Consider the following 121,896-nt stretch of genomic DNA (forward strand, 5'->3'; position numbering starts at 1 on the left):
ACCCATGGGTTACATTGAAATATTTTATTATTAGTAGTAAGCCAGGCTTTAGTAACCTTGAATAAATCACAATATAAGCCCTCTCCCGCGCGCACGCTCTCTCTCTCTCTCTCTCTCTCTCACACACACACACACACACACACGTACACACAAACAAATAAAACATGAAATCGCGTAAAACCAAATGAAACTATCGCAAAAAATATATAAGCAGTAAAAATTACAGTAGTATCCTGTAGGTGATTCCTGTCCTGATAACAGGCGCTGACCCTCTGGAACTGTTTAGTTCTGTTAGTATTGTGTTCAAGTGTGAATGTTTATAGGGATTTAATCTGTCTCTGCTGCCGCATCTATTCACCGGAGTGATAAGTGATTAATGTCCCATCAGATCTTTGATGGGGGAGATGTTATACTGGTTAAATGACTAAAGACATACTGATCCGTATGGACAGATATTTGTTTCATATATTATGCGCCATTAATCGATTTGTTTTGCCAATTTTTGACTATCAGCGAAAAAAAACATTAGCGAAAACATAAAAAATATAACGAAAACAAACCCAAGCAGAAGTTAAATTTTAAGCGTTACTTTGCAGCAAAATATTATCTACCAGTGTATTAAACGGAAATAGATAAAATACACCGTAATGTAAAATACTGTACATAGCCCGCATTTGTATTCCGTACCTACAACGACCGGTATAGATAAATTACAGATGTTACCGTGTCTTTAAGTATTATTAAGGATGTCGTGAAAAATATTGCAATAAGTAGTTTTATTAATTAATTTAATCATTAATTAAAAATAGCATAAGCATCATGGATTGTGTATTGAGGGATTTAAATCTGTTTTATGAATCGTTTTTTATCCCTCTTCTTTACCACATGATCTATTTATGAAACTATGTTGACTTAAGTTATGTTATATATATATCAAATATAGTAATCGGCTGCTTGGACACTGCAGTTAACTGAAGCAGTCAATGCTCCATCTGGCGGAATTATACAGCATTACAACCATCTTTTTAGAAAGCGCATGGGGGCGTTTATGGGGCGGGGCATCGTTAACTACGTCATCGCGGGGGATAACATTCCGTGCACGGATCGATCATGGTCCTGTCACGGTCCTGTCATGGACCTATCATGCTCCAAGCGGCTGTTTGACGTGGCTCCCACTGTAAACATATAAATTGGTATATTGCACCAGTATCAGCTTTGGTACAGTAAATAAGCAGTGTACATGAATGTTCGTGTGTGTGTGTGTGTGTGTGTGTGTTCAGGAGGTGAGTACCCAACCAGGAGACAGACTGACGGTAATAGATGATGAAATGCCCCAGGGACTCTCTGTGGAGAAGGTAATATCAACACAATAGATAGATCAATACATCAATATATGGATGTATTTTGTTCAATTAATTTTGTTTTTGCTGCAGTATATGTCATCATTGAGCAAATCAAAGAGCTCAGGCAAGATCAGTCTTTGTACAGACATCCACGCTGCAATCTCATCGTCCAATCAGACGCAGAGACCGTCAGATCTGTCGGTGTTCTCCAGCATGTGTCCCCTGTCCTTGACCCCCCCTGAAACAGAATCAATCAAGAGTAAAGACATCAGCACTTTAAACATTTCATAATCACAAGCTTCATGTCTTATTTATCAGTATTGACGATCGATCGTGCCGATGGCGTTGTGTTTCAGGTTCCAGCAGATCATCGACCCCTCCGACCTCGGCCGCCGACCCCGTGACCTGCCCCATAATCCCTGGTTGCGAGACCACCATCGACATCTCTAAAGGAAGAACGGGACTCGGCCTTAGCATCGTAGGCGGCTGTGACACACTCTTGGTAAGCATTTATACAACTTAAGTCTAAGTACAGTATATGAGTTAGTACTCACGATACAGGAGTGTTAACGACAGAAAACACTTTACAGGGCGCCATAATAATTCACGAGGTGTACGAGGAGGGCGCTGCTGCTAAAGATGGAAGGCTCTGGGCAGGAGATCAGATTCTGGAGGTAAAATATTTAACTATTGGTATTATATTAAGAGCTGTGATGTGGCTTGCGCTGTGGGATTGTGGGTAATCGTCTCGGTGCGTGTGCGTCACTCATATAGTCAACACCCATGCACACGTGTACTGTTTAATATAACGTGGTGACCATGTGTGTGTGTGTGTTAGCATTTAAATTTGTTTTTTATTTTGTGTCCCAAGTATAGTGACTGTTCTTAAGTAACTGTACCGCAACAACAGTCCTCATGAAGAAAAAAAAGTTTAAAAGCTGTAGCGTTGCAGGAGATGGATCTGTTTGGGGGAGTGATTCCAGTAGTGTGTGTGTACATGCATAATTTGTTTTATTTTTATTTCATATTTTGTATTAATTTTTTTTATATGAATATGTTTGGGTTGTGGAACATATCATCAAAGTTTCCATTATTTCTTATGGGGAAATTCCGCTTTGATCTACAAGTGCTTTGATGCATAAAAACGCTTTCGGGAACAACAAATTGTGCTCTCATTCCAAGGTTTGACTGTACATCACTGATTGTACATCACCACAGTGTGGTTATGTGTTGTCAGGGTTACCTCAATCTGTTCTTGTTGTTTTCAGTCCAAAGTGTGTCAGCCCATAATATACTCCTTTCTACATAAATCCATATTATTTACCCTTGAATAATGAGTTTAATATGTAGAAAGGAGTATATTATTTGTTTAATGTTTATACAACGAAGCATTCATACATATAGACCCTGCTAAGGCTGTTGCTATCGAATATTTTAGTAATCGGGTATTCTACCAAAAATCTAATCGAGTAATCGTATAAAATGTACTTTTGCTTAATTAAACAGCGATGAAAAATATATAATAGAAACAATGATTAATTGGTTTTCTTTTTTATATTATATTCATTTACAATGTCATACATTCTTATTTTAAAGCTTTTATTCAGATGCAAAAAAAAAAGGTATTTCAAATGACTAAGTATAAAAAAACTAAGGCACACATTAAAATAAATAGTTATACAAAAACACTAAGTTGTGCACCTTAACTTTCAAAACTAAAAGTTTTAAAACTTACAGCTGAGGCATAACATAAGCCTTTACTGACAATTTCTGTTGTTTTCTCTTGCTGGTTTCTTCTTCTCTTTGCTCGCTGATATTTTTATCGCTCCCTTCTATTTTGCAGCCCACAACAGAACACTCCCTTAAATCAGTACACAGCTAACTTGTATTCGTCTCCTTCCGCTTTGTGGGTGACGTAAGCACGTCTTCTTCGTCGGTGTTTACTGGCGGCTTGCATCCGGCAACGCGCCGTGTCATGCCAAACAAATAATTGCGCTAAAACATAACGCAATCATTTTTTGTAATCAAATTACTCGAGTTACTTGAGAAATCGTTTCAGCCCTAGACCCTGCTATGTAATGATTAATGCTAGGTGTCATGATTGCCTCGTTTTCATTAGCCTTTAATTAAGCAATATTACACAGTTTTCCGAGGATAAATCCCAAATAGAGTTAAATGGTACTCTGGTACACTGGGGTATACAATCACTTGTTTAAAAAGGCAAGCAGACTTGATCAGAGTGATTTAGGAGTCAGCCTCGTGTTAGAGCCTAACTAGGTTTGTATCCTGCCTTAGGCATAAATGAAACAACATGGAGGCAATTCGAAATCACTTATCAAGGAGATGAAGTGTTGTTTACGAGGGCGTAACATTATCAGATGTGTTTTCCTGCTGAAACTGGTTTTAAATTGGGTTTTGGCAGGCAGCTCATTTCACCCATGCCTCAAACAACAGTTAGTGTAATTATGATTATAAGACCACCACTCAGTATGACGTCAAGTAACGCGTATATTTAAACACCCCAGAGCTGTTACTGTCTATTATCACCACACTTCAGGAAAGCCTGTAGTCCAATCAGATTACTCAGTCAGAACTAACCTTTGTATAAATAGCTTTATGTTAAGTTTTTGATCCTCTGTCTCGGTCTCTCTCTCTGTCCCTCTCTTCAGGTGAACGGTATTGACTTGCGCACAGCGTCCCACGACGAAGCAATAAACGTGCTGAGGCAGACTCCACAGCGAGTACGCCTGACTGTGTTTCGCGACGAAACACAGTATAAGGAGGAGGATCTCTGGGACGTGATGTATGTTGAGCTGCCGAAAAAAACGGGGCAAGGACTCGGACTTAGCATCGTAGGAAGAAGGTACTTTGTGTGAAGTCATTCCCAATATTTATGCCAAAATCAAATTCTAATTTTATTTGTCACATACACAGTACGATATGCAGTAAAATGCTTATACGACCTGTGACTTCAAAAATAAAAGCTTATAGATAAAAAATAAATATGAATAAAAAAGGAAATACAATGGAAAATAAATGTAACTAAAAAATAAAACTAAAAATAATAAAAAATAAAAATATTCTCAAATATTTATCCAGAAATTAAAATATAAATATGTAAGTGTGCATGAATGTGTCCATGAGTGTCCATGAATGTCCCGGATGAATAATAAAATTAAATATAACTAATGTAATCAAAGTTTAGTTTCATGGGTTTTTTTTTGGTTTGTTTGTTTTTTGTTGTCGTTTTATCCCCCCCCCTCAAATTGCTCTTTTGCCGAATAACATGAAGGATGGTTTTTATTTCAGACTGTCTAGTTCTGGTAAAAGATGTATTTACAACATTCACACCCTTCTGTTTTTTTCCTCCTACAGGAACGATATAGGTGTGTTTGTGTCCGACATCGTTAAAGGAGGCATCGTAGAGAGTGACGGCCGGCTCCTGCAGGGTGATCAGATTTTGTCCGTTAATGGCGAGGACGTCCGGACAGCAACACAGGAGTCGGTTGCCGCCCTGCTCAAAGTACACAAGCAAGCAACAAACTGCAACACTTTTCATTTACATTTATATTTATGGCAAAGAAGTGCCGTTTGCCATGTATACACAAAATCAGTATATATCGGACATGATTTCACATCCTCTCTCTCGTTTTAGTGTTGTGTCGGTCCGATCCAGTTGGAGGTGGGTCGCTTTAAGGCTGGGCCGTTTCACTCGGAGAGACGTCCGTCTCAGGGCAGTCAGGTGGGTCGGCTTTCAGTAGAAACATCACTTCTTTGAACCACTTTTTCAAAGAAGCCTGTAAAATAAATTGTGTGTTTGTGTGTGTGTGTGTGTGCAAAGTTAAGTGAAGGTGGAAGTTGTAAAGCCAGCCAGCTGTCTTTCACCGGCTCTGCTAGATCACAAGAAGACTTCGAGAACAGCCGCAGGAGTCAGGAATGTAAGGGGAAAAAAAACACAGTCCTCAGATAAAAACCTGAATACAGGAACAGCAAATAGTTTTATTTACTTAGCACATGTTCTGTGTTCTTCTGTTCTCTCGCAGCACTGGACCAAGACATCCGAACTGTGGAGCTCTGCAAGGTACAAAAAAAAAATATTGAATGGCTGGAAGGGTTTAGGGCAAAGGAACAGAAAAGAAAAGAAGGAAAGAAGAAAGATAGAGAGGGAATGGAAAGGTGGATGGGATTTAAAAGGAAAGGAAGGATGGAAGAAAGGTAGCCAAAAGTGCTGAAGGTATGGAGGAAATTACAAAGGAAGGGAATATAAAAGGAATGGAATGAAATGTAACGAAAGAAAGAACAAAGGAAGAAAGGAATTGAAAGGATGATAAGGAAATATAAATATGAATAAGAAACAAAAAGGGGAAAAGGAAGAAAGAGAGAAATAAAATGGGGTGTTGGAAAATAAAGAGAAAAGAAAGAAGAAGAAGGTGAAAGGGAAGTAAAAATAAAAGGAAATAGAAGAAAGAAGGTGAAAGACAACAGAAGGAGAAAGTATGGAAAGAAAAAAATGGGGAAAAAGTCTAAGATAGGATGGAATGAAATGGAAAAGTAGGGATTGAATGCATAAGAAAAAAATGAGAATTTTTTTTTGAAAGAATTACAAAATAGTAATTAGATGAAAAGAAAGAAAGAATGGAAAGGAAGAAATAAAAGACAGGAAAGGAAGAAAATGAAGACAGGTATGGGGATGAAAAAAGAAAGATGAAATTTAATAAAGGAAATGAAAAAGAAAGGAAGTGGTTAAATAGGACAAAAGGGAAGGATGGGAAGTGGTATAAAAATGCAATTACCGGATAAGAAGGAAAAAGAGGAAATAAAAATTTAACAGAATGGAAGAAAAGGAACAAAAGAAAGGAAGTGAGAAGGAAGGAAGGGGGAAAAGAAGGAAGATATAAATGTGGTGTAGTAAAATTAATGGAAAGGAAAGAAAGGGAAGTGTAGGGGAGGGATAAAGGTAATGAATTTTTTAAGAAGAGAAACAACAAAGGAAAAAAGGGAAAAGAAATGAAAATATGACACTTTGTGTGTGTGTGTGTGTGTGTGTGTGTGTGTGTGTGTGTTTTCAGGGTCCATCAGAGTCCCTGGGGATAAGTATAGCAGGTGGAGTAGGCAGTCCTCTGGGCGATGTGCCCATCTTCATTGCCATGATGAACCCAGCTGGTTTGGCTGCACAGACACAGAAACTCAAAGTATGTGTGTGTGTGTTTTATTCATGCTATTTTGACACTGTACATCAACACTTGTGTATGCTTTTAACCTATCAGTCTCTCTCTCTTTCTCTCTCTTTTGTGCCTTCTGAAACACAGGTTGGTGACAGGATCATATCCATCTGTGACACGCCCACTGAAGGCATGGCCCACAGCCAAGCTGTATCCCTGCTGAAGAACACCACAGGAACCATAAGCCTGCAGGTGTCGACACGTGAACACACACACACACACACACACACACACACACACACAATCTACTGTACTGAGACACAGTACTCACAATATTTGCTCGCAGGTTATCGGAGGTGACAGTACAGTAACAGGTCCCGCTCTGGATCAAACATCTGTCCTCAGCAGCAGCATCTTCCACGATGACCTCGGGTGCGTATGTATACGTTCACCAAAAAAAAGAAGAAAAAAAAAGATCGATTGTTACCATAGAAACTAATTCATCCCTTCCTGCGATACGAGTACCGTAGTACATATATGCTCTGTTTGCCGAGCGTCACGTGACCAACTGAGCAAAAAGGTTGAAAAGGCTATAGCAGTGCGCAAGATGAATCTGTTTAATGACCAGCAACCCGCCCCCCCACTTCTCCTCCTCATCTCTCATCTCCTCACACCAGTCGCGGTTCTTTTTAAAAGTAGAGAGCAGGTTCATTTGTTTTATTTTTTTTACTTCCTATTTTGTATTAATAATTTTCATATGAATATTTTTGGGCCATGGAATGAATCATCAAAGTTTCCGTTATCTCTTATGATGAAATTTACTTTGATATACATGAATGTTTCAATATACAAGCGAAAAAAATTAAGCTTGCAATCCAGGGTTTAACTGTATTGGTGTTAAAACCCATGTGAAATGATGTGATGATGATGATGACGTGATTATGCATGTTTGTGTCTCCTCAGTCCTCCTCAGTGTAAGACTATTAATCTGGAGAGAGGGCCGGATGGCTTGGGCTTCAGTATAGTGGGAGGATTCGGCAGTCCCCACGGAGACCTTCCTATCTACGTAAAGACTGTGTTCGGAAAGGTACCAGACTATTATTTTAATTCATGCACACAGTATAATACTAATATGATACAATATACTAATACAAATGTGTGTGTGTGTGTGTGTGTGTATAGGGTGCAGCTGCTGAGGACGGCCGCCTGAAGCGTGGAGATCAGATCGTTGCAGTCAACGGTCAAAGCTTAGAGGGAGTCACACATGAGGAGGCCGTCGGTATTTTGAAAAAAACCAAAGGGACCATCACGCTGACCATACTCTCATAGAATACTCAGTTATACAAGTATTAAAAAAAAAAAACAACAACAACACTGGCTTATCTTATACACTGTGACGTTTCAGCGCGAGTCCTGTAAATATCCAGTGCACAAATGTATTTTTATTATAATCATTATTTATTCACGCACTAATACATCAGATGCTGTTTCAAGTTCTTTACTTTCACACTGAATAACGTGTACTGTTTTAGTCAGAGGTACGTTCGGTACAAATTAGGGCTCGAGTTGTTTGACTTATGTGAATTGTTTATGTTTTTACTAAAACGTTTTAGCTACTTATTATAGCTGAGCTACACTACCGCTCAAAAGTTGGGGATCACTTTCTAACTCCATCTTTTTGGTTTTTATTTCTTTCTATATTATTTAAAAAAAACGTCCAAAATATGCAATCATCTCCTCTGAACACTTGATTGGAACTATCTATGAGATGTATCTGCTACTCATGATCTGTAAATCCTTCATAACGGCTCTAATCTGAGGTGCTGTTTGTTAATTGCTGATTTCTGAGGTAACTGGTGAGTCTAAATGAACTTCTCCTCTACAGCAGCGGTAACATTTTGGTCTTGCTTTCCTGAGAAGGTCTTTATGAGAGAGTTTCATCATGGTGATACTTGATGGGTTTTACAAATGCATTTGACAATACTGTTCTTGCAAAAACCATTCCAGAAACGCTGATAATAACAACTGAGTGTTGTTGTTGTTACACAATTACCTAATTCCATGTTATTTTATAGTTTTAAAATCCTCTGTATTGTTGTAGAATAAACAAAAACCTAGACATTTGCTAGTGATCCCAAACTTTTGAGCAGTAGTGTACTTAGCAAGTTTTACACTTCAACTGTTTTAATTCTTTCAGACTGCAAAAAAAAAAGTTGAAAAAAATAAAATAAAATTATTGTAAAGAGCTGATTAGATATATATACAGAGTGGTATTTGTAAAATTAGGACTGTGAGATGTAAGCGTTAATGAAATGGTAACTAATTAGCATTAAGAGCTAGTGAGGTGTAGCTGTTTATTCACGCCTTGTCTTTATGTAGTGCTATCTGCAGGATTTTTTTAATTGGAAGGAAACCTTTCCATATATTATTTTTAAGATGTTATGTATCCATGTTTAAAAGCATTATACACAAGCAGTAAGCTTAATGAACCAGTATTGATTTTTTTTGTTTTTCTGGAAATAAATCAATAAAAGTAATCTCTACCAAGATTTCTTCATTGTTTTGTCCTACATCAGCCATTCCCAAACTCAAGAAGACAATGTTAAATCACAAGTCTGATCAACATGAAATGTTTAACCACTATATTTTAAATGGTAACATAATTTAAATCCCATTGCTGCTTATTTAATTTTGATTTCTTAAAAAAAAACTGTGTAATATGTGGTAATGATCAAACATAATTACAAAATGGAAAATAAAAAGGTTTTATTTATTGTAAATGACTTCTTGCAGGCCACCTGCAGTGCTATCAGGACCCACCAGGGGCAGCACACTAAAACACTTCAGCATCATACAAAGATCAAGACCTTATTTACCAAAAAAGCTTTTAATTGCAACAAAAACAAAAAAGAAATTATAATTTAAACAGAAAAAAAGGTCAAATGCATTTTATATAAGCATTTGCATATATAACTTATGTGGTCCAAGATTTCAGCTGAATGCTTTCATTAACAGTCCACTAGGGGGCAGAGCAGAATTGTCAGGTCATAAATGAAGTACTGGCTCTGCATAAAGGTACTGTAGGTGTGGCTATATGGCTTAAAGGGTACATCTGTCTTTAAAAACAAGGTTCCTCTCTGCAGTTCAATCATTTTTCATTTTCACATCGTTTCAAGTTTGCTTCATGTCAGTCAAGTTAAAATAATTTTTCTTAAAACAAAGTAAAAAAAAAAGTTTAAATACAGAAGCACAAAAAAACAGTAATGTGTGAAAGTGTGTAAGGATTACAGGAGTTACGCAACCACTAGCTTTCAAAGCATACGAGGTTAGAAAGTAGAAGTAATTACGAGATTAATATCAAAATAAAATTACAGGTGCAGTTTGTAGTGTTAAGAAATACTAATTTCACAATCTTGTCCTGGAGGTCTACAGTTTTCAGGATGTAAAATTAACTCTGTCTCTCTTACATCAACATTAACTTTTTGTTATTTTTAATTAAAGCCGAAGAGGAGAGTTTTTTGGAAATGTCTATGAACAATATAATCTGCTTCTTTAATTCATGACTGATAAAAACAAAACAAAAAAACAAAGCAAACAAACATACATCACAAAAACGGATGAATAAGAGGTAACTAAGGACCAATACTGTATGTTTTAATCTACTCGTCAAACATTACAAGCACAACGAAGAAGGGCGCTTTCTGCACTTCTCCATGTTGCCATGGAAACGTGTGAGAAGTGAGAAAATTCCTCCTTGGCTCTAGCGCTCCATTTCAAACGAGTCCGAACGAACGAGGGCCAAGGCGCAGCTCCAAGTTTGTGTAAAAGCATGTCCTTTTCTCGCTTGTTTGGAAATCTGAAAAAATTTCTGCCTCAGAATGTTCGTGCATGTTTCTGCATGTGGAAAATGCTTTTAATACACGTTGATTAAATATCTGAGGCCAGAGGTTTATATAAAAAATGTGAGAAAGTCAGGGTTAAAACAGGGTTGAACACGTTTCGTTCTTCAGCTCTAACAAACACATTGCTTCCCTTTCTCGCTTCCTTTTCCCCATATAGACAGCATGATCACTTTTCCCTTTTTAAAACAGAAATGAAATGAGGTCCGAGATAAGTGATTGCTTCTGAGATTAGTTTCTCATGAGCTACTACTTGTATATGAGTTAACATACACTAATCAGCGTGCTTTTTTTTTTTTTACACCGCTGGTGAAGAAACCACTGCTGGTTTTGTGACAACATTCAAACAATGGGAATGTGAGGATGGTTCATGGCTTATGTATCAGTTCTCCATAGAATTCACAGCAGACATTCTGAAAAACATCCTGCAGTCAAAATGTTAAAAAAAAAATTATACAAAAGTTTGAAATCAAGCAATGATTAAATTGTCATCCATGCTAATCAGGCATTTTTCTCATATTCATCTTCCATCGTGTTCCATTATATCATACATATGATTCCCAATAATTTTTCCATCCATCCATCATTCCATGACAATTGTCTTATCCTTCCATCCTTGGCAATTCTTGGCAGGGAAGGGCCAAAGACTATCACGCTTCTTCCGCTTGCATGAGCTCACAGCCCCGATTGGCCAAAGAGCTGTAACTGATGTGAGAGTGCTAAGCACCTCCTATACCACCCCTCTGAGAGAGCTTGGCCAGTCAGCTCTCTCTCTAGTCTCCAATTTCCATTCTTCCCATCCATCCATGGAAAATTCTATTCGTACTTTACCCGTTATTTTTATCTTCCTAATATAATCCGTGAGAATTGATGCATAGTCTTAATGTTTTTCCTGAAAAGTTGATTGTCCATTTCCATTGTTTCTCTTATTCATGCTGATTTCAATTATTTAACCTTCTCAATCCAAGCATTTATCCATATTACCATTATCTATCTATCTATCTATCTATCTATCCTATGAATGGTGATTCCTATTCCTATTCATTCTTTCTCCCATCCATTGTTGCTTAAGTTAAAAAAACTAAGGTTTATCCCTTTTGTTCTCTTATTGTCAAGACGTCCCTTTTGTCAAATACATTTTCACATTAAAAAAGAATAAATATTCAGTTTTCTGCTTCCTCCAGCCCTTCTGCTAAAGGTAAAAGTGACCCGCCCGTGTTTTTTAACCCCCCCGAGGGTTCCCTCAGATGGAAAGGTGTGGGTTTCAGGGCCTGGGTCACCTCGCTCGATGCTGATTAATTTGACTAGATGATTATACGCAGCAAAAAAGAAAGCGAGGCTCCTAGAGAAAGTCCTAATGCCAGGAAGAACGTCATCAGCGCTCCTGCTGTCTCTCCGTCTTTGGGAGCCACCAACCTGGACAAGAGAGAGAGACAGAGAGAAAGAGAGACAAGTGTGTCATGTGTCATTAAATATACAGTGAAACCTCGGATTGCGAGTAACGCAGTTTGCGAGTGTTCCGCAAGACGAGCACTGATTTTTTATAAATTTGGACTTGAGAAACGAGCAAGTCTTGGTTTATGATCACCAAGTATCATGTATAACCTATGTGCTTTTTGTTTTGATGGCGAGCGTCACGTGATCACAACTGAGCCAACGGTTTTTCTCTTTCTTGCACTGCGGAATTGTGGGCAATCGGAAACACTTATCTGTTGGGATTTATTTTTACTTAAGTGCAGGTTAATTTGTTTTATTTTTACTTAATATTTTGTAATAATTATTTATGTATTTATTTTTTTTGGGCTGTGGAATGAATAATTTAAGTTTCCATTATTTCTTATGGGGAAAACGAGTGTTTTGGAATATAAGCCCGCTGCCGGAACGAATAATGCTTGTAATCCAAGGTTCCACTATACAATTTTAGATAAGCACCAAGCGTGGACCGTTTAAAGTGGTAGTATTCACGTACTGTGGTGCGTAAGACATAGAGAGACAGACGCAATAACCGCTGGACACGGAGAAGAGGATCATGATGACGACAAACACCGCGTCGTGGGAAAAAAACACAGGCAGGACGTGGCGTTCCTGAACGTTGCAGAACATCAGCAGAGGAATGAAGACGACACGGGACACCACTAGCGCTGGAAACAAACGGCTCTCTTTAGAGGGCTGAGAATCAGACGGGCAGAGAGAGAGAGAGAGAGAGATGGAGAGATTCTGTAAAACATGAAGAACTGAAAAACATTTTTTTTTAAACTTTCACTTACCCACTGGACAAAAGATGTGACAGTTCTCCCAGTCCAGTCCATCACGTTAAAGAGCAGGAAACAGCACACAGGAATAAAATAAGATTCTGAGCAGAAAAGATTCAGGTTCAGTGAAATCAGAGCTTTTTTATTGTTATTATTATTATTATTATTATTATTATTTATTGACCTATTTACTGAGGACTGATGCATGTTAGTGCTCATACCCCATTTTCCTGGGTAGATGGTTTTCACGTCCACCGTGACGGCAGGGAAGACCGAGAGCGTGACTGTGAACACGAATGTCACGCAGAACGCCATGACCGAAATCTAAACAGAAAGAGATCCAATGATGAGACGATGATGAGACTTTTTTTTTTGTTTGTATGGGAAAAAAGGGCCATTTAATCACTTAAGGTACCTTTTTTAACACTTCCAGCACAGAGCTCTTTGCTTGCTCGTCATGGACGGCGCCGAGGGCAACGAACGCTTGCTTGGCACCATCAGTCTCTAGACTGCTGGGAGTTCCATTGGGCACCGAATCAGTGGCCTGACTGTTTAGGTCCCCATTCTCCTGCACGGCTTCTGTAAGGAAAAGAGAAAGAAAAAGACGATAAAGACAGAGGCTTTGATGTTTCATCATTTAAAGGAGACTCCAGACATTTTGACTTTGCGTTTTTTTGTTGTTGAAAAAAACAAGATGAAAGCCAATGCAGGCCAGAGTAATTAAACCTCTGTAGAACATTACAATTTGTGCAGAGGAGAAAAATGAGGAAAGCAAGTAACGATGTTACAGCAATGAGAAGTCGATGTTTGGACCCAAACACAGGTCCTATAAAGACTAGGGCTGTGTATTGGTAAGGGCCTCAGGATACGATACGTATCACGATGCATGGGTCACGATACGATAAATCACGATATATTGTAATACTATACATATTGTGATATATTGCAATAGTTAGTATTAGTATGTGTGTCACATTATATTGACAACTTGATAAAGTAGGCAGACAAATTTAAATTCCAATTCCAATTTATTTTCCATCCATTCCAATTCATTAGAACGGCACAGTGTGATTGAAGTCCATATTGTTATAAAACACTTAACACTTAAACATTCAACTAAAATGTATATGCCACTAAAGTTACATATAAATTAAATAAACAGTTTATAAAACTAAAATAAATTTAAGCAAAAAAATTTAAGTTCATCAAGTAAACATAAAACTGGAACATAATGCTCTAATATGAGGTATTCATTGTCACCAAACTGTTAGACCAAAAACTCTCTTGCCTCCAAACTATTAGAAACTTAAGTGTAGTATCGATACTTGAGGTTTGACTATCGATACACTATCGTAAAATAAATTATCGCGATAGTTAGATGTATCAATATTTTTGCACAGCCCTAATAAAGACCTAATTACGGTCATGACAATAACAGTTATAATTTATTAAAACATTTATAATTGAAAGTAATACAGTATTTATCTGACTCTAAAATGGACAGGATTTGGGACGTCGTTGATCGCGCCATCTGGGTTCAAACATGTCATATTTAACATAACGCTCATTAATTTCAAACAATGGACACGATTTAGGCAGAACTATGCTTGGGATTTTGCTGTGGAGGAGGGTGGTTAGTCGGTCCAAAAGCAGTTAGTCGGTCCAGAAGAAAGAAAAAAAGAAAGAAATGCCTCACTTGCTAGGATCTGCCCGTTCTCATTCAAGACATATATGTTTCAAGTCTCTCACACACACCTACAAAATGAAAAAAGCATAAACCCCTTCCTGTTTTTAATTTTATTAAAATGTTTGCAAATTTGTCACATTTACTGTAAATGAATAAGATAATCCCCTCACAGCAATGTGAAAGACTCATTACCAGTTATCACAAACATTTGATTTCAATTGTTGTCGCCAAGGTTGTCGCCAGTTATCAGGTTTAGGGCGCATTTACTTTTTCACACAAGGTCAGGCAGGTTTGGATAGTGTTTTTTAACCACTTAATGTAATAAAATCATCATTTAAAAGCTGCATTTTGTATTTACCGTATTTATTTGTATTTATATATATATATATATATATATATATATATATATATATATATGTTCGTTCGCGTGGAATTTAATTGCACAATCATAAGCGTGTTATAAAAACTGTAAAGCGCCAACTATTGAATTTTAGCATGAACTAAAATTGTACGCGTCACCGTGAAGTGCGCGAAATGCAGATGTAATTATTATATAAGTGAATTTCAATCACACACTCATCAGCGTGTATTAAAAAATGTACAGCGCCATCTGTTGACCTCTGAGATGAACTAATGATTTTTTTTCAAGATATAAGGCCGTTTTCCGTTTAAAATTCTAATTAGCATATCTTCTCTAGCCGTTGGCCGCCTGCGGTGAAACAAAGCCGATATGTTACCTCACGCTACCTCAGATCTGATCTAAAAAACATTAGAGTTGTACATTCAAACCTGAACTGAATCAGATTTGAAGCTGGTAATATAAACGTAGCCAAACTGATCTGAACTCTAATGGAAATTTACAGTTTACATCCGAAGAAAAACACAACTCCTCTCAACACTGTTGCTACAGTAAGGCACGATAATCTGTGCTATGTGACATGACTGCATTTCAGATAAGAAACAGATGAAAAGCAAACAGTGCGAAAATAAACGAGAGTGTTATGACTCAGCGTTTCTGTACATAATTAGCTTTTAGGCTGCGATGGTAATTTTTTTTAGCCTGACTGATGGTTAAAATGGTTCGTCCAACATCGAGCGAACCTCACGGATACAGAGAAATGTAAACGTTATTCAGTGTTGGAAATGAATAGGTTTTACGAGGGGAGTCGTTTTACGCGGCTTTTGAGTGTGAACTTGAATGTGACTGTACCTTTAGGAAGAAGCTCGCTAGAAGCATGAGGCTCGTTGCTTTGGCCTGTACTCTTCTTGAGGTAAAATCTGGCAAACTCCTGGAACAACATGTGTGGAAAGCAAACAAAGTGTTTTACTCAGACTTTTAGTATCGGTTTTGCTGAATAACAAACTGTGCACGCACCCACACACACATAAACACAGACACTGTAGCTGTCAGAGTGTATTTCAGTGTTGCAATATTATTGAAGGTCATATTTGATTGTTTCTTTACCAAAGTTAACACAGGTTTCAGAGCTCTGCCCCTTATATAATCCATTTTTACACCTCAAACTCCCTTTATTGCGCTTCTTTTCCGAATGCACCATTTCAGTGTCGCTGAAGCAGAGCAGACCTGAGCAACGAGCCAGGTCTGCTCTGCTTCTTATATGAAGTCACATTAGGTAGGGCGAACCTAAAGACCGATCGGAATGTCTAAACATGATTTACCACCTTTGAGGCCACCCTCTTTCTCTTTTATTCCAGTCAGGAATTTCCTTAAACACACCCACTCTTTTTAACTAAGGGTCACAAAGCATTATGTCTTAAATGTCTTAATTTTTCTAATAAAAAATAAACAGCTGAACAAAAGTTATGCGATATTATTATAAGTCTAATTTACTTTTTACTTTACTGCAGTCAATAATCATCTGTTGTTGAAACCTAAATGGTGTTAGTAAGAGATGCCGTGACCGGAATCAGCCGTTTTTTCGTTTTTAGTGACGCTGACTGGTAAATGGATGTTTGGCCTCGGATATAAATGATTCTGAGAGGCTGGAGCTTTTTTCGGGTGGGAGGGGTGCACTCTCACGTCAACTGTAGCAGGACTAGACAATCATGTGCACCTGCGATTTATTCCCGCCCTGTAAGGGTGTGTGAGCAGCAGTTCAAATAGCTTGTATTTGATCTCAGAGGAATCATGTGATACCTTAAAGTCCTGTAACTTTGTACTGTTTCGAAGTTATTTAACAATCCAAGTTTTATTTAATCCATGCAATAGAAAAATGTATTTTTGTAATAAAGTTGTACCAGTTTGGGCAGCAGCAAGTAGCTGATCAGCGTGACCAGCGTCCCTACGCATGGAGTGATGAAATACCCAAGAGCTGCAGTCTCTTCGTTGGTCTCGCCTGTCATAAAAAACCCCAAAACAAAACACATACTTACTTACGCAGTGTAAACAAGCAGCGTAATATTTTTAAATATACACAGTGTGACTCACTTGCGATGGCGAACAGCATGGCGAGAGCGGCGAACGTCCCGGCCAGGCCTTGTCCACTCATGAAGACCGAGCTGTATTTCTGAGGCAGCAAGCCTACTAAGCCGAACAGGCTGCCCTGCAGCACGGCGCCGAACGCTACACACACACACACGCATTCAACAGATTGATATGTGTGTATTTAAACCAACTGTCTTTCTAAATGTTTAAAAATATCATCAATGCTCCTCACAATTTATGAACCAGATGGTTGCCATGGTGACGGAGAAGAAGGTGTCCTGCTTCATTGGAACCTTCACCAGGATGGTGGTGAGGATGAAGAGGATGAGGATGAAGACCAGGCTTCCTGCGATCCGCACCTTCTCTGAGATCCTGACAGAAACAGTGTGGACGACGGAGCTGAGGTTGGTAATGCCTTTCATTATTTTTTTAATCACCAATCTGACTGTTTGAGCATCTCACCTTGGGTAGAGGATGGAGTTGAGCAGGGTAAAGAGCAGCAGGGGCAACTGGGACAGCAAAGTCATCCAGTTGTTGAAATAGTACTCCTTCGTGGCCGTGAGTGTGCCGTTGCTCCATTCCGACGTGTTCAGTCTGTTGTTGAAGTACTATTAAACACACAGACATTAAAAAAAAATTTCATTCTTATTTTTACATTTATTAGCAGAACTAACCCTTATCGCGCCACTGCAGATAGAGAAGGCTCTGACACAAAAGCAAAAGGTTTCATTCTGAAGTTCTCAGTTTGAAAAATAAGAAAAGACGCTTATGCCGCATGAGCTCCCAGTGACCAAATAAACGCTTAAAGCGCTCAGACTCCTCCAGATAAGCTTCGGATCAATTAAAATGTTACAAGCGACACTAAAAGAACCAGTTATTTTTTCTATACTCCTTATCAGGAAAGCTTTTGGACACCAGGGACATTACGGATAAGCAAGGTGTGCCAGAAGACCGCGTTCTTTTTTCATGAAAAAACCTTTGGAGTGCTGTTGAGGTGTTTATACAGTAAATATATTTATATGGAGAGCGTTACCATGGAGGCAGTCATGAAAAAATTCCATGGCAGCAGTGTTCCCAGTCCAAGGATAAAGAAAATGATTCCCACTGAATGCCAACTGTGTGAAGACAGAGAGAAATGATATGGGGTTATTAGAGAATGACATCATAGCGTTAGGTATCAAATTCAGCAGCATATCAAATTCACTCACCGGTCACTCGGTACATCCTCTTTAGTCCTCATTGTTGCTCGGTCACGTGCTAGGAGCTGGCGGCAGAAACAAAGAACTAGTGTAAATGTACACATTTAGATCTCATTGAGCTAAACAACTTTCGCTATACATGTCACGGGCTCTACTCAACAGGACGTCAGTTATTTTGGGTTGTTTGCGAAACACACCCAATGAATTTTAATATACTCCTTCTAGGGGATTTTTACGATCGCCACCAAACAGGGTGTATGTGATCTCAAGACATTAAAGATGCTAAATTGTGGAGGGATTTTTGATATCTCAAACGGCTCAGCTGTGACAATGCCTTAAACTTATGCCAAAAAGGGGTTAATAATTTTCTGTGTGGCATTATATTGAGAGAAGGTATATTCAGAGACATCCTACTGAGTGACATCGATTGACTTTTTTTCAAACATCCGTGGCTTTGTGGAGGTCGTGACATAAAATTCCTTCTATTCTACAATTGTGTCGTATCAGTATGTACCGTTTAAATGTGTGGTGCACGCTGGAGGCGATGACGCAAGGTGCTTCGGCCCGCTCATCGTTGCTTGCAACTATATTTTTTTCTTTGTAATTGTTGAGTTTTTCTGAGCTTGTGGAAGGAGTCTCTACTTTCAGTGTTTGTTTTTTTTTTTTTACAGGAGATAAAGGTGTGGCTCTTCCCATTTTCACATTAGGAATGACTGATTCACACCGTGCTCATCAACAATTGCTCCCCTCTCTCCCTTGCCCAGCGCATTGCTGTATCGTTCCTGAGACCACCTTAGGAACGATTCCCGTGACTGTGTTCTTTCTAATCGAAATGAATCGGCCTTGGGGTCAAGTGTTCCCGGGAAACGGGCCCAGGGCCCTAAGTTTTGCGCCAAAGAATGGAGAGATTTGCAGTTTTCGTTTTTCCTCTTAACAATGACAAGACAAACTGCACTATTTTTGTCTCACCACAACTTGCACATTAGGAAATATAAACATATGTTTATTATTATCTCAAATTTTATGTGGTAAAAGGAACTATGCTATATATATATATATATATATATGGATGACAAGGCTAAATGTAACTATATTTTAAAAAGTATTGTATCTTTAACAAAAATTATGTTATTCTTTAACTAATAAATTAGTAGACAGAGGGGTGGCAGTGGAGTAACGGTTTCCCAGACGTCCCTAAGTCAAGGTTGACACTGTTCGACCCACTAACACTGCTTTGCATGAGTCAACATGTTTATTACAAGAGGCCCAGTCAAATGTTAAAGATTCCCAGAAACACAAAGCAGAGCTCTGGGGCAACAAAATCAAAAGTACTAAAATGGGAGGGCGTAAAACCTGTCCCAAGCTTGTATGTGCGGACCAAGTGTCCGCTGTGGCGACCCCTTGCCGGGAGCAGCCGAAAGACCAAATACAACAACAGTTAAAGAATGCAAATTTGAATCAGGGGTGATGCTGTAGCCTCCTGCACATGGGGGTCTGGAGGGAGCTGATTGGCTGAGCTCTATCAGAGGGAAAAAAAGGAAGCGCCCTCACATCAATTGCTGCTCTATAGCTAATGATGGATGTCTGTGAGCCCACGCATGCAGAAGGAGCGGATACCGATATCCTCCATGTTTTAATGTGAAAGTGCCCTAATGATCTAATGAGTACAACTAAACGGAATTATAATAATAATTTAAAGAATTTGTTTAGAATAGGGAATCATGGATCAGGAAAGAAAGTATTTAAAATATTTAAAAGGCCAAGAAGATGAGGCACAGTAAGATCTACAGCTGGCTGTAACTCCAACAGCCGTTAATCAACAAAGAAAGAAGAAAGAAGAAGAAATCTAATTAGCTTGTTTTTATCTCATGTATTTTTGTGGCTCATCAGAATGTCTAAAAAAATCTCTAAAAAGTGATTTGCTAGACTTAAGAACCAAAATGGTAACAAGTTTCTTAAAAGTGCCAAGTAGAACTTTCACCAGTTTCTGTCTTTAATGTACAAAAATAACAAATTAATTTAATTACACTGTATTTTTTTTCACACGTAGCTTATCTCACAGTAGGTTCACATCAGTGTGATTATTTGCTTTTAAAGAAAATAAACCATGAAAGGGATGCCTCAGGCACTGCTACTAAGCACATTCTATTTCAATTGATAATTTTCCTTGAGTCACATTAATTAAATAGCACTTTGGGGAAAGAAAGGCACTTATTTAGGATATTCTGAAGTTAAAGAAGATTACCTGCGATAGAGACTCAACAGAAAAATACACTCTTATTAAGCAATTTGGATAATATGAAATTAATCAGAATTACCTTAACTTCCATGTATAAAAAGCATGTACTGTGAACGCCTTAAAACACAGCGGAACTTAGGACAACAAATATAATACAAAACACAAAACCCATTCAGACTACATATGACCGATCCCAAAAAAGTAAACACAAGCAGTATGAAATCTTAAGAAATTACGAGCAGTGAGGAAATTTACTACACTATATTAACCAATAAGACGTTACTTCCTTGACCTTTTACAACCCAGCTATTTCATAACTTTAAGTCCAGGAAGTAGATATTTGAGCCAAGAAAATGTAATTATGCAAAGACTACTTGAGGAACATAATTCATGAATAAGGGGAAACCTCTGGTTCTGAAAAATAACTCCAACATGTAAGTGCCAAACTTGATGCAGTTCCTCAACCACTAGGACCACTAGGATCCAAAAAGTGAGTCGATCCCCATAGACTAGTGATGCATAGAAAATAGAAACAGTGGTGCGGGGCGGGCTAAATAATTTCATAACAGCAGGACCCGCGGGTTGGAAAAATACCTGACCCGCGGGTCCTGCTTTTATGAAATTATTTCGCCCGCCCCGCACCACTGTTTTTATTTTTACAACCCGCCCCGCACCCGCGACCATTAAATAGACATACTAGGCATTGTAATTCAAATGAAAACAGCCTTTATTTCAGCCTTAAAGTGCTTGGAAACATCGCCCTGTAAAATGGAATCAACGAATGATTATGAATATGAACCATAAAACAGGTCATATTAATAACAAGGTAATGATACACATTTTAAACATTTACAAAGCTAAAATTTTAGGCTAAACATTTTTTTCTTTTACTCATTTACACGGAAATGTTCATTTAGCGTTTTTTACATTCGCTGTGCAAAAAAAGAATGTTAAAAAATTTGATTTAGCAGCCTGACCTTTTTTTCTTTTAATTATGTAAATTCCCGACTTCAATGTCTCCCGCACCTCGTCTTTCATCTTCACTTTTATTTCTTTCTTTTTTTTGTGACTAGCAGCGGTAGCTGCTTGGCGCTTTCGTGACTTGTCACGTGACGTACTGTAACCTTATCAAAGAACTTAATCAAATATGAAAATAGATATTCTCAAATATTTAATATAGGCTATAGGGAATTGCACGCAACATACATGGATTTTTAAAATTTAATTCTGTTTTTAATGACCTGCCCCAACCCGCCCCGCAAATAAAGTGACAATTTCTTTACCCGCCCCAACCAGCCGGGGTCCGCGGGTTACCAGACGACCCGCGCATCACTACCATAGACCCCTGTCTTAAAACACCCAACTTTAATCTGGTACAAAAAACTGTTTTGGTCTCCACAGCTTGATTTTCCATTTGTAAAAATTGTACCAGGGGTGATTTTTATTTGTAGCTCATCAGTTAAATTACATTTAGTCAAAAAATAATGTCTAATTAGGGGTATGGCTAAGTTACAGTTGCACTGCAGGTGTCAAACCACTGGAAGTGAGCTTCTGCCAATATAGCAACCACCAGACCTCCCCCAGTTGAGCTTCAAAACCGCTTTTCAGAAAACCTACAGGTGACGTCATGGAGGGTTTGTTCAGTTCTTTTGTTTATACCGTCTGTGTTCCTAAGCATTATCAGGATGTGTATTTTGGGTGGTTTCTTAGCTCAGGAAATTGTTAATTATTAAAAGTATCTGCCCTGCCTGAAGGTGACTTAATGTACATTCCAAGTACACTGATGGCTGTTAGAACAAGTGCAAAATGCACTATTAGTTAACAGAATGTCTAAGTTGGAATATTTGGGCTGAGGTTTTATGTTTAACAGAAATTTCCAAGTAGAACCCAATTAGGAAGCTGAAATCTTTCCCTATTAAACCTTTAAAACCTCTTTATATTAACCACAGTTCTACAAAAAGTTGGAACTAGAACATTGAAGGGTCAATTTGTTCATCCCTCCTGAAACTAAATGTTTTAAAGTTTTTCATTTAAGAAATATTTCCAACATCTCTTTACAAATCTACAACTTGTAAGTAAGTAAAATTACTAGACTATGGGACAATGAAAAAGGACTACTTTAAGATTTCCTTCAATTCTGGGTGTACCTTTGAGGGTAACAGGTAGAAATGGTTAAACAAGGTAACCAACAAATAAAACGACAAGAGGAAACCAAGTCGGGTTTTGATTCCATCTGTGTGTAGGGTAATTGAGTACTCCGGTTTCCTCCCACAGTCCAAGGACATACAGGTTGGGTAGTTGTGTGAGCATTGACCAGAGGTTCCACCACATTCATAAAATGGAAAGAAATACAATAAAAATCACCATTGGTCTAGTTGGACGACAAGTGTATAGTTGGATGCATAGAGTTTGCCCAAAGCTCCAAATGTGGCAACTCAGTGTTGGTAGGGCTTGAACCCTTGACCCTCCAATCAGCAACCCAGAAACCAAAACTGTAGAAAATCAAAGAAATGTAGAACTATTACGCACCCCTAAAAAATCTTTAGGAAACATTTTTTAATGAAAGTAAAATACCTATATAGAGTAACTAAACTCATGGGCCTCAATGGCTTAACCAATCCATTTCTTTTTTTTCTCTCTGTTGTACTGCTACAATTAAACGTTATATGTAAAAAAAGCATGAACTCCAAGTAGACGGTCTTCAGGAGGCCCTGACCACTTAGTCATCCAAATAACCTTGACAGACAAGTTTTCTAAAACCACTGCTGATGTGCATATTACCTAGGCCCTTAGAGGTACAGTATAAAGCTGAACCCAATATGATTTTTTTGTGGTTCATCCCTCACAGCGTGGTTTCCTATGAGAGTAAATTCCAAGAAGAATAAAACAGAAAACATGAACCATTAACTAGACAAAGAACCCTTAGGCGACTATGGAAGTACTCAACTGAAAAAAATCAGGTCTTTCAGGTCTGGAGCCCAATGCCACTATAACCAATCATAAAATTTTAAATGAAAAGTGACTTCTTGAAAGATATTAATAAATGAAAGTTAACAACCCCAATCACTAGTGAGAACATGACCACCGCCAATTCACATTAGTCTCCTGTCACAATTGCTTTGCTTCATCTAAAACCTTCTACCTAAGAGAGTATGAACATTGCGGCATGTCCCACCTCTTAAAAAGATAAAAAATCCTGATTAGATAAAGTTTTAATAATGATTTTTTTTAACTAATGCATGTACTTGTATACAATGCTTTGCTTGGTTAGTTATGGAAAAATGCTCACGCATAACCTAAAAAAAAATGCAAATGCTAAAATGCCTTACTGAATCTGTGTTTGAAAAGGCATTTTTTGTCCATCTGTTTCTTGTCTCTCCTCATTCTAGTAGACTGATGCCTGCCTCTTTTGTAACCGAAAATAACTGCCTGGGAGCGTTGCCAAAATGGTTGCCATGCAGCCAGACTCTTCTATATAAACTTTTACCTCCTCTCATCCCCTCGCTATCTAAAACGTCTACCTCCCATTTACCATGAGGCAGATTTACTGTATGCTTTCTATACATTCAAGAACAGCCTGCTGGAAGCTCTGCCACTGTAATAAGTATCACAAGAGTGTTTAACTGCAACCCAGTTATGTTAAATTCCACATAATGGTATGACTGCAAGACCTCTGAAGATATCCTAAGGACCTTAGCAGCAGCTATAAATTGCAAGGTGGGGGCCTCCACGGATCAGACTGGTTTGTCATGCACATTCCAAGGGAAGCTAGATCGGACTGAGGTCCTAGGAATTTGGAGGTCGTGGCGACAACTTTGAACTCTTCGCCTGTGAAGCCCCATATATGGAAAGCTGTGATGCAGGGTGTTCTGAGCATTGCTGCTTTGGCTTTTCTGTGATCGGACCAGACAGGCTGGCCTTTGTTCACCACAAACATAAATGAACCTTGGGTGCCCATGACCCTCTCACCTCTAAGCAAACTTTTTACTGGCTCTGTTTATATATATATACACAGCAGGGCCCAAAAAACATATACACAACTTCAACATGAAAAACAGATGCCTCTCTTTTGACAGTCTCGTGAGAGCATTAGCGATGGTGAGAGGGCAGCCTTTTCTCAATATCAACTGTTCAAAGTAGATTATTGCATATTTCAAAGATGTGAAAAGCACTTTTTTAAGACGAAATTTTTGGGTTTCACTTCTGTCGGGCCAAAAACAGGAAGCTGAGGTTGTGCAGGGAACAGGAACAGCAAGTCTTAACAGAATCTCCAAGTCTTGATTTCTTGCCGAAGGACATGGATGATATGATGAACCCATGGACTCAAACTGCCTTTTGTGTTAACGCTTCAGGCAGTTGGAGGTGGTGGGATTTTTTTAACCCCTCTTGGCAAAAAAAGTCAGACTTTGTATTTCAATTTTAACATTAAAATTGAACACTAAAGAGACTTTGCAGGCTTTGAGAGAACGCATTATTAATGCAGTGACTAATATGTTTCAATAAGCATCTAGTGTTTTAACCCTAACAGATGCATTGAGTAGCATCTCATTATTATTTTTTAAACATCTATGTCGATCTATGTTTCCGAAGTGTCATATTATTTGTCCGTATCAAACCAAGTAAACAACTCAGAAGTAAACAACTCAGAAGACTGCTAAAATTACTGGAATTGGGTTAAGAACTGTCCAAAGCATTATTAAATCATGGAAGGCTGGAAGAATAGTGCTGAACTGTCAACTGGACAGCAGAAGTCACAGCTATGTTTAGTAGCAAAAGTAAGACCTTTTCGACATGGACAATAAATTAGATTAAACAGCTTTGTGGCTGAAAGAAAACCAGTTGTTAGTGAGACTAATCAGAAAAAGCCTACAATTTGCTATGGAGCATAAAGCCTGGACTTTAGAGCACAGGAAAAATGATAACGGTCTTGTTGTCTGATAAGTCCAAATTGATCCCTATTCCAGAGGGGTCAAGAAGAGAAGAGCATGAAGAAATACTTAGTGGCCACTGTACAAGCCTTTTGCTTCAGTTTGTCAGCTCTAAGCTTAGCAATGTTATGCGGCAATAAAATTAAGTCTGCTGATGACCTTTAGGTTCCGAATGACCAGGTTATCACATGATGACGTTTTTCCTTGCCTGATGGCACAGGTATATTCCAGGACTCAAATTGTAAAATCGTGTTACTGGAAGCATGAACTGATTGATTGATTCTCCTGTTATCCTGCCATATGGATATGCTATGGAGCATTAAGACTGGACTTCGGAGAAAGAACAAAGGTCATGTGGTCTTATGAGTCTAAATTGATCCCTTGTCCAGGGGGAGGAATACCTCAGGGTAAGAAGGGAAGCGCATAAAGCAATAAAGATTGTCATGATCTGGGGTTGCAAAATCAGGTCTAGGGATCAGTGACGTTATGCGGCAATAAAATAAAGTCAGCTGTTGACCTGAAGGTTATCACAGCTATGCATGAGGTCACACATTTCCCGACTCAAACTGCAAAAGAGTGGTTCTGAGAACATGAACTGGTTGATTGATTCGACTCTTCTGCCATCAGTCTAATTTGTCGACTAATAGCTGGCACAACTCTGGATGAACATAAACCTTGCTACAATGCCACTTGATATATATGTGCCATAAATTAATTAACTTTAAAGGTTTTCCAGAGAAATTGTAGTGTGCATAATATAGTAATATAACAGTAATAATAATAATAACTATAACAACGGAATAACATATGTGTCCATCACAAAACAGTGATGACAGTTTTTTTTACTCTCTGACATCGATTGAGAAACCTTAACGTTTTAAGGCTTTTTTCTTAAGAAAAACGATTGATTGATTGATTAACAGGCCTGTGTTACGTAACCCAATATGGCGAATCACCGACACACGTCTTTTCCACAATCAGCAACTGATGTCTACGTGTGTAAACACTAGGACAGTCAAAAATGTTACAGAGTGCCCAATATAAACAAATTACAGCATGAATGAGCTCTCTTTATTTTAAAGTCAGTTGTTTAGCTAAAATAATAATAAAAAAACAAAAATACACGTATTCACAGCACAGTATCCTCTTTGTTTAAAAACAGCGGGGTGTTTAATGCGCTAAACGAGCGAAACCGTATTACACTAATTATATTACGTGTATAGTGATTCAAAAAATCCAAAAAATCCTCTCGCCACATTAGCTGCGTCACACACACACACACACACACGGGGGTCGTCTCCTTGGGATAAGCTTATTCGTTCTCCTTTATATGAATGCATTCATTTGTTTGTTTGCTTACCTCCCTATAAACCTTGTCACATCTCCATCCATGAGCTCCCTCACACATACACATACACACTCTCACACGCACTAACACACCCAACAGCAATCATTTCCTGCGGACCCATCTGGTTTCTAATTCCGGATTTAAACAAACACACACACAAGGGTGTGAGGGGGCTCATGCATGAGCATGAGAAAGCCCGCGTGTTGTAACTGTGCCCTCTAGTGCTTCATCCAATACACAAATTCTTGGTTATTCTGTCTTAGTCTCTATTTCCATCCAGTGGAAGAGGATGTATTTGTATTTTGAACTTTACCCCCCTCAGAATTTTCCAGAAATCGTGATTGGTTGCACAAGTTGCCTGTTACGACCTCTATCGGAATCATAACAGGCTAATATTAAACGCTATTGTTCTTTCTAATGCGTTTAAGTAATGCAGCCAACATAATCCTTTATATTAAAATTCCATTATTTCCCTGCAAAATATCAATATTACAAATATTCCTTTCTAAACATTCTACCGCGTTGCCACGGGTTACTGACGTCATCCTGGCGCGTTTGAGTCATGGTCGTGGCTAAAAGGGATATATAGCTCCGACCGGAAACTAACAATGCAATGAATTGTTATACCTATTGTATCATTTTTCACGTCTAAAACTAATCCTTTCTGTAATACAAAAAGTTTTATTGTTGCATAGTGAGAGAGAGAAAAAAAACGTTAGATTGATGTGCGCATGCCCAATAGAGCTCGAGCTGTATTCCTTCTAGCCTTTACTGTATTAAACCAATAATCAAAATCAAATTACAATTATTTAACAGAATATAGTACCACAAGCTATATTTATTTTAAATTTAATATTTAAAATGTCACTTTACTCAACTTAAATAAGCACACTTGCACTATTCTTATTGCACTGTTCCATTTTTCACCTTATCAGCCTTCTCTGTTGTAAACTGTACCTTTTTGCAGAACAGTAACTCAATTATCTCACCTCTGTTGTTCTCCAAGTTCTGCAGTGTTATTTAAGTTTTTTTTTTAGGTTTATTTAAGTTTTTTCAGTGTTATTTGTAACAAGGGTTGAGAGAAATGTAATTTCAATTCTCTATATGTATGCACTGTACATGTAGCAGAATTGACAATAACGTTGACTTTGACATTGCCTGATAAGGACAAATATTAGATTAGATTAAACTTTATTGTCATTACACTTGTACAAGTACAAGGCAACGAAATGCAGTTTAGGTCTAACCAGAAGAGCAATTAGTATAAAGTGCAGGATAAAGGTATATAAAGTCTAAGTACACTTAATAGGGATATGTGCAGGAAGAAGCTATGGGTAACTATTACAGAAGGATATTATGGTAACTGGTATGGCTGGTAACTATACTTATAAATTTACAATGGATGAGCCGTATATACAGGTTGTTATTAACTGTAGTAAGAAATTTGCAAATAGATATGAACATAATGTGCAGGATATTATGTAAGCATAGTATACATGTTGCAATTAACTATAATTATAAATTTACAGTGGGTGTTCAATATATACAAGTTGTTATGAACTGTAGACAGGAATTTACAAATAGATATGAGCATAATGTATAATGTAATAGTTCATAAAACACCACAATAAAGAGGAGGATGGGTACAGTTTAGTAACCTTTGAAGTGGCACTTATTCAGTAAACAGACAATTTTAGCCAATAAAACATTTTATTTAGAGGCAGAGCTGCTCCGTTTAAGAGTGTACTTCACCCAATCTGTACACTCAATCTGCTCATTCATTCATTTATTTATGCTGTAGTGCAGTCCATGAAACAGAATCCTTCAAACTCTCGGTCAGAATAAAATGATGAGGCCTAAAACATTTCACGAGGCCTAAAAACATCTGTAGCGCAAAACGGACACCAATACACACTGCCAACCCTTACTTCGAGGGAAAACCTGTCTGTGTTTCGTCTTACAGTAATATGTGTGTGTCGACAACAATTAAACGAACAATTAATTGACGAAAATAAAGAAAAAAAAATTTTTATATTAAATAACCACACCAAGCCTTACCGCCGCCATGTTCTTCCATGCTAAAATAAAGGTACTTACATATAAATAGGATTACTGCTGATTGGCCAACGCAGAAGCTCCTTTCACCAATGAGAAAGCTTTCGACACGCCCCCTACTTTTCAGCACGCTGATTGGCCAACGCAGAAGCTCCATTCACCAATGAAAAACCTTTCGGCACGCCCCTACCTTTTAACACGCCCCCTACCTTTCGGCACGCTAATTGGCCAACGCAAAAGTTCCATTCACCCACCAGTTTCTTTTGACATGCCCTCTACCCTTCGGCACGCCCGACCTTTCGGCGTTTAAAAGCTTGTCTTTTAAAGATATATGTAAGGAACCACCACTAGAGGACACTGTTTTTTTTTTGTAGTTTTGTAGCAAACGCAGGCTCAGTTTCCCAGAAGGCACCTCGGTCAGGTGATTGGGGTGCACACCTGAGCCGAGGCAGCTTATTAGATCATCTATAAATAGCTGCTTAGTCTGGGAAACTGAGTCGAGCATTAATTAAAGTTACTGTCATTTTGTGGGCATTTTGGTTTTGATTAGTTAAATTTGTGTTTTGATTTAAGTTAAGACACAAAGGCGCTAGTGTTGGCTATGTTTGTCCTTCAGTGTGTGTCTATGTGTGTGGAGCTGACTCGGTCATGTGATGTGTGGTGTAGGTTTAAAGTTTATGTAAGTGTTGTTGGTTGTGTCCTCCTGTTATTTCCCCCCTGTGTTTAGCTAGTTAGTAAGTTTAGCTAAGTGTGTGTTAGGCTAGGTGCATGTTTAGCAATGAGCATGTTTAGCTAATTGCCATGTGGAGCTAATTGCTATGTTTAGCCAATTATCATGTTTAGCTAACTGCCATGCCTAACTGATTGCCATGCCTCTAGCCATTGTCTCTTCGGGTCTCTTGTCCTCTTCGGGTCTCTAGTCCTCTTTGGGTCTCTGTGCGCCCGTCCCTAGCCTTGTCCCGTTTCAGCTAAGTTTGTCTGTATGTGTCAGTAAGCCTGTGTTATTTTGTGTGTGATGACATTAAGCCTGTGTTGCGCCATACACCTTTGAGTATTGTTTGTTCTTTTGTTTTTTGTTTCTTTATTATTTATATTTCGGTATTGATATGATTTTAAAAAACTCTCTTTGCTTACAACACGCCTCTGCATTTACAGTATGTCTGCTCTTTGCGCCCACGGCAATAAGATCAGCCTGTAAGACCCCAAATCATGACAATATATTGTATACAGAGTCAGCCAAAACTTCAGGACAAGAAAATTAGTATGATGTATATTATATAAATGTAATATTTATAATATATAAAATATAATTTAGTATTCAAATATTTATACAAGTTTTCCTTTTCCTGTGTGTATACACACACATTACAGTACTGTATATAGTGGAACCAGGGACTGTGGAGGCCAATGGTAAAGATTGTATTTATTCCCATTTTTAGACAGTGATAGGACCTCCAGTCAACATTTACACGCACATTCAATTTGGAAAGGCCAATTAGTCTAATCTGCATGTCTTTGGACTGTGGGAGGTAAACCAGAGTACCCGGAGGAAACCCATCAAGCAGTGGGAGAACATGCAAACTCCATGCACACAGACTTGGCATGGGAATCAAACCCAGGACTTGAGGGTGCAAGGCACAACCGCTCAAAATTTCGGGATCGCTTGCAAATTTATTTGTTTTTGTTTAGTGACTTTATTTTTCACATTTTACAGCAACACTGGGGATTTAAAAATTATAAAATAACATCTATAAATAAATGTATAAATAAATAAAAATCAGGAACGATCATAGAGTTAGAAAGTGATCCCAAACTTTTGAGTGGTATATAGACTTTCACCTGTTTGGTCCCCAAAATTATTATTATTATTATTTTTTTTACCAGTTTCCTCTCTAAAAACAGTGCAGCAGTGTTGCCAACTCAACAGTACGGAAAGTAGCCATTGGCTGTCCTAAAAGTCGCTGAATGACGTCATCGCTTAAATTACATAATGTCATGAAAAAGTGAGTAGATAAACACCCTAAATACTTTTAGAACTATACAAATTAACTTGTTTCTGTCAAATATTCTGCTTTTATATATATATGATTTTATTTATTTAATTAATTCATTCATTAATTTTTAATTGAAGCACTTAAAATAAAAAAAGAGCAATCATATGCAAGTGCTAGAACAAGTCTCAGTTAGCTTAACACAGTGGATGTAGCAAGATTTCGATTATAATTTATGATTATTATTATGTAATAAAACAAATTAAAATAAGAGAATAGAAACAGAATAGAACAAGCTTGTGTTAGAGGCCTGTTTTGCTTTGGTTAATTGTATAATAAAGAAGAAGAAAATAAATAGATAGAATACAAAAGGAACATAGAAGCTAGTGTTAATTAGGTATTATTATTTTTTTTTAAGAATTAAAAAAAAAATATTTATGTCACAATTTCAACCCTCCTCCTTTATCTGGACTTGGGACCAACTAAAGTGACCCAAAAGAGACACTTTGGTAAAGTTGGTTTTTAAATTTAATTTTATATATATATATATATATATATATATATACTCAGCAAAAAAGAAACGTCCCTTTTTTATTGTAAAGGGTTTAAACAATGTTTTCCATGCATGTTCAATTAACCATAATCAATTAATTAACATGCACCTGTGGAATGGTCGTTAAGCCCTTAACAGCTTACAGAAAGTAGGCATTTAAGGTCACAGTTCTAAAAACGCAGGACACTAAAGAGACTTGTCTACCAACTGTGAAAAACACCCAAAGAAAGATGCCCAGGGTCCCTGCTCATCTGTGTGAACGTGCATTTGGCATGCTGCAGGGAGGCATGAGGACTGCTGATGTGGCTAGGGCAATAAATTGCCATGTCCGCACTGTGAGATGCCTAAGACGGCGCTACAGGGAGACAGGAAGGACAGCTGATCATCCTCGCAGTGGAAGACCACGTGTAACAACACCTGCACAGGATGGGTACATCCGAATATCACACCTGCGTGACAGGTACAGGATGGCCACAACAACTGCCCGAGTCACACCAGGAACACACAATCCCTCCATCAGTGCTCAGACTGTCCGCAATAGGCAGTCCATGAGGAGGAGATGCACTGCAGTACTTCAAGCAGCTGGTGGCCACACCAGATACTGACTGGTACTTTTGATTTTGAGCCTCCCTTCATTCAGGGACACATTGGGAAACATTTTTAGTTTATGTCTTATGGTGTTGACTCTTTTAGTGTTCATAAAAATATTTATACATTAAGTTTACTGAAGGTAAAAACAGTTGAAAGTCAGAGGATGTTTTTTTTTTTTTGCTAAGTATATATATATATATATACACTCAACAAAAATATAAACGCAACACCTTTGTTTCTGCTCCGATTTTTCATGAGATGGACTTAAAGATCTAAAATTCATTCCAGATACACAATATTACCATTTCTCTCAAACATTGTTCACAAATCAGTCTAAATGTGTGATAGTGAGCACTTCTGCTTTGCTGAGATAATCCATCCCACCTCACAGGTGTGCCACATCAAGATGCTGATCTGACATCATGAGTAGTGAACAGGTGTACCTTATACTGCCCACAATAAAAGGCCACCCTGGAATGTGCAGTTTTGTGCAGAATGTGCAGTAGCTTCACAAATGCTTTGCTGCATACCTCGGTTGTAACGAGTGGTTATTTCAGTCAAAGTTGCTCTTCTATCAGCTTGAATCAGTCGGCCCATTCTCCTCTGACCTCTAACATCAACAAGCCATTTTTCGCCCACAGGACTGCCGCATACTGGATGTTTTTCCCTTTTCACACCATTCTTTGTAACCCTAGAAGTGGTTGTGCATGAAAATCCCAGTAACTGAGCAGATTGTGAAATACTCAGACCGGCCCGTCTGGCACCAACAACCATGCCACTCTCAAACTTGCTTAAATCACCTTTCTTTTCCATTCTGACAGTTTGGAGTTCAGGAGATTGTCTTGACCAGGACCACACCCCTAAATGCATTGAAGCAACTGCCATGTGATTGGTTGATTAGATAATTGCATTAATGGGAAATTGAACAGGTGTACCTAATAATCCTTTAGGTGAGTGTATATATCACATAACACAACATGACATTAAAATTGACACTGGCAAGGTTATACGCCAGAGCCCCTACAGAGTTCCGGAATCTCGCCGGCGGGCGATCGAAGCCAAGGTAGACAAGATGTTATGGTCAGGAGTAATCGAGGAGTCCACGAGCTCCCGCGGGTGGATGAGTTCGTGGAGCAGCCGCTTCGTGACAACCCTCGACCTGACAAAAAGTTACTGGCAGGCGGCTTTGACCTCAGAGGCTAGAGAAAAACGCCATTCGGCACAGAAAAGGGCCACTGGCAGTATCGTGTCCTTCCCTTCTGTTTACACGGATTATACACAACTCAAAACAAAGAAACAGGTGTGTGCATTTCTCGGGTTAGCGGGATATTATCGACGGTTCGTGCCTAACTTTTCATCGCTCTCAGCCCGGCTTTCAAACCTTCTTCGGAAGGGACAGCTGGAGAAAATAAAGTGGTCAGAAGAATTGGAGAATGTGTTCCGCCTCCTGAAAGCCCACCTAACCAGCTCCCCTCGTCCTCCGTAACCCAGATTTTAAGAGGCAGTTCATTCCTCACACAGACGCCTCGGAAACAGGCCTCAGGGCGGTGTTGTGTTAAGTGTTTGATGGAGAGAAACATCCAGTACATCACTGTCACGGTAAACCGCACAATCATCATAAGTACTGCACAGAAAGTTCAAGTTTACGGTCACCGGCAAGGCTCAGGAAAAGGGGGCGGGGCGCCGTAAGCAGACACAGCCAGTTTCCTATTTCCATTCATCAGCTGGGAAAGTGCGAAGGGAGATAAAAAGACGCCAGGAAACCGAAAAATGGGGTGAGTTGTCAGAAAAGAGTAAACTAATGTCACGTGTATTTTTGTTTTCTGTAGATTCCCCTAGGTCCGGAGAACCCAGTCCCCAGAGGTCCACGCGCCGGAGAAAAGCCTGTCACAGTCCGGCAGCTTGACCGGCCCCGTGTGTGTCAGTGCCGTTGTGCCTCCTCGGAAGACGACGCAGCTCGAGCAGTACAATGCTGATAAACATACGCCCCACCACCGGCCTCATTCACTGTCTTATCCTTCTGCACGAGTGTATAAATAAAATTGCCTCGACCTTTGCTCACCACTACCACCACTACAATCTGTTATCCGCCTTTTCTCTCTCTCGCTACATAGCTTTACACTATATACAGTGTATATATATATATATAGTACATAAAATAACACAGTTTAAAATCTTTTGTTTCAAAAAAGTGACTTTGGTAAACAATTCAGTAAAGTATTTTGGTATGAGCAATTTTATTTTAGTATTTGTTATAGTCAAACTATGTTTTTACCCCTAAAGAAACGAGTAAGGCATAGAGTTCTGGGGCCTGATGTCTAAACGTTGCGTACGCCCAAAATGGGCATAGAAATATGCGTACGCATTTTTCCACGCACATATCGGGATTTATAAAAAATAAACTTGGCGTAAATAAGTGCGCACCGTAAGGATGCTCTTGACCGTGCGTACGCACTCTTTTAAAAGAGTATGTGTTTTGGCGACACCAACTGGCCCAAATAGCAATAACTATTTAAAATAGTCATCACCCAATTAATCAAATTGCATCAACCTGAATTATCATTATCAGCATTCTTAACCAGGTGCAAATACTTTGAATTAACTATTTTTTTTTTAATGAATGGGCTATAAAAAGGTATGTGCGTATATAACATATCATCATAATGGATGCTCTAGCGCTGTTAGAAGACCTTGCTAATGACGCTCTATGGAGGGAGCATGTTTTCAGAGACCGTGAAGATTTCCTTGCTCGTGATGATGATTGGCTCATGAGCCGATTTCGATTCCCAAGAACCATCCTCTTGGAATTGTGTTCTAAATTACGGCCAGTATTGGAAAGACCCTCGCGGAAACACCACGCGCTGTGTGTTCAAGTACAAGTATTGACCACATTAGGCCACTTGGCCACTGGTACTTTCCAGCGAGAGTTGGCAGACCGATCGGGTATGTCGCAGTCATCCCTGAGCCGTGTCATGCCATATGTATGGGATGCCATAGTGGGGATGGCACCCCGATACATCCGTTTTCCTTACATGCAAGCTGAACAGGCCAACATCAAAATGCAATTTGCAGCAATCGCCGGTTTTCCCAATGTAATCGGTGCTATTGACTACACTCATGTTGCAATAAAGGCACCATCTGAGAATGAATTTGCTTTCGTTAACCGAAAACATTTTCATTCTTTGAACGTGCAGATCGTATGTGATGCCCATATGTCAGACTGCAAACAGAAGCTGTGCGTGATGGATGGCTTCTTGGTAAGTCGGCAGGAATGCGCATGTAATTGTAATTGAGTAATGATGCAAATGTGTTTAAAGCATACCTTTTAAAATGTTTTCTTTTAGGTATAATTATAATCTCCAATGATAAACAACCCCACACTTATTTGAATATTTTTAATGCGAAATTTCACATCAATGCAAATTTTCAGGAAACAAAACATGTTTCATAGCATTTAAAAATTAAGTGAAATGTTATATTGAATCAATATTGCCCTGGAAAAAACAAAAAGCTATCTGGAGGCTATTACAAGCATCTACTTTCTTTAAAGTATTTTTATAATATTGTTTCTAATTGTTACCTCTGCCTAGCACTTGAAATGGTATATTAATTGTCCCATTGTATTTACATTCATTGTTTTGGTATATTTCCTTTAAATAAATTGTAAATGTTTTACCTCTCAGGAGACAGTGGTTATCCCCTTAGAACGTGGCTGCTAACTCCACTAACTAGACCCCAAACCGAACAAGAACGGCGTTATAACGAGAAGCATTGCCAGACGCGTTCAGTGGTCGAACGCACTATTGGTCTGCTAAAAGGACGCTGGAGGTGCTTGGATACGTCTGGTGGCACAGTATTGTACATCCCTACAAAGGTTTGCCGCATTGTTGTGGCTTGCGCAGTGTTGCACAACATTGCTCAAAAGAAAGGTATACCTGTTCCATCGAATGCCTATCCTGAAGATAATGAACCCGACCCTGGCCCTCCTAATGCAGTGCATAATGCTATGGCAATACAGCGGCGTATTAATGTAATAAATGCAACGTAAAAAGGCAAGTGAATTCAAACTGTTTATTTTTTCACAAGTTCTTTAAGTGAACCACTTATTTCTGATAAAATTGTTTTTATTTTCTTTCAGTTCGGAACACACCGCATTAACAGCATGAACCATGTGATGTTGGGTCTGCATGACTTCTTCCGTCAGTACACGCCTTGAGTTACCAGCGCTCGGTGGTGGCACAAAGGATGATGATGATGCACTGGATTGCGCACAGGATGGGGTTGCTTGGGCATTTGATGATGGCGGCACACTGGACGTTGGTGGAGGCACACAGGATGGTGGTGGTGGCACACAGGATGGTGGTGGAGGCACACAGGATGGTGGTGGAGGCACACAGGATGGTGGTGGTGGCACACAGGATGGTGGTGGAGGCACACAGGATGGTGGTGGAGGCACACAGGATGGTGGTGGAGGCACACAGGATGGTGGTGGAGGCACACAGGATGGTGGTGGTGGCACACAGGATGGTGGTGGAGGCACACAGGATGGCGGCGGCGGTGGCACGTAGGATGTAAGCCTACATCCCTTGTCTACCCCACTTGGACCACTCACCGGGCTTGAAGGCATTCCAGGATTAACTTTTCCATTAATCATTAAAAAAACGTTTAATTAAAGGTTGTATTGCATATCTGTAAATGTGTGAAATAAAATGTGCACTTGATGACTTGCTTTTGTCTTTTTAAGTTAAATTTTTTGCATATGAATAAACAGAAAAATCGACTGTTTTAATAAACGTATATCTTAAATACAGCAGCATCTATTGCTAGATTTGTCACTTGGATATTTTAGGACTTTCCACTTCCGCGGTATTTGAATTGGTTGATTTAAATTATCCACAATAAAGAAAAAGCAGAATTTTAAACAGACAAAAACTTATATAATGTGTAGATAAATCAGTTACTTACCATCGTCACCGCAAATCACATCCGTATCACCTTGGAATTCTGGAAGAACTCCACTTAATCCTGTTTCCCTTATAATCCCGCCCACCCTTACATCAAAGGCTGAGAGATCAGTGATTCCTTGACCACCACCAGTTGTTACAACACTGCGCCTGTGTGCACATATTCTTTTTTTTCCACAACTTTTAAGTCTGACCATTTTTTTGGTCTCTTGGACTGTGCGAGGCACCGATGTAACAGCATTGACTGCTTCTGTTATACTTGCTCCCATTCTACCATCTTTCTTTTATTTGAAATGCCCGCAGAGAGCCCACCAAATAAAACTTTTTTTCGACCCTCCACCTCAGACAGCAGTACCTCCATCTCGCAGTCGGTGAAGTTTCTGTTTTTTGCTTTTCGTTTCTGTTCTTCCATTTTTAGCCAACAGATCAATGACAATTATCGGTCGTATTAATATGCAGGGAGATCATACATATTCAAAATAGCCGGTCTTAACCTCCAAATATGGTTATTTCAGGAGGAGATTGGGGTAAGCTATAAGCACGTGCACCTGCGCAGAATATTCAGATAATTGTGATTTATAAAGCGAACCTTGCGCAGGTTCTGGCGTACGTACGGTTTTATAAATCTGAAAACTTTTGTGCGTACGCAAATTCTGCCTTATGAGCGTACGCACACTTTAAGGATGAAATCTACGCAAAGTTTTATACATGAGGCCCCAGGTGTACAGAAAGACAGGCAGACATGTGCACAGGCTTTAACCTTCAATAATATCACTGATTACATGACAGGTTTTTAACCTTTTAACTATTTCTAAAAACTCTTTTCTTGTACGGGTACTTCATCTAGTGTCTGTACGTTCTCTTTTCATCATTATCATCATCATTACTGCTATTTTTCATTCAATCATCCATTCATCTTTTATACAGTTATACAGCTGCAGTTCGACCATGAAGGCCTGACTCATGCAGTCTCCTCTGAACAGTGGAATATGTCTGCTGCTTGAACTGCTGCTTGAGAAGCATTTATGTGGGATCTAATTTGAGGTATTGAAAATGATCCGTTTCTTAGGCTGGCCATTCTAATAAACTTATCCTCTTTTGCCAGGAGAGGTAGGTAGGAGAGGTAGGTCTTGGTCTTTGTATCTAATTTTTCAGCATGACTGTCCTTTAATTCTTAAAGGTTTTTTTTACTTAACTGAGTGTATCTTGCCATAATTTGGATTTGCACAGTAGTTATAGTAGCACTAATAGGGTTATTGACTTTGTGCCCATCCATTCCTCTGCACAAAACAACTGATGGTTTAAAGCACATTAAAAAGACAAGAAATGTCACGGATCTAAATCTAATACATATTCTGGGTTGTTCAACATTCTTTTATAGTTTGGATGTCTTCCGTATTAATGTGCAAAGTTAAAATAATAAGAATAACGAAATTACTGAAAGAGAAGATTTTGACTGGTAGTGCACATATAACTTATTATTGTTATTATTAAGTGTACATATACCTTACATTTTTTAACAAAACTGATGAGAACAAAAACATCCCTGACCGAACAAAAAAAAAGGACAAATTGCAAAAGAAACACTTTTTCACTTGAGAGAGAAGACCGGGCTGAGCCCCCAAATTATTAGGTTTAAGATGAGTGCCCAGATTGTTTTAGGTTTTAAGATGAATAAGAAGATGAAGAATTATTGATTAATGTGCCCCCTGAACATTACCTGCCATTCCCAAATTGGTAGAGAGAAACAAATCGCGCATGATGTGTCTTTGTTTATTATCAGCAAAGAGAGTCTGTTTAAGCTTTTGGCCAGATGTCCTGTGTCACGCACGTCCCGTACATCAAAAGACCATAGAGAGACCCAGAGACAAGACAGACAATAGGAAACAGCATTTTCCGGTTAGTCAAGAGGGTTTCAGTGGACACAAGCTATTTGTTTGTATATTTGTCTCCACACAGGCTATAAGAAGTGTTACCCCTTCGCAGTGAATGGTTTGTTTTATGGGCATAGAGGCACATGGGAAAGTTCACACAACATCAGAAAACTTATTTAACCATAATAATAATAATTCAATAAATAATAAATAATAAATGTAATTATTTTAATTTAAATTTTTTTGTCATTGTTTCCTTGTCCTTGCATTGTCAGAGGCAGAGACAAATAGAAAATGCAATTTGGCTTTGCACCTCCAGGGCTGAGGGTTCGATTCCTGCCTTGGATCTGTGTGCATGGAGTTTTCATGTTTTCTCAATGTGGGTTTCCAGATGATGAAAGTGAGAGACCTCACTCCCCTCTCTAGCTAGACAGGGATGACGAGGTCTGCTTTATCAGTTAACCTTGAGTGATGGCAATTCACTGTGCTTGACTTCACTTTTGTGGAATGTAGACTTCTGACAAATGTGCAGGTTTAGAAATAAATCTACAATTTGAGTGCTCCTGGCTCTCATGATTATTTTGCGATGATATCATTATATAGTCTGGGAACTGTTTAAAGAGGTAGAAATTATTTATGTAAAATACCCTATTTTTTTTTATTTTTTATAAATGAAATATAGTAACATATAATAATCTCTTATAGTATTTAAACAAGCAGAGAAAATACAGTGGGGAAAATAATGATTTGATCCCCTGTAGATTTTGTCAAAAATAAATGGTCTATAATTTTTTTTGTCATAGGTTTATTCTAAAGAGGCCCCAAAAAAACCAAAACACATTATATCACTGACTCACTCATTCATCGTCTACATCACTTTATCCTCCATTCAGGGTCTCAAGGGGCCTGAAGCCTATCCCAGGAGACCTAGGGCATGAGGTGGGGTACACCATGGACAGGATGCCAATCACCCACATTACGTATTATAAATAATATGAGCTCATGTAGGACACAGATTAATTCAAGAAGTTGCTTCTAACTTTATAAAAGCCACCTGTCCAGAGTCTTTCATTCAAACCTCACCACCATGGGAACGAGCAAAGAGCTGTCAAAGAAGTTAGTGACAAGTTTGTAGACCTGCACAAGGCTAGAATGGGCTACAAGACCATCAACAAGAAGCTTGCTTAGAAGGAGACAACTGTTGGAGCGATTGTTCACAAATGGCAGAAACACAAATGAATCATTGGGTAAGGATGATAAGGGTTCAGCCCAGAACTACACGTTTGAAGTTTGCCAATGAACATAGAAGGATTAGGATACAGTGCTGTGGTCAGATGAGACCAAATTGAGCTCTTTGGCATCAACTCGACTCACTGTTCTTGGGGGGAGGGAAAATACTGACTATGACACTAAAAACAACATCTCTACCTTCAAGCACAGACATGGAAGCATCAAGCTTTGGGGTATAGGCTGACTTTGCTGCATTGAGGGGTCAGTGGATGGGGCCTTGTATTGTAAAATTTTAGATAAGAAACTTCTGAATATGGGTCGTAGATGTATCTTCCATCATGACAGTGACAAAAACATACTGGTAAGGCAACAAAGGAGTGGCTCAGGAAGAAGCACATTAAGGTGATGGAGTGGCCTAGCCAGTCTCCAGACCTTATTCCTATAGACAATTTATGAAGGGAGCCATTACTTTGAGTTGCCAAGAGACATGCAAGAAACCTTAGGGATTTAGAGAAGATCTGTAAAAAATAGTGGACCATAATCCCTCCTGAGATGTCCCCAAACCTGGTAACCAACTTTAAGTAACATCTTACCTCTGTGCTTGCCAACAAGGTTTCTCCATCAAGTCATGTTTTACTTGCGGATCAAATACTTATTCTACTCACTAAAATGCAACTCAATGCATACTATTTTTATTATGTGCTTACGTGATTTTTGGTTAATATTTTGTCTCTATTCTTTAAAATAAACCTATAATAAAAATGATAGACCCTTAATTTTAAATCTGCATGGAAACAAATAATTATTTTCCCGTGTGTAATGACAATTCATTATGAATGATTAGCATACAATAGGAAATGTCAAGTTTTTAAACCTTTGTGTGCTATTTATAAATTATGTTTATTATTTTCAAAAAGTGCATTTAATAATTAATAAATAATGTTTGTTTTGATTTGTTAAGGGCATCTAATAATAAGAGTTCTTTAATGCACATCATACAGCAGCTAATGAATTACAGTTTAAAACACATATTTCTGGCGACATCTAGTGGTTGAATAGGGTTAATGCCAGCTTGAAATTGTTCCCTTCATTATTACAGGCTGACAGAGATATTTTTTGTTTTGTCCATAAACATCCCCAAATATGTGAGTGTCAGTATGGACTTGATTTTTTAAAAATTGTTTAAGAAATGTTGACACCAGCATAAAATGGTTTAGGCTACTTTAACTATTCTCCCAGTCTGACCTAGTTGATGTCATTGGTGCATCTGGTTGGATAATTCATCACCAGGTCTAACAGTCCTCAAACCAAAAAACCCTGACCAGGTAAAACCACTTTCTACAACAGTTAATGTCAAAGTCTCATTGGATTATTCAGTGGATAGCATCACTTGGATACTACAGATCTAAAATCTTGAATTGAATCCAAACTTCAATGAGATCAAAAAGAACTTTTAAACCATTCAGTAGTAATGTTTTACGTTATAGCACACTTATACACAGATCACTGTTTATCAACTACACTAGCAAACTGGTGGCAGGATCATGGACACCAAAGGTTCACCCATGTCCACTGTGCCCAGAGGCCAGTCTGTTCAGTCTGATCCAACAGAAACGCCAATGCAGCATAAATTTCTGAAAAAGTCTACGCTGATTGTGATAGAAAGGTATCAGAACAAAAAAACAAATTCATGACTTTTATAGCTAACCTTAAACATTACACATTACATCACCTTATTCTGTGTATCAGTAACATAACTGCACATGCCTGTCTAGATGTTTCAGATAGCAGCACACTGCAGGGTTGCCAAATTGCAATGACATCTGCGTGTAACTGCAGCTCAAGTTTAATAAAGGCAGCTGGAGGTACACACTCAGAGAAAAGTCCTTTCTGACATTGCACATTTCCAAGTTAATCATCCAGTATTTACCTTTAAAACTGCATTAGCAATCTTTAGTCGTTTTAATATTCACCCCGTTCCACTGTGCAGCCTGCTTCAAATAAGGCCTGAAGAGATTTGTGACAAAAATACATTTGTGAGTTTTGGTTTGCTGTTGATTTTTCACATATCATGCTTGAATAATTGTACTTAGAATACAAATGGGGTGAAAAAGTTTTTATTTGTCAGTGAACACTGTATAGTGTTACACTGGGATTAACATTTTAGAACATGAACATTTATTTAAAAAAAAATCATTTATATTATATAAAATAAATCAGAACATAATCATTGTGGCTGAGTGAGGTCCCTGGTTTAGGCCAACTGACCACTGTAAAAGTGTTGAACCTGGAGATTAATAAATAATTAATAAATATTATACAAAATCTCCTTAAACACAAGCGGCGACATGGTGGTTTAATGATTAGCTCTGTGGCCTTGCACATCCGTTGTTGGCGTTTGATTTTTGGAAGGTGCCAATCCATCACTGGACACACACTTTCACACATTACAGGCAATTTGGGAACACCAGTAAGCCTAATCTGCATGTCTTCAGGCTTTGGGAGGAAACCAGAGTACCTGGAGGAAACCCACCAAGCACAGGGAGAACATGCAAACTTCATGCGCACAGGTGGCATGGTGGTGTAGTGGTTAGCACTGTGGGCTCGCACCTCCAGAGTCAAAGATTTGATTCCTCAGGTCTATGTGTGCGTGGAGTTTGCATGTTCTCCCTGTGCTTGGTGAATTTGCACCGGGTACTCTGGTTTCCGGTAAAAATACAGTACATTAATATTAAGTTAATTGGTGTTCCCAAATTGCCCATAGTGTATTTAAGTCCTGCAATGGATTGCCACCCTGTCCAGGGTGTACCCCGCCTCGTTCTCAAAATCTCCTGGGATAGGCTGAACCCTGTACAGGATAAGCGGTATCTATATTAAAAAAAGAAAAGATTTTGTCTATACTTTGGACAAAACTTGCTTTTTTAATTATATATTCACATTTCATATATTGGAGGGCCTGAAACCAGTCTCAAATTTTTTTTCTGACTGTATGTCTGTCCAGCCAGATTATGTCACAGCATTACGCAAAACTAGCTGGACAAAATGTAATGAAACTTTGCCAGTAGTATTTGCCTGATGTTAAACCTGAGTCGTAAATTAAATCAAAATGTTGAGTAAAAGCTATGTTATGAACAATTATGTGCCGGATTTGATCAAAATCTACTTTGAAATGAGCTACTAATAAACTACTTGCTCAATTTGAACACACACCTGCACCAATGGATTTAATTAGAAAAGCTAAACAGTATAGTTTTACTGGGATTAGTTATAATAATAATAATAATAATAATAATACATTTTATTTATAATGCACTTTATATTTGAAGCAAATCTCAAAGTGCTACAAATTAATTCGACTCAAAAGCTCTGATAAAAAGATAAGTTTTAAGACCAGATTTAAAAGCGTCAACCCTCTGTGGCGTCCTCAGATACTCAGGGAGAGCATTCCACATTCTAGGTGCAGCTGAGCAAAAGGCCCTATCTCCCATAGTATGAAGTTTAGTCTTAGGAGGTTTCAAAAGATGTACTGATGCAGAGCGGAGGTTGCGTGTGGACGTATGTGAGGTAATGAGTTCTTTGAGGTAGGTAGGGGCATCCCCATAAATACACTGGTGGGTAAGATTTCAAATTTTTTAAATTTCCTTCTTTCATGACTTTATCTCCTCCAAACAGATGGTCAACGTGAATGATGACAGAGTAGAGGAGGAGGTTGAATTTATTCTGAGGTAGAGCTGAGTATCATCAGCATAGCAATGAAATAAAAAAAACTTGCTGGCTGATGATACAGCCCAGGGGAAGCATATACAATATAAACAAAATAGGACCGAGCACAGAGCCCTGAGGAACACCACAGGTGACATTGTGTGTAGCGGATTTAGCCTCTCCCAGGGCAACATGCTCCGATCTTTCAGTAAAATAGGATGAGAACCAGTTGTAAACAAAGTCAGAGAGTCCAACAGTGTGACGTAATCTGAAATATTTCAGACGTTCATAATTTTACTTCTGAAATAACAGCGCCGAAGTGATAGAATAGAATTTTAACACCATGAGTTGTTTTAAGACAAAAAAAAAAAATCTTTACTAATTTACTTTTTCTTCACACATTTCCCATCTGTAATTCACTATCTGATTATTGAACAAGAATGTAGATTTGGCTAAAGATGAAAGTAAGTACAACTTAGTGTAAAACAAGCATAAACCTTTTTAAGGTTCAATTTTTCAGGAAATGTATATCTTTGTATTAATGAGTACAGAAAGAAAGACAGACGTGTACGTGGGCTTCAACCAGTAATACTAAAATATCACTGATTACACTACATGTTTTTAGCTTCCACCTTTTTTTAACTATTCCTACAAACTCTTTTCCCGTCAACGTTAGTAGAATGAATATTACATTGTTTATGATTAATCTGGCAACCCTAAACATCACAAAGACTGCTCGGTGTTTTTGGCGACCCCTGCCGGCGGAGCAGAGAAGTGTGGCAGCACTGCGGAGGACAAACGCAGGCGCAGATTCGGAAAAGAAAAAGAAAGAAAGAAAAAAAAAAAACCCCGCAGCAGCAACAGGCACGAGCGCGCAGTCTCGTCTGGTGTGAGTGTGTATATAGTGAGGAGTGAGAGGGACGCGCGCGCGCGAGTGCTGTGATAAGCGCTCCAAACTCCAGCAGAACTCCAGTTGTCTTTAAACAGGAGGGACAGATATGAGGACAGCTGGAGCTGACTCGTAGCCGGTGTTAGAACGCGTTTTATCCGAGGACTTTATTTATTTATTTTTGTTCTCAGTGCACGAGCGGTCTGGTTGAACGCGCTTCTCCAAACTTTGGGAGGTAAGAGCGCGTGCGTGTGCACGAATCCCCTTAATTAATTGCAAAGAGCAAATAAATTCCATTCTGCTTGTGTGTTTTTTGGAAATGCATGATTATGATGATGATGATGCTCTAAGCCATACAGCTTGCAATATGCATGATGTTTAAATGATGCACTATTCACGATGCACCATTTGTGCACGACCAGTGTTTTAGTGAATAAACAATCAAAGGCAGTGTTTATTTGAAGGCAGTGGGGTTGAGTAGATGTTATTAGTCTTAAACTTGCATGCACAATGACTTTATGCTGAAACTTGTATTTATTTATATATATATATATATTTAAATATATATAGCTCAGGGCTGTTTTTATATTCTATTCAGTTCTGCATCCAAAAACCACTGTGCCACAGCTTGTGTGCAACCAAAAACCCCCACAAACCTGATCATCTTGACCATCTGTGTCCCGAAAAAAAAGGGATGCACCAGGATATACCCTGGAGCAGTTCAACCTTGGACACTCGGATAAGAGGAGGCAAAGCAGCTGTGATGCGTTCTTCCACACCTGTCCTCTTTGGAGCGAGAGAACAGAGCAGAGCTCCAGTGTAGAGTTTCTGCCAGAGGTTGAAAAGGTCAATGGAAACATGTTCTGTTCTGCATTGATTTGTCCTGATCTCATTTGAGCGCATCTGGAGTCTCTCACTTCCTCTATAAGGCAAGGGAGGTTCTCTAAGTAATGCATCCTCACTTGTGTGTGTAAGGGTGTGTGCATGTGTGAATTCATACATGTGGGCGATCAGTTCTGTGTCGCTACTTCGAGTCAAATCTGGTCAAAGCCAACGCAGCTTCATTGGGTGGTTTATTTAAAGTTGATGCGAAACCGTGGTGACTTTTGCACATTTGCATTCTTGATGCATTTCTTTTCAAATGCTTAGTATCCATGAACCTCCTGCCTCTGTGTCTCGTAAGGGCACGAGGTCAACCGCAGGGGTCGAGCCTAAACCTGGGTCTGTTCTTATCTCATCCTCCCAATGTAGCACGACCGAACAATTACACACATCCTGCTTTCTCAAAACCTGGGAATCCGAATCTGATTTACGACTCTCTGAAAACCCGGGATTGAGAGGAAAAAGAAGTCTCCTTGTAATGGAGATTGACTCTTGACCTCAGACTGGGAATTTTTTATAATGATCTATTGAGGCTGTATTTTGACTTTTTAAAAAATGTTTTATTTTCTGTGGCATAAACTGTAAAAGTTGTGTAAAGTGTTATATTTGGCTCATCCGCTTTTACGCCAAAAGCATTTGGACACCTGCACATCCCATTAGAGATCCATTGCAGTTAGTCTGCTCTAAAGCCTTACCCCTTGTGTTAGGGCTTAGACACGATTTTGGAACGTGGCCATTGCCCATCCAACCACAAGAGCATTAAAGAGATCAGTAAAGTGACAAGTAAAGATGGGAATCGCCATTCACCTTCCGATATGATACGATATTATCACCATACCTAGGTGCAGATTCAATTAAAATTGTGATTCTGTATCACAATTTTATAAAATATCCCAGTTCAATCCTGATTTTGTTACATTTTAAAAACCTGTTTCCCCGCTTAAAAACCAAGCGTGGCATTTAAACAACACGACCTAACTTTAAATACATCAAATCGAGCAGTTTCTAATTATTATTTCTAAACAAACTTGGCGAATAATTCATTTCTACCACACGGGATAAACTGTGAGTGCGGCTTCTAACTTGGGCTCGCGGGTCTTCTGACGCACGTGATTTTAACATAAATTTCAGAGTGGTGTAAGCGAGTGTAATAATTGGGCTTGCTCACAGAGTTGGGAGAATAAGGCGGATCGGAGGTTTGTAACATGCGATTTTTGAGAATGTCCCGCCATAAAAATGCGCTACTTTTGCACCACTAGGAAGCTTTTGCGCTTGTCACAAAACCTTTCATATCTATGACTGATCTGGTGATCTCCGGTCACGGGCAATCAAACTAACAACCAGCCAATTCTTGTCACTGTCCGATCGAATGGTTCGTCTTTATATCACTATTAAGAATGGTAAAAAAAAATCGATACTTCAATCACCACACAAAAGAAGCTTGATTCATAACTGAATCGATTGTTTTCCCCCCATTTCTAGTGACAAGATTACAATTCATTCCAAAGTTGTTCAGTGCGGTTAAACGCCTTTAAAATGAAGTGTTTCCCCTTTATGGTTCTCAAGTTCTTACCAAACCAACCTTTGGCAAATCATGCCTTTATGAACCACATTTTCGCAATAGGAAGTGGGTGAAATGTCATCCTGGAACAGGAATGCTCTTCCTCCATGCTTTTCTCAACATTTTTGTTCTAATGAAAATAATAGCATGCATTAGTTTAGAATGTTTGGCCAAACCCATGATAAGCAGGCCACACCGATATTCCTCTTCCTATTATAAGGGAGGCGCTCTTTGGAAATGTGCCGAATCCCGAGATTATTGATCAGTGTCAGATAGCTAAGTGTGATTCACCCAGAGAACATGTTTATTCTACTTCGAGTCATAAGATCACATAAAGTCTTGTCCTGACTTTGCACTTGGAAGCCAGTGGCAATTCCGTAGTGAGTGTTGCAACAGAGCATTGCTAGTGGTTACTTGCGTTGTGTGTGTGTTTTTTTTTTTTTTATGTGATAAGCACTCAACACTTTGTAGATTTGCACGGTCTAGCACTTTGCGGCTCGGCTTTTGTTGCTCATCGATGTTTCCACTTCAGAGTAATAGAATTTCCAGTTCGCAAGGGCATCTCTAGTTGACTCAGCGCAGAGGTGGCGTTCTGAGACAAAATCACTGAGCTCTTCAGTGTGGCACTTTGCAGCACAATCAGGTGAAAACAGTTTTATTAAAAGGCGTGTGTCTGTACTTTTGGCAAGCTGCAGCTTAAAATAACCCAGCGAGTGTTGTTTGATGGACACCTTCTTGGATCTCGACAGAATGAATGTTGCACTGAAGGTGGCAGAGTGGTTTAGTGGTTTAGTCGTTCTGCAACAGCAGCGTTGGGGATTTGAATCTTGCCCCTGTTCCTGTGTGTGTGTACAGTTTGCATGTGCTTGGTGGTTTCCGACACAGTTCAAAGACATGCACTCTTTGTTGATTGGCATTGCCAAATTTCCTGTGAGCACGCCTGAGTGTGTGATCGTGCCCTGGGAACGGTCCCAGACCCCCCCATGATTCTGCACAGACATAGTGGTGAAGACAATGGACGGTTTGATTAATGGATGGATGGATAGATGTTGCGCTAAAAGGCTGATTGATGATGCATTTCCACAATTTCGTCCTGGACTTCATATCTCTTTAAACTTTATGATGCAATATATTTAGCCGTGACCTCTAATACCCTCCTGAGCCTTCGAGGAACAGGAATACTTACAGTACATTCATATAATGTGACACTTTAATTGCAAAAAGGTCAACCCCATTCAAATAAATTGCTTCTGGTGGTGACTGGAACTAATGCAGTCACACGCTACAAGAGCTCATGTGTTGGGAATGTACATATTGAACAGTTCTGCCTCATCAGCTTTATCCATCTTTAGTCCATGATGTTCTTACCGTTCTTCAGGGAAACTAATCAGTTGCTCCATTGCATTGGATAAAATGAACGGGATATTGTGTTCGCTCAGGCATGGTGATCAACATTTTTTATGCTTTTTAGCTTTACTTCTACTTTCGTGCAAGCCATAAAAAAAACTACTCTGACACTTTGTAGTCTCATTTCTTGGTTAATTTCAACGACTCGCCCGTGCTCGGCAATCTCATCTGGTCCAGGTGGGAGAATGAAGCAGAAGAAAAAAAAACCCCTCTTATTTCAGAAACCTGTAATATAGCGAGTCAAACACTGAGACAAAAAGGACAGAGTAGACTGTTAACTGAAAAGAAAAAAAGTAATTACTTCAAGCTTCATCGCACAGATTGGGACTGTGGTTGCAGAACGTGTGATTTAGTTCGAAGCGCTGGAGATGTAGTCAAATGAGTGTACTTGCAGGTGGTTGCTTAGTTTCTGTGGGAGAAAACAAGACTCTGGTGGACACCGATCAGCCGTAACGTGCTTTAAAACCGTAAAACATTTCGGCCAATATTGTGTAGGTTTCTTTCTTGCCACTAAAAGAGCTTATGATGCCGCAAGTCGTGCTGTAGTGTCTGGCAATAGGATGTTAGCAGCAGATCTTACAGTATAATAAGCGGTGTAAGTTGTCAAGGTGGGGTCTCCAAGGATCAGACTTGTTTATCCAGCAAGTCCCATGGGAGCTCGATGGGATTGAGATCTGGAGAATCTTGAGGCCGGAAAAACGAACTTGAACTCTTTGCTCGCTAAGCCCTATATGCAGCAAGCCGTGATGCACTGGGTGTACTGATTCCTTTCTTTCATAGCCGGTAGTAATTTTTTCACAACAGTTTGTGCTGTATGAGCTTCGATGGGATTGGATCAGATGGGCTAGCCCATGTTCCCCACAGGAATAAATGGGATTCCTCAGTCTTTGGGTACCCATGATCCTGTTACCAATTTAGTGTTATATAATTAATCTGTTTTTCCATTTTTTTCCTGTGATGGAATGTTCCCCTTATGGTGGAAGTGCTCTCTTCTAGGGTGACTCCATTTCCATTTACAAGGCATCAGGATTCAGTGAATGGTTTGGATGTGGGAGCAAATAATGTCAATTTGTAATGTCATGACCTTTACACCTAACAGATCTCAACCCAGTGAGCACCTTCGGGATATTTTCAAGTGAAATGTTGGTGACCACCAACGAAGCACCATTTGAGGGATTATATATGTGGAATAAAGGGAATAGGGGTGCAAGAATTCAGTTGTGTGAGACAAATAAATGAAACCTAATCAGTTTAAACTTAAAGGATGGAAACCATTATAATAACCAGTGGTGTAACGGATCTCCACCTAAAGTTTAATACGTATCTGAACTGTAGCTTAATTGCAAAGTTTATTATAGTGTGAAGTACAGGTTTACTACCACTATATGGTATTATTTATTTCTGCAGTATATTGAGCATTCTTGTGCACCACGGTTGCCAGATAACGTTGTAAAAAAAGGCTAAGAAAGAGCTAATCAGGCTGAAACACCAACTACCTTGATTAAAAAAACAACACCTGGACAAATAATAGCCTATAATCAAATAATCGGCACTACAACTCACTTATGCATGCGCATAGCTTCCTTCACTAAAGTTAGCTTAATATTTATTACACGTTATTCCTAGCTGTAGATATTAAAAAGAAGTTCCGTTAATGTCAACACTGCTTGCCTCACTTTGCAATGTTTTTCGCACAGTTCTGATTGGCTCTTTCTTTTGCAAAACATTAATACCAATCTACTGTGTATTGACACAATACACAAGATCAGTTTCATTTTTATGTCATAATACCCACAGTAGTACAGCGGTAGACACACCTTAGATTTCCTGTATGACTTAAAAGACAGCCAGAGGAGTCATAACAGTAAAGTGTTTCCCCTCCAGCTATCCAAGGCAGATGATCACAAATGATCTGGATTAAAAATACATACACAGAGTTCCGCAGGCAGCTCATAAACTTACTTTGCCTACGTTTGTCCTTCAGAAAGGCCTTGTGCTGTTAGCTACTGTGTAAGGGTTAGTTGGCTAGTTTTGTTATTGCACAAACACAGTACAGCATTGTAGCGTAAATTATTAGCATGCTAACAACTAATATCAGTTTGTTAGCAGAAAGAAACGGGGAGCAAAAAGTTTCTAATCAGCAATGAGTCCTAGTCGTGCATTGACAGTTTATAAGAATAATACATGAAGTGAAAAGTTTTGTCACGTGATCGAAAAAGGTTGCTGATCGGTAGCGCCAATACTTTTGCATGCATCAGGTTTATCTTAACTTGTTTGATTTTGTTATTGTTTATGATAATATGATTTTTTTCCCCTTTTTTTAATTCAATGTTATTGAATTTTATCATTCACGTCATGGACATTTATGTTTTTTGGATGAGCAGAGCTTGGTTTGAGCAGGACGAAGAAAAAATTAGAGCTGTGAAGGCATGTAAAGTCGCTTTTCACTTGATGATGATGACAATCTGCTAACCTGATGTTTCGTGTAAGCTGGTGTTGATTAGCTATTGCGCGGCTGCCACTTTCTGAAAAGGATGCTGATGATTCAGGGAAGCGATTATAGACACGAGTGACTGACTGAATCATCTCGGGAAGGATTCCAGTACGGGCGTGGACGCACACGCGCAGCAGGATTATGTTTAATCTTACAAAACCACAAGAATGCCTGACATCCAAAGTGTTTTGAGGCTTCCTCTTAACTAAGCCTAGAGCACTGAGATCTCCTGCGATGTACCCAGTACGCATGCACAGAGATCAAGATGAACATGCAAATCTTATCCCGGGCTATGTTTAGTATGTCGTCCTTCCTGAACTTCAGAATGGAGACACGGCTTTATCTCCGGCACCATCGCAGTCCAAACACAGGAAGCAGGACTCGTGTTGGAGAGGCCAGTAAACAGGAAATGGTCGGTCCCACTGCTGAGTGCGCTAAATGTGTTGCAGGATGATGGCCTGCTGTTTTATAGCTTGTGGGATGTTTCAGATGTGGAAGCATGTTTTTGTGTGTGCGTCACACTTTAGCGTCTATTTCTATGATGAAAACATCCTGGACGCTTTTTATTGCTCTGCAATTTGCTATATGCTATATTTATTTTTTAAATTCTTTTAATTAATTCTTTTACTATTGTTGGATGCTGTGAAAGTGGCCTTGTGTTAAAAGCTAGATACCTTTGTGGCTCCCGTTAGCTGTAAATAAAACAACACGGCTGGTTCAGAGGCGATTCGGAACGGCTTGGCAAGTACTAAGGAGACAGTGTTGTAACATTTTTAGATGTGTTTTGTGGCTGAAAGCGCTGTGGGTTTTGGCAGGCAGCTGCTCTTTCCTCTTTACAGTCCTGTAGTATTCCGTATACTGTATACTTTACAGTCTAGTACCGTATTCCGTCCTTTCATTCATGCTGCAAAACACAGTTGGCGTAATTAACGATTGTTAGAACACCTGTGATGCGGAGTGATGCATATCGTTAAAGGTCCCAGTGCTGTTATGCTCTATAACGTCACTCATGAAATACCACTTTTCCAATCCGTTTACTCAGCTGGCTTTTTGTTGTTTAATTTATTTTATAGCAGCTATTTTTATTCGGGATTGGGACAGTGCCTGGGGTGGCTGCAGCGCCGAGGGCAGGGCATCCGGCGTAAAACTTGTGCCAAGCTTTTGTGCGGACTGGATAGTCCGCTGTGGCAACCCATGCCGGGAGCAACCGAAAGACCATCAAAAACACAATAGGGGTACACCTACTATTAAATTCTTGGCCAATATGGATACCTATATTTAGAATAATAATTTGGATGAAAGTCGATACTAGATACTTTTTTTTTTTTTGGTTGTTGTTAACCACCATCGATTACACTTCACATCTTTGGTGGAGCGCACAAATGAATTGTTATAGAAATTTATTAAACAACTTTTAATATCACCTTTCACAAGACACATCCGTTTTAAATTTCATAAACAGCTACCTACTAAATGAGAAGAATTTTTCAGTACTTGCATACCGTCTAGCGACGGGAACTTAGCTAGGCGCGGATTTTATCTATATTGCGATTCTGTAAGTATCATGATTTTATGAATGTCCCGATTCCTTATTTAAAATCAATTCTTAACTAACTAGGAAAATTATTTGCTCCCACCACATAGCCTGCCAAAGAATAGTGAATAGTTTAGAGAGCACCACCTACAGGATTATACAGGAACAGCAGTCGATGTGCTAAAACGTTGTTGTTCCTGTAAGATTCCGGTGTCGGGCTACGCAAAAGAATCGCAATACATCACTCAATCAATTTTCTTACTTACATAGCCCAATAAAAACTTTTTTTTTTTTCTTTGGAAATATGAAATGCAAAAATAAATAGATAACCAAAAAAGTATCAAATTCTTGTTTGTAGTATCTCTTACAAACTGGATATCACTGATCAGTCTCGGAGACTCTAAAATACTCCCACGCAGCCGACATTTTCCCACACGTCCGCACTTCATCGCTGTCATGGGAGCTATTACAGTACATCTAAAACTTTTTTTCACGAATTTCTGCAGCTGGCTAGACTACTGTTGTCTGAGTCAGACCAAGTTAACCAGCATGATGGCCATCATACAGGCTTACAGCTGATAAGTAGATTGGTGCATCACTGTGCATAAACAGTCTTTGTCTGAAAAAAAAAACCACAAAGTGCACAAAGGAATGTCTCCGAGATTGGAGATTCTTTAAAAAAAAAAAAAAAAAAGCAAAATAAAAAGTAACATATTGCATTTCTGTATTAAACAGGTTCAATCCAGTGTGTTAGGATTCCAGGAAACAAACAGACAAAAAAAACCTGCATTTGCATTTCTGGTTTAACGATTAGTTAGTTTAAAGGAAGTGAAAGTGTTAGAACATAATATAATGCACAAAGAGGCGTTTCTTTTTTGGCTTGTCTTGCAGTCTGCCCATCACTTTCTCACTCTCTCTTTATCTCCTTTTCTCTCTCTCTGTCTCCGAGCATGCAGAATGATGGCCTTCCTCCACCGCACCGTCTTTTTACTGTATCTCGCTCTTCTTTGTTTCCTGCGTCTTATCCACCATTAAAAGAATATTTCCTGTGTTACAAAAAAAGCAATAGTATGCATTTTTCTGTACATCTTTCTTCCTATGAACGCCAGATACGCTGGAGCAATAAAGTAAAGCGTCACATGTTCTACACCCTTCACTCTTATTTTTTTCTCACACACACACACACACACACACAACTTCCGGTATTTGTTATGCCTTCAAACTTGCGAGTTGCAGGACACAGAACAGGAAGCAAACACGAACAGAAAACGTGACACCCAATCTAGCAAATGTTCGCCTCACGTGTGGCAAATTGCATGTCTCTGTCTGCGCTGTCGGGAAAAAAATTCAGCTAATCACACTTTTTTTTTCTTTGTTTCTTTCTTCCTTTTTTTTTTCAAATGCTGCAGTAAAAACCACATGCCAGTGGAGTGAATATGAATATTCATCCTTTCTCTCACACGCACATATGCATGTGCTAACACATCTGTATGCAGCTGCATGCTGAGTCAACCTTCTTCTCCAGGGAATGGGTGTAATCTGAGAAAGCCAGATCCTCTGCATTTTTGCGATATTACAGAAGCAGAGGCGTAGGAAGCCCCCAAGCGTGTATACACACACACACACAAACACTTTTATAAGACTTAAAATAAATCGCATCAAAGCAGAAATGTTTAAAGGTCCAGTCTTAAACAGGAAGCTCACGCACTGAAAGTTTTTTTTTTTTTTAATACATGCTGTTGCACTACTTGACAAACTGGAGGCACACACAAAGTTATCCCTAAATATGCACATTTTTAACATTAAGCTTAATCCTGAATAGCTAGCCGAGCCGCTGAGCACGACCCGCAGACGCTCACGCAGGAGCCGGAATTTAATTTCCCCCCCTGCACATCCAATAATAAAGTCCGTGAGGAATCTTTATAAAACTTCAAGATAAGTTTTTATGACTGTACTTCAGGCGCTCTTAGGACTCGTTTCAGACGTTCCTTCAGTACAATTAGTCTTTATTCATAGCTTCTGTAGCGTCTCTATCGCATCCACTATCTATTACTGGGCTTCTCTGGAAAAGCAGATCTGGACCGCTGGGCAAGTCAATCCGGATCCAGCCTACATCCAAATAGCAATGCAATGATGATGCATTTCAGCTCCTGTCACAGCGGAACATCTGATCTGCACAAGAACTTGGCACAGGATTACGCCGGATGCCCTTCCTAACGCAACCCTCCCATTTTATCTGGGCTTGGGACCGGCATTGCATCCAGTGGCTGGGGTTTGGGAATTGGCTGGGAATTGAACCTGGGCCTTGCGCATGGCAGGCTACCACTGGGCCACCAATGTCCTCCTAGCAATGCAATAATATTGTGTAATAATAGTGTGTATTTTCTACTTTAAAAAAAGGTTATGCCTCTTAATAACTTGTTAGCTTACGTAGCGTATTTGGAGATTGATACGGCTCGGGATTAAGGCTGAACGTAATTGTTTCCCTGTTTGACACCGTTATCATGGCGACGTTGACAGCATGCTAGCGTGACACCAAGAGGGTACGAGTTTAAGGTATGATGATGGTTTTTGCACCAACTTGACCATAAGTATTATTCAAAGACAAGACTCCCGCTTCGACGTTGTCCGACACCCAGTTCGTGCAAATTTCTGCTTGGCACCAAGTAGGTACACACACGTACTCTTTGCACTTTTACAGAGACTTAATTGCGCTACCCAGGTACCCTGTAATTTGAGCCACACAATTCCAAGAGCTTTTCTACAGCATGTCCATGAAAACAATTACTTCAATACTTACTCCAGTGTTCTCTGAGAAAGGGTAGGATCTCTAGGGGTTACACTACTGATGGGTGAGGGAATGCAGCTTCTCAATCATCGTCATGGAGTAAGCCTCATCTATTACATTTAAATCATTATGGCTTTGTAAAATAGAGTGACTGATCAGACACGTGTGAGTGAGGACAATGGCGGTCATTAACTAATCGGATATCTGTGCTGCCCCAGTGCCAGTGGGTACAATGTCCTCCCTGCGCCATCTATAATTAGCGTTCGTCTTTGCTTGCGTCCTGGATTAGAGTCTCAATCGGCACAGGATCCGTGCTCGGGTTCAATTCCTTTGCAGAATTTTCAGATAAAACGTGTATACCTGAGTGTATGTGTGTGTATGTGTATATTTATCATGCGGAATGCGACGGAGCTATTTATTCAAGCCTGTGGGTTGTATGGCTGCTGGGGGGGCTGTTAGTGGACTGATGGCATTTACACGCACTGTAACTGCCGGACAGGGAATTCAATCAACCCGTCGGGCTTTACTGTCTGATAACATTAACGTGAGCAGTGGGGTGGAATAATCATTAGCCATGATTTCTGTTTGGCTCTCGCTCTCTCTCTCTCTCTCTCGCACACATCCCCTTTATCAGGAGCCTGGCGGGATCGATAGCACTAAGTCTGTGTCACCAAGCAACAGCGGCTCTGCGTCTGTGCAGCCTAAAGATTCTATTCTTCCGTCTCTTACACTCAGGCATGCACACAGCGTGATGGACGGATACCTGTCAGGGCACAGGCGTTATTAAATGCTCGCTCCTCTTCTAGGGTTTACAAACGTCGAAGGCGTGATGGGAGAAGAAAGTAGAAACGAGACGAGTGCAGTCGTTCAGTGATTAAAAACGAAAGTCAAACCCTTGAATGTTTCCAAGTGCCGTGTACACACGGAGAATCCAATGTTTCTACTAGGGATGCACCGAAATTTCGGCCGCCGAAAATTTTCGGCCGAAATAGCATTATCGGTTTCGGCCGAAACGTAAGAAAGCGCCGAAAAAAAAAGCCGAAATTGTCGCCACACCTCTCCCATCCTCCCGTCTCGTTCGCGCTGTCATTACGCATCAAACACGGAGTATGTCGGCGGTTTGGAAGCACTTCAAAGTTTCAGATGAGGACAGCAAAGTTGCAATATGCAACATTTTTTTAATACAAACAAAAAGAAAATATTTTAAACATGTTTTTTTAATGAAGCCACTTTCGGTTTCGGTATCGGTTTTCGGCCAAGTGCATCCAAAAATTTCGGTTTCGTTTTCGGCCCAGAATTTTCATTTCGGTGCATCCCTAGTTTCTACTGTATATCGGGAGTAAAGAGCGAAAAAGGTCAAGTTCCATCAGATTCTTGGGTTCGATAAGCACCTGCAAATGGCGATAGCTGTGACCTTTTAGTGCGAACCCGTTATTCACACGTTATTGTCGAAAAATTGGACAGCTCGAAGTGGTTATGATTCATAATAGTGTTCAGTCCCAATGGGCCTAGTACTGTAGCAGCGATATGAAATAATTTATACTTTTACTAGGGATGGGAATCACCAGGGGTCGCCCGATATGATGTTATCACGATACTTGCGTGACGATTCAATCCGTATTGCGATACTGGAAATATCAAGATTTATTTTCAAAATAAGAATTCTATATAATTTTTTTTTCGATTTTGTTATAATTATAAACTCATCACACAGAAAGGTGTGCTTCTGCCGGTGTGTGAATTGTTTAAAGCGCAATATTTAGTATTATACAGAGTATAGAGGATCTGCAGCATTTTACCACCTCCAATGCAAGCAATATAATTGAAAAAAATCGATTAATCGTCAATCGATTAATTTCTTTTTTAATCTAGTTAATCGCAGTCATAGTCTGCGATTAATTGCAAGTTTTAGAAACTCATAATTACTTGTATTATAAACATGCAGTGTTGGAATAAAGTAATGCATGACATATTGGTTAATATAGACGGCACTGTATGCAGTGGCCGGGTAGTATAGTGTGTGGCAAACCCTCCGACGGCGGGGCTCGAACCCGAATCCTCAAATAAAAATAATAAAAGTAAAAATACTTGTCTTTGAAAGTAGCTCAAGCACACAACAAAATCTAAAAGCTTTTTATAATGAGATGGCTGTTCAGGACACCCGGTGATGTCCTGTCGCTCATCTTATTATGGGAAGCCATTACTGTCAAACTTGGTCATATGATTATTAGCGTAAAAAGAATAGTAAAATTTCTAGATGAATCAAATATTATCACGTTAATATTGTTCTCCCGCTCCCATCTCTAACTTTTTCTGTTTGATCTGGCTTTAATAAGCATAGCACTGGCAGCAGTGGGGTGTTTGAAGTAGCGAGTGAATAAAAACCGGCTTGAGTTTTAATACAAGCCATAAGAGAAATTAATTGAGTCGGGAGCTACGTTAGAGAAAGATGTTTTTTTTTCTTTTCTCCCCTTTTTTGTGTTTTGTTCAGAGACTAGACTTGAAGAGATGGTTACAGTAAAGAGGCGGCCCAAAGCGAAATAAAGAGATATTTCGGTTATGAAGTGGGCGAAAAAGACGAGCGCCTATACACAGCAGCAGCGCTTTTTTGTGATCGAGTTTTTTACTGGGGTATTGACTGTACATTTAAAATTCTCTCTTCTGTATCTTAAGAAATAAATACACAAAAATGTACAAAATGTACATTTCCTGACTCTGGAGTAAAGAGTAACACCTGAATATTTAAAGTTTTCTCTCCTGCTTAAAATCCGTTGAATCTCATCTGTCGAAAATGAGGAAGACTTATAATAATTGAGTCAGTTAGGAAGCGTCTAAAAGTGCCTGACCTGAACAACTGAGTGGGATTCTGCAGAGACAAAGCTATCCACTGCGTAGCTTATCTAACACATTGCTGTAATAGTATGCAGTACATTTTTAGAGCATATGTGTATGTACAGTATAATATAAACTTAATATGCCTCATAAAAGCTAGAGCAAGCTACTGTAAAAAAAAAGAAAAAAGGTTTTATTGTTTTTTTTCCCCGTGGTCAGAAATAGAACTCGAACTAGTTCAAGTCAAACCGGGACTTTTGACTTATTGTTCACAATAACAGAATAAGGGTAAAAACTACTTTTATTACTACACTAATGCACTTTTCACAGAGTTTCACTAGCGTTTGGACAGCGAGTTTTCTCAGTTCACTGAAGCCATGATCAGACTGCTTACTTCACATCTAAAACCCCGGCCTCCCAGGAACTCCTTTAATGGTGCAAACATGTGGAAATGGCTTTGAGCGAGTTTAGGGCTGTACAGGGTGATGTTGCAATAACTCCCAGATGAGTGGTGTTGGTGAATGTTTATGCGTACAGATGTCTACAGACAGATGCGTCTCTTCTGGAAGTTGGCGATAAGTAATTCGTCACAAATCCTGGTTTGACTTGAACGCCCCTTGTATAATTTGCACCGCTACAAGCAAATGAGATACACCATTTTCCCATGAAAGACACAGCTTAATTTTGAAAACGAGACAGTCTGATCAGAAGGTTTTATAGGTATGGTACAGTATGTCACAAAGTTATTAGGTTTTCTACCATACAAAAAAAAAAAATCACCAGAATATATATATATATATATATATATATATATATATATATATTTTTTTTTTTTTTTTTTTCAATTACTGAGGTCTACTGCCTTTGGTTTGAATAAATTGAATATCAGGTGGTAAAACACATCTCTAGTTCCGTTACACGGTCAGGGAAATCTTGTAGTAATGACTGTTAGGATGCAGCGTCCAACCATTACAGCCCTCCAAGATTCTTGCTTATGTTGGTATTTTCAGTTTGGATCGATCACCTCAGGATACACCACGGTCACCTCAGAAAAGTCTTGTCAGTCCTTATTTGAATAAACCGCACACACTGCAGCCTGAGGGGAAACATGTTCTAGCCAACAGGATGATCAGAGCAAAACCATCAGAGCTTGAACTAATACATATTCTCTCTTGCGTGTCTCCATCTCCCTCTCCATTCTGTCTGTTAACCCTCGGCCTCTTTCCGAGGGCTATAATCGTGTGTGTCCGCCCACCTCCCTGTAGCACACAGACGGGGGCTTTGTTATACACTCACAATCTCACACACACACACACACACACACCATTACTGCAGTGCCGCTCTATCAGCACACAATGAGGAGCCATAAAAAGACTGGTGCAGTGTGCGGGGGAGCCAAGACTTAAAAAAAAAATAGTGTTTAAATTTAGTACAACTTTTCCCTCATTGCACGTTACACATGTTATGATGGGAAGACAGTGTGTTAAATTGTTGTGTGTAAGACTGTGTGCACATGGACAGTTGTTCCCATAGCAAAGAAACTCCAAGATGAGATCCCATGTTAATCTCTTCTTTGTCTCCTAGACAGAAATGAGCTGTCTTTGAGACCTGAATGAGATTTAGGCATTTTCTGCATCTTCTCAAAGGTGTCTCAAATGTGGCTCATTACTGTTTAATCTCAGAGATAGTTTACATTTGTCTTGTGTGCCACTCGCATATGCAAAAATGAGCCATCTTTGAGACTTGAATGAGATTTTAGCTGTTTTCTCAATCTTCTTAAATCTGTCTCAAATATGGCTCATTACCTCTAAATCTCAGAAAGTAATATTTGTTTTCCCAAAGCAGTGTTTGTAAATTGTGAATTTGGGTTTCCTGATATGTTCTAATATAATATTTTTTGCTTAGTCATGTTTGTATAGTTAGTTGTGAAATACTATGAAATTTTAAAAATTAAATAAAATTAATTTCTTTATATTGAAGAATATATTCTGCTGAAAAGAAATGTCACTCTATATTGCACAATTCTGACTCATATACAGTATATTTATAAAAACATAATGGAAAGAATGGTTAAACACATGCTCCAACCCTGCAAATGTTTAAGTGTCCAGTGTGTTGGAGAAATGTGCAGGTCATCGCATCGCACTGGTCATACCAGTCCTCTGTGTCAAGTAAGACAAACCACTTTATCCATCATTCATCCAGACCTTTAGGTGGCGGTAGCGCACCACATACTTTGCCTGCCGCGGATATAAATGAAGAAGAAGACCAAGAAGACAAAGCGGGTGGTGAAGGTGGGTTATACGTTTTCGCATAGAATTGAAAATTAATTATTGTTGACAAGGAATCTAAATAAGTTAAAACCACAGAGTTTTGGTAAAAAACAAAAACAAAAAAAAAACTGTGGTATACTTAGCTGAAATTTACACAGCTTACGTTTGTTTTTAAATTGCAAAAGAATTTCAAATGCTACCTGTGGAAGCATGTGGATTAGCATATCTAGGTAACTAACATTTGTGAGGTTAAAAGTTGTTTTTTTTATGGTAAAAATCAGTCAGCTGGTTACATTATCACATTAGGCTTTTTCAAAAACGAATAAGTTAATGTATCTGCATGAACAGTTTTTGAAAACCAGTAGTTTTATTATAGAGTGTTCAGTGTTTAACAGTAGTTACCAGAACATGTAACTTAAGAGACATCAGTTAATTATATTCTATAAATTAAGACCAATATGTTTGTTTGTGGAAAGGTTATCTTGGTAATTATTTTACTTTTAATTTAACTGGGTTCTTTTCAGAAGCATGGCACCTCAGGAGACCAAGAATGCAGGAGAATGTTCTGGAATCTCTATCAGCACATCATCAGTCAGGTCAGCACCAGCCCATGAGCAAGCTCAAGCCCACCTCTCAACCTTTAGAAAGTTGGGAACAGAGTAGCTGAATGGTGTTTAGGTAAATAATTAGATACTAAGCAACTTTAGGAGTTGCAGACTTTGGACAAACATCTTGGACATCCACCACAAGAGAAGACTGATGTAGCCAGTGAGAGAGAACTTTTCTTGGTGTTGGCCCGTTCTTGTAGCCCTTACATACAGCAAGCAACAAATTTTACTTTAGAATTTTTCATCTCCTTTTTGACTGATTCTTTTCACTGGAAGGTTGGCACAATGCTGTGGCCTTTGTGTAACTCCTGTATAAATCATACTTTGAGTTGAGCAGCGTGACACTTAATATCTTTATCAGGTTTTATGACATTTTACATCATTTAGTGTCTTGATTTGCCAGATTTTGCTGCTGTCTGTTATATTGTGCGAATTGTCAATTTATTTCCCTGCATGCTGTCAACTAAGAATTTTTTATATGTCAATAAAACTTTAATATTTCTAATTTGTTTCATGCATCTCATTCATATCTGATTTTAATCCCATCATGATCTTATTGTATATATGGCTCATTTGCTTCTCCTTTAAATGCAATTCTGTTTCTCATGTACATCTCAGATTTCTCAAATGTTTCACAAAAGTATGTCTCGCTTTGTGTCTCAGTTAGGTCTCTTTGTTTCTCCTAAGTGGGGTTTAGAAGAAATAGAAAGAACAGAGTCAAACTTGTAATGAGACAGCTCAATTCAGTCTCATGAGACAAGGAAAAAGCTCATTCTGTGCAGCAATTTTTGCTCTGGGTTTGCATGTGTGTACATGTGTGTACAAATGGTTTGTGTGTAAGAGCCACAGAGCTGTAACATGAAGCTTGCTCAGCCTTCTTATTTCAAACCAAATGAACCACATTCCGTTACTTTAAAGCTCACAGAGCAGTGTCTGCCTTCTAGGCAGCTTCCTGAAACTAGAACCTTTCGGCATTAAAGGAAAAACACAACCTGACTTCATGATAACATGGCCACTTAAACCTTGAAAGGTATATGAAATATTACATGAAAAAGGTTTTATAGTGGTATCCGTCGTTCATGGGAAAAGATTTGACAAAACCTGGCATATTACTGCTTAAGCTGTAAGTGCTTATAACTTAACTTCTACTCAACATTTTAATTTCATTTATGGTGCAGGTTTAACTTCAGGTGAATACCTAAGTAACGCCAAAGTTTCATCGAATTCTGTCTCGCCAGTTTTGCGTGATGCTGTGACAAAATTTGGCTGGACTGACAAACAGACAGAAAATTTTCTGAGACTGGTTTCCGGGTCCTCCAATGTATGAAACGTAAAGATGTTATTAAAAGAGTGATTTCTAATCAATGTCCAGACTAAACCTTTCTTTAATTTATATAGATTTGCTTGTAGATTACTCAACAACAAAAAAAGTATATATCATTGTACCTCTACCATGGTATATACAGAAGTACCACAGTGTTTTTGACAGTACCATAGTACTTAGTAGTTGCTGATAAACCACACTATGGTGCATGGTTCTATCATAGTACATACTTTGGTACAACAGTACATGTTCTATAGTATGGCACAAAGTTCTATCATGTACAGTATAATGAACATTCCCATTATATTATAACATATCTAATATGGTGCAATATGTACGAACATACCATATTAGATATGTGCTAAGCTTTGGTAGCCACTATGGTACCCAATAAGTACCGTAGTGTTGTGGTACACGCCATAGTACCAACACGGTACTCACTAAAGTGCCACAGTAAATACCCTAGTACTCTGTAAAGTCCAATTTAGTTCAGAGGTACCATAGTAGTACTGTGGTATATTATGGTATGCACTATAATTTCACATATTAGACCATAGTATATAATATAGTAAAATTTCTTATTGGTGGTTGCTAATAAAACTTACATTTGGCGCATCTCACAGGAATAACACAAATACAGCAATGTAGCACAAGGATCACTAATCACAACCCAACTAGCTTGGCATAAACACGTTAAATGTGCTTCCCACTCGAGTGTAACTAGACTTTAAATTAATTGTTTAAACTGCTTAAAATTGAATTAAAGAGTTAATTCATATTGATTTAAGACAGTTTATATCTCAGGAGCATTATCTTTTGTCCTGCCTTAGAGTTTATATGAATGCCATATCACTCACTGATCGGCAAGTGCTTTATTTATTGAAACGATCCATAAAACCTTTAACATTTTTTTTCACAGAAAGAGAGGAATGGAAAAGGAGAACAAATGAGGCGAGGTCGACTTTTAAATCGTATTTATATCTGAAGTGCAGATCTTCAGTCTCTCAGTCTTTTAGGTCAAATATGTGTTAGGGATTGTGTAGGAAAAAAATGGTTTCAAGTAGAGGGAAACAGCCTCAGGGTTATGGTTGATATTTAGCAAGTGTAAAAGTTAGTACCCCCTCTTTTAATTCTATGTGTGTTTGTAAAAAAAATAACCATAATGGGTCTTAATATTAGGCAAATACAACCTCGGACATTGCAAAAACATTTAACTTTTTTTCAGTTTCATTATTTATTTAAACAAAAAAAAAAAGCAGCCAACATGGAAAAAAAAACAAGTGGTGATATTAAGTTCCCCCTTACTGCTTCCACAAGATAAAAAAAAAATTACGTTGAAGTCAGGTGCTGCTAATCAGCCCTTGATTAATTGACCGTCTGCAGGTGTGCAGACCTCTATAAAACCAGACGTTTCGGCAGTTCGGTGGTCTGGAGCATTCAGGTGTGTGTTAACACACTGCCAAGAGGGAAAGACGTAAGGAATTGTTTTAGAAAAGCAATGTGGAAAGTGTTATACAACCATTAAAATACATATTGAAGTTCAGCCTTCTACATCGAGAAAGCTTATTTACAAGTGAAAAGCATTCAAGACAGATCTTATCAGGAGTGGACATTCACCCCAAGGCCAGACTGTGCAATTCTCAGAGAAATACAGAAACAAGACATGAGAAACATCTCAGACTCGACAGGCCTTAGACCATGTTAAATTTTTAAGTCCATGACAGCACAATTAGAAGAAGACTGAAAAGGTGTAGTTTGTTAGGAGGGGTTGCCAGGAAAAAGCTTTTTTTGGGTAAAATAAACATGGAAGTACAACTGAGGTTCGCATAAGTGCTTCTCAACAAAGTACAAGGCCCCTGGAACAATGTCCTATGGACAGATATGTATAGCAAATGTGAGGCCAACTCTTGGACAACTAAAGCTTGGTTGAAAAACAGAAGTATACCCGCTACGATCGGAAGATTATTATGTTCTTACACAGTAACAAATAGAATATATATGTTAAGAAGCGTGTCTGTGATGTGTGTAATTATTTCCTGGATTAGGATGGTTGTGCTAACTATTGCATATGTAATGCTTAGTACAGTTTCATTACCCTTCCTCAATCATACAATACCCTTTAATCAAGTCAGCTAGTAACCTGTGCTTCTGGTTTCAATCACACAATAGTTTAGTTTGTAAGGTTCCTAGAAACCCCTGGGCAAGGTGCCATGTTCGAAAACGTTTGTTTTATTTGAATATTTTGTCCTACAGACATTCTTAAATGAAGAAACCGATTTGGTTGCTTGATTGTCAGCTGGGGTTGTATTTAGAGAGATGTATTTAAATGGATTTTGCTTGATTATGTGGTCAGTTCAATTACTTGAAATGTTTGTTTAGCTTTTGATTTAGAATGGATTCAAATCAATGTAAAGCCGTAACTCGACGTTTGATTACTGATCGGAAGGTCCCTGGTTCAAACCCCAGTATCACCAGGTTGTCACCGTTGGACCTTGAGCAAGGCCGTTAACACACAACTGCTCATGTAATAATAACAAAAATGTAAGTTGCTATGGAAGGTGTCTGTTAAATGATTCCCACTTTTTAAATTATTAATGTTAAAGAGTCTAAAATTGAAGAATTCTTTAAAAAATTAACCACAGTTTTAGCAGAAAAAAACTCATCCATCTTCTACAAATACTCATGTTTGTCCTTCTCATGGCAAGATGTAATATTTAAACAATCAGCCACACATTTATTAAATACTTTTAATAGTTTTTAAAACATAAAAGAAATGCATGAAATAAATCAGACTGCACAGACTGTTAGTGCTACTAAATTTAATTGAAATTGAAACTTGCAAGTCCCAAAAAATCTAATTAAATCAAAAGCTTATCCTTGATACCCCTAGGCAAGGTGTAATATTTGATTATTATTTATGTTTTTCATATGGCATGGATTTGCAAACTGACCAATATGCCGGGTATCTTGACGCCTTTTGTTAACGCCTCGAGTTTGCTACGGAAAAAGTTGCGTCATTACTTTTGACCTATTTAGGCAAAATAAATGAATGTTCTGGTATAGTTTTTTTTGCCATGTCTAAGTTTTAAAATATAAGCTCCACAATTTGAGATCTTTATATCGCCTGATGAAATTTAAAAAATTTATAATAATTATAATATCCAGCTTTAACCTTGTTTTTCACTTTAAAGCACATTAGATAGACATCATACCTTTTAAGCAAGTAGGTGTATGTCTAAAAGAACTAAAAGAAAAAAACAGGAAAGATTTTCTGTGCATGCTGTATGTTTCAAATATAAAAAAGGCCTGTGTAAGACAACTGCTGCAACAAAAATATACAATCAGGACAGTATATTCTAATTAGCAAATGAACAAAATTGATGACGTTGGCACATTGACCCATATATTTATACCATATAAATAATAAAACACAAGTCTGAAATTCTACACACTATTTAGTCAGAGTGGTGAGATTATTTTCAGACAGTATAAAGCAAATCTGACGTGCTCAGTCAGGATTTTTTTTTAAGGCTGATGATTGAGATAAATTTCATCACTAGGATTCAAGGCTGTTGCCAGATTTAAATAACGGCTAATATAAAACGGGCTCGTAAAAGAGGATAACGTGGTACAGGACAGCTGCTAAACTGGAGTGTGGAGCAGGAGATCGGCATGAAAGATGATTATGGCAAGATGTGATATTTGATCGCACATTAATTAATTAATTAATTTATTACTTTAAAACTTGTAAGAAATAGAGCTGCTTAAAATAAATCTGACTACAAACATTAGTGCTACTAAATTGAATCAAAATCAAAACTTATAAAACTAATAAAATCTACAGTCTACCCATGATTCACAGCTCAATTGTGTCTACCTACTGGACAATTTCCTCAATACCTCTAGGCGAGGTGCAATATTTCATTATTAATTAAATATGAATTTCATTATTAATTAATGCATTATTCATTTCGATCCTAATTTTAAAAAATTATCCATTTCACGTTGGTAATAGGAGCTGAGTGCTTTACATTGTGCTGTATTACACCACCCTGATTCTGATTATTTCCTTATAACAACACACCCTGGTATTTTATTTCTGTACTTGTTGTTTGAAAAGGTGTGTTAAAAAGTGTAATCTTATCCTTCAGTGCAAGCAGAGCTCCAGACAATATAAACCTTTAGGAGCCTTTGGCTGCTTAAACCAAAAAATTTCTTGGTGGGAAGTCTTGGTGAGGGTGAGTGGAGAGCGCGGATGGAGCAGCTATTTAACCTTCTGCATGATCGACACATTGAAGTTGAGGTAGGCAGAGGCTGAAGGTCGTAGATAGGTGCCAACTGGGTGGTCTTTTTATAAATGGATGATGGCTTTTGTTCTGACTCATACTTTCCATTAGGTTTCAACACTGAGCACGAAACATACGTATAGGAAAAGGCGTTGGCTGTAGGTCTGTCATCACAGCTTGGTTTCGATCACCTAGTAGCTCCCTTGTGAGGTGGACTTCCCAAGGTATTCAGCCATCATAAGTAAGATTCCAACCTGTATGGAGTGAAACCAGTCACTTCAGAACATCATGAACTGTGAGTATTAAAGGGAACAAGCTAAATTACCCATCAGTCCCTTTTTCTTGCTGAAGCACAAAATAACATTTAATTACATAATCTAGCAATCTTTTTGTGGGCCCAGTCACCACTGGCGGCTGTGCGGAAAGAACCAGACAGTCCAAAAAAGAAATTTGGCTCATCGATGACCATTTCAGCCGCCGTCTGGAGCATGGGAAGGAAACTATTCTTTTGGTTATTTTTGCTGTATTGTTACTGACGTATTTTACAGGAGTGCCAAGTGTGGGAATTTAAAGTGGCGAAGACTTGGGGATACAATGCCAAATGAGGTCAAAGCCTATTTCGTAGTAAAACAAATAGATAATACAAACTTTAATCAGTTTTGCATTGTTAAGTAAACATACACCACCACTACTACTACTACTACTAATAATAATAATAAACATAAACCAGTTACTGTGCACAGCATCACACAATAAATATGTGGTGAACTGAACTACTGTAAATACCCCTGATAAAATCGGCAGCATGATCTGCTGATATCATTTCCTTTGCTGTTCTGTAAATGCAAGCTTCTGCCATGTAACATGAATCTTTGTGGTTATCTAAGTCTGCGTGTGCGTGTGTGTGTGTGTGTGTGTGTGTGTGTGTGTTTGCATGGAAAGGTACTGTTACCATGGTTTCCTGGCTTGTAACGTAAATCATTCAGAGAACATTTTAGTTCTGTTCGTATATACGTGTGTGTGTGTGTGTGTGTGTGTGTGTGTGTGTGTGTGTGAGAGAGAGAGAGACAACAGTTTTATATTTTAGAGGTGAACGAATTTACATGCAGGTACTGAAATATGTGCCAGATGTTTGATAGGTTCTCATGAGGTCCCCATTTAAAAAAAAAAAAAAAAATTCGAAATGGTTTGAAACAAATATTGCAAGTGAAATGTAAACATTTTTTTTAATTAAAAATAAGACTGAAGATTTCGTTTTGGCTGCTGAAGTTATGATGAGGTTTTAATCAGCTGCATTAATGTCAGTGGAAGGTCTTTACAGAGACACTGTGTGGATGTGTGTGTTTGAGTGTATAATTCACTGTGTGTGTGCACGTTCTTGTCTTGCCAAAGCAGACAAATTGGTGGCCTAATAAATGACTGCAACAGGAAATGATAGATTGTGGTTTCACTCCCATGATGAAATGGGAGTGCGTCGCATTTTTTGTTCTTTGTATATGGACTGATGATATGTCCTGATATTAAGGCTTTTTTTTGCATAAAGATGTATAGTATCAGGCAGATAATGAGTTTTATTTAAATAAAATAGTGCAATGGTAATTAAATAAAGCTGATGATTATTCAGTAACACCAATATAGTGAATAGATGTCATGATTAAGGCTTCTACGGAATGACAAGGCACCGCCCGATAGGATATTATCATGATTAGTCATCATTATAAAATATGTGCAACGTTGGATTAAAGAAATGCATGACAAATCGCATGCATGGGCTGGGTAGTACAGGGTGTGGCAAACCACCATACCACCTAGAGCCTTAGCCGTCTGAGCCACCGCTCCCACATCTTACAATTTAATGTGTTCTTATTAAAATAGTTCCTCTTGAAGGTAGCTCAAGCACACAAATATGGTTTTATCCAAACATGCCATTATTATAGACAGCTGGAAAATGCGCTGCGATTATGGCAAGCCATTAGGATCAAAGTTGGTCATATGGTTACTTTCCTTTGAAAAAAAAAAAAAAAAGCCTTTTTAAAAATTTAAATTTTAATATTGACAGCCCTAATTATTATACCTCTAAATATTTCTAGTTTTCAGATTTTTTCTTATGTAGATGGTGGCGATGGTTTTTGTTTATTTTCCTAACACGCATTTCAACACATATTGTACTGTGTATGGTTGTGTACATGAGAAATAACATTTTAATAAGAATTTTATATATATAATTTTTTATATAAATATAAATCTTGCTTTACAGCAGTTTTGATCTTAGTGTAATTAAGTGTATTTGTATGTTAGTATGGATTGACCAGACGTGTTCATGTTTCCGCATGTCATAGTGTGTATGTGATTTAATAAAATTAAAATTTTATTATAGAAGAACAGCGATTATTTTACCGCCTCAAATGTATAAATGAAAAAATAATAATAATTAAAAATGTCTACAATTTATTGCTTTCTTAAAGGTTGCAGAATAACTGCTTAACATTACTGTATGTTGTTGATACTCACATAAAAAGTCATTTCTATGATAATTATTGATAAATGACCTGTGATGAATTTCACTCTCCCGTGCTTGTTCCTAACACTTGCTTTCACACCATTCATTTGAATTGTGTCTTTTAAACATACAGTATACAATAGTACCAAAATATGGTAAGCGCTTCAGCAAACGCTTTTTGACTGAAAGCTCCCTTATAAGAATAAAAACCTGAAATCCTCCTTTGCCTTATGTTTTATAATGGTATCAGAAAAGGAGTGCGGCATTGTGAAATTGTTAAATAGCTGGAATAAGAGCAGGAATTCTTCACCGGTTACAAAAAAACAGGATGAATATTTCTGAAAAGTAATTTGTTCTGTATTCTCACTCCGTTTCTAAAGGAGGAGAGGAAAGAGCGGTGGCCAGACAGGAAGAAAGAGTGGGGTGGAGGAAGTGAGGGAGAGGGTGATAAAGAGAGAGAGTGACTGGAGGAGAGATGGAGTCGCTATCAGGCGAGTCAGCCACCGTGGATGAACTGGTGGAAGCCTGCATCAGTGCATTCGGTGAGTCCGTCAAGTGTCATGTGTCAAATTTCTAGTATTATATAATCTGCTTATTTTTGCTTATTCTAAAATTTGTGTTTCTCCAGATGATTCGGGGAAACTAAAAGACTTGCCGTTGGTGCGGATGTTTCTGATGATGCACCCCTGGTACCTGCCGTCAACAGACCTGGCCAAGAAGCTCCTGCTCAAGTATCCCTTATTAAAATGCACTCAGTTATATTTTGGGAATTTGGACCAAACATGTTGTGTAGACCAAATTAAGCTTCCTAATTACCATTAGTACGTCTTTAAATTACATTTAAAAAAGCTGACGAGATGAAATTCTGTAGTTTTTACTATCATGTTCAAGTATAAACCACATCAACAAATGCAACATGCGACAGCAAATTAGAAAACACAACAACTGCAGCAACAAAATCCCCACAACAAATATCATGTGCTAGTTGCCTTAGTTTGTGCCGAAGCTTATGGTAAAATCCTAACTTCCAGCAGGAAGCCTAAAGTTGGATGACTGTTGCAAAATTTGATTGACTGATAAAACGACGTTGAGATAACGTTGAATGAATGACCCGAACACAACATTGCTAATTTAACCTCAAAACAACTGGAGTATGAATTCTGAAGTCCATTCGCACAACCTCAGGCCCCATCCATGCGCCCTTAAGTTTCCAACAGGGGTTAGAGAATGGGACGGATACAACAGCTTCCCACACACAGCGTGTGTATCTCACTTGGTCTGTTTCATTTTCACTTACTCAGACATAACATGTATAAGGCTGTAGGAGGCCTGGAGCCTATTTCAGGACACTACCGTCACACTTCAAATTAGCATGGTTAGCGGTTAGCACTGTCGCCTTGCACCTCCAGGGTGCAGGTTCGATTCCCGGCCAGGGTCGTTTCCCGTCTCTGTGTGCATGGAGTTTGCATGTTCTCCCCTTGCTTGGTGGGTTTCCCCCGGGTACTTCGGGTTTCCTTCTACAGTCCAAAGACCTGCAGATTAGGCTAATTGGCGTTTCCAAATTGCCCGTTGTGTACGAATAAACGTGTGAGTGTGTGCAAGTGTGTGTGCCCTACGATGAATTGCCACCCTGTCTAGGGTGTATCCTGCCTCGTGCGGGATAGGCTCTAGGTCCCCGCGACCCTGAATACAGGATAAAGCAGTATAGACGATGACGATGATACTGTTACGCCATGGGTCCCAAGAATGTTATCAAGGACAGTAACAAGAATAATAGGGAGCTACTTCTATTTTTAAAGCAGCCAGTTTCAATAGAATTCATAAAATAAGTTTAAGTGTCTTTAATTAAGGTTAAGTGGTTTATTGTCTGTTTATTTAATATTGTACTTAACTATCATGTCTTTAATAAATTGTTTAGATTTTTTTTTCATATGCAAAAATTTGGTCATGGTGTTAATTGGTAATATTTTTTGGGTGTCTGGAATGGATTATCTGGATGTCCTGCGGAAAAATGCATTTCACAATACGAAATTTTGCCTTAAGAACTCTATAATTGAATTTTTTCTATTTATTAGCGTGATCGCGACAGTCAAAACTTGGCCAGGTTACATCAAATAAGAAATAAATGGCCCAAAACAGGATATACAGTACATAGATAAATCAAGGATTACCAGAAAGCAGAAGATGAACTCAAGTTGGGTAACCAAACCCATTACTAAAAAAAACTAAAACAACCTGAAGCATTTTGGTAACTAAACCAAAAAACCAGAGGTAGAAACAGCTGTCAAAGGCACATAGAGAATTTAATATAAAACACAACTCAAAGCCTGCTGAGTGGGGAAATAAGTGACGCCTAAAACTGTCACTAGATTCTCTTTCTATAGAGACTGTGGTAGGAAACTGTGAAACCACCAGGTTCGTAAATAACCCTTTATGGCTTTGTACTTGCATTGACCCCTCAGCATGTTTCTGTATTATCTCCATCAGTTACGTTTATAACATGCAGTCACGTATATTAATACTATATGAACTTTCCATCCACTTTATTCAGAACATGATGTTATCTAGAATTGGTCGTATGTGTGAAAAGCCACATGAATAGTGAAGGACGGGTGTTCCTAATAAAGTGGGTATAATCATACATTATTACTGGATACACACTGGGTTGGATCCATTTACATACATTCAGAACTAGTGGAAATTTAGTATAGCCAGTTCACACGTGAACATGTTTTAGAAGACAGATGAGGGATAGAAAATAAGGACTGACACAAAAATGATAAAAAACGCAATGTACTAAAACTCATGGCTGGTAATTTTTCATACCCATTAAGGACCTCATCCAAGATATTGTCAGCTTTGCAAGTTTAAATAAAAAATTGTTGATTTCTAAATGGGATGGGAAATGGAAATTCATTTCCAGTATTTTAAGGAGCGTTAATAAACTTAACGAAACGTCAGGTCTCAGGAGGAAAGCTGCACCGCCGAACTCAGAAGTCGAATCTGCCACCTAGTCAAGTAAGTGCACTAGTTATTCAAAAGTCTGATGCATAAGTATTCACCCCCAGTGGAACCAACATCGACTGTGATGTTACATATGTTACCTTTTCAACTGGATTGACAGCCAATTTACATCAATTGGGTGTGCAAATCACTAATTGTATTGCTTTTGCTTTCCGGTCCCTGTAGGTTCTGGATCTCGGAGTTTCCTGTCGAGTTCAATCTTAATCCGGCTTTGGCTGAACAGATTCGAAATCTGAGGGATCAGCTTACCACGGAAGGCAATGAGCAGGAGAGTCAGCTTATCGACATTGAGAGTGTGTAAGTGTGCACCCAGCCATACATACACACGTTAAAATCAATGGATACCACGTATGAGTTAAAGAATATGTTTTTTAAATGTGAAAAAAATTCCCTCCTTTTTCAGCCCATCATATAAGTGGAAGCGTCAGGTGACCCAGCGCGTGCCGTCCATGTCGAAAAAGAGGAAGATGTCCCTTCTTTTCGAGCATTTGGATGCATCTGAACTCGCAGAACATCTCACGTATATGGAGTATAAATCCTTTTGTAAGATCCTGGTGGGTGCTTTATGCTTTCCTAATAGTTATATCAAGTGGTGGCCAAAATTATTGAGACAAAGGTGAAATTCAATTATAATTTATTTTATGCAATACATAAGCCAGTATTTAGTATGCATTAAGTTCTTTATTCTTCGAAACCTACCAGGTCCGGCTGGGCATAGAGTCGAAAAGACGTCTGCAGTACTCTTGAGTCACTTGCTCGATCCATGCCTGCTTTAAGATCATGTAGAGAAGACGGTTTCTTGACTGCTATTCCCTTCTTCAATATCGTCCAACAGTTTTCCATTGGGTTTAGATCTGGAGATGACCCAGGCCATGGCTCCAGAACCAATTCTTTTCAATTAATTAGCACAACTCTTCAACCAAAGCCAGCTAGAACTAATACGTGATATCACCTTGTAGTTTGTTTGGCGTATGTTGTCTTAATACTTTTGGCCACCTTTTGAACTTGAAACCTTGCTGAAGCTTTCTTTTGCATGCATGCCTGAAAAGTCCCCAGGCTGGTGCGTCCCAGTTCTGTTATACTGTCATATGATGGTACGGCGTGTCGCGTGTTCAGTTCCAGGACTATCACAGCTTCGTGAGACACGGCTGCACGGTGGATAACCCCATCCTGGAGCGCTTCATCATGCTCTTCAACAGCGTCTCCCAGTGGATCCAGCTCATGGTGCTCAGCAAGCCCACGGCCCAGCAGCGCGCCACCGTCATAACGCACTTCGTACGCGTCGCACAGGTCAGTGCCCCAGTCCCATGAGCCAATAGTGGCTGGTGTCAAGCACCATATTGATCTTTTTAAGAGATAAGTGAAGATATGTTCACATTCTCTCACACGACAAACATCACCGTCAGTCTTCTCAAGCACGATTACGATGAGACTCTACTCTCTGAAGTCATCATTTATTAACGTTCCACACTCTGTCACGCACAGCCAGAGTGGTGTTGAGAAGTTCACGTCTCGCAGCCGGGTGCAGGTCTGGCACCTGCGTCCAAATTGGACGCCGAACTGATGACTTGCTGTACGACGCTTTCTTTATACAGAGCGTCTCGTGTGTGTGTGTGTGCGTCTGGAATCTTGATTCATGACATGAAACGTTCTCACTTTGCTTCATTGTTCAGACGTTTCCTTTTTTTTTTTTTTTTTCTGGTTTCGATATCCCGGAGTAGTCTCTCTCTAGGAAGCGCTTACCCCCTACCCGTTTTCTTCCTGATCCCTCGTCGGTCCTCACAGTATCCCTGCTCCAGATCTCTCTCTTTGATAACGCAGAGAGGTTTTTATGAGTCAGCTGCGTTCATTAACATTAAGAGGCTCGGTCGTAAACCTGTCTGATGCAGTTAGCCACTTTACTTTTTTGCTAAGTGCTCTGGACCCCAAAAAAAAGGAAAGAAAAAAAGAATTTACTGAAGATAATAATTAGCTGCAGTAAAAAAAAAAAAAAAAAAAAGCTGTGTGTGTGTGTTGAGGCAGCTGGAGCTGGATTGATTTTATTTTTTTTTGTGAGTGTGTATCTGTGTGTGGGTTGAAGGGCAGAGGATGTCTCCCATAGAGCCTCATTCACAAAGACTTACTGTGGCGTACACATCCCATCCATCCTCTGAACAATGGAGCAATGTAGCCATATTGGAAATGAATATTACTAGTGTGTGTGAGAGAGAGAGAGAGACGAAGAAAGACGGATAGATCTTTCCTTAAGTCATCATTTCTACCCAATTTTTCTTTCTTGCGCATCTCGTCCTCGAGGTGTCTCGCGCGTCCTGTCGTCATGCCCGCCAGGGCTAATTTCGTAACACTCCCACCCCCCCACCCTCTCTCTCTCTCTCTCTCTCTCTCTCTCTCTCTCTCCACAGCCTTAACGTTCCCTTAATCCGGTTTATATCATTTGCTCTATTTCCTCCTGCTTTTCTTTTCCTGAACCTTTAAATATAAACTACCTCATTTCCCTTCACTAAACCTCTAACCTCGTCTGTTCCATCTGACACTAGGATATAAATCAAGAGTTTTTCTCCATTTTTATCTCACGCAATCCTGTTCGGGATAAATCAATCAAGTTCTTGTCACGGTGTTTTTATGTACAACTGTTTCTCTTTCTTTTCGTGTAGAAACTATCGCAGCTGCAGAACTTTAACACCCTCATGGCGGTGGTTGGAGGCCTCAGTAACAGCTCCATCTCCAGGCTCAAAGACACACAGGCCCAGATCGGGAACGACACCAACAAGGTGCTACACACATCCCTGTAATACACATAATAACTCATAACATACACAGTTTCCAGTTACCGCGCTTCTGCTATTAAACCAGAAAAGCAGTATCGATGAAGCACAGCTGGATAATTCTTAATTTACGTTTGCATTTATATTTAGGCATTTGGCAGACACTCTTATCCAACTTATCTAATCTCAAGAAATATTTTATACTTGTCAGATTCAGTGTAGAACTTTTAGACCTCCGCTTCTCTGCCAAATGGAACTTTTTATTATTGTATTGATATAAAGGACTTTAACGTTAGATGTCCACGTTTTCATGCCTTCTTTGCGTCCTTATATTCTGTTCGTAAGGTTGTGCTTACTTCTCTGCTTTGCTTGTTTTTTTTAAATCCTTCCTTCTTTTCTTCATAACTTTCCTCATTCTCCTACTGCCTGTCTTCCATTTCCCTCCTTTCTTCCTTCCATCATTTCAAATTTATTGATCCCAATGTCCTCCAACTTTTCCTTCCTTCCTTCCTTCGTTGTTCTATTCTTTCTTATTCCTTATTCTCATTTCTTAATTTTCTCAATTGTCCCTTCTTTCCTTTCTTGTCCCTTTTGATTTTTTGATTTTTTCATTCCTTCCATCCCTCCATCTCTAATTTTTCCAATTCCTCCACATCTCCTTCCCCTTTCCTCATTTTCCCCACTGCCTGTCTTCCATCATTCTTCCTTCCTTCTTTATTTCCTTTGTTTTTCCATCCTTTCTCATTCACTTCTCCCATGCTTTCCTAATTTCCTCAATCTCTCAACCATGCTTTCTTTCCTCATTTCTTTTTCGATAATTTCCTCATTTTTCTTTCCTTCTTCTTTTCCTCCCCTAATTTTCAAATTCTTTTCACTACCTGCCTTCCATTGTCCTTGCTTCTTTTCTTCCCTCCTTAAATCCTTTGTTTTTCCATTTTTTCCCCTCATTTCATCTTCCCATCCACACCTACAGTAATTTCTACCGTCCCTGCCTGATTCCCTTCTTTTGTTTTCCTGCCACTTCTGTCTCTTCTCCCTTATTTTTTTATGCAGATCTTTTTCCAACCATTTCCAAATCTGGTCTTTCTCCATTATATGTCCTTCCTTCCCTGTCTTCCTTTCTGTTTTTAGTTGTTTATGGATTTTAAACAGATCATATTTTCATAATTTGTGTCTGCTATTGCTACATTTCTCTCTTCCTTACTTTGTCCCCTGATGCTGCAGATCTTCAACAGTCTGCTCGATCTGGTCACATCGTCTGGGAACTACAGTCAGTACCGGCGGCGCTTCTCGGAGTGTTCAGGTTTCCGCTTCCCGATCCTGGGCGTTCATCTAAAGGATCTGATCGCTGTACATGTGGCTCTGCCTGACTGGGCTGATGATGAGAAAACGCGTGTCAATCTGACCAAGACCCAACAGCTTTACTCCATACTGCATGAGCTGGCACTGGTCCAGACCATGCCGCCCAACATAGACGCCAACACTGACCTGCTTAACCTTCTCACGGTGAGACTGTTTTCAAAGCTGGCCAACAACCTAAGGATGTAATTAGGTTGGGTTTGTATCCTCCTGGGAGTCAAACTATTGTAGTAGCACTTGATATCACCATAAGAACGTAAGCCTACGTAAGCAACAGCGCTACTGTTTCACGGTTCTCTGCTTGTTTGTTGCGTAGGCCTGTTTACTGTAGCAACTATAGTTCAGTATGTTGCAATTCAGGATCATGTGTATGTTTGTATCTGTGTTTTAGTTTTGGTCGCCGTTACAGAAGGTTGCGACAGATGCTTTAGAAATACTTGTTTGTGTGGTTGTTTAAATGTTTTGTCTGGTGCATGTTTTAGAAACCAAACAGCTAGTCCTGTTTGTTCCCCCCCATGTGGCACCAATATATGTTTAGCAAAGGAAAATTAGTGTGTGCATATAATTATGGACTTACACTTTGTGTTTCTTATTCATAGAAAATTTTAAAATGGCTGTGTTTACATGAGCCATCTGAGAATTTTGTAATAAGAATGCAAAGAAATCTTTTTGGTTGATTATTGGACTGGTTTGGCCAAAAATCCGTAAAATGTACAATTTTATTTGCGCTACCCCGTGTTTTTGGTTTTGATTTAGCTTTTTTACTTTCCTAGAGATGAAAATCCAATAAAACACTGTGGCGTAGTGGTCAGCACCATAGCCTCCAAGGTCTAGGGTTGAAGGATTCGATTTCCGCCTTGGATCTGCATGTTCTCCCTGTGCTTGGTGGGTTTCCTCCAGGTACCCCGGTTTCCTCCCACAGTCCAATAACAGGCAGATTAGGCTAATTGCCGTTTCTACATTTCTCGTAGTGTGTGTTTGTGTGTGGTTGAGCCCTGCTATAGATTACCACCTTGTCCAGGGTGTTACCCGCCTTGTGTCCAAAGTTTCCTGGGATATTCTTCAGGCCTCCTGCGACAGTGTTTAATACTGTGGTTACGACTTGTTTATTTGGATGCCAGATGCTTAATCTAAACTGTCTAAACCATACAAAAAAATATTTATTAGGTGAACTTTTCAACAAGACGCGTTTTTACATTAAGATCCTGACATTGTTTCCGAGAACACTAGACCCCAAAGCCTGGTTCATTTTGATCAGTGAGAACACAAGCGTTCCACGATCAGGTTCCGCAACATCGCTCGAGTCAACTGGAAAAGCTGGTCTCAAGAACGATACAGTGACCTCGGGCACTAATCGAATAAGATATGGAAGCCAATTGTACATGAACAAAGAAGTAGACATGACATCACCAGTGCCGTCTGATGATGTCATGTCTATGGGCATTCTGGCACCTGCTGTATTGGATTGATAAATACCCAAGTGTACCCGAGTTCAGAAAAAAAATATATAATGTGGATGCTGGCCAGTGGGGTAGTAGGGAGGGTGAAGGAATCATTCCTGGCCATGGTACAAATCAATTGTGCCTTGTGTGAAAGTGCCCGGAGATATTTGTGTATCATTTTTGAAAGGAGACTGCAGCGTCAGGTCTTAGTCAGAGTCTGTGGTAAAGTTTTACAACAGCACAAAATCTTCTACAGGGTGGGTAAAAAGTTGCTAGGCATTAAAAAATTTGTAATAAAGTCCATATTTCTAATGCAAATCTATTGAAACAAATTGTACGTGTACTTTATTACATAGGAAAATGAAAGGAAATCTGTACATTTCGATGTAGGCACTGGTGGCGTCTACCAGTTTTCTCAATTGTCCATTGATGGAATGCTTCTGAAGGAGGTTGTTTGGGATATTCCTGAGAACCTCCTAAATCCGTGCCTCAGTCCCCCGGTATGGAGGCATGGATTTGTCCTGTGCACATCCTCCTTTGCGTTGCCAGTCAACGTCCTGGAAAATGCTGGTCTAACCATGCATGCAAAGCAACATGGGTTGGTGCTCCAGTGATGCTGCAAATTCTATTTTAATGCGAATTCGCTAGTTAATTTCCACCCAGCCAGTAAATGGAGGTCTATCTAATCTTTGGCAACATAATGAGCTGCTCGTATTGTCTTGTGACCTTCAAAACAGAGAAACGAGGCCTGGTAAGGAAACTTATAAGCAAATTTTCTCAGATGCTCCACAACAACACATTAAACTATGCGGGGAAACTTTCTTAACCTAAGTTAAGTCGCCACAGGCGTTTTATTTTTGCAGGCCAATGCATGATCTCATGCTGCCCTTAGAACCATTCGTATATTACAGAAACTCAGCTGGGCGTTACTTCCAGACCCTCTGTACATTCCGACCTTGCTTCGACATATTTAAGCATTAAAGGAGTACCTTCATGGGGAGGGGTTTGCTTCTAGCGCACTGAGAACTTTCTACCTTGATGGTATCCAAGCACTTGTTCTTGAACAATTGATGGCAGGCTACTTTTAAATAAAAAAAAGCACAAAAAAAGGGGATTTAAAAGCATTTGCTGTAACTTTTCAAGGACAAATTGTACCAAAAAAAAAGCTAAAGGTTACATAGAAACTATTATAGTTAAACTTTAATTATAATCAGTATATATCGAATTGTCTTTTTACTTGAGTTTTATTTTAAAATCTGAAGGAAGCTTATCAATGCAATATAAACCAAGGAAAGGATCAATGTTGTGGTTAGGTGGGAGTTATATACTCAATTTAAGCCGTTTTATTTATTGACTGTTGTTCCCTTTTAAGGAAAATTTTATTTTTAGTATAAATTTATCATTCTTTTTGCATTGTAGGTGTTTATTGATCACACTACCGCCAGCTCTGGGGTCAGGAACAGATTCTGATATCTCTGCTAGTAATTTATTTGCTTTTATTGTTGAGACACAGTATCATAGCAAGAAACTTTTACTCCGTAACGTTTACATGAGTAACTTAAAAAATAAGAAAGAAAAAAAAAAAGTACTTCTGTAAGTAGTTTTACTGCACCTTACTTTTTACTGTTACTTTAATAGATTAGTAAAGTGGAAACACTACTCTTACTCCGCTACATTCGGCTACACTCGACTCGTTACTTCTCTAATCATTTATTCTACACATGCAGCCGGTGGATCTACCACATGACTGTTTCATAGCAACAATGATCACATGACGCCGTTTGACCAATCAGCCGCAGTAACAATAACCACAGGTAGTCACATGACCACACTCAAACTGGCGGCATAGCGGGAAAAAGATCTTCAGCCGTGGTAGACAGGGAATGAAAACATAAAAGCATATAAAAACTCGACTTTTAATCTGGGGAAGCGTCGCGGTTAGTTTAGCTTATTTATTTAATGTTGCAGTATTAGCATATATAATTATTAGAGTTATATATGATATTTAATATAATTGTATATACTGGAATCTACTGTATATAATATATTAACAATAAAAATATTAGATTTTATTATATTATTATAATATATAATTATTATAATTACTAAAAAAAATAAATCAGACATTAGGATTGAAACAGTTGCTCAGTACTTGAGTGTCTTTTCACTGCATACTTGTTTACTCCTACTTGAGTAATATTATTTTGAAGTACAGCTACTCTCACTTGAGTACATTTTTTTAGCTACTCTACCCACCTCTGCATATTTCCTGGACATGTTATTGTGCCTTTTTCTCTTTATTGAGCAATCTGCATTCCTCAAGGGAGGGAATCTGCTGTAGATACGCAAGCTGTACATAGCTGTAGAGCAGGTCAGGGAACGAATCAGTCCTCCCTCTTGTGTTGAATGTTTTCAGATGTTAACTTACACTTACGCACCCCCCCCCCCCACACACACACACACACACACAAACACTCGCTCTCTCTGAGACTTTACAGCAGCATGTTCAGGAATTCTCCCAGGAAGGACATTGTGTATACTGGGGCATTTCTACTGAGACCATAACAAAGTCTTACAAACTTGAACAGTCTAAACACACACACTCACAAACTCGCACAATCTAGCACGGAGGTAATGCCCGTGATTTATGAAACCTGTCTAGACGTGCATTCGTTTTACACCCATTAACCTTTATTCGGCGGCATACACATTCTTCAGACTCACTTTAGTATAAAATAATGATTCTCAAGACACCTACCCGGTCCTCCTTGTCTGGCCAATCAGTGTGATCTATTCTATCCGAACCGGACATTGAGACACCGTCATGATTATTATAATGAATAGAAATACATAACAGTTGAATAATAATACCGATCAGAAGTAGCCACTATGGTATGTGACATATACAGTAGATAGACAACCAGAATGCTTATTACCGCCTAAATAAACCAGTCGCATTCCAAAATAATTTGTGAAGTGACCGCCAGGTGGCGCAAAGTGACATTTTCCGTCGTCTCGGTTTTTAAATATAATTAGAGCTAAAGTCATAACAATATGTTGTATCGAAGAAATACTACAACGATGATAATTTCCACATCCAAGTACTGTGTCGAACAAATATCCGAAAATATAAATATAAAAAATGAGTTAGAAAACATGGTTTTATTATGTTTAGACAGACCCTGTAACTGTTTAGTGTTTTTATTAAAGAAAACAGCACAAACAACAGCACCAGGGCTTGTAAAATTATTTTTTTCGACAATAATTACAGTTGTTAGAGTTAAAGACGTCAAGTTTCAAATATAAAAATAACTAAAACAAACAGAGCAAACTTCCAGAATAGATAATAAAAAAATAAATCAATAAAAAAATACAACTATGTAAAATTAAAGTTTGAGAACCGACAAAATAAAATAAAACAGAGCAAAAACTATTTGTGAGCATAGAAATTCGTTTACTCGGCCCTTGACCCGCTTGCTGTCATCGCTTTCGATTTCCCTGCTCTCTACATCCTCACGAGCAGTACACCTGGTCGGTGTAAGAAAGTCTGGGGTTGGGGTGTGTGCACAGTTTAACCGTGTACTAAGAGCTTGTGTTAGAGCGTGTGCCTCTTTGCAGACTCGCAACCCACTCCGAAGGGCATCCATCTCTGCCTTGCAGACACGCAGCTGCTGTTTCAGCGCCAAAATTTCTGCGTCACGCTTTTCCAGTCATTTTTCTCAGTTTTACATTTGCAATTATATACTTATATAATTATAAACTTTAAAGTAAGTTACCGCTTTTTTATGCAGCAAGCGCTTCTTTTTGGCAGCATTAGGAGCTTTTGCTTTCCTCTCTGTTAACGGTTGAGGGCGAGCGGCTCTGTTTTCCAAAGATTCCTGTCAACATTGTGCAATGATTAAAACATCGTAGGTAAAACTATAAAGAACGATAGAATATTGTTTAATCGATCAGCAACAAAGTTATTAGTTGTTGTTACCTTCTTTGTGCTCCTCAGTCTGCTGTAAAACGATGAGGTGTTCATTTTTATCCGGCGAAGCAGTCACCTTGCATATGAAGTTCGTCCTAGATTAAGTTACTGTAGAAGGCGCATGCCATTTATATAACAAGGCGGTGGATTGTGGGTGGAGTTGCAATGTGTAAAACAAAAGCGCGAAAACTTATACAAATATATATGCAGTATAATCGGGGCGTTCAATTCGTTATTCGCTCGCACTCCGTCTGGCACTGAACCAAAATATACTGTAGTGTCTTACATTTGTAAAAAAATAAATAAATAAAAATTCATAGTTTTTTTCAGATATTTATTTGTGCAAAATAATATTTATGCAATATAATCACAGGATCAAGGATCATCAAGGATCCAGAAATTTCGTTGTCCTAAATAATATTTTTGCTGTATAATCATCATAATTTGTTAACTGTAGATTGTTTCTGCGATTTTGTTGTACTGAATGATGTTTATGCAGTATAATCAAGCTCTCTTATTTCGTTATTCATTCGCACTTTGGCTTGCACCCCGCCCTGCATGCTTTAAGTCGAACATTGAAGCACGAACAGTAAATGAATGTAAATCACAGCTGTACTGTATGCACCTGTTTTACATGAAAAGTTACACGTCTGTCACTATACGATTTACCTTGGCAAAGAGCCATATACTGTAAGAACAGGTATTTAAAAAGAAAAGCGTATAACTGGGCTATTACCTGATCATCAATCATAATCTTGATTGTTATTAAAATTATAACAATAGAGTTTGTTTTTCTTTATTGAATAGAAACATAATTGCGCAACTGTTAAGCATTATCCCATACTTGAGAATCCCTTGTACGTTGTAATCCCTATACATTCTATCGGGGTTTAATTGCCCTAATGTCAACACCAATCCTCTAGTTGTAGTTTACGCGACTCGAATCAGGACATTAAGAAGAAGAAAAGCAGATTCGTTGTTCGTTTGCCCTTCGCACTGTAAAAACAAGCCGCCTCAATGTAAAAAACATAATTTATTAATTTTAACATTTCCATTTTAGCCTAGGTCAAGCTAGTCAAAGTTGAAACAGTGATCAACATAAAACAAAAAAAAAAATCAGGTTCTATTTTGCTTAAAGGTTAATCTAAATAGTGATTATATAACAGAAATAAAACATTTAGACGGCATGCTTTTATAGGACGATAATCAACAACATGGTAATGTGATGTGATGTGATATGGCTCAGCATTGTTACAACACATCATAGTTTTCATTTAGTTATCTTTCATGTAGGTGGCACAATGGTGAAGTGGTTATTGTACCTTAGATATTCCCCCATTGTGACCTTATACATACTGTATAGAAGAGTAGAAGGCAGGATTAAAAGAGTGTTGTGTGTGTGCGTGGAGTTTGCATTTTCTCCCCACGTTTGGTGGGTTTCTTCTGGGTACTCCAGTTTCCTCAGCAGAGCTGATCAACAAGCTTTTTGGCTGTTGGCATTCAGTTAGTTGTACTACCGCCACTTGTAGGTTTCATTTTCAGTCATCTTCCCAGTCTTTTAAAGCTGACGTTCCAGTCCAGTCTTACTTAAAAAACATTCAATGCGCCCTTCCCTGATCAGTGACTCCCCATTCCAAAAGACTTTTAACATTGTCTTCTACTTTTCCCAGTTCTTCGACTCTCTACACATCACACTCTTTACTGTCGTGTTTTAAGCTGGATGAAGGGGGTCTTCTTATATGAGGTCACATTTTTGCATAATAGGTGTCCTTTAAAGCTCTGAAAAGTTCTCTGTCTTGTTAGACTTTTCCTTGATATAAAATCTGCGGGTTCTCACAAAGCATTAGCACTGGAGACAGCTTCTCCAAAGCAATGGTTTGTTAAGTAACTAAAAAGTTTTTCTCTGTTTTGGCTTAGATGATTTAAAAAAAATAAAATGATAAAAATATAATATAAAATTCATGGTAAAAGTCAGCGCATTGTTGCTCAATCACTCATTCATCTTCTATTCAGGGTTGCGGGGGCCTGGAGCCTACCCCAGAGAACTTAGGGCGCGAGGCGGGATACTCCCTGGACAGGGTTCCAATCCATCGCAGGGCACACACATACACACACTCGCACACTACGGGAAATTTGGGAATGCCATTTAACCTAACCTGCATATCTTTGAAATGTGGGAGGAAACCGGAGTACCCGGAGGAAACCCATCAAGCACGGGGAGAACATGCAAACTCCATGCACACAGAGACGGGAATCGTCGAGAACCACTGCACCACCGTGCCGCCTCACATTGTCGCTTTCCTTTTTTTTTTATAAAGTTAATGATGATACTTTTGGGATTTCAAGAATAAAATTTAACTCCTTATATCAACTGTATACTTCTATTGGACTAACATATTTTTTATGACCAGAAACCAGATTTTAAGCACTTTGTGCAGATCTAATTTAAACAGAATACCCCGTTCGAGTCCAAAGTGTTCTTCATAAAATACGGGAGCACATTTTGTTTCGATGTGAATATAAGTAATTGGATCACACCATGTACAGACATGTCTCACAAATCTAATATAGTCTCATAAGACAGAAAATGAACTTAAAAAAAAAATCCTTAAAAAGGGGGGAAAAAGGTTTGGCCACATTTTTGTATCTTCATAGAAAAGGTTTGATTTTTCAGGCCACTGTATAAATACATTTTCCTTGAGGGTATAGATCATGTAGCATGTATTGTGTGTGTGTGCGCATGTTGGAATAGGTATCACTGGACCAGTATCATACAGAAGATGAGATCTACCAGCTCTCACTACAGAGAGAACCTCGAGGCTCCAAACCAGCTGTGAGTTACGGACACACCAGCTGCTCTGCTGGCATTTCAACCATTTCTCATCCCCACTGTTAATGACTCATATGTTAACGTATGGTTGTTTTGTGATTGGCTGCTCAGAACTCAAACCCCACCCCCAACCTAACCGCTAAGCGGCCGTCGATGGTTGATGAGTGGGCGGCGTCGGTGAAGCCTAAAGCTGATCCTGCCATCATCACCAAACACATCGAGAAGATGGTTGAAGTATGAACATGTTATTGTATTATTACTTTTGTTGATGCTGTTTTGCAGCAATGAATTGTCAACTTGAATACATCTGTTGTACAGTGAAATTAAATATATCCCATTTATATAAGATGACTAAAAGAATGTCTTTGTTTGTTTAACTTTAATGAACCAGCAGGATTTGTAGATCTTTGTAGAACTATTGATATATATTGCCCCTTCCTGATTTGTTTCAATAATCAAACTAATCAAAAGATGAATTAAATTAAATGATTATTTCATTTGTTAAGGGGGGGGGGGGGTATGGGGGGAAACCTGTCTAAACCTTCCTAGCCTCATGTGAAAAAAAATTTGTCCCCAACACTAATAACTTGGCGGAAACAATCGCCTTTGGGATTCTTTCAAAACCCTGTGGAGGAATTTTGGTCCACTCTTCTATCCAGAATTGTTTTAATTCAGCCACGTTGAAGGGATTTTTGAGGCATGAACAGCCTTTTTTAATGTCATCTCAATCAGATTTAAGTCGGGACTTCAACGCAGCCACTTACTTGGTCCTTTACTCGGGTTATCCTTGTATACGATTACGATTTGTTTAATGATCTCAATCAAAAGAGGCAAATACTTTTTTACAGCAATGAAGGGTTTGTTTACAAAAACAGATTAGGACCATTCTTTAAAAAAAGTAAACAGATTGCTGTGTATAATTTCTTATACACATGCCACATTCAAAATCCTAAATCAAATTAGTTATTTTTTACTTGATTAAGACAACCCCAAACCAATTTGATTGATATTTCCTGGAGTATGTAATACAAAACCTGTTTTGATAAAAGATAAAGCCTAAAAAAAATTGGTTCAAATGCAGTTTAAATTTTTATTTGTAAGTTACATTATTATGTACGCACCAGTGTTGTATTTAATATTTTTATTTTTATTTTTTTGTCAAATAAAATCGTACTAAAGCTAATTATTATCTTACTCTAAACCATTGGCTATTTACGCTTACAGTGAAATAATCTGTCTTGTTTCCACGGTTATAGTCTGTCTTCACGAATTTCGACACAGACGGAGACGGCTACATTTCCCGTGAGGAGTTTGAGAGCATCAGGAATAATTTCCCGTATCTCAGCAAGTTTGGAGAGCTTGATACAAACCAGTAAGTGTGCAAACACTGACCTTTACACTCAAGTGCTGACCTTTCTGGCTACTTTCACATTCAAGAACCATTACCACTCTTGGCTTATTATATCAGCGGACGAGACCAAACACATGATTTATTTTGTTTGACAATTAGCGTTGATTCGATTCATGCGAAAATAGATTAAATCATCTCCGTATCCAAGCAAATTCAGGAGGACTCAAAATAAAAGGCACCCCATAGTGTCCAGGCAGCAATAAACAGCACGGTTATCTGGTTTGAATAAATGCAGTGTTCTAATGCCTGACATCTAAAGTGCTGTGGAAATGTCAGCATGGAATTTCACACAAATGGCACATTGTTTCTTTTTTTCTTTATCTTTTTCCTTCTTTCTTTATCGCACATGCTGCATTTTTGTTTTGTGATTTCCACTGCCAGCAAACAGTCCTAGTACAGCTTATACAATTAATTATACCACTTCATACATTCCTTAAACATGAAATGATGTATATCTTATTCTAATCTTTTTCTAATGCGATGACATCATTTCCGATCTTCATGTGACCTATTGTATCAAATCAGGAAATTAAGTCGCATTTTGGATATGTTCGATTTTATAATATTTTCCTGGTGTAAGAAACTGCATTTTGATGCCAAATTTATTACTGTATCAATTTATTACTGTATAAATCGATTCCTGAGATATGGCCAGAGCAGAATTTTATGAGGATTTCCTCAGACAAAAAAAAAAAATGCTGAAATCTTATTTTTAGAATATTCAAATGAGGATTCTGTGGCACCGTAAAAAACAGGAACCATGAGCCTTATTTTGACCTCAGGATTTCCATGCTACTACAGTACATGCTATCACATGTCACAAATGTGACACGTGATAGCATGTACTCCCACAAACGTGGATGTTTAAGAGTCACTAGTGTACATTACTATACCTCCAGTATTCGTGATGCCTGACATTATTAAAAGTTTCTGTTTAATACTTTTTTTTTGTTTGTTTTTTTGTTTCACTACTTTTCAATTTTTTTGACAGTTTTTGCAGTTTAACTATTTTCTCCTTCATCACCCGGCTTCTCTTGTACAATATGTTAAATCAGCACATGTCTGTCTGTCTGTCTCTGTCTCTATTAATCTCAGGGACGGGAAGATCAGCAGGGAGGAGATGATAGACTACTTTATGAAGGCCAGTTCACTGCTGAACTGTAAGATGGGCTTCATACACACGTTCGCAGAGACCACTTACGTTAAGCCCACCTTCTGCGAGCACTGTGCCGGATTTGTGAGTATCTACCACACTATTGGGTGATAAACTGAGACGGATAAACTGATTGAAAGATATGTACATCAGCAGATGCAGACAAATTCCTGGCACTCATTAAGACACCAGGGAAAAAAATTAACCTTACACACACATATATTCAAATTCTCACAAAAAGTGTGAGTATTTCACTAACAGTGAGCACATTTATTTGTAGTCTTAATTGGAGAAAGGTATAAACATTTATAAACTGAAGAATATAAATAAGCATTAATGCAAATGAAAATTAATAAGAAATTGATGGTTCAAGATCTTTTAACAACTAACTTATTAGACATTAGAACCTCAGTGCTGAGTTTAAATTTTTTTTATTGTAAGCAGCCCCACCATATAATTAGATAGATAGATAGATAGATAGATAGATAGATAGATAGATAGATAGAGTACTTTATTAATTCACAAGAGAAATTTTTATGGTAGAGAAGCCAGTTTATGGTTTATACATCATACAAGCAACAAATTGAAGTATAAATAAAATCAAAATAAAATAAAATCAAAACAACAAAAAAAAACACAAATATTATACACTGGTTACAATAGTGCAGTCAGGTGGGAATCTGAAAACCTGTACATTAAGGTGCATTAACGAGGTAAAAAGAAAATACTGTTTTTATGTACAGTATATCTACATGACAATTTTATATTTACAGTATATAAAATAAAAAATATATATATAACGTGTATATACAGGTGGGAACCTAAGTAACTGTACATAAGGTGCACCAGCAGGTTGAAATATTAATAATTATCGTATCACAATCTATAATGCTTTTTCATATATCTAAGCTTCAAATGTCACTCAGTGCAACTCATTTTAATTATTCCACTAATTTCGGCTTATTTCAAACAAGGTTGTCAATAATTTTGGAGATTTTTGCCTGTATTGTTTATTTTGTGTAAGAACTGCTCGTGTACTACAGTAGATAGTGTATTTTATAATGAAATCAGTCCCAGAATTATAAGGATTTTTCTTTTTCTATCTTTTTTTTTTTAATGTTTTTTTTTTCTTTTTTCTTATTTTACACCCTGTATTTGACAGAGCTCCAAATACAGAACCCAAACTCCTCCACACATTCTGCCATTCAGCTGCTCATTCTACTCTCTGTGTGTTGGTGTGTGTGTGTGTCTGCGTCTGTGTACTGTACTGTATGTGTGTGTATGCACAGGTCAGTGTGTACAGACTAAACTAATTGGCTTGAATTCATCATTTTTCCCTAATTTCTTTTGCACACTTTTTAATGTGTTTTGTACATTTCCTTCATGAGAGATGTACAAGCAGTCCTATCTATATATATGTTTCGTGAGAGTTGTATTTGTGATGCTTTGTACTGCACCACCCTGAACAGTGTTTTTTTTTTTTTTTTTTTTTTTTGCCTGATCAAAAGCCGAGCATTAGGGTGGGCGTGCTTGTTCGAGGCGTCCATTTGTGTACATGCACTGCATGTGTGTTCTGGACCCTCTGATCTTCCCTCATGAGCATGTCTGTGGTCAACCCTTTCATGTATTGTTTTCCTGCTGTGATGAGATCGCACCTCTTTATCCTGACTCCCCCCTACTTTTCCATTACCGGTCTGTCTGTTGCTTTCCTGCTTTTCTTTCCATTGATCCATCACATTTTTCTTCCTGTCTGATGCAAAAAGGAAAAATATTTGACCATATATCTATTTTTTCGTTCTAGATATGGGGCTTTTATAAACAAGGATACAAGTGCAAAGGTAAGAACAGACACAGTACATCATGGAAATGAGTAGCTGCTTAGCAGGGAAGGTTTTTTAGAGGAACTGTCACGCCCTAAATTACAGTATATAAGGCCTAGCTCTGTGTGTGCGGACAATGCCATTCTTTGAAAGCAATGAAGTTTGGGAAAAGTATAAAGCATTATAATTTTTCATAACAGTTGAAGGATTTTAGCTATTTACATTTAGGCTAATCGCTACTGTTAGCCTGACTGGTGTATTTTGCCGGATCTGTTGTCACCTGGTTAAAGCATACAATCGAGTCAATCAATGATGGTTTGTCCTTTTGCGGTTGTTGCCACCTGTTGCCTGACTAACGTTACACTACCAGTCAAAAGTTTGGACACACCATCTATCTCTACGGTCGTTTCATATTTCTGAAAAACAATGCTAAAGTGGTCCAAAATAAACAGATCTCCAGTATTGTTTGAAATTGTAGTTAATAAATCACTTAACAAAAAAGACTGAATGAGAAGGTGTGTCCAAACTTTGGACTGGTACTATATGTTGTACAGTTAATACTGTACTGTTCTTAATTCTTTGTTCTTAAAATAGTTTTATTCATTCGTAAACTAACACGTTTTGAGCAATGCCTCTTAGAAATATAAGTCAATTTGTTTTTAATAAAGGTTAGCGAATCCTGGAAGGTGCTTTTTTTTGTTGTGGAAGAGGATGCTCATGAGGGTATACTCGCATCCATATCAAATCGTTCTCCTTGCAAAGCTGCCTCATCTTCAATATGAAGCTTAAGATTTATTTGGCAGAAAGATTTAATTGAGGTGGGAGTGTGGGCTCAGACGGCTAAGGCTCTAGGTTGTTGATTGTGGAAGATTTAATTGGCGGTGACATAGCAATCATCCCCAAAATAACTAAAAATGAAAGTAAATGTGCGGAAAGTAAAAAAGTAAATTTACTTTCCGGAAAAGTGCGGAAAAAAATAAAAGTAAATCCATTTGTATAATGGATTTTGTTATATTTTCTGTCACTGCAAAATCAGGCCAAAATGAGTGTTATTATCTCTCATTGTCTCCAGCTTGTTCGACCATCAATCGTTAATATCTCTATCGACAGTGTTTTCTTTTCGGCCAAATGACTGGCATTTATAATTGTGTTCCAAGTATGCCTTTTGACGATTGTTGTCTGCATGATGCATATATGTCACCAATGTAGGAATAAGAATGATTTTTTTTTTCGACTTTGTCAGTGGAAACAGCTATAGACACACATTCTGCAGGGATGGGCCATTGGGGCCTTTGGCTAGTTAGATTTATATTCTTGTTGGAACATGGAAATGTTAACATATTTTCCAGGAACACCTTATTAACAAGCGTTTAGCGTTCTTGAAAAATAAACATGTTCATTCATTCTTTTCTATGTTACCTTTAGTCTGTGGTGTTTGTTTGGGAATGTCAAACTCCGTGTTACTTGAATGTTCATTAGTTAACCTGGCAGCATAGAAAGCGACGATACTGTACCTAGCATTAAGGTATCTTTGCTAGCCACATTATCGTGTTTTAATATACTATTTATTTGACTGTGTTTTGATAAGTGAGTGTGTTATCTCGCTCTCGCTAATTATGAAGATATCTTTTAAAAGATCAGTTACCCAGCCATGGTTTACATCCTTGCTTAAAGCATTAGATGAATAGCTACGAACACTTGCTAGGTATCATTAATTACTTGAGAAAGTTTAGAGCCAGATTAGCTACATAGTTATAAAGCTTAAAACTTTAGAAAGCTACATTAAATTGCCAGATATAAATAATGTTTACTTAGAATTCAGCTTTGTATGTATTGTCCTGTTTTCACCAATTGAAAAATCTACATCAAAATTAGCTAAATAGCTATTTTTTGTATTTTTCACTAAGATTAAACACTTTGATAGCTTGCTAGATAGCCTGCATTTACTTAATAAGTGACAGAATTTATTTACTTTGAGTACATGAAAAAAAACCCTAACCAGATTAGCTATCATTTAGCAATAAATAACTAGCATCAGCAACATAACATTAGCTAACATAATTAACTTGTATAAGATAAGGAAGATAATTAACATAACCATAAACATAAAATGAACATAACCAGATTAGCTAAAATTAGCTATAGGTAACTAACATTAGCTACCCAATTAGCTTTAGCTACATAACAAATATTAGCTAACATAATTTCCCTAAAAAAGTGAGAGAATTAACAAAATCATAAACATAATATAAAATAATATAAACATAACTAGATTAGCTATCATTATCTATGATTTAACTAGCATTAGCTACATAACTAGCATTAGCTAATATAATTTTCTTGTATAAGATAAGGGAGACAATTACCATAACCATCAACATAAAATGAACATAACCAGATTAGCTATCATTAGCTATAATTAACTAGCATTAGCTACCCAATTAGCATTAGCTACATACCAAGTATAGCGAACATAATTTACCTGAAAAAGTGAGAGAATTAACAAAATCATAAACATAACATAACATAACCAGATTAACTAGCATTAGCTATGATTAACTAGCATTAGCTATGATTAACTAGCATCAGCTACATAAGTAGCATTAGCTACATAACTAGCATTAGCTACATAACAAGTATTAGATATGATTTACTTAAAGTTAAGATAAGTGAGAGAATTAACATAAGCATAAACATATAATAAACATAATCAGCTTTTTTTTTTATTATAAGCGATTAGCGGTTATGAGCTATGATTAACTAGCATTAGCTAGATAACAAGCAATAGCGTACATATTTTACGACAACTAGTAATGGGAAGTTTGGATAATTTTAATGACTCGGTTCTTTAAATCTTGTTTATCAAAATGATTTTTTTTTTCAGTTATTTAGTTAAATGTTACATTTTTAATAAACAGACCCGCTACACGTAGTTCAGTAATGAAAATATTACAATGCAGCTACAGACATATGATAAACAGAATGAGCAGCTCACCTCTTATATATTTTAGCTCGAATCGTTTGTTTTTTTTTGTCACTTGGCCTCCGTAGACACTGTGCAGTGCATTACACAGAAAACAGAAATGAGCGGTTCTTCTCATGAGTCTTCTGGCCCGAGCCGTTCATCTTATGAATCTATTGCACTGCATAGCGCCTATGGGAGTCACATGACAAAAGAACGATTCGGACGAGAATTCTCACAGGTAACTGCTCATTTCTATTTCCTGTACGTAACCTACGGAGGTTTTGCGATGCCTTGCGCATGCGCGCCCAGGGGCAAATGAACAAATCACTCTCCAAAACTACTCGCTCTTCTGAGTCACGTTAAAGATTCCTTCAAAAAGAATGAATCGTTCATGACTGACACATCACTATTGACAACAGTCAGACATAAGAGAAGTATCTTACTCTCATTACTTGAACTTTATCAAAGTATATCAGCTTGATCATTTGCATTACAAATTACAAATTTAAAAGTTTAAAAATCACTGTTTTTATGTTGTAGCTTATTAAATTTACTTGCATAAACTATCCATCTCTCTCTCTCTCTCTCTCTCTCTCTATATATATATATATATATATATATATATATATATATATATATATATATATATCCATATATTGCTCACTTATGAAAACAAGAAATAACACGCATTAATTCTATATATATTCTTCCTATCTCAATTATGTTGCCTAGGGCGCTAATCTCTACTCATCTGTCATGCTCCCACACCTACGATTTTCCATTCTGTTTTCATTTCTCTCTGTTTCTGTACAGTTATATCAAGCTGTCCCTCAATCTCCAGGCTCACGCTGGTGTCCATCACTTTAGGTGTTTGTGTGGGTCAGTGTGTGTGTGTGAAAAAAGCCTATTCGTTTCCCTGTTCCTGTTTGACTTTTGATGCTCATTAGCCTCTCCATTGTTCCCATGTTCCTCTTTTCCTCATCTTCATGAATCCATCAGTTCTCTTGCTCCCTATGAACTACCCACACAATGAATTTTTCTCTGCGAATCTTTTATTGCATCTCCTCCTTCTGTATTCCTTTTTATCCCCACCCTCCTGACTGACACCATCCTTTGTTGTTTCTTTCACCTTTTTCCCCCAGTGTGTGGTGTGAACTGTCATAAGGCATGTCGCTCACGGCTGGCGGTGGAATGTCGCAAGCGGGCGAAGAGCATCAGTCACGAGCCACCGCCCGCCCTTCAGGCTCGCTCTTACAGCTTTCCACCTCCATCTAACTCGCACTCTAATCTCCAGAGTTCAGGTATGTGTGTCAGTATTCCTCAAGACGACTGATTTATACTTACTGAAAACTACGCCCATGTGCACGCAAGATGTGTGGTGCTAGATCAATACAATTAGTGGAGGTTGTATAGTGCCATATGATCGCTCCGTCCGTGAATATCATAGGATACTTGTCTAAAAATAGTGTCAATTAGTATTAACACAACCATTTATCTTATTATAAGTAGTGTTTAAAATTTAGTAATCGTTCTAAAACAACTGTTGAAAGTATCACCTGATATGATGTTATCATGATACCCAGGGGCTCGTTCAGTTTGTATCGTGATTCTGTAAGCATCATGATTTTTAGAAATCTTCCGATTCTACTTTTTCAGATTTTGTTACAATTCTAAACAAATTAAAAACAAATAATTTACCGCCAATGTCTGAATAGTTTAGGGTGCCCCACCTGTAGGATTATAGAGGAACTGCACCTCAGATGCAAACATTTAAACAAACAAACAGAGATTATTTTGGAGTGAGTTTGGTGATGTATGAACTGCCAAACAAAAGAATAACAGTATATACCTGAGTTGAATTTTCCCCCCATCTCTAAAGTACAGGGAGGGTTTTTTGATTTAAGACAGTAAACATTTATGAAAAGAAATTGAGCTTGGCATGCTAACATCAGAGCGAGTAATATGAAAATCGTTAGAGAATAAATTCCCAGATTTTCTGATTTATGTTAACAACTAAAATAGGAAAAAATGGAAAGAAAAAGTCAAACAAAAATAAAAACAAGAAAAGTGTATTTATGTATAGAATTTTTATCTACTCATTGATATGTAAATTAATGAATAAACATGAATTAGAAAGCTTTTTACCTTCAAATGTTTGTGCGATGCCTCTGTCAACAAGTTTTTGTATGAAATTACCGGCAGTACAATACAATGAGTTTTATGTAACTGAGATTCGAACACATTGTTAAAGGAATTCATCACATAATTGTAAATAGCCCCAATAAAATAAAAAAAAGAGAAAAGGACACACTCTTAGGCTGCCTTCACGCTTGTTTCGTGGAACGACGGAATACGAATGCCCTTTCTTATGAATTTTTTGCATAAAAAATGTTAATTTTGCAAGACATTTGCAACAGCACACGAAGCATTTTCGGACTAAGTTGCGCGTACATCCCCGAGCCGTTCAAAGTATGTTTACCAATTTTACAATTTTTTTTTTTTCATAAGAGTCAACCCATGATACCAATGTTGCCTTCGTCATACGTTTAAAACCTATGTAATTTTAAAAAGCTTGTATGTTTTAAATTTAAAATCCGAAATAAATTTCGATGTTCCGCTGTATTCACGTTATAACTATTCTCACTTATTTGCGTTCTCCAATAATACAGGTGGCAGTATGCAACCTTGTTGTTTTGCAGGCCCCCCAATAAACACAAAGAAGAAGAGAGAAAAAAGGGACGTTAACCATCACACCATTCCTAATATTATCGAAATTCGAGAAAAAAAAAAAAATTCAAGAGGTTGCTTGCGCATAAGCAGAGAATGAGATGACCGCAAGCTTATTTGTGAGGACACAGACTTGTTGGTGATGCTGCGTTCTAAACAGCGTCCCCCATCCATGTTTGTGTAAGGTCGGCTTTCACATTGGATTCGAACTGTACCCAAGTTCAAGACAATTAGAACATTTCAAGGTGCTTTTAAAGTAATCTGTGACTGAACATGAACAACTTTGTGGTCAAGCGTGCCATGCCACGCCCTGTAGCGTGAAAGCACCCTAGGAGGTTCACACTGTTGGGTGTGATTTGCAAGGGAAATAGTCTCCACATTGGGCAGTAATAATAAGGCTGTTTACACACACACACACACACACACACACACACATACACACACCTCTCTATAAAAGCTGTCAAGACAGCGGTGAGTCAGCACAGTTAATTGCTTCCTCGTCCTTGTATGAGGCTTGGGTCTGTGTGTCTATAAATTGGCTCGAGAAAGTTCTGTCTCCTCCAAGTGACAGCGAGCTTCGTCTAGCACGTCGCACGATCATCTTTCTATTTCCGGCTGCCTCTCATCAGACTAGCATTATGTCAAATTAGAGTTTTGGCCCAACATGCAGGAAAACTGAAAAGAAGAAGAAGAAGAAAAAAAAACAGCCCTAGGGTTATAGAAAAAAATAAGTTTTTCCTGTCTGTAATTTGTCTTTAGTGATTGCAGAGGAGGATGCAGAGGCGCTAAGGGAGGCCGTGTTTGATGTCCAGCTATAATCCAGGTACATCAGAGATTTACACATCAACTCCTTAGAGGGTGATATTTTTTTTATAATTATCATATAATAATTTATCATAATTATTTTTGGCTTTTAGGTTCCTGGCAGAAGATTACCACTGGGGAAAAACAAACAAGGAAGAGCCTTCCTCTTACCATCTTGGCTCAAGTCAAATCCAATTCATACAGAGAAAAAGAAAAATACCTGTAGGACATGACTATGAAAAACGCTTCTGTTACCACCACTGGTCTGTTAGTAGCCTGAATCGGACGTTGTCATGCGATCTTATTGCTCAGAGAAGATCACAGCTCCAGGACTAAAAGATGTCAGCATGCTTCCATCTTGTGGACGAGAGCTGCAAGTGCAGAGCAGATAGAGCACTTGTCTCTCGTCCGTTTTTCTCCTCCTTCCAGTGTCATTTTAAACGTGATATTTTTATATATATATATATTATGGATTTATCAATAGCGTAACCTTTTAGTGATTAGCGAGTCTAAGAAGAGAGCGGAACCTTTTATTAAAATATTAAATCTTTAAATATAAATAGAAATAGTTATACGTAACACTTTCTATGAAGGTTATATTTACAGTATAATGAGCAGGAAGACCTTTCATAATGTGTTGTATTAAATTTATAAGGCATCATCCCTAGCATAATGAATATTAATAAAGGGGTGTTCGAGTCAAACCGGGACTTTACATTATGCAGAGTAACAGAACAGAGTAAAAACACCGGATATTTTATGATAATATATTGTATAATACTTTTTTACACCAGAGCCATGATTTGGACTCCCTGCTTCACATCTGAAACGCTGGCCTCCCAGGAACTCCTTTAATGGCCCCTTCCTTTTATGGTTTGATCACCAAAGGTTTTTATTTTTTTCGTTTGTTCGTTTGATTGTTTTTTTAGGGACAATGCACAACTTCATACGGCTCACCGCACCACATGCCTATTTACAGCAACTCCAAGCCACTTTTCACACGTCTGTACCATTTAAGGAGTTCCTGGGAGGCCAGCGTTTCAGTCTGATCATACTATAAAAACTTTCAATTCAAGCACTAGTGAAACTTTAGAATTGTAAAAAAAAAAAAAGTGTGTTAGTGAGGCAGAAATAAAGGAAGTTTTTACTCTCATAACTGTGTTTTATTATTCCGTTCTGTTATCAGAAGTCCCGGATTGACCTGAACGTCCCTTGTTCCTTATAGCTATCATTTTATAACACTAATCCAAAAAAAAAAAAGAAAGAAACTGATCACTACCATATAATGCATCATGATAACTGTTTGGATTTTAATTTTTTTATTTTTTATTTTGTTAATCAGGTAATTGTATTTGAACATGAACTCTGGGACAGCAATTTTTAAATGCATTCCAAAGACTTTGATTATAAAAAGGCTAGTTAAACATCTTTTATATTAACGATTACATCATTATCTACAGCATACCACCTTATGAAAGCATTATGCTTTAAAATTTTTTTTTTTATAAATGTTATGGCCGTGAATACAGAGGAGAAGTGTGGGTAACGTTCTATGAAGCCCATAGTCATTATACTTATCATTCTTTATAAACATTTCAGTAATGCATTATAAGCCTGTAATAATATACTGCAATCAATAATTCCTTGATAATGTAATCATGTTAATACTACGCTAAGTGTACCCATTTATTATAATGCCATGCAGTGTACTGATAACTTTCATAACTCGCCCGTATGTAGGAAAGTCTCTCAAAGGTTCATTAGGTGCTAGGAGTGTGTGTGTGTGTAACTAATGAGAAATTACTAGGTTTCTTAGTACATTTAAAGAAATATAATAAATATTTTTTAGCTATGGAATTATTAATCGTCGCAAATTAACCATATGTTTAGACGGAGCTAAAATGATTGATTAAATCTCAATCTTATTTAAATCACATAGCGATGTTTGAAGCTATGCAATGTATGCTAGAGGCAACATTTTGATTTTCCATTTCGAAAAAAAGGTTTCTCATTTTTTTTACATTCATAACTTTTCTAATCCTGTTTATTTTTATAATTGTTTAAAAAATGTTTGCTTTATGTATTAATTTTAAAGTTTGTTCAATACACCTGGCTTTATAATACCTGTTTGCACTTACCCGACAACATGATTATAATTTATCAAGCAATTACATATTAGACTTTGCTTACAAGCGATCATTACGTTCAAGTCAAACCGGGACTTTTGATTGGAAGGAACTCTATATAATTCTCTGCACTAGCATTTCACTAGTGCTTTGACACCATTAAGGTAGGAAAAAAACTCAGAATGTCATCGCTGATTGGACTTCTTGCTTTACACCTAAAACACTGGCCTCCCAGGAACTCCTTTGGTTTAGAGCGAGATCAGGACCGTACGAGGGATGTGGTGATAACTCTCAGCTGAGTTCTTGTAATGTTTTAAGGATCAGGCGTTCAACTCCATGAATGTTCACGGGAACATCTGCAGTGTGAACAACCTCAACCCCAAATCAAATGTCTTACTGAAGCTAAAAGTCCCGGTTTCACTCGAACGCCCCTTGCTTGTATAAAGAATTCTAAGCACATTTCTAATGTCATATAGACCTTATAGAAATGTTCTAATTTCATATAGACCTTATAGAAAGTGTTACTGAACAGATGCATTCCTTTGCCCTAAAGGTGCTGAGATACTTGGAACGCAATGTTAAGCCAGCTTGTGTTTTCCTTGTGAGTCATTCGCTATTGACTGCAGTGTATTTCGTGCTTCCTGAATAACGTTCAGCTTGTGAAAAAAAAAAAGTGCACTGTACATACTTTGTCCATTTTTTTGGGGGGGGAATGACTGTCGTAGCCCAAGTGGATATTTAACTGAATATTTTTTTAGGTTTATTTTGAAATAAATGGATTTTTATACGTGTTTAAGTCATAAGAAAAAAACTTAATTCTCAGAAAACTTCCAATAACAGAACTATGAATGTAGACAATTTAGTTGATATTGTCCTGAAAAATTAAGAAGAAAAAAAAAGTCATATTTAAATATCTGAAGGTTAATGTTTACTTGCTATCGTATTCCGAGTGCACTGCCGATATGCGAAGTATGTTTAAAGTCTTATTTGGGTGTTTATTTTTTTAGCATGCACTATGAACTTTTTTTTATACTACTTTAAATGTATATTGTATCTAAAAAGCAAAGTAGAGTGAACTTGCTGTCTAATGTTCTGATGTTGTGCTCAGTGCCACGTGTTATCCTGATAATTTATGATCCTATTATTCAGCAAGTCTAGTCGGATGTTTTACAGTCTCTCAATAGACAAGACTTCCATATAAAAAAATGAAGTATAAGGTTATTAAAGTCTGCCTGCTGCCCATCATGCCTTTTCTCTTGTTCATTGTTCTCACTGGCTTCGACACAGGTAAAATAAAACCTGCACGTCCACGTACAAGAAGTTGTCGGTTAATTATTCAAACCTCCAAATCACATTTTTTCATATTATAGGGTTTTAACAGAATCTCTTCCCCTTTGTGATTTACATCAAACTGACATTAATTATACAGTATATTATGCCCCTATAACAGCATGCCATTTTAAATTAAGCAGATAAAATTTCTTTAGCTGAGACTGGGAATACAAATAGCAGCACTTAATGAGTTCAGCATTGATGAGCATTACAAATGCAATTCTGTGTATGTGTACAAATATGTACTGTACCTTGTAATGTCAACTGTCAAGAAGGTAGTTACATTCATTATTAAGAACGAGTAAATTATATTCTAATGTAAGCTTACAGTACGTGACGTGTTATTATGCCTGCTTGTAAAGCGCTACAAGTTTTAGACAAGTTCAACTTCAACTTTTAATATCTTATAAGTGTTTATTAAAGGAATCATGCTGTTTTGAAGTCTAAAGGAAGCTCATTTCATAATGCGTTATACATACAGTAAAAAAGTTAATATTAAAATTCATTATATTTTGTATCTGCAAGCGGCGTTTTAAGTCAAACCAGGACTTTTGACTGTGCAGAATAACAGGACACAGTTATAAGCCTAAAAGCTTCCTTTATTTTTAATAAAATTCTTTTTTTATATAATCCCCGGCTACACTAATGCACTTGTCCCAGTGTTTCACTAGTGCTTGGATGCCATTAAGGTCGAAAGTTTTCTCAGTACACCAGAGCCATGATCAGACTGCCTGCTTCACGACTGAAACACTGGCCTCCCAGGAACTCCTTTAACAGCCCAAAAATGTGGAAATGATTTGGAAGGAGGTCAGGACTGTACCAGGGATGTGGCAGGAATTCTCAGCCGAGTTCCTGTAACGTGCAAGTGGTGCTTGGGAATGACTGTGTGTACGGTTCCCACAGACGGATGCAAGTTGGTGACAAGTTACCCCCCAATTTCCAAGCATCAGGTGCTTCACAGGAACAACTGTAGATGGCTCAGCCAGGATCATCATTCATGGATATTAATAAAACGTTTGCACCGTTGGAATGTTTAACTGCGGCTAAGAGTCTCATCACAGGTATTGAAGTCTTCTGTAAATAAAAGAATAAAAAAGTTATGTGTTATGCATTCATCAATCCTATTCGATTCTCCATTTCCATTCACTTGATATGTCCGAGAGAGAGCTCTGCTTTAAAATGTAGGTTCATGTTTTGGAAATGTGTATTGGCCTAATGGTTGGATAAATCGCTAAGGAAACACAGGCCTCAATTAACTTATGCCTCAGTGTTTATCGTTTCTAAACGCATGCTTATCTTTCATGCACTTTAAATGCAGGGTTTCAGTTAGAATTTATATATATATATATATATATATATATATGTACCCTAGAACTTGCGCTTGCACAAGGAGCTTTAATAATTTCTTTTATTCACATTTTCATGCCAATGCCATGGTGTGACGGATTTGTTAGCAAACAAAAGACGGTGTTTGGAACCAGAACGCAAACGTCTCGGTTATGTTCATACCTCAGGGTTGAAGTCATGGCTCGGTTATGTTTTTGTTAAAATTTATTTATAATAATTATTATTATTTTGAATTGAACGTGTCATTAAAATTTATAAACAGTGTCAAATTTTCAAATACATAAGAAACAAACATGAAAAAAAATCCCTATAATATTATTTGTCGGTCTATAGCAAATACTAAATAAAAACGGTTCTTTTAAAATAAGCCAGAAACAAAGGATTTTTCCTGTACATTATTTGCTACTGATGATGGTGCTTTTACAATTTTTTCACAACTCAGTGAACCCTTCTTCCCTGACAGAAACAATCGGAAACAAATAGATTCTTGTTTTTCTCTGTTTACAGAATGATATCAACACGGCTATGCGGTGTATCATAAATAAATCGTTTTACCTATACAGTTAAATGAGTTATACTCGGGAGGCATGGTGGCATTGTGGTTAACACTGTCGCCTTGCACCTCCAGGGTCATGGGTTCGGTTCCCGCCTGGGTCTGTGTGTATGGAGTTTGCATGTTCTCCCCGTGCTTGGTGGGTTTTCTCCGGTAATTGGCGTTTTGTGTGTGTGTGTGTCTTGCGATGGACTGACACTCCATACAGGTGTACCCTTCCTCCTGCCCCAAGTCTCCTTAAATTGGCGACCCTGTATACAGGATTAAATAGATTGAGTAAGTAAGTTATACTCTGTATACAAGTATTAACTTTAATCAACATACAGTACAGACATACAGTGGTGTGAATAAGTGTTTGCCCCCTTACTTTTTTTTTGCATGTTTGTCACACTTTACTGTTCCAGATCATCAAACAAATTTAAATATTAGTTAAAGATAACACAAGTAAACACTACATGCAGTTTTTAAGTGAGGTTTTTATTCTTAAGGGGAAACAAAATCCAAAACTCCATAGCCCTGTGTGAAAAAAAGGAAAGAATGGATTCCACTAAATACCAGCAAATTCTGGAAGCAAACATCATACCATCTGTAAAAAGCTGAAGCTGAGAAGAGGATGGCGTCTACAACAGAACAATGATCCTAAACTTTACCTCGAATTCCACTATGGAATACCTCAAGGGCACAAGCTGAAGGTTTTGGAACGGCCATCACAGTCCCCTGATTTAAACATCATTGAAAATTTGTGGGTAGATCTTAAAAGAGCTGTGCATGCAAGACGACCAAAGAATATTAGTATTATATATAATATTAATAAAAAGCGTTTGCAAGCTGTGATATCTGCCAGAAAAGGTGTTACTACTGTAAGTCCTGATTATGTAGGGTGCCCAAACTTTTGCACAGTGCCTAATATAATAATGTTTTTTTATTTTTTATCTTGATTCAAGAAATGACATAAAAAGTACCTATGCATCAATGTTTGCTGAAAATATTGTGCATTTTTTTCCATTTCCAAGAAAGACTGTTAACATCTTTTCAATCAAAAAATCACCAAAATCTGTTATTTATTGAGGGGTGCCCAAACTTTTGCATGAGACTGTATCTGATTTAACTGCCTAGCATGTTGCTAACAAAACCAGAACAGCAAATTACAGCTTCAGACTTTGAAACGTACAAATTCAATATCCCTATCGATATTTTAATCTTTTGCTCCAACATGAGTTCTGCGTGTTCCATCCATTTTAATTAACTCAATTAATGGTTACAATCAATCATAGTACAAATTTGAGTATGTGCATCACCATACCCTTATTTGTGACACATACTGTGTATAAACACTTCATAAAAATCATTACGAGGTAAAATATGTTTCCAAAAATATATTCTTTTAACCTCTTAAATCTTAACACTGTCTATAAAGGTCATACAACACATTTATAACATGGCATAATTCGTTCATAACATGTCTGTGGTCACTTTGTGACAAAGTCATAATTTATTTTTGTTGTTCTGATTACTTTTTGATATTTTGTAGTTTAGAGAAACAGCAAATAGTTAGTGTGTATAACACATGAGGCCATTAACCCCTGTGTTGTACCGTATAGTGGTCAGCTTTATGAGAGGATGTTATGACATATTGTGCTATAATCACTATTTACAATGTTGTATTTCAGCATTTTATAACTGCAATATAATTAGCAATTCTACAGTCTGTAATGATTTTTCATGAATAATTTGTATACACACACTATGTGTAATACCTTGTACTGTAAATACAATATGCCCTCTTATGAATGTGTTAATTTGTCATTATATTATATTCATAACCTTTGTATAAAATTTAATCTTTTAAACTCATTTGTTTTGTGCACGTGTGATGATAAAAAGTAACAGGAACAATGAATAAAATGTAATTCTAAGACATGCTCTATTATAACATTTTCATAATAAGTTGTATTTGTGAGCGCTAAGTGAAGCACATTTTAAAAATGATTGCTAAATTTACAGTGTTGAGTGCGACAAGTATCAAGCCCTTAATTATGCTGTTGTTATTAAGAGATAGAGACTATTTAAACTGAAATCTTGTTTCTTTGTGATTCGAGTTATAATTGTTAACAAACACTACTTATCCTGCATAAACACTGAGAGCATAATTCATTTTAATATGTTATTATAAATCCTGCATTATGTAATACATTTATTATGTATGGTATGAAGTAGAAATGGGGAAACAAATGAATTCAGTGATGTAATGCCATTCTTTTGTTTTTTGTTTTTTATTCATGTGACTCCAAAATCCTATTTTTTAAAGAAATACATGATTGCATTTGAGGTGGCACTATGTTGCAATTCTTCTACAATCCTGCAGGTGGTGCACTATTGTTAACCACTCACACAGCACAACACCATGTGTGGTAGTAGCAAATAATTTGCCAAGTTTGTTATGAATTGTAACAAAATCTAAATCGAGATATTTATAAAATCGTGATACAGAATCGCAATCCAAATTGTAACAGCGCTTTGGTATTATGACAATATCGTATTTGGCAGTCACTGCTAATTTCCATCCCTGGTACGTACAGTAGTTTAAGCGCATGTTGGGAAGATGCTCATATGGACTATATACAGATTCAGTTCTTCATTTTGATGTCAAGTTAACATAACACTCAACTGACATGAGGTAGTGTGATGCAATACTTTTGCACAGTGCTGTTTGCTGTGTGATGTATCCAGACACAAACTTGGTGTTTTGGTAGGGAACTTACAACAGGGTGTCCAGGTATACCAAAGTAAACAAGTCACTTTGAAGCTGACTATTTTTCTGTGACAGTAAATCCATAAGTGTTTTATATCTCGTACACAACAGAGACTGCACAGTAATTATGTTTTCATCAATTAAGAAAACTTCCATAGTCACTTTTAATGCAAGTGAGTCAGCATAGAAGTTATCATAGCAGTAAACAAATAACTGTCATGAAGAGTTTATGCAGTTGTCACGTAGCTCTTCCTTCATGTCAAACCAAAGGTTTTTATCCTGAATCTTGGGTGCAGTCCAAGTGAGCCTGCACCAAACGGCACCCTGTTAAACTGAATATATTAAAACAAGTGGAAGAATAATTCAGCTAACTACCTAATAACCACAAGACGGAGATTGTTAGCAGCGGGAAGAAGCCATAATGGTAATCTGCTTGCTAACGAGACCTCGAAAATGAGTGTGATGTCTGCTGGAGGTTTGCCATTAATGGAATGTTGCTGATTGCTGGTGAGCTTTGGAGAGCGGGACTTTGTCAATACCTCGTTTAGAGGATATTATTGCCCTGTGCCGTTTATGAGCTGGGTGATTCAGAGTTCAGAGATATACAGCGGTAGCCTGAAGCCTTTAAGCCGACTAAATTCATCAGGAGGACCGAGACACTGGGAAATGACTTTTTAACATCCTTATTTCTCAGTATTATCGAGGGTGGCATCATTGGGGACAGGAATGGGGCAGTGGCGTCGAGGCATTTCTCGAAGCGCTCTGAGGAAGGGCCCTAAATCTGATTTGCTCATCTTTATATTCTACACTGGCAAGATAATGCTTACTTATTTGCTGTTTGCCTCTTTATTCCTTCCAAAGTATACGCATTCATATTACACAAATGTCTTTGGATCATATCCGTGCTCTTCATGTGGGCAAAGAGAGTCCGTCTCAAGGCCGAAATGCCCTCGGTAGACCTTAGATGGAGCTGTTGAGCTTTTGCAAACTGATCAAACGGGTAGCGACTGGGCTTTTTGTACCCTTGTGATATTTGGAGATCTCTTAACAAAAAAAACAGCGGTTAGGCAAGATAAGAAATGGGTAAAAAAAAAAAAATTTCTCACACATGGACAGAAACAGAGATAGGGAGAAATAATTAAAATGCAGATGAAACATAGCCTTTGTAATCATTATTATAGGCTAATTTGCAGTGACCATGTGATATCAAGGAAGACATTTCGGTGTTTGCCTTTTGACTCCAAAACAGGAATATCTGCTTTACAATTAAAACTGTTTCATATCATTATACACATCTCTCTCTCTCTCTCTCTCTCTCTCTCAGTCTCATACACAATTTGGTGTTTGCAGTTTGTTAATTGGGGTTGTTGATTTGGCTATTTTTTAAATTCTAAAAACGATATTAAGTATTAGCAAGCTAGCAAGAAAAAAAACATCTAGGTTCATCTGAGTCACCAGAATATTTCCCTTTGACTGTTTGCTTGTCATGCAGGGTTGAACAGCGTTCCATGTGGGTGTTACTTTAACATGTGCCACCTACCTAAACAAGGTTCCAAATCAAGTAGACTCCTTCAAGTTAATTATATTTGTCAAAAGCAGTGTTTCTTTTGTTTTTTAAGCAGGGTAATGTGCTTTGCTATATGACAAAAAGTTATTCCGGCCTCAAAATTCCCCAGATCTCAATTTGATAAAGCATTCAAGGGATGTTCTGGACAAATAATGGATCTACCCTCGCAGCGTAGGACTTAAAGGATTTGATACCACAGCATATAAGCATATAATTCAATTCAATTTGTATAGCACTTTTAACAATTGTCATTGTTGCAAAGCAGCTTTACACAGTTAAAAGAATTATTTAAGTCCGTATGGAATGTGAATGTGCATGAATCAATGAATCCCCCACATATGAATTAATTCTGTCCCGAGAATTCGTTCGTAAGTCCAGTTTGTTTGTAAGTCAAACAAGCATTCTCTAAGTAGATGCTAACACAATTGGCTATACACAGTATAAAACTGGCATGTTCCATGATCTTGTCCATATTCTTAAGAATTGTGCTGAAAAATGGTTGAACAATTCATGTTACGTTAAGAACGAGAAATGTCTGCCATCTTTTTACCTCGCTCCATTCTCTCAATTATTTTCACAGCTGTTTTTACGCTTGCTTCCGGACATCCTGAGATGCACGTTGCATGCATTTGACAAAGTACGCCGGACATGTGATCTAACGAACTCATGTTTGTATCCTCAAAAGTTTGTAACTCGAATGTTCGTATGTACGGGACTTACAGTATGTGTATATATAATGATGTTGTTATATTGTATTTAATCCACAAGGAATAATTTAATATTAGTCAAAGCAGTTCTCAAAGACAAAATATTTTATTTAAAAAAATTGCCATTTAGGTCAACCCAGTGTCATTTCTGTAATATAGAGATATGTTTCTGAGACTTCTCCATGCGCTTTACCTAACCTTAGTCTTTAGGGCTCTTTTTTCATCCTTTGACCGAAGAGAAATAGAGAGAGAATAAGCAGCTGTTGGCAGAAAATGACACTCTATCAGTAGCGCACAGGACTGACACTTAATCAATGCCGTGTCCTGGCAGCCAGAAATGCTGCACATATTTAATATTCCTACAGAGCTGTGGAGGGAGGAGGGACGGTAGGTGGGGGGAGCGAGAGCGATTGTGCTGAGGCTCGTGGTTTGAGTGGCAGGTCTGCAGATTATATCTCCTGAGAGAGGGATCTTTCAGTGCAGCCTCAGTTATCTATTTACCACCCTGCTCCAGACACACACAGTCAAACACAGAAAGAGAGAGAGAGAAAGAGAGAGAGGGAGATGAGTTATGGGCCCTTCAAGGTGATTATAATAGATTTTTTTTATTCATTATACAATCAGATTGATTCTTATCAGAGTTAGTCATTTAAAACATGGCTGCATGAATAACGAAAAAAAATCACTTTTTTTAACATCCTTTTTTTATTTTTAGTTGCTCATCATCTGTGTCTAATAGTTCGAACGATCTGTTCAATTACAATATAAAACAGATGCAACAATGATCCATTTAATTGCTTACAGTATTACATAATTATATTATGCATCCATTCATTCATTATCTACAGTATAGCACTTATTCTGCATGGGTTCACAGAGACCTGGAGGGTATTCTTAGGGAACAAGGCTGGATACACTCTGAATGGGGTGCCGATCCACTGCAGGGAACATACTCATGCACACTCGCACACCTATTCACAAACTACAGGCAGTTTGGAAACGCTTAGACTGCAGGTCTTCGGACTGGGGGCAAATGCAGACCCCATCAAATCTCTACAGTATAGGCAATAGTAAAAATAATAAACATTAACAAACAATAATAGCGTTTAATTTTATTTTCATAAAACATTTTCAAAAAGCATTACTAAAAAAATCATAGCAAGCGAAAAAATCTACAAAAGAGTTACATAAGCAATAACAAACAATATACTGTAGTGATGTGATGTAGTGACCACCCTGAAAGTGAATCACTTTTCTATTATAGCAGGTCCCGAACTGTTTTATACTGTATAATAACATTTATTTATTATCACTTGTTTAATCTTTCGGAGTTACAAAACAAATTGCATTATAGCAGCTATCAACACCCATTCCCTCAGCAGCCTCTCTTCAGTATTCCATAAATGATTAAATAAGAGTCCACTATGGGCATTGGTGGCTCAGTGGTACTGTAGGTCTCTTGTCTGCCATGCGGAAGGCCCAGGTTCGATTCTCAACCAATGTCCGAAAACATCAGCCACTAGATGCAGTGCGGTCTCATGCCTGGAGAAAAATGAGAGCGTTGCGTCGGGAAGGCCATCTTGCGTAAAACCTGTGCCATGTTGTTGTGTGGATCGAATTGTCCTCTGTGGCGACCCCAACGGGAGCAGACTGACAACTGAAGAGTCCACTATGGTGTAGGATGTATTCTTGCAAAACCTCTGACAGTGGAGACTCCTTTCCTCAATGGCATTATAAACAATCTGTGGAAGTAACTACATTACTATAGTTAACAATGCATTTTTATTGATAGTTTTGTTCAAGGTGTATTTCTGAGGCCAAAAATTAACATCAAGATTTCCTGATGATTCCTTGATTACCTTCCATCCATCCATCCATCCATCCATTCATCCATCTATCTAGGAACCTCTGTAGTCCAAGGTCAATGGTGACCACTGTATTTATTCCCACTGTTACAACCATGGTAGATTACCTGCCGGATTATGCGATTTTTGGCTTTTGTTCAGCTGATTATTTTCATATGCATATATTGTGGTGGACCTAAAATAAAAACAACCTTGTGAAAATGGATGAAGAAGGTAATAAGAACATTAATTGGCAGACGTTTGATTTCTTATTATAAAGTATATAACTGCAGAATACTACAAGTATGTAATTCCTTCTGGATTTGGTGGCTTATAGCTAGTGTCAGTCTAAGCTCATTCCGTGCTTCTCTTTTTGCAAATGAGATGATGCTATGGAATATGCCGTGCTTTACGCTTACATTAACCAATATTAACAGTTCAAACTTTATTAATAGCTACCTAACTTTTTCATGGTTTTTACAAATAGAGTAAAATGAAAATTCAGTGCGCTATGTAGGGTGTAGGTTCCCTTGTTCCACACATCAAGTAGTGCGCTTGATCAGGGATTAGAGAGGGATTTGGGATTCAGAAACTAGTTAGAAACTAGTTAGTGTTTTTATCTTGTGTTAGCTGTAAAACCCTACGTGGATAGTTCAGAGGCAATTTTTAATGATTTAGAAGCAATTACTTAGTGTTGTTTACCAGACATTATCAGATGTGTTTTTTTGCTGGAAGTTCTTCTGTACAGTAAATGGTTTTGAAAATGGGTTTTTGCCACTGGCATCAGTATTCCCTTTCTTCATCCAGAAATGGGCAGGACCATGGAGGGCAGGCGTCGTGATGCACGATGCACAACTTGTGCGAGTTGTACTCTCAAAAACCTCCTTGTTTTTCTCCATTGTTTTTTTCAAATGTTGTTCATTCTGTGCTTAGAACAAATAGTCTTGTTAATTCCATATTGCCCACCCATATTTACCACATGTTCTCAGTCATAATAGGTCCTTGGGCTACTTGGTATGTGGTTCTATATTATGCATACCTACAAAAGTCTGATAGTCATTCCGGTTTGGCAGAAGGTCAATCTGGCTGTCGTCCATATTTCTCCTTAGGATTCATGTCAGTAAGGAGTTTAACAGGTAAGTTTGGTTTGATGTGAAAACAATATTTTAATGAAAGTGAAGCTACCTCCAACAGAGTGTGTGATCTTTTCTAATTTGTTACTCGGTCAATGAAAGGGAGTGATTTTTTCCATAGACAGGCCCGTTCGGGTAGTTCTTCATCCCTGAGAGAGACGAGCCCAGGGAAGCCCTTTGCCAGTCTCCAAACCTATTCCGTAGCGAAGACGGAACCACTGATAAGCTCGCGGAGCCTGCACACATCCTGCATTGTGCTGGCCAGAAAACTCATTTACGGGCTGAAAAAGAGGCACCACCTCCAATCGCACTCACTCAGTCACCTCGTCAGAGATTTTATTTCAAGACTTGATCCTTGAGCCCCAGTAGCCTTTTCTAACAAAAGGAATAAAATAAAGGATGCACAGAAAAGGGCTTCAAATCGCTCAGAGAATGATTGTGTCTCCAACCCTTTTTTCTGTATTTCATCTTACGTACACGCAGGCTGGATTTTTTTTTATCTGCTTTGTGCATGAACACTGACATGCCCGGCAATGGATTTAATTCATCATAATGCCTGTCGCTTCCAGACAAACACTCATAACGTATTCATCTGCCTTTTTTATTCGGCTTTTTTCCTGTCTGGTGACATCACTCTCTAAGAGGCTTGGATTATTTTGAAGGCCCTGATTGTAGCTCACAGAAGAAACCTGCTCATAACAAGGGTGAGTCATGACTGAACCCTTATTCAATGTGTAGGGCACATTTTAAAAGCATACATGTTGGTGTACATTAATACAACATACAATAAAGTTTCCTATTTGGAAACTGAAAGTCATTCCTTTTTCTGTACAACATTTGTCTTTTCAAGTAAAGCCCATATTCACAGTATATATTTACAGCTTTTTTTATTTATATGTTACTGGGCTCACCTGTTACATAGAACGATCATTATAACCATAACATCAACACCACTGCCAGGTGAAGTGAACAGCATTCATTACCAACTACTGTATACACCAGCAACCTGGTAAAGGCCTGCCCATACAGTCTGATCTCACTAAAAAGCCAATGCTGCACAACTCACTAAAAATGTTAATGCTGCCCACAATAGAAAAGCACCAGAAGACCCAGTGCACCACAGCCCACCAAGCACAGGGCTCAGCAGGCAAAGATTGCTAAGATCACAAAACTCCGGACTTCTGGTCATTCTCAAAATTTCAAAATCTACAAAAGGGGGCAGGGCATTTTCATATTTAGCTCCAAAGCTTTGGAACAGCCTTCCAGACAGTGTTCGGGGAGCAGACTCTGTTTCCCAGTTCAAAAGTAGACTCAAGACGCATCTTTTTAATCTGGCATACGCGTAACTCATCCCATAACCTCATACTCCAGTACATCTATCCTGAATGGCAACTACGCTAATTTTCTTCATCTGTTCTGTATTTTTCTACCCATCTCGAGGCATCTGGAGATTGTGCCAGCTTCAGTAGACAAAGGCCAACCCTGCGAGGTTCATAAGGCATCCAGAGAAGGACTAGCTCCAGCTGGATTCAGCTTTATGATGGCTCAAGCTACACATCCTGCTCCTGTGCTCCCAGTGATCCAGACCCCATCTGCCCTCTGCACCACTGACTCCATGTGCTGAACTGGACTTCATGTTAATTTAAATAACTTCTGTTATATTTAACTTTGACCTGCACAACATACATGATGGCATATCATTTCTATCTGTTTCACCCAAATGAGGATGGGTTCCCTGATTGAGTCTGGTTCCTCTCAAGGTTTCTTCCCACTGCCATCTCAGGGAGTTTTTCCTTGCCATCGTCGCCGTCACCCTTGGCTTGCTCATCAGAGACATTTCATTTATCATTCATTCATCTCATTGTTATCTAGACACATTTTTCTCACACATACATACTTCCAAATATTTCCTTTTTTAAAAAATTCTTTCATTTTTGTGAAGCTGCTTTGAGACAATGACCATTGTTAAAAGCGCTATATAAATAAAATTGAATTGAATTGAATTGCTGACCTGCCCTCCATGCACAGAGGTCCCAAACATCAATCCATAGAATGCAAAGCATCTGCTGACAACTTATCCCACAGCACACCTTGTAAATTCATGTTGCAAGGGACCAGAGCCATCCCAGTGGCAAAAGGGGAACCAAAAACCTAGGTGGTTTTATTGCTAATGGTTTGAATTTTATGGCTCATGATATTACTGTAAGTAAAATCAACTGTAAGGATCACAGTGGGTCACAGTACTACTATGTCTGGTGTGATTCCACAAGAAGAGATACTGTAGCACAAATTGCTGAAAAACTTAAGGCTGGCTATCACAACATACAGCTTGCTGCATCGCCACAGACCAGGCAGAGTGCCCATGCCACCACCTGTCTACCGCCAAAGGTGCCCACAGTGGGCATGTGAGCATCAGAACTGGACCAAGGAGCAGTGGAAGAAGCTGGCCTGGTCTGATGAATCACATTTTTTGTGTCATGTAAAAGGCTGGGTGCATGTGCATCATCTACAGTACCTGAGGTGGTCAAGATGAGAGAGGCCGTGTGATGTTCTGAGCAAGGCAAACATTGTGAAGGAGTGGTTTGAGGAACACAGATTCCACACATCTTAGTCTGTGGGATGTGCTGGATAAACAAATCTGATCACAAGTTACAGAATGTAAAGGATCTGCTGCTAACTTCTTGGTTATATACTGTAGACCAGAGCAGGTTTGTTGGCAAGGAGTCCTACACAATATAACGCAGGTGGTTTTAATGTTATGGCTGAACATTTTATATAATGTAAGTATAGTGAAGAATATTTCACCCATTTCTGAAATGTTTTCAGGTTTACATACATCATTTACCCTTTTCACCCATGCCGACTAGATGTTTGTGAATAAAAAGGTGAAAATTTTCTTTAAGAAACATCTAGTAGATTAAATTCCTAGAGCTTTTTGACTGGAAATAAAGTGGCACCTTTTTTGTTTTCTCTCAGAAGTTGTACATGAAACATATAATATGCACTTGACCATGTGGTTTCTTTCAGGAATTTTTTTTTCAATGGCACTCACACTTGCCAAATGACTGCCTCTGCACAGTAAAATAGAGCAGAACAAGTTTCATCTGTCATTGTTTCCCTCCCATGTTACTTATGCACTGTGGTTTGTAGCTTGGAATTGAATGCTGACGTCTTATTGAACAAATGTCGGTCCAGGTCATAACATTGGCATGATTTTAAAAATATTTTGTTTGTTTTACAGGAATTTGACTTGGAATTTCATTAATTTTCCATGAAAGTAGAAAACAAAATGATTAGATGACTGTCTGCTGTGTAAATATGCGCATAAACCTTTTTTTTTTGACTGAATATTAAGTCCAAGCCCAACTATGTCAAGAATGAGTAATGCCACCATTTCACACTGCATTTACTGAACCTATAATCAGCTAATGGCACAGTGCAGTAAAATCGAAATCGAATGGAAGGGATTCATGGCCCATTTTAGAGAGATCTAAGCCTTCGTTACTCCATTACAGAGGTTCATAAGTGCACCATTTAAAGACATCTGCATGTATATATTAGCCATTTGAGCCTAACATTGGCAGATGGGGACAAGCACTTTGTAAATGTTGCACTAAGTAAATTGCCATTAATATCTGTTTTATATGCTAACAGACACATTTTATATAAGTTTTAATGTCACTAAACTCTATCTAGACTTTATTAGATGTCCATGCATTATATAGAACATAAGAGGCATTAAGAGCTCTAGTGAATTTAAAGATACAAGTACTTGCTCTCATTACTCTCATGACAAAACATGAAGGACATTAATGCATTTATTTTAAATAAACGAGCCATTTAAGGTTAGTTACCTACATTATTTGCTTAAAATTTTTTTACAGAATACAGTGGTGGCCAAAGGTATTGGGACAAAAGTTTAATTTAATATTTTATTGATATTCTTAATATTTTTAAATATGATAATATTTTATGCAGTGAAATTGCTATATAACAATCAATATTAGTAAGAAGTCCTTTATTATTTTTTTTTATTTCCTGGTTCCAGAAGCTCAAAATCACTCTCATATACTATATAGTGGGTTTATATTTGTTTCTAGTATATTTCTATATATCGTCTTAGTGGTTAGCACTGTTACTTTGGGTTGAACAGTGTGACACTTAATATCTTTATCAGGTTTTATGACATTTTATATCATTTTTTAAATTTAGTTTTTAAATTTAGTGTCTTAGTGTCATTTAGTGTCTTGATTTGCCAGATTTTGCTTGTGTCTGTTATATTGTGTGAATTGTACATTTATTTCACTGTATGCTGTTAACAGAGGATCTTTGATATGTTCAATAAAACTATGATATTTCTAATTTGTTTCAAGCATCTCATTCATATCTGATTTTAATCTCATCATGATCTTATATATGGCTTATTGTCTTCTCCCTTAAATGCAGTTCTGTTTATGTACATTTCAAATTTCTCAAATGTTTCTCAAAAGTATGTCTCGCTTTGTGTCACAGTTATCTCTCTTCTCCTAAGTGGAGTTTAGGAGAAATAGAAAAGTTGAGCTTGTAATAGGACAGCTCAGTTAAGTCTCATGAGACAAGAAAAAGCAAGCAAAATTTTGCTATGGGATGTCACGCTTTGCTTAAACATGGAAGTTTAAAGCCTATAAAATACGGTTATATGGCTTTCAAAATAATCACTTTCTTATAGACAGCCATTTGTGTATAGTAATTTGCCAAAATGAGCAAACGTCTAAGAATGGTGTTTAGCCTGTTCTATTTTCAAACTCATTCATTTCTAAATAGTTTGTAGATGTATTTATAAACAAAATTGGTATTTGTGAAAATCCTGTAATCTCAGAAAAAAAAAAAAATCCTACTCTTTCTCTCAGAGAGCTTTTTATTGTGATGCGCTTGGTAGCCATATTCACCAATGAAATGAATATGTATTTTTATAGTCATTTTTCATGTTAAACCATTGTCTTTTTCGCCTCATCTAATTCTTAGCCTTTTTTTTAAATAGTTCCAGATTATAGACAAATTTTACATCTAATAAATATATGATTCTTTGTTGATGTACATGTATGCACTCAGAATGCCAACATGTGCTACTTTAAAATCATTTACCAGTAAGTAATAGTGCCCCATGCAATGAATCTTGTTTCTAGTGAGTGATATAGAGAAACAATATTATTACTGCCACACAAGCCTTAACACTCATTTCAGAACGGAAGAATTGGTATTCCAGTACACATGAAAGCTAATTTTCAGTGGCACGCACATGCTGGAAGGCAGAGAAGTGTACAGAATTGTTTTTGAATACACTATTAAATGTGCTAGTCTTGACAGTTGGGGCTGTTTTTGGCAAATTATTTGTTTGCTCATGAATATTTGTACTCAAATCACACTTTTGCCACTTTTGTCATTATCACTCCCTGCTGCTACTTTTTCATTTGCAGGATCTGGGAGGTACGCCAAGAGCACACTAATACTCATTAGACAAGTGATGTTCTGCCATTGTCCTGCTGTCCCTTACGCTTTCCAACCACATCTTCATGAAACGTAATTTTTCAGTGGTTTTTTTTTTTTTTTTTTTTGCACAAGCTTTACATTCACACTTGGTTAGCGTAGACAGAAGCTTTTCGCTAAAATGCCTTGTACAAGCAGTTTAAATTTGTACCAATCAATAACAAAGATGGATGGGTTTTACACATCTCAAAGTTTCCTTCTTCTTGTTCTGCCTCTGGACACACAGCTTTTCCCTAGGAAGATTGGTAAACCTGTCAAAGGGGTGGAACCTTCTAGCTAACAACAAATCAACAAACTGTTAACAAAGGTGGCTGACATTTTAACCATAAACGTATCCGCACCAGTCAGAATTGCTTGAAGGCTACAGTAGTGGTTTAATTTGAATATTATATGATTAAACATCAAGTTACTGTATAATTATTTGTATTCATTTACAAAATATGTTGTTTATAAGTAAGCTAGCAAACTAGCTATCACAATTTCCTCAGCTAGCAACTTGAGTGAGCAGTAACTTAGCTGTGTTTGTCACAAAATGGCAAAAGCGGCGAATGTCAACCTGATTTATTAAAAGTGCTTTTGCTGTCCTATGAGAAGAGAATGAAAATTAAATGGCAGGTCAATGCCCAGCATTTAAAACTAAAAGTCAGGTAAAAAAAAAAAAAAAGTCTATTGGCATATAAATCTCCAAAAGTATTTTTAGGCATGCTAATATTTTGGGAGGAAATTATTAAGCTAGCATAAATAGGTTCACATATTCAAATATTTAAATTAAGTTTAAATTTAAATTTGACACTGTCACAAAAGAGGGAAGTCTGTTGTGCTTGATATCTCATATATTTCTCTTTATATTTCCACTTATTCTGCTTTAGAATATCAGATATCTTATTTTACAGATTCCAGGGTAGAATCTCAAATAATGTTTTTTCAAAAGCTAGTGCACTATGTATGGGGTACAATCCAATTCTCTTACACACCAAGTAATGCCCTTGGTTAGAGGTTGGGGAGGGATTTAGGATTTAGCCCGATGTTAGAGGCTAAGGTCATTTTAGGTTAAATCAAATAATATAAAGGCGAGAACATTATCAAAGTGTTTTCTTGCTAAAAGTGTTTCTCATGACTGATTTTAAAAGAGTTCAGGTAAGCATTTGTAACCTTTCAAAAATGGTATCTGGATTTCTGCTGACCAAAAGAAATATAAAGACAAAAAAAAAAAAAAAAAAATCTTGTTGATCCATAAACATGATTGGGATAATGTTCTATGGAAATTGTGAAATTATGAGACATATTGGCGCCGTTACATCTGGCATATACAGTAGCTATTATTATACAGTCAAATGTGGTGGTAGTGTAATAGTGTGATTAACGGTAATATGAAAGACCTCTAGTTATCCAGAAGCATGTGGTTGCTATTTTTGCTCCTAAGGATGGCACAACCGGTTATTAGATTTAGGATGTTTAATTACTTTTAGTTTGATTTTAGGCTCTGTGTTGTACATTTTCTTAAGCTTGTCTTGTCTTATAATCCTTAAGGATGTGAAGCCATTTAAAATTGTACAAAATATGAAATATGGAGGGGTCAAATACTTTCATGACTTTGTGAAACCCTACTCCCATTCATCATCTATACCTCTTAATCCTACATTTACACACTATTGGCAAACTGGGAACATCAATTTGCCTAAATTGCATGTCTTTGGACTGTGTGAGAAAACCGGAGTACCTGGAGGAAACCCACTAAGCATAGGGAGAACACAGTGCACACAGACCCCAAGGTGGAAATTAAAGCTGGACACTGGAGGTACATTTCTGTATTTCCATTTTTTTCCAGTTTTCCCCCACTAAGAAATTATACTAATTTGATGTTTCAAAATATTATTATTATTATTATTATTATTATTATTATTATTATAATTAAAGCATGTAAAAAAAGGACTTGTACTGAAAAATACAGTAGAAATATACAGTAACAACAGCATAACAATAGCCTAAAGACTTTTATGTTACTTAAAATATGGACACCTTAAGATCTTACTATGGTAAGAGAATAGGATGCATAATAGGAAGTCCTCTAATGAAGCTACACTGCCTCATGGTGTTTAGGACGCTGTAATTTAGAGTGTTGGAGGCAGATTGAGCTGTAAGGGTTGTAGTAATGGATCTGGCCTCCAGCTTGTGAGCTGATGAGCTCTGGTAATGGGGACAAATGGGAGAAAGACAGTGAGAGAAATGATAGTAGAAACCTGTTTCTGATTAACGAGAGAGAGAGAGAGAGAGAGAGAAAGAAATGATGTGTGTAGAGAGATGAGGGCAGAAAGACAAAGTAGTAATGAAATAATAACAGAAGCGAAGTAAGTGCAAAGTGATAGAGAATTTATGGTGATTAAATATACGCGATGCAAAATTGATATTTCATCCCTTTTGGCAGTATTATATATCAACCTCTGTGTAAGAGCTCGAGACAGAGTGTACCAAGGTCACACTTACACACACCTGCTTGCAGGAACATAATTAAAAGTAAAGTGCATGTAGTGAGGATTTAATATCGAACAGAACTCAGACATACTGTAACTACAGTTAAGCAAAACTCAAGGCATGTCCCAAATTAACTATAATTCAGGCCTTGACCTTATACGCACATCTTTATCCTAATACTGCGTTGCTCATGTGTTTTTTGGATTTAGGTAGGGTTTAGATGTGAAGGTTTGTGATGGCAACAGTATATATATAGATGGCCCCTGAATGTATTTAATCCAAAAAAACCTTATACATAAAATACCCAAATTTATTCATGTTAACATGCATTTAATCCAAATTTTTAATTATCCTGTTTATATGATAGGCAGTGTTAAAGGCAAAAAGAAAGCAGAATATTCTGGAGTAAATAATGAACACAATTTTTTTAAAACTATTCATAATAAAGTATCGAAAAAAAAACTTGAACGCCCAAAAAGAACTTTAATCTTGGACGCACTTTGTGTCCAAGATCAAAATCTTTTTATTATTATTATTTTTTTTTAATTGGTCTAAATTAATATTCAAATTATCTGAGATACAGAATTTTAGGTAATAATCATCAAAACTGAAATAGATAACACTTGAAATATATAAATATGTGTGTAATGAATCTATACTATATATGAGTTTCACTTTTTCAGTTGAATTACTGAAATAAATAAACTATTTGATGATATTTTAATTTATTGAAATTTACCATCCATCTAGGAACCTTTGCAGTCCAACTAGAGACCGTGGAGGCCAATGGTAATTACCATTATATTTATTCTCACTTTTTTGACTGTGGTTGGACCTGCAGTCAACATTCACACACTACAGGCAATTTGGGAAAACCAATTAGCCTAACTTGTATGTCTTAGGACTGTGGGTGGAAACTGAGATCCTGGAGGAAACTCACCAAGCATGGGAAGATCATGCAAACTCCATGCACTATTAGCTGTGGCGGTGGCGGAGCTCGAACCCCTGACCTTCTGATCAGCCACCCAGAGCTTCCGCTCTCTGAGCCACCACTGTTCCACAGGCCTAATTAGGACATAGCAATGAGTTCTAGTAACACTCATGTTTCAGGAGAATGAGTGACTATACAGCACACATTTAGATAGAAGTTGTGTTTATAGATAGAAGCTTTATTAAACCTGTTCTGGGAAACGCCAAAACGATGCTATACAGCTACCAATGCACTGGCAATAGACCCTTATAAATTTTTAAAGCTTTTCATCTTTGAACCCTAGAAAATCTGATTTAATGTTTTCTCAAAATGCAGATAATTTCACCGGCATAAATAGTAACATAATGTTTGGATTTCAGTCATCATCTCAAAACAACCCTGGGAATCTAATGATGTTAAAGTGTTTATATGTTTCTCTTGACAGTCAGGGAGCCAGGCTGCTACTGTAGTCTCAGAGGGAACGCAGGAACGATAGCACACATCTCCAGATAAAGGATTGCAGAGAGAGATTTAGCCATGTATCTGTGTCAGGATGGCTGTCTGAGGCTTCATTACAGAAGTTAATAGGGTTGTATGTTTAGCCTGACAGCATATTTTGAGCCGCACGTCAAGTGGCAGATAAAATACGACAGTGTAATAGACCCGTATGTGTTGGGATGCTTTACTATAATGGGAAGCATATGTTAGCCAGTTCCATAATGGAGTCCAACATAACAGTAATGGAGGCGTTATATTGATGTTAAAACAGATTGGGCAATAAATTCCATTTGCATTAGGTTGATCTTACATACTGTATATTGGGACTGTTGTATAGGATGAGCAGAATCATCATAAATGCTGATTGATTGATCACTAACTTCACCAAATGACAAAAGCCATTTTACACACAGCCACAGACTGAGACGTGAGACGTGAGTAGTCCAAACGTGAAACATTTATTGTCATAAAGTGCAATTAGGATTTAATTAAGGACTGGTTTGCTAGTCTGAAACCTGAATTTTGGTACCGTTATACGCCATTAAGGAATGATCACAGGAACACACTGACTTAGGTACACATAAAAATAAGAAAACAAATTCACAATGAAATCAGCATTCTTCCCACAGCGAAACGGCCTTCACAATAGCCCGCATTGTGCAGTAACTTTTACTCGGCTACAGCATCTGGAGGAAGTGTCAGCGTGCGCCCGTCTAACTGATTCTTAGTGATCTTATAGCGTGCCAGCCATCACTAGAGGAAGCAGCAGAGTCTGCTGGAGAGATAATTATCCAAAGCGTGTAGCCTACTCCGGTGCTCAATACACTGTCACTAATTTAATTCCCTACCTCAGTGGATGGTGAAGCTGCAGACGCAATAGAGGGACCATTATCCAAACCTTTTAGAAGGTGTTGATGTGCTTCCTGACTGTGAGCACATTCCTTTTCTTCTCTCGCATTTGTTTGTTCTTTTAGACTTTGTACTAAATTTCTGGAAATGCTAATCTTTCTTGCTTAACTTTTTTGATGTTGTTGGATTATTTGCATCAACTCTCCATTATTTTCCTATTTATTTGATTGATTACATACTGTATTAAGGGCCTGTTACCATGGTTCTCCTGTGTTTTATGGACTTTTTTTGTTGTCAAGGACTCTTACTTACATATGTTTCTTTGTTCACATCTTTTGCTCTCATTCATTTCGAGTGTTTTCTATTAAGTTTTTAATTAGTGTATTAGTATTAGTGTCCCTATATAAAGGCGTTCCCTTTTCTGCTTCTAGTCTTGCAGTTTGAAATGTCATGATTTCTTGATTTTGTGGTCATTGGGGTTGTTGTTTTGTTATTCATGCTATGCTATGCTATGCTATGCTAAGCCATGCTAAGGCTTCTAAGCTAATGCTAACACTTATCTACTAGCCTTGTTATTCTAATCCCTCACTTGAGGGTCACAGGGGCGCAAACACACTACCGGTAATTTGAGAACGCCAGTTAGCCTGATCTGCATGTTTTTGGGCAGTGGGAGGAAACCGGAGTAACCGGTTTTAAGTGAATATTAAATATTCCTTAGCAATTCTGCCGTTGTTCTAAAAAAAAAAAAAACAGCGCTTAAGGTGGTGTAGTGGGTAGCACAGTGGCCTTGCACCTCCATGGTCAGGGGTTCGATTCCCACTATGGGTCTGCGCTTGTGGAGTTTGCATGTTTTCCTCCCACAGTCCAAAGACCTGCAGATTAAGCTAATTGCCAAGTGTGGGTGCCCTGTGATGGATTGGCACCCTTTACGGCACCTTGTGCTCAAGTTTCCTCGGATAGGCTGAGTATAAATGGTATAAAAGATAAATGAATTTACTTTGTTATTTGTTTTTTCCTAAGCAAATTCCTAATCTTCATTAACAGTCAATATTTTGGCACATGTATTAATATATATAGTATTTCTCATTTTCTTCTGATTATTTATGCCACAGTTTCTGAATAATTTGATGTTGTAGCACAATGCAGTTTATTTTATTTATTTATTTATTTATTTTTTTTACTTCATACACTTTATACACTGCCTGGCTAAAAAAACAGCTTTCAAAGGGGTCAAATTATTGGCCCCCTATAAGCAAAGAAATGATTTAAAAAGATTGATGAAATAACAGAAACTGGAGATCACATTGTGCATTGTGAAGACTGTACTGAGTGTACTGTACAGTATGTCTCACTTTTGTCAGTACACAGAACTGTGTTGACACTAAAGCATTTTACTGCTTTGCACTTTTAACACCGGACCCATTTAACAGCGTTTCAAGGCATTATGCTAAATACTGCACATTATGTAGCCCTTTTTTCCCCTGCCCTACAATAGATATTTCATGTCTTCATAAATAATAACTAAAACAACAGAAAAAAGAGCTGTCAATGAATAATGATGAACTTTTTATTATTTTTTTTCAAGTTAGACTTGTCTAAAGTACGGTATGTGTTCTTTTCCTCAGCAGGCCACCGCAGTCTCACACTTTCAGAATAAACCTGTCAATCATTTCATTTCCAAGTAAGCCGAAAATAAGACTTATTACGCTAATGCTCTGGAAAGGAATGCCATTATTATTATTATTATTATTATTATTATTTAAGTATTTTGCAGGTTGGTGTCTACGAATATTCCAACATAAAAGATGGGAAAATCAGGAAATCTTGTCAATCCTCAATGAGACATGTAACCTCTATTTCATTAAGGACAAAGTTGTGTCAGGAAAATGTTTTATCTGGGAAAATAAAAACAGATGTTATCTTCAGCAAATACAAAAAAAAACCCACCACAAAAAAAAAGGGGAAGTCTGCATAAAGGAAAATTCCTAATCCTTTCTTTGTCGATGCAGCAGCTGCTAATCTTCTTGATAATGGCAGAATGTTCCCTTGCAGTAGAATCAAAAGGTCTATTTACATGTATTTAATGTCTGAGGTTTCTAATTTGCCTGGCTGTGTGGATTAAGCCGAGTCAAAGCGTGCAGCCGATCAAAGATGGCAATCGCACTTCACTCCCTGTTTGTTGTTTGTTGCTCCTTACGAAATAGATCGTCACAAATTAATATGACGCCTTTGTCTTTGTCTGGCTCTCTTGCACCGAAATTAAACTGGCATGGATTAACATTCCGTCCAATTTATTATGCAAATCTGCCTCGTGAATGCATTTGCATGAGAAATCCATGAGACGGGTTCAGCTAGGCAGGGCCTGCTAAATGATGTCAAGACCCATTCGAGTCTTTAAAAAGGCGAACAATGCCAGGCAGCCGGAGGGACGTTGGAGCCAAACCTGTAATGGGGTTTGGGTTTTTGTTTTTTTTTGCTTACAATAACAATTCTGTCTGAGATTAGAGACAGCCGAGCATGGAGTCGCAACGCTGCAGAGTTCTCTCATAGGTACCATCAAAATGAGAGAGGGGAAAAGTGAAAACAATCAGCATTTGGCATGGAGGATATGCATAGTCGTATTGGCGCCTTCACTTTTTGGCATCAAGACAATGCAAAGTAATCATTCCTAAATGGTAAACAGTATAAATTCACCTACAGACAGTCTGTTACTGTATGTGAAGATTTACAGTAGCATTTTTTTCTGCTTAGATTATCAGAAAAGTTTTTTTTACTTAAATACTGTATTTACAGGGATAGACCATTATGAAAACATAAACACCCACAAACAGTTGAAAAAGTTTTTATTAACCTTGGGCTATATTTCATGTCAATCACTTACCTGCATATGCACACAGTGGAAAGTTATTTATATTCAAAACCCTAACAGATGTTTGATTAGACAGATGTTTAGATTTTTTTCCAGGCTCCTCATTCAGATATCAAAATCACCTTGATGTAGTCCTCACCCCTGGGTTGCTAGATTTGGTTTCACAATAGCACTGTGGGGCAGTGGTAGGTCAGTGGGTTAAGGCACTGATTTACTGGGGTTCAAGCACCAGATCCCCCA

At 38.0% G+C, this 121,896-nt stretch overlaps 3 protein-coding genes across 11 annotated transcripts in view; 2 read left to right on the forward strand and 1 right to left on the reverse strand.

The window, feature by feature from the left end:
• LOC128508334 (multiple PDZ domain protein) overlaps positions 1-9,054 on the forward strand; it is a 50,835-nt gene extending 41,781 nt beyond the window's left edge. For all 8 annotated transcript variants that reach the window (XM_053479613.1, XM_053479615.1, XM_053479617.1 and 5 more), the window contains 14 exons: positions 1,281-1,355; positions 1,434-1,602; positions 1,700-1,845; positions 1,934-2,017; positions 4,013-4,206; positions 4,719-4,866; positions 4,999-5,085; positions 5,185-5,281; positions 5,387-5,424; positions 6,413-6,535; positions 6,653-6,757; positions 6,852-6,937; positions 7,469-7,592; positions 7,688-9,054. In XM_053479613.1, the coding sequence (XP_053335588.1) occupies positions 1,281-1,355; positions 1,434-1,602; positions 1,700-1,845; positions 1,934-2,017; positions 4,013-4,206; positions 4,719-4,866; positions 4,999-5,085; positions 5,185-5,281; positions 5,387-5,424; positions 6,413-6,535; positions 6,653-6,757; positions 6,852-6,937; positions 7,469-7,592; positions 7,688-7,834 (1,623 nt within the window). In that variant the 3' untranslated portion in view covers positions 7,835-9,054. The remainder of the gene's footprint in view (positions 1-1,280; positions 1,356-1,433; positions 1,603-1,699; positions 1,846-1,933; positions 2,018-4,012; positions 4,207-4,718; positions 4,867-4,998; positions 5,086-5,184; positions 5,282-5,386; positions 5,425-6,412; positions 6,536-6,652; positions 6,758-6,851; positions 6,938-7,468; positions 7,593-7,687) is intronic.
• A 202-nt stretch (positions 9,055-9,256) lies between these two features.
• Positions 9,257-18,198, reverse strand: LOC128508821 (equilibrative nucleoside transporter 2). 2 transcript variants are annotated; one of them, XM_053480293.1, is made up of 12 exons: positions 17,998-18,194; positions 17,823-17,904; positions 17,252-17,397; positions 17,022-17,161; positions 16,793-16,927; positions 16,603-16,700; positions 15,554-15,632; positions 13,072-13,235; positions 12,878-12,980; positions 12,672-12,757; positions 12,374-12,573; positions 9,257-11,820 (listed from the first exon to the last, which is right to left on the reverse strand). In XM_053480293.1, exons 1-12 carry the CDS (start codon positions 18,090-18,092, stop codon positions 11,709-11,711), a joined length of 1,440 nt encoding a protein of 479 aa, XP_053336268.1. In that variant the 5' UTR covers positions 18,093-18,194; the 3' UTR covers positions 9,257-11,708. The 2 variants fall into 2 exon arrangements, with proteins under 2 accessions (XP_053336268.1, XP_053336269.1); XM_053480294.1 differs by lacking the exon at positions 12,374-12,573 and having other exon boundaries at positions 17,998-18,198.
• Positions 18,199-44,253: 26,055 nt separating this feature from the next.
• Positions 44,254-98,482, forward strand: LOC128508378 (RAS guanyl-releasing protein 2-like). The gene is made up of 17 exons (XM_053479681.1): positions 44,254-44,587; positions 69,222-69,383; positions 69,470-69,572; positions 71,803-71,859; positions 72,031-72,162; positions 72,269-72,419; positions 72,982-73,155; positions 74,520-74,636; positions 75,855-76,136; positions 84,154-84,234; positions 84,343-84,465; positions 85,488-85,603; positions 86,738-86,879; positions 88,597-88,633; positions 92,723-92,881; positions 95,067-95,130; positions 95,225-98,482. The coding sequence occupies exons 2-16, from the start codon at positions 69,317-69,319 to the stop codon at positions 95,123-95,125; spliced, it is 1,800 nt and encodes a 599-aa protein (XP_053335656.1). The 5' UTR covers positions 44,254-44,587; positions 69,222-69,316; the 3' UTR covers positions 95,126-95,130; positions 95,225-98,482.
• The last annotated feature ends 23,414 nt before the right edge of the window (positions 98,483-121,896 follow it).

The sequence above is a fragment of the Clarias gariepinus genome, chromosome 20 (assembly GCF_024256425.1).
Source record: "Clarias gariepinus isolate MV-2021 ecotype Netherlands chromosome 20, CGAR_prim_01v2, whole genome shotgun sequence".
Classification (NCBI taxonomy): domain Eukaryota; kingdom Metazoa; phylum Chordata; class Actinopteri; order Siluriformes; family Clariidae; genus Clarias; species Clarias gariepinus.

Excerpts from the sequence above, each read along its gene's own strand:
- LOC128508378 (XM_053479681.1), top strand. The coding sequence starts at position 69,317 with ATGGAGTCGCTATCAGGCGAGTCAGCCACCGTGGATGAACTGGTGGAA. Across the intron at positions 76,137-84,153 it reads ACCTGCTTAACCTTCTCACG|GTATCACTGGACCAGTATCA; the intron begins GTGAGACTGTTT and ends ATGTTGGAATAG. Across the intron at positions 85,604-86,737 it reads GGAGAGCTTGATACAAACCA|GGACGGGAAGATCAGCAGGG; the intron begins GTAAGTGTGCAA and ends TATTAATCTCAG.
- LOC128508821 (XM_053480293.1), bottom strand. The coding sequence starts at position 18,092 with ATGTGTACATTTACACTAGTTCTTTGTTTCTGCCGCCAGCTCCTAGCA. Across the intron at positions 17,905-17,997 it reads GAGGATGTACCGAGTGACCG|TTGGCATTCAGTGGGAATCA; the intron begins GTGAGTGAATTT and ends GTCTTCACACAG. Across the intron at positions 12,574-12,671 it reads TCACATCTTTTGTCCAGTGG|CCCTCTAAAGAGAGCCGTTT; the intron begins GTAAGTGAAAGT and ends TCTGATTCTCAG.